Below are 144179 nucleotides of genomic sequence, written 5' to 3' on the forward strand. Positions count from 1 at the left end.
TTTTATTTTTATTTTTATTTTTATTTTTTAAGAGAGAGAAAGAGAGAGCATGAGCAGGGGTGGTGCAGAATGAAAGAGGTTGAGAGAGAGAATCCCAAGCAGGCTCCATGCTGTCAGTGCAGAGCTGATAGGGAGCTCGATCTTGCAAACCTTGAGACATGACCGGAGGCGAAATCAAGAGTCAGATGCTCAACCAACAAAGCCCCTCAGGTGCCCCAAGCTAATCATACTTGAAAACAACACCTTACTAAACTTAGTCTGGAGATCCAAGAAAATTGGGTTACTTTCTTACCAATAGGACATCTCAGAATGAGGACTGCTCCAAAACAACTTATAGGACTAAGCTATTTTGAGTTTTTATATGGAAAACCATTTTACAGTGGACCTGTTATTAGATAAAGATTATAATACTTTATTAAATTACTCACTTGAAGCCAGGTTAATTCATAAATTACTTCATATACCAAACGTATGCTCCCCAAATCTAATTTGACTATAACTGAAAGCTTACCCCATGCAAGCCCTGGAGGCATGGTTTATTTAAAATATTGGAAGTCAAATATAGTAGAGGGCTTAAACCCCAAGTCCATATCAGGCCATATTATGTACTCCCACTGCAATAAAATTAAAGGGACACTCTTCCTGAACTCACATATCTAGAATAAAACTGGTAACTCTTTCATAGGAAACAATGAACAAACTAATGTGACCTCTTACTCTTGTGGACCTGTAGAAGATGTCAAATGACGATGTAGGTTGTATAATTTCTTTTCATTCTCTGTGCACCCATTTTAATAGACAATTCCTTTCTACAATGGGCACAACATTATACTGGACTTCAGAATCAAATAGATTGTTGGATATGTGGAGTTTTGCCCATGTCACGTATGTCTGGGTTACCCTGATGTGTTTCTCCTTTACAAGGCACTGCTTAGTACTGCTTATGCACTTATGTTTTAGATATAATACATAATCCTAACACTAGCATGTATTGTGATAATTCTATCATTAGACATAATGTTTCTTCTTGGCCCATGATCAGTATGACTTGGAACTTTCCAGGTCATAACCAGCCTTTTTCATACCCTCCAACTACTAAGGTTTTAATTGAATTCACAAGCCCACTAGTTAATGCCCATCAAGGAGTGCCTAGATCATAAAACTCTACTTATCAATTTACCCAGGACAATATATATACCAAATTTGGGATTGATATTTATGGCTCATACCCCTTCATTGGACAACTCAGTCAAAAGGCATTTTTATACTGGAAACAAAGAAACCATATATATGATACCTGGACAAACAGCACACGACATTTGGGCTGGCTATCTCTAGAAATCTGTTCTCAAACCATTGTATTCCGGGCTACTGATTGGTTTGCTTCTGATTGGTTTGCTACTGATTGGACAGGGTAGCCCAGAATTGGATGGGTAGCTCCAAATGGGATCCAATGGTTATGTGGATCTAACCTATGGCCCTGGCTTCCTCCAGGATGGATAATAGGTCATTGCCCCTTGAGTCTTGCTTGGACTTACGGGTGTATTATGAAAACCATGACAACCCTGGCTAATCTTCCAGATTTAAAACAACAACGGACACGATCAATACTTCACCGATATGATCACTTAATGTCCATCTTTGTTCCATCAATGGGACTAGAGAATGTCATTTGGCATATGGAAGCCCTTAATCAATAAACTGTAAAAGCACTAAATGACTCACAAAGCAGTATTTCCTTACTCAGTGCTGACATTAAGCAGATATGTAAAGCAGTTCTACAAAATTAAATGACCTTACCTGCTTTAACAGCTGCACAAGTAGTTACCTGTGCCATTATCAAAACGGAATGTAGTGTATATATTCCAGAATATTTAAAAGATATATTCCAGATTATCACAGACACATAACAAGATTGCTAAAAGATATGAATCCCCAAATTGGCACTTTACATCATCCTTCTCTCTCCCTTAATGATTGGTTAAACTCCTGGACGGAAGGAAAATTTCAGTCCAACTACCACAGGTCTCTTTATTAGGCTTCTTTTTCTCATAATAATATTGATCTTAATTTGTGGTCTCTTCCAGTGTCTCCCTGCCTGGTGCCTAAGCTCCTTCACTTCCATGACTTCAAGCTGACAGATGAAAGAGATTCATGTATGTTGTCTGTCTTGGATTTGACTGCCTCTGCCTTTCGTAACTCCTTTATATAAATTCCCCAACTGACCAATGTTGACCCATAGGTAGGGACATCTCTACATAGGAAAAGGTTACAGAAGACAAGACCTTCCACCTCAGCAATCTCAAAGATTTAAGGGTCAAAATTGTTGGGGGGGGGGGTGTGTGGAGAGTGGGGGTGGGAAGAGAATAATGAAGAGACCAAAGGCAAAAAAATGCAAATAAAATTTCCTTACAACCTGCAGCCCATTGATAAATACTTGAGACCTGCAGAGTGTGACATTCCTTAAGGAACCCACAAACTGCCTTAATGTTAATGCTTTGCTAGAGACAAAAAGCAACCTTAGCTTGACAATAGCCAGACCTCCGGGATCCTAGAAGTCTTCTTTAACATACAGAAATCCCTGCGTGTTAAACCCCAAAATATATAATCAGTCACACCTCACCATCACAAGTGCAGCTCTTTCTGCCCCTGGGTCCTGTCCCTGGCTTTAATAAAAGCACCTTTTTTGCACCAAAAATGTTTCAAGGTTTCTTTTCTTGACTGTTGTGCTCAACGACCCAACAGCAGGGACCATGACTTCAAAGTATACTCCAAACGTCGGGAATTATCCCACTTATAGTAATCATAACAGCCTTCCTGGTACCTGATATTCTTTCAAAATTTTTAAATGCATCAGCAAAGGAACCAAGGATGACTGACTTACAGGGTGCAAACCTAAACTCATAATCCGCAGATATCGCAGAGGTAAAGAAAAAAGTCATGACCTGTGAACGCCACACAAAGAATCAACAAAAGCTTCAAGAACTTCAGAGCAGTGGCATTACTGCCTTAAATTTTGATCACATCTCTCAGGTAAGTTGAAAGTCTGATCAAAAGGAGGGGATTGTTAAAAAGAAAATCACAGACCCAAAATGGCATCACTTAGGTTAAGGCCCCAAGTCAAGTAGGATGAGGGAGCCTGGGGCAAGCTGAGGGCAAAGTACAGGCTAACAGAACCCCCTGCCATCACTAGATGGGATATGCGTGATATTTCTCAGACACCCCTGGCTGCCCAAGAACAGGGGAAAGGAAAGAAAGCAAATGGTTGACTGATAGAGATCACAGTCATGCAGGACAGGAGTCACCTTCAGTTTACAGATAACTTAGTAAAATGCAAAAAAAAAGGCAATCTTATCCGTAGCTTAATCTCCAGAAACCTATAGACTCTGTTTCCTGGAGCCCTACTATCACCCTCATCAAGATGGAAGGGGGTTTAAGTACTTGCCATGATGATGTGGGAAACAAAGGCAAATGAAAAAGTAAATCCCCTTACTGCCTATGGCCCATCGACAAGTCCTTGAAACAGACAGAGTGACCTCCCTCTAGGAGCTCAGCTGCCTCAAGGTCCTGAAAACCTTGCTTCCAAAATACCTTAGAGACTTACTCTATCCCTGACCCCCTCCCAACCTGATGGTATATAATCAGTTACCCGTCACAACCCCAGTGCAGCTCTTTCTGCCCACGGGCCCTGTCCCCGTGCTTTCATAAAATCACCTTTTTGCACCAAAGACGTCTTCAAGAATTCTTCCTTGGCCATTGGCTCTGGACCAACCCATCATCACCCCAAAACCCCATCAAGTAAACCAAGACTTACTACCTAACCTACTGGAATTGCAACACCCCAAATGTTACCCCATGTAACCTGTAACCAGTCAACATCAAATTTCCTGGTCAATTCTAGACCACTTAGAAGGGCAACTTGGCCTAAACAATGCATTCCTTGCTAATAAATTCCTTTCTTCTCCTTCTCCTTCTTCTTCTTTTTTATTTTATTTTATTTTATTTTATTTTATTTTATTTCATTTCATTTCATTTCATTTCATTTTATTTTATTTTATTTTACTTTATTTTTCTACTTATTTCTTTTTATGCCCTTTCTCTGCCTTTAAATACCTTTTTCTTGTTTAGCTCCGGGGAGCTCCCCTCCACTTGCAATGGGAGGCTGCCTGCCTGACTCATGAATCATTTCCAAAGACAATTAGATCTTCAAATTTACTCGGTTGAATTTTGTTTTTTTTTTACACTAGTAATCCAGTAAGTAAAATGTTTCTGAGTTCTAGTGAGCCACTAGGGCAAATTAACCAAACCGAAGGAGGGGGTCCTTGGACCCTCCTTTGTATAACCAGTCAGTCAGAAGCACAGGTGACAATCTGGGCTTGACGTCTAAAGTGGGAAGAGGGCAGTTTTGTGGGGCTAAGCCCCTCAACTGTGGGACCCAGCACTGTCTCTAGGTATATAGTATCAGAATTGAGTTGAATTGTAGGACCTCCAGCTGGTGTCAGACAATTGCTTAATGGTGTGGGACCCTCCTCCCCCACCTCAGAATTGGGTGTCAGAATTGTAGGTGGTGATCAGAAGTGGGATCGGAGTCAGAGTTAGAGTATGTTATGTATGATAAAAGATAAGAAATCTGCCTCTGTGTTGCTACTAAATATATATGCCTAGATATTAATATTGTTAAAAAGAAGACAGCAGTTCCAAAATGGAGTCACTTATTCTAAACCCCACCAAGACTTAATACCTAACCTAACTGGCAGCTTCAGCTTCTCCCAGAAATGTGAACTTTAACCAGACAACCTGAAATTTCCTGGGCTGTACTAGAACTTAGTCCTTAAGCTCCCCGTAGGAGAGCCACCTTGAATAAAATAATGCATTGTTTGATAATATTTTTTCTTTTTCCACTCCCTCTCTGCCTTTAAAAACCTTCCTTTTTCTAAACCTCAATGGAGTTTTGTTTTTGTTTTTTTCCCCCCTAGATGAAATGCTGCTGGACTCATAAATCACTGAATGAAGCCAATTTGGTCTTTAAATTTACTCAGTTGAATTCTTGTTATTTAATACTTACTGACTAGAACACTTTCAACTTTCTACAGACGTGAATCTGATCGGTACAGTTATTTACATTGTAAGAATGTATATAGTTTTGCCACAGAACTTAATAAAACATTTATTTTTTAACTATCAGTCCTAACCATTGTTCTGTGGCCAAACTGGCTCCCATAAAAAGAAAAAAACATTTTTGCTCACCTGTAGATTATACTCTGCTGACTCAGGAATACTAGCTGAAGCCAAAAGAAGGATTTCACTCTCCAAAGAAAGAATTTAGATGAGGAAGTCGCTGCTCTGAGGAGTGAGTCTATCAGAGCTCCTCATTTATAAGTCATGGTAAATAAAGTGGGGGGGGGGGGGAGATAGGAGAGAGACTAAAGAGGTCAAAGAAATAAAAATCATGTGGTATTAAAAGATAAGGATCAAAACAACTTCCAGAGAGACAGCTTGTTTGTTGAGTCATCGCGAGTAGGAGTGGAGAAACTCACAGGATCTGGTGATTCTGTAGTCTCCTCATGCTAGAGAAAGGGGGCAGAGGTCGCTTACATAACATGCATGGGGTGAAGGGTGGTGAGGAGGCTGGGGCCACCAGGTATAATGCTGTCACCAGACAAATGTCTCGGAAAGAGAGGGAAGAATTCTAGAAAAAGCCAGCACAAGACCATCAGGACAGAAGATGCCCATGTCCCGCATGGAAGAGTCCGGGGCACTGGTACAATCTTGGGATCTGAATGTCATAGCCCCTGGAGAGGAAATCCAGACCTGACGGGAGCAGAGATCAAGGGGGTCGTCTGCTGCTCAGAACATCTCCAGCCTCCTGGAACTGGGTTGAACTAAATGGAATGGAAATAAGCATCTGGGAGAAGCCTAGGAGAGCAACTGTCATCGTCTGTGTGAAAAAGATGTCCCCAGCCCAGAGTGATCCCCACCCACTCCCGCATGAACCAGAGAGCTCCCTGCTCTCCTGTGTGTCTCTTCCCAGTGTTAATCAGTGACCACCTGGAAAAAAAAGAGCTCAGGGGTAACAGGGCTGAGAGACCAATGGTAACTGGGGGAAAGGTGACAGGGTGGCCCTTTCTAAGGAAGCTCCCAGTGTAACACAGACTGCAACAAATCTGAGGATCCAGGGGGCTTAATCAGGATTGGATAAATTTTAGGATAGAATATTTCCAGAAGGAGACAGGGTGTGGTCTGAGGGAGATCATTTTTCCTTTTTTGTTTCCGTCCTAAGGATCTGATTTCCATTCAATTGGAACTTAAGAGTATAATAAACAGATAATAGAAGAATTTTAATCAGTTAACAAGTTGCTCAAAATTTTTTGAAAAGTTACTCATAATTACTTTAGGAGATGCCTTTGTTTTTTTACTTCCTATATCGTAATCAACGAGGATCCAAAGCCCTCTGCATACTTAAGGTGCCCCCTGTGTATTTACAAATGATAGAAAAACATTCACATATATCAGAGTAGTTAACACAAAAGGAGTTTTCTAAGTCCCCCTCCATTTAACTGCATGTTCTGCTACACACACATATACTCACATATACTTACATTGCACCCACACGGATCCCACATGCAGCTCCCATAAATGAGTTGGTGCTATATATCAAATACGGAAAACGTAAAACATATAAAACCCATCCACTGCTTTTCACGTTTTAAGTTTGTTGCTCCGGCCAATTTGTGACATCTCTTCTAAACAGACATGAAGCTTTTTTTTTTTTTTTTTTCCTCTCCCTTTCTTTGCCAGGGTAATCCTGAAAGTGTGCCGGCGGAAAGGGATCATTCTAATCTCCGGGGTCCTTGCCCCAAGCGCGGAGGGTCTTTGTCAAACACTCTTCCGTACAGGGCCAAAACTAAGACAGGCAGAAGGGTTCTGCTTCGGCTCCTCAGACGTCCGTCTCTCAAGACCTGATCAAAGAGAACAAAGGATTAACTCCAATGCAGAGCTTTGGTTTCCAGCCCAGAGACCTTCTCTGACAGCATCATTCTAAAATAGTAACAGACAGGCACACGGGACTTGGTGTCAGAAGACCAGTGTGTCAGATCTAAAGGTCGAAGGGTAGAGAGATTTGGGTGAAAGTGTAGCAAATAAACTACCACACAGGTGGTTAAAAAAAGATGACGTATAAAAAAAATTCTTTTAACTCATGAAGCACCGCCATTATTACTCTCATTATTGCTATCATTATAACAACTTCTCAAAATAACATACCCATGAAATAAGCTGTAGGTGCATTGCTTAATGTGTTTAACTTGGGCCTTCCACACCATTAAAACAAAATTTATTTATGTATGCAAATAAAGAGAACATTAGCTGCCGTCGTCCATAACCCTACTGTTGCCTTGGATCTCAGCATCGCATTTATGTAGAAAAAGTGAACCCCAAATTCTCTGTCACAGCCTAAAGACATCTAGAACCACAATTTCTCTTCCATATTAAAGCTTCCCGTGTCTTTAAAGCTCTGCCTGTATAATGTGAACCACAGCACTGCAACACTGTGTCACAATCTCAAAGATTTCCATGGTGCTAGTTTACCCCATCTGTTCAAAGAAATTGACCATCCTGAATTCCTCCTACCTCATAATACCTTTCAGGAGCAAGCTGACTTCCACTGAGAATGATCTGTGGGAAAACATAATGTGTTGCAAATGTGCCGCTGAGGGAGAATTCTTCCAACTTGGTGAAAGCTGACCCCACGGGCTCCCCACAAGTTCGCAGGTCACTGATTTGACACTTCAGTAATGTGCATATCTGTGTAGGCGAAGGAGAGAGAAGTAGTCAGAGATCTTGGAAATAGTTTCTCCATGAAAGACACAATCTCAAGGAATAGAGGAAGATTTGTTAGGTCGCATCTGTCAGGGAGGAAGAATTTCCTGTCCCCGTCAAGGTCCTTCTGGCCAGACTAAGAATTGAATGGACACGAGACAGATTAACAGGAGAACGTCAAATTGAATTTTGTACACTTGGGAATCCACACAGACATGGCAATTCCCAAGACAGGCAAAATGAGGTGCGCATATCGTTCTGGAATAAGGAGGAGGGCGTAGGGGTCTGGGACTTCAAAGGGAAGGAATGCAATTTACAGTAAGATGAGAAAGAATAAACATTTGGTACACAAATATTTGCCGAGCCTCTTAGAAACGCTGGAATGTGGAGGCCTTTGATCCAACAGGCCTTGTGAGGCTCCTCCCTGTTTGCCACACCTGGTTCCTGTCCTCACATCCTTACTTACCCTGATAGCTCCCTTTCTGAAGCAGATCCTCTACCTAAATTCTTGTAGGCAGTTGTGGGGGAGGTAAAGAGCTTTTTCTGAATCTTCTGGCTTTTAATTGCTTTTTTAATTCACAATAATCTTCATGCCCAAATGGCTCCTCTTGGGATGGCCTGCCTTTATCCCCTACACCTCTTAAGCAGTCTTTTCAAACTGGAGGTCAGAGGCTATTAGTGAATCCGAAAATCAGTTCAACAGGTCAGGACTAACTCCTTCCCTCTCTCTCTCCCTCTCTCTCTCTCTCTCTCTGTCTCTTTTAAATAAAGTGAAATGCAATAAATTGGATTTTAAAAGTCAGACTGCTATTGCTCATAATTATGGCTACTTCTAATTCTAATTGAAGTAATAAATAAAATATTTGTTTCAATTACCATCACGCATCTTGACCGCACAGCATCGTAACATGAAACGGACTTCTGATTCTGGACTCCTGTTGAAGACAGTTCGCAAAGCACTGTTCTAAAGTAACCTGACACAAAACGAGAAGGCATGGAGGTTGCAGCCTTTCAACTTGAATCCAGATGGCTGAGAGCTCATCAACTCACTTTATGTTTTACCTTGCAGCCAAGAGAAGACATTCTGTTCTTGCTAAGACTAAACAAAGTGTTCTGGGGGAAAACTTCAGTGATGACTGTAACGGGCTACCAAGTAACTGAATCCAGCACGATTTTTAAAGAAATGCAGCGATGATCCAGAAGAAAAACTAATAATCCATTCTAACTTACGTCACTATTGTTTACCTGTAGGTAATATTGACCTTCTACTGTGTGCAGTCCATCAAAAGCACCTAGTGCGTAAACCTCGTCTGTTCGTTTCTCCGACATCTTGTAAGTTAAGTGACAGCACAGGTCTTTCTGGCAAACTGTGTAATTTCCTGTGTTTCTCTTAAGCTCAGTGAAGGTGAGCTCATCAAAATAAATCATCCCCGGAAAATTCGACTGTTCAGACAAGAATGGCTTGACACTTCTGGCATAAGCACTCCAGTCAACAGCTGCAGGATAGGTGGGTTCACTTCGCGGCCGGGACTTCAGTTCGGACAGCATCAGCTGGCCACTCTCTGTTTCCATGTCATAGTGATACACTTTGACCGCTTCCGGTGCATAGATTCCACTCCCTATGGCGACACAAGGCAACGCAAATATTGGTTCCAAATTTTGCATGGTTACAAACTCATAAAATCATCCCCCAGAGAAATTCGATATGGCTTTATGAAAGCATAAGCACTTTCAGGATAGTTAAGGAGATAGCTTGTTAGCCTGGCATCGTTCCCGTTTGCCTCTGTGTCCTCCATTAGGTTCTGCTTACACTGAAATTATCAATTGACTTGGGTCAATTGACTTTTTTACTTAAACTACCTCTTTTTTAACCAACTTAACAAACAACTAGAAAATTCCCCAACACGAAGAATAATCTTAGCTCTCTGCTGACCTGTCTAATTTATTTGTGTTTCAGTTTCTTCATCTGGATCAATGAATAACCCAAGCAGTCAAGAGGGGAGCTTGTATTACCTTGAACATGGATGCAATGAAGGATAAACTCTGGTTAAGTCTAAAATCATTTTATCACCTTAACCACAAAGATTTATTTCACTATTACTGATGGATGCGGGCAGTGAAGTTCTTTAGATCTGGCTTTGTTTTTCTTTTCTTGCTTGTTTTTGTTTGTTTGTTTGTTCATGCGACTTGACTTCTCTTTAACTCCAATGTTCCCTCATGTGAAATTGAGATAATAGCGTTTACCTCCTTCCGTACTCATAGGGATAATGGTCCTTAAAACATATGGGCACTGAAAGCCAGGCTATTATTAATTTTGTGACATTAGAATTAATAAAGGAATTATTAAAGACAAGTGTGGCTTGGAAATCAATGAAGACTGTCTAAGGTTATCATGGCCAGTCAGTGCAGGACACGTGTGAGTTACCTGTCATGTGCATGCTGGTGTTGTGGGTATTCGCAGCAAGCAAGTTGACTCTCATGGCTCTGGCCCACGCAGAGTGGAAGGGAACAGCCGACAGAAGGGGCAGTGTGTTGTACCACGCCACCGGGTAGAGAACGCTGTCCACTTGAAACTCATCCACCACCACCACAGCTGGGGTGTGAGAAAAAATGTCAAAGCAAGTGAAAATGCCAAACTTCCCAAAAGGAGTCTCAAAAGTCACAGATTCTGAATCCTTGGGGAAATCAAATTGAATTTCAGGCGCAAAAAGATTGTACTGTTAACAAAAAGCAAAGAAGGGGGAAATTCATGAGAAAACTACCAAAGAGAGGTGTTTCATACCCATCAAATTTTTTTCCCAGCCATGTTGACATGCATATTTAAAACTATTGCACATACATTTGCAGAAATCAAACCCAGTATACCACTGTCTAGGAGTTTTATTACGACGGTGCTGGTCAGAAAACTCCACCTTTCCACAACTAACGAACGAAATCATATCTAAAAACGATATTTGAAAGGTGACTATTTCTCTTAACATCACAGGTTGAAAATCTGAATCTTATAAACTTCAGATTTTTTGTCACTGTATTCTTTAAATACCAACAACACTGCCAGTGTGAAACCTAGCATGTAGTAATAAAATTAACTTTGTCATATCTCCCTTCGATACGGCTAGGTTTATAGAAGTGAAGTACATTTGAAGTAAGGCAAGGTAATAGCTCACACTTGTTAATCAGTGAGCCATTGGTAATTTTTTTCCAGCTTGATTATTGCTCCCCAATTCCACTTTGCCCCGGGTCAAGAGTACTTGCTCAGATACTATGTACCATGAGGCTTGATGTGTACATATTTGTGCTCTGACAACACCCCCTCCCCTTCAGTGAGGGTCACTTGCTCCTCTACCCTACACGCAGGTGGAAGCTTGTCCTTCGTCCTGCAGGGATCGGCTCAAGGAAGGCACGTAGCCTAACTGGAGTCAAGGCATGATGACGAGGTCTACAAGGCAGGACAAAAATACACTCTTCCTCTGGATTTTGCTCCTACAGAATGTGAGCTTTATGTTGAGCACCATGGGGTCTCTAAAAGCACAGCTCGAGTAAAAGCTGTAACACAAGTTAAGAGAGCTAGAGGAATAGCTGACGTCTTTTGAGCCTCTGAGGGACAGACTACATCTGATAAAGCTTAGTCATGCTATGAGTGTCAATGAATTGAGCCAAAACACTAACCAGGGTATAACAGCATTTCTCCTTCTTTCTCAGAGACTATTAACATCTTTGTGAGACTATGATCACATTCAATATTCTGCCAAATTCTACTCCATGCTTAATTCAAACTCAGAACCCTTATATGAGACCAGAGTAAATGAAACCCCCTTTTCAACTAAAGCGTAATAATCAAGAGACGCGTTCGTAACAGTCCTTTCGGCCATGTTCAAGAAATGAATGTACATATATACCACAAACAAACACAAGAAGATATTCTTACCTTATGGTAGCGTGCCACCAGCCTACCCTCAGAATCAAACACCACATCAGTGTTGTACTGGTAATGGCCATCGGGGGGACACTGAGGGTTGCTGGCATTGCATGGCTTCTTGTCCCCAATATTTGCCACAACGTAGATGGAGTTGTCCTTGGCCAGGCAGCTGCGCCTTTGTTGCACTGGGGTGTAGCCAAACCTGATTTAATAGATATGGCCTTAAACTTACTGTACTTGAGTGATTTCTAATCTTCCAGAACATACTTTATTTGCCTGTTACTTAGAACACAAGCTCTAGGTTAGGAATCAAATCAGAAAAGATCTAAAATTCCACATGCAGTATAGTCTTCATATTTACGAAAGCTAACCTAGTTTACCTTGTTTATTTTTTATTGAAGTATAGTTGACACATTGTTACATTAGTTCTAGATGTACAGTCTAATGATTCGACAGTCCTCGACGTCGTGCTATGCTCACTACCAGTGTAGCTATCATCTGTCACCACACAACACTATGACAATACCATGGACTACATTTGCTATACTGTGCCTTTTAGTCCATGACTAATTCATTCCATAACGGGAATCCTGTATCTCCCACTCCCCTTTGCCCATCTCGCCCATCCCCCCGCCTCCCCTGAAGGCTAACCTATTTCAATGTGCCAGACTCTCAGTTGCAGTGTGAGACGGAAACACTGGAAAGATGGTGGAGGAAGAGGAGAAAGAAGAGAAGGAAAGCTTTCTCTTATAAAGTGCTTCTAGGCAGGCAAAGGAAGGGCTTGAAATTTAACACACTCTTTTAATGGGGAGGACCTTTTCTATAATTCTAGCCATACTCTTACTAGGAAGCAGTAAATAGTTGTTCCTATGTCAATCGTCTTCTATAGAGAACAAATGCATCATTATGTACTTGAGATATTTCAGGAAGGAAGGGAGGGAAGGAGGGAGGAAGGGAGGGAGGAAGGAAGGAAGGGAGGGAGGAAGGAGAAAGAAAAGAAAAGAAGAAAGAAAGAAAAGGAAAAAGGAGAGAAAGAAAAAGAAAGAGAGAAAGAAAGAAACAAAGAAGAAGGAAAGAAAGAAAGAAAGAGAAAGAAAGAAAGAAAGAAAGAAAGGAGGGTGAGAGGGAGGGAGGGAGGAAGGAAGGGACTTCACTGTGTTGGCTCAGTTTCCTTATCTGTCAGTATAACATAATTGCTTTCTGCCTGCCTGCAAGGGTGTTCACGAGAAACCCTGAGATAAATACAGACTATGAAATTGCTTCTCAAAGTATTGCCAAATCCATCTACATTGGGGACATTAACCAAGAAATAAGAAGAGATTGAGGTGACAAAATAGGTGGAATGATAGGTGGCTTCGAATGTTTGAAAGGCTCTAATCTGAAGGAGGTGAGTCATATATAATACAATGATAATATATAAAGTAATAAAGGCAGTACAAAGACTAACGTTATAGAGAGACAGATATGCAGAGGAGAAAAAAATTTTGCGACCAGAACATTCTGTCAAAGGAGTGGATTCACTGGTCACTGGTGGTTTCAAATACAATATGGTGCATCCAGGTGCTCCAAGTCCACCAGTTATCAGGGCTCAGATGGAAATGGCTGGCTTTGATTTCCTGCCATGTTAATTACCAATATGAGACCGTAAGCCTCCTTTTTTCCCTGATATGAAAAATAGAAATAGTTGTACCTGTCACATAAAGTGAATGAGACAATATGTCTAGTGTACCAGGTACAATTCCTGGAACCACGTGGATGCTCCATAAAGAAATAATGGCCATTATGGACTTTGTAACTACAGGGGGACAACCCAGGAAACTGATGGATTTACTGCTTCTAGAAGCCATTTGGGTTCTCTCCATCATCTCTCAGCCTCTCTACAGTTGATGTGGACTTAATCTTTGAAGAGAAAGGGCAAATTTATGACAGTGATTGATTTATGATTTATGATTTATGACTACTGTTGCAGATCATTTCTTTTCTTTTTTTTTTTTTTTTTTGCCCTCAGGAAAAACACGGCAACATTGTTAACATTGATATTCTTTAAAACTTTCAATAAAACTATCACCTATTTTCTTCTTTCTTTCTTTCTTTCTTTCTTTTTCTTTCTTTCTCTCTCTCTCTCTTTCTCTTTCTTTCTTTCTTTCTTTCTTTCTTTCTGCTAAATAATTAGGGCATTTTAATATCTTCTATTACTCCTCATGGGTAATGCTCAAGGAAGCATGGACAGGTCAGTATTGTAAATGATAGTATTTAAATACACACGGATAACCAGGTGGCCCTCTATTATCACCTTTAAGTATAAATATTACTAGGGAAGAAATGGTGGCTTTTTTTAAAACCAATATTACCGTCTTATTAAATATCGGATTTCTGTTTTTGTAGGTCAGGCTGAAAGCTTACCATTTGAGTAAATGTCTGCAACCCTCAATAATGTTGAAGTTTCATCAGTCATCTACCTTCCCAACTTAAAATAATTCATCTGTGATTAATTATCAGGATTCAGGACCTCTTTCCCCTAGGAAAGTCAGTATTATCAGCCCAGGCAAATAAAGTGAATTTTAGAATCAGCCTCTTGGATTATTGCAGATAATGAGTCCTTCCTGCTCTGGGGGAAAAAAAAACAAACCTCATGATCAAGTAAACATTGAGTTATAGTTAATGCGGTTACTGTTAACATAGACGATGCAACACTTAGATTATTTTTTCAAAGGTGAAACTCCTGGGCGAAACTGACCCACACAGTAGAACTCCCATGTTGCAACGTTGGACTTGACCCCCCCCCCCAGTCAATTTCAAATGTTAAAATTATTGAAGACATTCTTTTTCTTGTACAATAGATATAGTTCGGAACAGATGCCTGCAAGTTTAAAATTAGCAAATTAAATTTTTTTTTAATGCATAGATTTTGTCTTTTAAAGGAATTACATATAAACTATTTTAAAAAGTAAATACATCTAAAATAATTTCATAAATCTGTCTTATGTTTTATACAGATGTTCCCTAAGAAAGTTATGCTTAAACGAAGTGCCTGGGTAGCTCAGTTGGTTGAGTGTCCGACTTCAGCTTAGGTCATGATCTTGCAGTTTGTGAGGTCAAGCCCCGCATCAAGCTCTGTGCTGACAGCTCGGAGCCTGGAGCCTGCTTTGGATTCTGTGTCTCCCTCTCTCTCTGCCCCACCCCCCTCATGCTCTGTCTCTCTGTCTCTCAAAAATAAAATAAACATTGAAAAGTTATGCTTAAACTATAGCTATTAATAATTGCTTACATTTCTCAAAGACAAGAAAACAAAGAAGTTCAGATCCAATTATCCTTTATTTTTTATTTTTTTTAATCGTTATTTATTTTTGAGAGAGAGAGAGAGAGAGACAGAGTGCGAGTGGGGGAGGAACCGAGAGAGCGAGACAGAATCCGAAGCAGGTTCCAGGCTCTGAGCTGTCAGCACAGAGCCGGATGTGGAGCTGGAACTCACAAACCGTGAGATCATGACCTGAGCCGAAGCGGGACGCTTAACCCACTGAGCCCCCCAGGCGCCCCCAGATCCAATTATTTTTGTGGAAAAAAAAAAAAAAGGAATCGTGACAGCTAACGTTGGAGGCAGCACAACTGTGTTTAGATTCTACGTGTATCACTTCAGTTGACACTCTTGTCTACTCTGTAAAGGAAGTGGGACAGGAAATTTTATTATGGCTGTTTCGTGGATAAAGAAACGGAGATGAGACGTATTTAGGTGATCTGCCGCCCATCACACAGCTAGGAGGTGATATTGTCTTGGAAACGATGTTTCCTTTTTCAAGTCCTGTGCAGTTTCCACCTGCCATACTCATCACAGGGCAAATGAGAGTGATATCAGAGCTCTTTGGAAACATAAGTTCATTTATCTTTTCACCATTCCTGCAAAGGAGGCAGGTATTCATGGGTGAGCTTACTTTATTTGGGGACAGAAGTCCCAGCTAGTACAACTTTTTCACTTTGTTGAAACCCCATGGAGTGTATTTATTATAAAAACTATGTACACACAGGCCGTTCATTAAAGAAAGCCACAATAAATAACCAACCAAGAATCATCATCTCAAGCCATGCCAGACGGCACACAGTATGAAGACGCTCATGGGTCCAGAGCCATAAATCGATTGCCAGAAAAGAGAACGAGTCAAGTTTAATGGATTTGTTATTTGTATTTTTGCAATATCACAATTTTTTTGTTCAAAAATCAAAGGGTAATGACATTACCTCTGGGGATCTGTACATGGAATCCAGTTCACCTCTGGGTCTGGGATATCTTCCAGATAGGGGTAAATGGTCTCTCTTGTGAAAACCCAGCCATAAATTCCATCTTCTGGGGTAACAATGATATGTGCACCCTGCTCAAAACAAGTATGAGCAAAACAGTCTTTCACAAATTCCAAATACCCACGCTCTTTCCAAGTTTCAAATTTCCTCTACAATATCCCAGCCAGCGTAAGAAAGGACAATACCTGCCTGGCTGCCAGCTTAACTGCGTTCTCCAAAACATCTATGTTCTTGTTCATCAGGAGGAAAGCTTCTTCTTTGGAAACTGGTGTCTCTGTTCTGTTTGGTAATATGACAGCGTGTTCATACACTGCAGCAATGAAAGTGTCCAGTGCACCGACACATAGGACACAGATGGCAAATAGTGCCACATATTTTGGAAAATATGATGTAATCATAGCTAGAAGTTGGTGATCTTCGGTAAACTCAGATTCTCATATTTGGTATCACTGGAGAAAGTTTTAGGGTAAAACCCGGCTCGCTTCCGGGTATTTATATTTTCACAGAAATAACATTACACAACACATTAAGAAAGAATGTTGTGCAAGAAAACTGACAGCCAGAAGTACAAAATGACATTGACTCAAGTGGGCAATGTTCTTGTTGACAGTGGTTCAAGGGTTATTCACCTCTAGAAGTGAAATTAGTGAGTGAATCAGATGAGTTCAAGCCAAAAACCACTGGCTGTTGAACTCCTTTTTTAAAGTTTATTTATTAATTCTGGGATACAGAGAGCACATGCATGAGTGGGGGAAGGGAGAGAGACAGAGAGAGAGAGAGAGAGAGAGAGAGAGAGAGAGAGAGAGTCAGCACAGAGCCCAATGCAGGGCTCGAGCTCATGAGCGGTGAGATCATGACCTGAGTAGAAGTCTGATGCTTGGCCAACTGAGCCGCCCAGGCACCCCTGTTGAACTCTTTTTTAAAATAAAATATATTTTCCTGGTAGCTCAATGGTTCCATTAATAAGGCCAATACTGAATTCTCTTCTAGAAGGCACCCAGCATAACAACAATGTGCTAAGAACTTATACATGTGGCTGTAGCAGACACAGAACAGAGCGTAAGACAAGCTCCAGTTTCAACAGAGCTCATAAAATGCCAAAGGAGAATAGATACACCTGCTTATGATTGGGTTCATAACCAGTGGCCCTCAATTTTTGCATTATAAAAGGATTTCAGCAGGAACCACAGTTGCTGGCTTCCCTCCGAAAGACTGTAAAATAGTCTGAAATGTAGGAAGTTTCTCTGACCACTTTGCAAAACACAGATTATAACCTGGTCAATAAGTTAATGAGTGCCCACTGAGTTGAGTCTCTGGGCATCTCCAGAATCTGGCTGCTGCTGTAGAGCTCATGTGTTGAAAACCAAGAAGTTAGGCTTCAGATCATACAATTTCTTCATCTTTATAGAATTGGCCCATTTAAAACAAAATTTTTTAATGTTTATTTATTTTTGAGAGAGACAGAGTGTGAGTGGGGGAGGGTCAGAGAGAGAGGGAGACACATATTCGAAGCAGGCTCCCGGCTCTGAGCTATCAGCGCAGAGCCCGACACGGGGCTTGAACTCATGAACCACGAGATCATGACTTGAGCCGAAGTCAGACGCCCGACTGACTGAGGTGCCCAGGCGCCCCAAATCTGCCCATTTTTTTAAGTGAAGTCCTCTTCCCTAAATACTTGTACTATTACATCATCCAAAATCTCATTTTCAGGAAATGATTTCCTTGTGCCTCTAAAGAGCTGAACATCTTTAAAATATTAGATATAGGTGTCATCCATTTAACTGGACTCTCAGACATTTTCCTCTCCCATTGCTCCCACATCTAATTCATTGTAAAGTTTCTTTTAAACATCTCTTCCTGCCCTGGGGCACCTGAGTGACCCAGTCAGTTGAGAATCCAACTTCGGCTCAGGTCATGATCTCATGGTCAGTGAGTTTGAGCCCCTCGTGCACGCTGTGCTGACAGCTCAGAGCCTGGAGCCTGCTTCAGATTCTGTGTCTCCCTCTCTCTCTGCCCGCCCCTCCCACACTCATGCTCTCTCTCTCTCAAATATAAACATTAAATAAATAAATAAATAAATAAATAAATAAAAATATCTCTTCCTGTCCTGATTGTTTATGCTAAAGCAGGTCCTGCTTTTTAATTGATCTTCCTACCGCCCACAATGGCCAAAGTTGTTCATTCGACACATAGCCACCAGATGAATTTTCTCCGAAATCCAGCTCCTGTTATGTCACTTAAATTCCATTATCTAAAGTGTGATTTGCCATTATTTAAAACGTTAATTCTCCAAACGTGGTCCATGCTCCGTGAGGGGAAAGCAGGTTGATTTTGCAAGATATACAGATAAATACTTTTAATAGTTACAGATTAACTATCATGTTTATTAGATAATTTAAGACTCATAAACCCATGGACAGTAGAGTTTAGGATGAGGCAACACAAAAGATGTCCATCCGTCTTAAAAGATTACCAAGTAAGTAAAATGGTATATGGTTAGTACGAAAATCATAAAGATAATGGCATAATGACATGATTTCCTGAAGTGTGGGAAAAGCTGACATTGTTCAAGTTCTCTTACAACCTGGATTTATCTCTACAGCTGCCTTTATGAACACTTTATTCAGTGAAGTTGAATCATTCCCTGATCTCTGAACACGCCACACACTACTCCACCTAGATGATTCTCTGCCCAATTCTCCCTGAAATGTCCTGGCTCGCTGTCTAAGCTCTAACTCCGTGTACGGTTCTCTCAAACCTACCCCTACTCCTAAGCAATATTTCTGAGCCATCAGAGCACATTTTTCTTGTCCTGGTGAATGCCACTCACCGCTTGCTGTTGTCTTGACCTTCAATTTAAATCCGATTCCGATATTTTGTTCTGTATATGTATGTCTTGTCTTCTTAAAAGATATTAAAAAAGAATCTTGTTGTATCTTTCCAGAACATCCATAATTATCTATAGATGATGCGTCCCAAGGTTGTGACTCCAGGAGGATAAGAAAGCGTCTTGCTGACTGATGAACCTCATCACTCCAGCCCACATGTGTAATAGGTAAGGAAGCCCGATACATGAATGATTGTTGAATGAAATCCGCTACCTGAAACTTCAGTCTGTTTCATGTTTGAACACTGAAAATTTTTAGAACACCCTTTCTTGCACTGAGATTTACATCATGTATCTTCTACAGTTTAGAACAATAAATCCAATCCTGCTTCTTGCTTCCTACTTCCAGACTATTAGATAATTCAAAGAGAGTTCTAAATTGTCTCTTAATTCTTTTATTTTTCTGATGCATTATCCTTATAAATTCCTTAAGAATGGGGCCACATTTTGATTCTCTCTGCTGCTTTTGTGGAGGTTTGTACTGTGCTAAGCTCTGTAAATGTTTTCTGATTTGTTAAACTCAATTTCCTGTCCTAGTTTTGGAATGAATCCCCTTTTTTGAAAGTGAGTTCATGTAAAGGAATTTTTTTTAAGATTTACATCTCTGATTCTAGAATCATTAATACTGGTACTTGCTCTCTCTCTCCGGGATTCTTTCTAATCATCTGACATAGAGAAACCAATAGGTTTTGGAGATTAATGCCTCTCATTTGTTTGGTTGGTTGGTTCTAGAGTTCACATCTTTCCATTCCAGTAACCGTTTTCCATTATCTGAATACTCCTTTCTTCTCCCAGTTTCCCCAGTGAGTTTCCATGTGTCCTTATACGCTAAAATGATGTTCATTAGATGCAAATTTTCATTTTGGCAAAAAAAAAAAAAAAAAAAAAAAATTGAAAGTGACATAGAAATTCTGTAAAACTAATGGATTGCTTTGTAATGAGAAAAAGGAAACTATTTTCATATTTCAAATTGAAATTCTATTGTCTTGGTTCACCTGACTGTGCGAATAGAACCAAAAGAAAACATATGAGAATTTCCCTTTACTCTCCAGTACCCAATTCCAGGAAATGTACCAACTTTTATTATATTGAAATCAACAGAAACCCGGATTAAATGTTATCAAATGTGGTTAGCAATGGCTTTGCCTCATATGTGTATAAAGAATAGGGATTGTGGGTGTAAGTTATTTAAACAAGGTGTTTCTATGTAACCTGAATGACAGTTTGAAATTCTTGCAGGATTAGGGAGAGTTTTGTATTAAAATAAATATAATTCTGCTTTAAAATATGTAAAGCACAAATTTTAAAGGGGAAAAGCACCCTAGAACAAAATCTCTAAGAATTTGTTTGCCCTCCCCAAGTCTTTATTTCTAATATCCATTGTTAATCTTCCTCCCCATTCCCATTATCAGAGTCCTAACTCTGTGGCCAAGCATTCCTCTTACTTACAGGGTTGATCCTACTCCTGACACGTTAATCTTCAATCAGTATTGCAAACCATTTAAGTTCCCTTAACCATTGCTCCCACTAACTAAAATTCTTCCTATATGTATAGCAAATCAAGGCAGACAACCAGAACTTTCTCCCACTTGGTGCCATTTTCTCTCTCCTGTTCTTAGCTCAGACCACTCTTCTTATTATGCTTTTTAATACACTCGCTACTGCTCTGATCCTGGAATGATGTCTCGCTAAATCCTGCCCCTTTGACTCAAGTCTTGTCATTCTTTGTTGCTCATTTCTTCTCTGAACTTTTAATGTGCTTATGGTCAGAAGCCACATTTTGTCAGTTGGTGTTTTCATGCCATATTCGACTGTCTCTTCCCCACAGCAGATCTTTTCTATTGCATAGCTTCGACTACCTGTTATGCTGTCTCTACCTTTAGCTCAAACTTTTCTCCTGAACTCCAGGCCTGTTTATCCAACAAGACAGAGACTTCCCTAAGTTCCCAGCAAGCATCAGCCCACTTGCCAGCATCTTAGCCTATCAACTCTGCCTCCCCTCCTGTCACTGTAAATGACTGCCCACGCCCCTTTCCGTCCTTGTGCAGCGGATCCCAAAGACATATCTTTAGGAATCCTTCTCGCTTACTCAGCATCAATTTCTGCCTATTGGGTGGTTATAATCAGCATACAAATACCCCATTATATCACCTATCTTAAAAAGGAACTCTCCTGATCTGACATTCCCTTACGGTTCCTGCCCCATTTCCCCGCTCCATTTTACAACGAAACTCCTTTACGGGCTTGTGCCCATTCTGTTTTAATTCCTTTCCTCCCACCGAGATTTTGCCCCCATGATTCCACCATCTCACCAAGCTCATCGTTGATCATCACGTGACTAAATCCATCGGTCAGTTTTCGGTCCCATCTGACTTGACTTATTAGCACACTTGCCATTACCTCATTCTCAATCTGCTTTCTCTCCCCAGGCTCTTCTGGGTTTCCTTTTCCTTCCTCCTTCTCAGTTTCTGCGCTTGTTTACTTTGGATGTTTTTGTGGATCTATTTGTCGTTTTCTAGTTGCTTCTTACCGCCTCAGACCTCTTAACATTAGTGCGTCCCGATTCCAATTTTTGGAAGTCTTCTGTTCCTATCTGCACTCGCTGCCTGGGTGATTACCTTCATTTCATGGCTTTCAACACCATAAATATATTTCAGTGATTCACGGATTTATAACTTTTCGCTCAGACTTCTCCCCTGGACTCCAGATGCCCATGGCCCACAATGTCTGCTCAAAACCTGCATTTGGCTGCATAGACACATCAAATCAACACAAACAAAACTGAGCTTTTAGCCTTCCCCTCCTGCCGCTCCTACAATCTTTCGGATCTCAGTTAATGGCTTTTCGTCCTCTAGTTTTTCAGGCCAAAGCCTTTGGGGTTCTCCTTACTTCTCTCTTGGTCTCTCACTCTACACATGTTGCATCAGGAGACCTTTTGCTATTGCAACCCCGGCCCGAGCCGCCATCATCTCTGGCCTGGATTACGCCAATAACTTCCTACCTGGTTTTGGTGTCTCTGCTTCTACTTCTGCTCGATAGCAATCCTATTAAAATGTAAAAACAACTGTGTCGGTCCTCTGCTCAAAATCCTTCAATGGCATCTCACTTCGTTCAGAGCAAAAAGCCAAGTTCTTGCCATGCTTACAAGCCCCACTATGATCCGGGTTCCTGTTACTCCTAACATCAACTCCTACTAACTTCCCCCAGGTTCCTGTGGCTCCAATTGTATTGGTCCCCTTGCTGCTCCTCAAGCATGTGGCGATGGGCTATTCTGCCGCCACTACCCTGAGAATTGTCTCCTACATGGCCACGCTGCATTTAGAATTTCTCTCTACTCCTTTCTACTCCATCCTGCAAACCACTATCAATGATTTAAAGACTCTTTAGTTCACCATAATATTAGACTCTAAAATCTTTCAATGGGTTTTCTCTTAGCCTCAGGATACAGTCTACATTTTATTTGTGCTTCAGTGATCTGGTCCTTGGCTCATGTTCTTATTGTTTCCCCTTCCTCTTCCTCCTTTACCTGCCCACCCCACCCCTCCAAATCTATTGGACTCTTTTTGCAACATGCTATTCTCCCATGTCTTTGTATGCATGGCTAAGTCTACCTGAATGCCGTTACTGACTTGCCCAGCTGGTCTCAGTCACCTTTCTTGTCTTCCAAGGTAAAATGGACTCCTTCCTGGCCCTGATATTGGTCACAGCATTATCATATTCTATGGCTTTTATTATAGCATTAAACGAGATGCTTGAAAATGCTTTAGCCCAGTGTGAAGCATTTTCTAAGTGTTCAAATTTGATTATGACTCTGCTAAAGAAAGTGATGATAGTGATGTTCTGTTTCCTCTTCCCGACTGTGATCCTTAAGAAAAGAACTTTTGTTCTATCATCACCATCCAGCACAAGGCCTCCCTGACAGATAGTAAGCATCCAAAAAGCTCTTTGGCTTAAGATCAAAGAGACACATACAAGGACGTTCAGAGAAACTACTTAAAATAGGAATTAATAGTGGTAATAACTGTAATAAATAAATTAAAAAAATTCGAAAACCGAAGCATCTGTTGAACAAGCTAAACCACAGAAACAAGTTCAGGGACAAAGACTATTGAAAAATGATGACTCAGAGTGAGCTAAGGTTGCTTCTTGGTTCAGCTTGTTACTAAGAAATCACATAATCACTTGCTTGCATGTGGCCGCAAAGCCTGTGTTCTCACAGATGTGCACCCAAAGTTCATGGCTCCCACAGACCTTGTGAAGTAAAGAACACAGCAGATCAGAGGAAGCCAGACAATGGGCCTATTGCTTTTTTACTGGTGGCTGGGGGAGCGGTCCTGACAGCATGCGTGGAACCACCACTGCCCCACTTCTGCACATTTTGTTTGTTGCTACATCATGGAGTTTACCCAAGATGTTAGTGCAGTCAGCCGGGCCGTGCTTGCCCTATTTATCAATAAGAGAAAGGACACATGAAGATTGTTTTCATCCAGGCACCAGACAAGGTGCAACTAGGGAAAAAGAATCCACACCAGTTATTTTCAGAGAACATAAGGATTCGGTTAAAGAGGTATTTGATGATTGAAGCACATGAAAGGAACACCTAGGTAACAAAGCAACTGCAAAAAGCAGCTACCACTCCTAGTGTTGGGGAGGCAGAGGGAAGAGAAAGTGTTAGGGGTGAGAAGCTTTCCAGAGGAGCCTGTGTTGCCGAGGCTCCAACCCCTGAGAAGGGTGTGCTCTCCAGCTGGAGCAGAGGAACAGATCCTGAGAGGACTGTCCCCAGGGAGCTAGAACTCACCTCTCTTGAGGGGACAATGGCTGGTGCTGGTAGTTTGGAAGAAAGGCAATGACACTGGTTCTGAAAGAATGGGAACGAATTGAAAACTGGAAGCACCTGCTATCGGAACAAACTACTGGTCTGCTGCCAGGCAGATGGGACAACACTGACTGCTGAGCAAACAGAAGGAGGTCCTGTCGCCCCTCCTCCAACCTTCCGTATTCCTTTAGCGCCCCCTCTGGGCAGAATCTAATAGAGAGCCAGGCGGCCAAGGAGAAACATACTTGCCTAGTCCTAGCCCAGCATCACAAAGAAGAATACTGAAGGGTAGGTTTGGAGCTGAAAGACAATAGCTTAATAACGAACACATTCACGTAACTGTACACCATACAGCAGTGAAAATGGGTGAAATTAGACTGATGCTTATTTACATGGATTAAGCTCACAATTTCTTATATAGAAATCAGAAATATGCAATACATTTGCATGCAATAAATCTGCATATATACAAAGTTCAAAAAGATACAAAAAGTACCAAGTAGGAATAAGTACGTGTGTAATAAACAACCAGGTCCTGGGAATGATCTAGAAAAATCTTAAGGTAGTTATGTCCCAAGAAAGGACCAGAATGTGATTGGAAGGGAATACAAGGGGTGCCTTCTTCGTGACACAAACTGAACAGCAGATCCACAGGTGATTGCTATGCAATCCTTTATACACCTCTGTGTGTCACATTGTCGTGATACGTTCTTAAATAACTTGCAATATGCGTTTTTTTTTTTTTTTTTTAATAAGTGAATGTGTCCAGGGGCGCCTGGGTGGCTCAGGTCATGGTCTCACGGTTTGTGAGTTCGAGCCCCACGTCGGGCTCTGTGCTGACAGCTCAGAGCCTGGAGCCTGCTCAGATTCTGTGTCTCCCTCTCTCTCTGACCCTCCCCTGCTGGCGCGCATGCTCTCTCTCTCTCCCAAGAATAAATAAACATTAAAAAATTAAAAAAAAAAAATCTATGGCTTCCAAAAGGAAGATCTTTCCCAACTCTGCTCCCATATCATAATGGTAAACTTTGGGAGAGGATGGTGCATAGATACCACCGACTGTGAATAGAAATCTTCTAAAAACAGGGGCGCCTGGGTGGCTCAGTCGGTTGAGCGTCCGACTTCAGCTCAGGTCACGATCTCGCGGTCCGTGAGTTCGAGCCCCGCGTCGGGCTCTGGGCTGATGGCTCGGAGCCTGGAGCCTGCTTCCGATTCTGTGTCTCCCTCTCTCTCTGACCCTCCCCCGTTTATGCTGTGTCTCTCTCTGTCTCAAAAATAAATAAACTTAAAAAAAAATTAAAAAAAAAAAGAAGAAATCTTCTAAAAACAAAAATGAAACCAACGCTGCCAGATTCCCCATCAGAACTGAGCATGTGATCATGTCACCATATTAGTTACATTGAGATAGCACACAGGCTTCTAATTATGCTGAATACTCAAGCACTTTCCCTATGCTCTACTGGAGAAAATTACAAAGGTGTCATTTCAAGTGAACTTTGAATATAATGGAATTATTTGTTACCATTATGAATAATTAAACCAAATATAAAAATCTTTGTATTTGGTAGTTTCTGGAAGGTAGGCTGACATGACTTGTGTTGGTCACAAGAAAATGAATCCCCATTCCCACAGCCTAAGCCACATGGAATTCAATAGCTGTCCAATGGGACAAGACATTCATCCAAACTATGGGAAACAGTATGGTATCCACATGAAAATCTTCCACCAGGGTCACAGCAGAATCATGGAAAACTATATTAAAGCATATGAAAATACCACCCTTCAAAGATGGTGTCGAAAGTCACTATCTCTGACATTGTAGGGGCATCAAACAGGCTCAGAATAGAGGTGGTACTGTTACAAAGCTAAAGGACAAAGTCAGAAAAACCTTGTTTCTTGAAGGCATAATTCACAGAAACCCTCCAAAGTTAGTAATAAGTTTGGCTATAGTCAATGGTAGGCACCCTATAGGAAGTGTATGAATCTGGTGATTGGAAGTAGATTTCCAAGGAAAACAGGGGAAAATGCAGTTTCTCTCTTTCTGTCTCTGTTTCTGTCCCATGCCCCCCACCTTATCCTTCCTCCTTCCTCCCAGTTAGGAGCCAAATACCCTCCTATGAATCCTGAAGATTATGAGCTTCTTGAAACCTGAAGAACCTTTCTTATGTTTCCAGGTATCAGGGATTCAAAGAAGAATAGTGCATGTTATTGTCCTGAACAGTAAGTATCTGCTAATCAGATGAGGGATAACACCTCCCTCTTTACCATATGTTCCATCCAAAGTAATTTTAGAGACTCTTATCCAGCTTTCAAAATTGCTCTTGAAACTAAACATTTTATTCAACTCTCTTTTATTCCTTCCAGGTAAACTTCAAAAACTAACCTAGTTTAACACAGTAGTCAGGGTCAACGGTTTAATAAAATGGTCTGCAACATAGGGAATGCCAAAGGTTAGGAATGAGACTATTAAAATGTCTCCCTACATTTATTGTCTATATAAAAAAATATAAAAAGAAAGTGAAATTTACTAGCATTTTAAGAATTGATGGACAAAGGTACTCTTAATAGGTCCATGTGTCAGAGGTCATGGGTCACAAATGGTCTCCAAGGTACCCTGAGGGGAGAACGATCCTTAATTTACACAGGATGACTGCAGATTCCTCACTAGCTCGTCCACATTCACTGCACTGTGCCATCCTGCAATTTACATGGGCCTGGTTAAGTGGCTTAACCAACTAGGCTACCATTTTAACTAAATCAACATTTACAGAATAGAATAGCTTAAAATGATTCTTGCAAAGAAAGTGCGTTAAAAAATGATACTAATGCGAACAGTCTCAAAAAAAAAAAAAAAAAAAGAACAGCTGACATTTCTATTCCTGGTATGAGACACATTTTTGAGGAGAATATGAAAGTTTACTTGTATATGAAAAGAAATTGTCAAAACCCACAAAGCTATGAGGAAAGGTTTTGGAATTTTTGTGTTTTACTTATAAATGCAAAAATAAATAAATATATACATACCAAGGACTCGTTAAAAAAATTTTTTTTTCCAGTAGGGATATATGATCAAAACATTTGAAAATCATTGGTTCAATATCATTCCTTTTGGCTGATATCTACATTTTAACTGGAACTTCCAGGAGACAATTTCTCTACTCAAAAGATTCCGAGGCTACAATTTAAGATGCTTAGAAAAAATATAGGGAGGAAGAAGGCTGTTCACACTGATATGTACATCACATCGCCATTGAAGTATAAAATTTAGTATACTTCCCTACCCCCATTTAGTATAAAATTATGCCATAGGGTTATTTTAGTCTTGAAACTCAGACTTTAACGTAGAAATTTTAGGATTTGACCTTAAACCTGTAAAAGGGTAATTAAATGAACTGGTACAGAAAATAAACAGAAAGATGATTTTTGTGATTTGAAAGATAATAAGGAATTTAACTTCTATGAAACTGATTCATACAGTTTGGAAACATCTTTGTATCCTTTTGATATTAAGTTGTATCCAGATTATAGTCAACTTACTGTCTTTTGTATCTATATTAAAATGATTTGTTTTCTTATATGCCAAAAAAATCTCAATCCTGGAATATTAAACCTTTCTAATAGATCTTTGCCTACATTTTGTTCCAGAGTACTTTTTTTCTAAAATGCTATTTTCTTTAATTGCTCACTTAAAAAAAAAAAAAAAATCTCTAGCATTGTGGTATTATAGAGGTAATGAAGATCAAACTTTTTTTAATGTTTATTTATTTTTGAGAGGGAGATTGAGAATGAGCAGGGGAGGGGCAGAGAGAGAGGGAGACATAGAATCCAAAGCAGGCTCCAGGCTCTGAGCTGTCAGCACAACGCCCGATGCAGGGTTCGAACTCAAGAACCGCGAGATCATGACCTGAGTCGAAGTCAGATGCTTAACCGACTGAGCCACCCAGGTGCCCCAAGATCAAACTCAAACACAGCATTGACCACTCTCACAGCAGGGCTCCATTTTACATATCCCCTCCCTATTACTTATGGTAATGTGCCACCAAGTCCCCCCTCAGGAGGACATGTGGAGTCATGGGGACTACATGACTTTTTGTTCCCAATATTTGCCAAGACATAGAATTGTTCTTGGCCAGGTCGATGAGTCTTGCTTGTACTGGTGTGTGACCAAATCTAAATGAAATTTTAATTGAAACATTTCAATAAGTTAGACAGAGACAGATAAATACTGTATGATAGCACTTATATGTGGAATCTAGCAAAGCTGAACTCATAAAAGAAGAAGAATGGTGATCACCGGGGGCTTGGGGGAAGGAGGAATTGGGGATACCATTTAGGGGTGCAGAGTTGCAGCTAGCAGATAAATATGTCCTGGAGATTCAACGCACTGCATAGTGATTAGAGTTAACAACATAACCTAAAAGAGTATTTTTTTCAGTTCATCCAGAAACAAACAGTAGTGAGAATCTAAGTGTGAGTCAATTTACAAGCCAATATAAAAACGATTCATGAAAAAGATCATCATTAAAAGCCATAAGTTAAACTTCATGATTTTTTTTTTTTACATCGGAGCTACTGCTCTGGCAATTCCTTATTCACTCTCCTGGGTCATTGGCTGTCTCCTCTCTACTGGATCATTCCACTGGCATGCAAATGTGCTCTAGTACTTAAAAAAAAAAAAAAATTTAAAACCTCTCCTGAATCCACATGTCCCTCTAAATACTGCTCCATTGCTCAGCTCCCTCTTCTAGCAAAGCTCATAGAAAGAGTTGTCCATCTGGCTGTTTCCAGCTTGTTCTCTCTCATTCTTTCTTGAGGCATTCAAATCAGCTTCCGTTTCTATCATCCCACCTGACAACTCTTACCGATGCCAATGATGACCTCCACATCTTACCTGATGTCATCCTACTTGTCTGCAACACTTGACACAGTTAATGACACCCTCTTCCCAGAAACACTTCACCCTGCTGATTGGACCCCGCTTTCTCCTTCTCCTGCTCAATGGCTGCTCTTCTCACACTCCTTTGCTGGTTCTTCCTCACCCCTTCTGAGTCTAAACATCGGAGTTTCCTAGATCTCAAGCCTTAGGTCTCTTCCCTTCTGTAACTCACTCCATAGGTGAACCATCATGGTGCTAAAAATCATCTGTGTGCTGACCCTGGGTTTTCTATCTCAGTCCTGACTTTGTCCTTCCATGCCAGACTTGTATATGCAACTGGCAGGCTTACATCTCCGCCTGGATGTTGAAAGGGCAGCTTACACGTAAGGTGCACAAAATTGGCTTCCTAATTGGCATCCCAGACTTGCTGTTCCTTCAGTGCTCTGTATATCTGTAAATGGCAATTCCGTGTCTCCGTTTGCTCAGGCCGAAAATGGGAGTCACCCCTGACGCTTGCCTTTCTCTCATACCCCCACAACAAATCCGGCAACAAATCCTGGCACCTTGACATCTAAAATATATCTATTCTGATCACCACACAACATTCTAAATAATAATGAGTCTGTTTACCTCTACCTTCTCTCGCTAAATATTCATAAGTCATGGGGGGGGGGGGCATAACCTTCATTTACTAAGCGCTGTATCTCCTATTTCTAGAATAATATCTGGCACATCATAGATGCTCGATAAATAATGGCTGAATGAGTGAAAATTAAGTGAATTCAATGTGACTATCCTGGATGACAATGCAAACCCATTTTCTGTCAAAATTCATTCCTTCTACTGTAGGGCTGTGACAGAGCTTTTTACTAACCATACGTAACATCCTTTCCCCCAAACTTCACTAGTTTCCATAGCTATTGTGATCTTTGAGTAGTCCATAACTTTACAACATGTGTTGTTGTTTTTAATTTTTTTTATGTTTATTTATTTTTGAGAGGGAGAGAGAGCACAAGCAGGGGAGGGGCAGAGAGAGTATGAGCTGTCAGCGCAGAGCCCTATGCGGGGCTCGAACTCACGCACCACGAGTTCGTGACCAGAGCTGAAGTCAGACGCTTAACCGACTGAGCCATCCAGATGCCCCCAATAACATGTAGTTGTTGTTGTTGTTGTTTTCAATTTTTTTTAACACTTATTTATTCTTGAGAGACAGAGAGAGACAAAGCACGAGTGGGGGAGGGGCAGAGAGAGAGGGAGACGAAGAATCTGAAGCAGGATCAAAGCTCTGAGCTGTCAGCATGTAGCAGGATACTCCCAGGGAGCCGTGACATGCAACACGGAGGCTTTTCTTTCCAGGAAGCAACTTTATTCCCCGGCGGCATGACTCAGTGGGGTTCCCACGGAGGAACTGAGCCCTGAATGACACATGGCATAGTTTTCTATATATTTTTTGCTACTCTGTCTCCCATATATGGTAACACACAAACGTGCAGTTTGATCAGGTCTTGTTACAAGGTTGTGAGGAATGTTATGTATGAGGATAGCCAGGTTGCCTTGAGGTTTTTTTTTTTTTTCTTTCCTTAGGGAGGGGACCCTACCACAAGCACAGAGCCCCATATGGGGCTTGAACCCAGGAACCATGAAAACATGACCTGAGCCGAAGTGGGATGCTTTAACCAACTGAGGCACCCAGGCACCCCCAACGTATGTTGTTATTAACAGGAAACCCAGAACTTAACCCTACTATGAGTTGAAAAACAAAGGAGTTGTCCCAATTTTCAAAACTTCTATGCAGAAAGACTGTCTAGCTATTGACCTCTTTTCTGGAACAAAAGAAAATTTACAAACACCACAGACAGCATCAACTCAGGACAAGAAGGATGGAGAGATTAACTGTCTTTAATCATGTCACCCAATATTTTCTTCTTTGTGTCTCTTTAGAGCTAAGAAAAGCTGTTTTCTGGTAACCCTTATATAAATGTCAGAAGAGCCAGGCATCCTAAAAAAAAAGTATGGTATTCATAATCCTCTAGTAAAACCAAAAAAATGGCGGATAAATGTTTAATAAACTTAATCTGAGGTAAAAGAGGGAGAAAAAGTATGAGAGAGTAAGAGAGAGGATTTGACAGGAGAGAGAGAGTGCCAAAATAGAAATGTGTGACCTGTACCTCAGTAATTTAATTTTCAAGCCTTATTAGACAGTAAGATTTATACATTAAGTATGCACTTATATATATTAAATATTTTATATTAGAAAGTCTCTAGATTATTTTTCCTCAAGAAAATTAGCTTTATGAGCCTAGGAAAACACTAAGTTTCAAAGCATAAGGTCTTATGATTCATGAGAATGTACATAGTAAGCTCTTTCTGCCTGAGAAGTAGATTCTGGAACAGAAAGACTCCATAAGATTGAAGTTTCATAATTCCTTTTTTAATGTTTATTCATTTTTTGAGAGAGAGAGAGAGAGGCAGAGAGAGGGAGACACAGAAACTGAAGCAGCCTCCAGGATCTGAACTCTCAGCACCGAGCTCAATGCGGGGCCCGAACTCAAACCATGAGATCATGACCTGAGCCGAAGTGGGACGCTTAACCAACTGAGCCACCCAGATGCCCCCGAAGTATGATACTTTCAATGGAGACCTTGGGCTACTTCCCAAATACAACCCACTGTCTACTTCAGAAATTAATTTATTACTTGACTCCATGAGATTCTCTTCCCCTTAGCTTCTAATCCTAGCAATAAATATCTTGTTTACATATTTTCTCCAAATTTAATAAAACTATTCATTTATAAATGATTATTAAATGGTATCTAACCACAAATTTTTTAAGCAAATGCCAAGATAAAAATAACAATATCGTATGCCACATCTGTGATAATTCAGGATTTATCATGTCGCTGTGGTGAACATGCACATTTTAGAGAATTGCAGCATTTTTTGCACAATGAGGATATTTAAAATATCTTCCTGGGCCCCTCGGTGGCTCAGTTGGTTAAGCGTCCAACTCTCGATCTTGGCTCAGGTCATGATCTCACGGTGGGTGGGATTAAGTGCTGCGGTGGGCTTTGTGCTGACAGCATGGAACCTGCTTGGGATTCCCTCTCCCTCTCTCTCTGCCCCTCCGCTGTTCCCGTGCATACGTGCTCATGCTCTCTCTAAATAAATAAATAAATAAATAAACATTTTTTTTAAGTTTAATAAATATATACCTCTGGGTGTTTTGACATGTAATCCAATTCACCTGAGGGGCCGGGATATCCTTCAGATAAAGAGAAATGGTTTCCCTGGAAAATTTCCATCCATAAAGCACATCTTCTGGAGTCACAGTCATTTGAGCATTCCGCTTAAAATAAGCGAAATCAAAATTATTTCTTCATATGTCACATAGTTCAACACTCCATTCTTCTACTCGCTCTCCTTACCTGCTTAGCTGAGTGCTTAATTGCTCTGTCTAGAAACCTATATTCTCGTTCATAAGGAACAGGGCATTGTCCTGGGAAACAAGCGTTTCTGTCTTATTTGGCAATATAACAGCGTGTTCATATACCGCGACTGGAAAAGCATCCAAGGCACTGATGTGCAGGATGATTAGGGCAAAAATTGCCACGGAGATTTGAAGAGAAGAAGTGATCGTAGTCAACATCTAGTGAGCTCTGAAAGTGAAAGCAGCATTCATTCAGTACTTCTAGAGAGGGAAGCATTTATATCACATAAAACTAACTTCCAGCTAACAGACTTTTTTTTTTATAATCTTAGGAATATTATACCTAACTACTTTTGTGGGAAAAAAACCCATTTCAGTTCAATGAATACAATCAGAAACTATTACAAGGATTGCACAATATGTACTATTGATAAGATTTGATATCGAATTTAAAAAAAACACAAAATTCAAATATAAGCCCACTGTACCCTTTTATTGATAGAAAGAAAATAAATTAACTCTCGTGAAAAATCATAATACGATAAACATTTCATTTATTAAATTACAAAACCTTTTTTTTCTGCTCTATTAAATGATTTACATCATGTATATTTTTAGAAGAGGAGAACAATTTTAAAATATTTGCTACTAGGAAAATGCACTACGGTACAACATCAGGAAGAAAATTCACCCAAATTGACACTCTGGCTTACTTATTAAAGACTAAGAATGTGTGCTCCATAAAAACATGATTTTGTGTCTATTTTATTCACTGCCAAATCCTCAGTGCCCAAAGCATGAATTGTGTAGGTGAGGTTCTCTGGTGTTAGGCCAGAGGAGAAATCAAGGTCACTGCTTAGCTGGACCCAGCCCTAGGAGAACTAAACTTACTTCTTCCTTGCCTCCCTCTCTCTTTCCATTCTGCCCTCCCTCCCTTCTGTCCCCCCTTCCTATTTCCTTCCTTCCTCCCTCTCTCCTTCCCTTCCTCCCTCCCTTCCTCCCCCCCCAACCTTCCTTCCTTCACCTCCTTCCTCGCTCCTTTCCTCTTTCCCTCCCTCCCTCCCTCCCTTCCTTCCCTCCTTCCAAAGTACATACAAGGGAAGAAGTATCTCAGGCCAGTCATCATAAAGATAATCTCTGTTATAACTCAGAGAAGACATAACTTTCATTTTCTCAAAGATAAATTAATCACATAATAGAATTTTAAGAATATGCTTTTCCTAGGACATCCATATTCTCACTCCCCTGCTCCCAATTCTACCATGCAAGAGGTTTTTCCAGTTGTTTTAGGGTTTGTTGTTGTTGTTGTTGTTGTTTTAAAAAATCTGGGCCTCTTAGTAAAAGCCATTCAAATATTTTTGTAGAGTAGCAACAAATAAATTATTCTGTGCTTTCCCTCATACGGAGATAAAATTCTTGGTAAAGGAAAGGCCTAAGGGCTATAAACAAGTCTGCTCATATCTTCTGCTTTGAATAGAATTTTCTATTTAAGAAATAACTTCTTAAATAGAACAATACAAATAATTTTGAGAAAAATGGTTAAGCCCTTTAGTGGACAATGTGAAGGGAGAGATATGTTTGTGAATTTTTAGCAGATTGTACAATAGATTACTAGTATGTGATTGTACTGTATATATAGTTTGTCCATAGTTATTATATTAATATAGGTAATTGGTATATACTCTATATCTATACAGTAGATTTTGAGTGCCTTTAGAGTTTAGAGAGCATATAAACCAAATGCCCACACTTTATAGGACAGGAATCTGAGGCACAGAGAAGCAGAGTAACTTAGAGACGGGTGTGCAACTTCTCATTCCTGATTCCAGAATCTTCTCCTTATATCCAAGAGATCATGCGTGGGACTGTGCTCTGATTTAATGTCTGCATCCCAGGGTCTGAGCCCCGGAGCCTTTTAAAGAACTCAATTCAAAGTGATCGCCTTAAGGAAATCTCACATGAATCTGCTAAGTGCTAGATGGGCACTTGTGGTCAATGCCTAGTGAAGACCCTTAAGCTTTTCCATCTCTCCAAGAACTATAGGGATCATGACCTACCTTCATGTGACTGAACTCACTAATAATATTTCATTGTCTCCTTTGCTTAGAAGTAGTCAGGTAAGCTGGCAAAGATGAGCTACAACCTTTTCTTTTTGAGGCTAGGAGCAGAAAGCCATATCCGTCTTTCACGTCTTAGCATCCCCCAGTTTCCTGGATGATGTTCTTCTTTGTGGCTATGCGAGAGAGAAATGGTGTTAAATAGGGTTTTCGGCTGCAGGGGGAAAGGGGCAACGGCTTCTGATGTGAAGCCGAGAGGATGACCGAGTTGCCTCTTTTCTCTGCAGCCTTTCAAAATTGTCTCATTACAATTGAGGTGTAACAAAAGCAAAGGCATGGAAAACAGCAATTAAAACATAGACAGATCCTTGAGATAGAAAGGAAAAGTGAATCATCTTTACAAACATTTGCTATCGAGACAGTTGCTATTGCTTGAAATCTTCAGAAGTAAAAGATTCAAGACATAGAACTTCCAGAGTTCCCATTTTCATGTTCATTAAAGTGATTGATTAAATAAAGCTTAACTTCTTTAGTTTAGCTCAGTTATAAAATAACGTTACCTGTCACAGGAGCACGGATGAATCATAATTTACTGCTAAGAGTGCCTACCTTCTGATTTACCATTTTGTGATTAACGGACTTAGTTGCAAGGGTGAAAAGTTACAATCGATTCAAAATTATTTGGTCAAGGAGTCACTCTAAAAAAACATACAAAAAATAATTGTGAATCTGGTTGTCTCTAAGAACGGTGCTCAGTTGGGGCTAGGTTTCGCATCTGTAATAAGGGAAAAGAATCGAAGCGCAGTTTCTGCTTTGCACTCCCCTTCTTTGAACCTCTGTCTCTCACCTAAGAGTTCAGGTCATCATACCTGCTCTATCGCCTTCACAAGGTTATTCGGAGAGCCAAAGACACAGGAAAGTCCTCCGTAAGATTACGATGGGATCACAAGCATTAACAAAAAGGAGCGCCAATGTAGCAATGCAAGGATCCTGACTGCTCAGTGTTCTTTGTTAAGTTCACAGAGCTACTGCTGTTCAGTTAAACGCATCTATGCCGTTCAGGGTGCTGTGCTGGGAAACAGCTGGGAACAGGTTGTGGACAGAATATCAAGCCAAGGCAGGAACAGCAGATGCACAACCGGGGGGGGGGGGGGGGGGGGGGGGGGGGGGGAGGGGGCGGGGGGGGGGGTCGTCAGAGGCACAGCAAAGGCACCAAGACAGGAAGGAGGGAGCAGCTCCGGGCTCTGACGCGGGCTACAGGACTGGTCTGGCCTCTCTCCCAGATACGAGATGATAATAAGTGAGTTAAGAAATAAAGGGTTGGAAACAGCATGTACAATTTTTGACAGCATTTCCTCCTAGGCAGCCAGGATGACACATCAAAATAGGAAGCAAGAAAAACAGAAAACTCGGGCCCTTCTTGTAAAACGATTTTCTCTGGATAGCGCATGCCAAAAAAAGAAGAGAACAAAGACCCCGTACCCCAAAAAAAGGAACATGGAGTTAACGTTTCTGTCCTGCCCCCCACCCCCACCCCACCCCCTGGATTCTTGGCCCGGGTCCTTTGCAAGACAGTTTGAATCAGCCTCCGTGAAAGGGAAGGTCTTTTTTTGAGCAGAACCAGCCTGAACTTGACCAGAGCCGGTCTGAACTTCAACCGGTGCTCCTCTGGCCTGGCCTGGCCTGGCGTGGGCGTTCTCTTCAGCCTGGCAATGCAACTGAAGCCAAGACAGGATCTGAGATCATAATGACGCACGACAGCCTCCTGCTCCCCGCATGCCCTGCTGGTTGGACAGAGCTAAACCACAGGAAGGTGCCACTAGCCAACTGGTTTTGGCCTACAACAGCAGCCTGCCCGGCTCCTTTCTGTTCTCGGAAGTTTAGGATGGAGGTGTGCTGAGCCGCATAGAATAGGTAGCATGCTCCCATTCGGAGGGCCCCGACTTCCTCAGAAGAAAAACAGTACTGAGCTCTCTTATTGATGTCACTTGCAGATTGCTAACTTTTGCTATGATCCAACTCTGCCAAAAGTTCATCGCATTCACCAGCAGAGACCTGTAAAAACTCTTTGGTTGGTGCTATAGACTGAATGTCTGTGTGCCCCCCCCCCACTCCCCCCTGCCTCCCACATTCATATGTGGAATCTTGATCCCCAGTACGATGGTGGTAGGGGGTGGAACCTTTGGGAGGTGATTGCATCATGAGGGTGAAGTCCTCACCAATGGGAGGTCTGCGGTTATAAAAGAGACCCCAGAGAGCTCCCTTGCCCCTTCTGCCCTGTGAGGACACGGTGAGAAGTTGGCAGTTTGCAGCCAGGAAGCAGGTTCTCACCAGACCTGAAATCTGCGGGGGCCTTGTTCTTGGACTTCCCGGCCTCCGGAACTGTGAGAAATAAATTTCTGTTGCTTATAAGCCATCCAGTCTACCGTATTCTGTTACAGCAGCCTGAACTGACCAACACAGCTGGATTCAAGGTCAGGGTGACCACTGCAAATCCAAAGGAAATGGATCAAAGTCATTTGTTTAATTGATGAGGCAGGTGAAGAAGCATGCATTTAAAAGGATATGATATTTGGGGTGCCTGGGTGGCTCAGTTGGTTGAGCGCCCAACTTTGGCTCTGGTCACGATCTCGATCTCGTGTTCATGGGCTGGAGCCCCTGCATCGGGCTCTGTGCTGACAGCTCAGAGCCTGGGGCCTGCTTTGGATTCTGCGTCCCCCACCTCTTTCTGCCCCTCCCCTGCTCAAGCTCTCTCTCTCTCTGTCTCTCAAAAAATAAAATAAAATGTTAAAAAAAAATTTTTTTTTAAGAAAGAAAGGATATGATACAAAAACAAAAGTGAAATCTCAGACACTTACAGAGGAAAAAGATAGATGAAAAGAGAAAATTGTCCATCAAGCTGCAGTACATTTATCGTTTTGTTGAGTCATATGAAAGCACCACACTAATCTATCATAATTCGCCTTGTTCTTTTTCAGTGAGCAAAGACATAGAAAAGCATGTCGGAGGGGCGCCTGGGTGGCTTGGTCGGTTAAGCGTCCAACTTCGGCGCAGGTCATGATCTCACGGTCCATGAGTTCGAGCCCCGCGTCGGGCTCTCTGCTGACAGCTCAGAGCCTAGAGCCTGTTTCAGATTCTGTGTCTTCCTCTCTCTCTGCCCCTCCCCTGTTCATGCTCTGTCTCTCTCTGTCTCAAAAATAAATAAAAATGTTAAAAAAAAAAAAAAAAAAAAAAGAAAAGAAAAGAAAAGCATGTCTGAGGCCCAAGATAACTAGTTACAGGTTCTGTCGAAGTGAAGCCCTCTGTTCCCCTGGATCCCATCTGCTTCTTTTTTTCCAAAGCCGGTGGTTCCTCCAATCACCCCTTTCAGTTTTGTTTTACTTTCCAGAGGATTCTGCCCTCCTACTCAGGGACCAGGAAAGGGAGTACTTGTTTTATCTAGCCTGACAACTCTGATTCTGGGGTTTTCTTTCAAGCCATCGGAGGCCAGGTTTACACTGGCACGATGGGACTGCATGATTTCTACTGAACGAAGGCCAAATGGCCAGGAGAAGTAACAGGGCAACAGCAGCTGGGAATTTCTCTCTCTGGGCCTAAGCTGACTCTTAAGTTCATGTCATATTCTTTTTTTTTTAGCACATTATTCTTCTATTATCACACAGATCTACTCTAGAACTTTCCTCGGGGTGGAGATGACTACATTCTGTATGGTCCTGCATCTAATTACTGCTAACTTAGGTGACGTGAATTTTCCTCACTACAGTTATGAGTCGTGATGGTATTGAGTAACGGTTAAGGAAGCCAGAGGCTTGAGTCACTTTCTAGCTGTGCAACCGTGAGCCAGTTATGTGCCACGGTTTTCTTCATCTGCAAAATAGTGATGGACTAAGTGATTTTTGCTGTTATTATTACTGCCTCAGGTCTACAAGACAGAGGCTTCATTCTGAGGGCAAGGCCCAGCGCATCTATGACCCACATCTTTAACTCTTGCTGATCAGTGGGCCACCTACCCCTGACTAATAACTGGTTAAAAGAACATGAACTAATCCACATTCTCTATTTTCTCATTGTTCCGTCTCTTTCCACAAAGTCCTTCTTTGTTCCATCTCTTCTGCGTCAGCCTGACCAGAATGGTTTCTCCTGAACTTATTCAAGTCTATTCCTACTAGATAATCTGGATGGCTTTCCTTCTAACACGACCAGAGACTCTCCCTCTGATCAATAGCCCTCTATCCTTATTTCTTGCCTCATTCTTTTGTTTAAACCTCACACGCAGAGAGAAAAACAGCTTACCAACAAGCTGGATTACTCAGGCGTCGCTGTGGGGAATTGAAAAATGGCCCCGCCACTCTAGAAAACAGGTTGGCAGTTTCTTAAAAAGAAACTATCCACTGCCTGGCCCCCTCTGGGATGACAGGCAAATCAGGGAGGCGGGGCAGGGTCACTGTGCCTCCTCTAGCCTCGTGTTCCCTGCTCTGGAAAAGGAGACAGGACAGCGTGGAGAATTTAGAGACCCCAATTTAGAAATGCTTTAGGAGATGGTTCTTCAGTTTCTTATGGGCCACACCAGTAACTAAAGTGACCCTGTGCCAAGACAGAGAAAAAAAAGCTGCAGGTTTGTGTTTGTCTGCTTTGAACACCCAGAATCCCAATCTTATGTCATAGCCCTGCTACACGGAATTCATTTACATGGGTGATCAATTAATGTGCAATATCTGCTTGGGAGTTCTCGCTCTTCTGAACCCACTAAACGTGGTCTTGAAAGCCGTGTGAAGATAAATTCACTAGCTACAGAAATGAAGACGTTGTCAGCAGATCTTACTGTTCTAGGCAGGTTTTTTTTTTTTTTTTTCCCAATTAATAATGCTGCTTTACCTCAAGAATATGTTTTCTTTAAAAAAATGTGCAGCGGCATGCATGTAATCCAATGTGGCAGCCACCTTACCATGAGATGACCAGGTTGCTTCCTCACAGACATCCTTGTTGCCTCCCCACCATGTTCTGGATCCGGGGAATGGATCTCTTAGGAATGGACTCATCGACAACCAAGTGACTCTGATTTTTATCACACAAATAGAAGAGGCAAAAGCCAACCAGTAACAGTGATAGAACAGAAAACAATAGAGGAAATGAGTATAGCCCAAAGTTCTCCAAGTGTACAAAGAAAAGGTATTAAGTTTCTCAGGATCCACATAAGAGCGAAAACATATGGTATCTGTCTTTCTCTGTATGACTTATTTCACTTAGCATAACACTCTTTCCAGTTCCATCCACATTGCTGCAAAAGGCCATATTTCATGGGGGAGGGGAAGGGAAAGAAAAGTTAGAGAGGGAGGGAGGCAAACCATAAGAGACTCTTAAAAACTGAGAACAAACTGAGGGTTGATGGGGGTGGGAGGGAGGGAAGGGTGGGTGATGGGTACTGAGGAGGGCACCTTTTGGGATGAGCACTGGGTGTTGTATGGAAATCAATTTGATAATAAATTTCATATTAAAAAAAAGAAAAGAAAAGGTATTAGTATTATGTTTAAATGAAGTATTTATCTACACTGGTTTTCTCTTAAAAGCAAAAAGAAAGCTCTATCTGAATTCATCCAACAACTGATCTTGTATCCGTCACTTTTAAAATATATAATAATGTGACAGCTAATTTGGTATTCAAATTTATCTTGAATGACAAAAATTTAAAACTGATTGTTTTTGTATTTGTATTTGTCACACTATTGTTGAACCATTGTCAACAAGAAATACACTTTGTTTTACTACTGATGACGAAATCACACTAAACTGTAAATCAAAAGTTATTATCATGCTTCCCTAGATCATTCCCTATAACTCAAACTATAAATACGCTGGGATTAGAAGTGAAGCTGTGAATTTTCTGAAGGAAACTAGGGCAAATATTTCAAAGTTGCAAGTTTTCCTAATGAAGACTAAATAAGCAGACTTCAGTTTCTTTTCATACCTTAGACAGGTATTTTTTCAGTCTAACTATGTTGTTTCTGAGATGTACTCTTCTGTGCATGTATCTCATAAACTGAGGACATATGACAGTGATACCAAAGGAAAGGTAACTGTCATAGTAGTCATTTTTGGATCATTCCCTTTTGATACGATTGTATGTAAATAGAGATACCTGCTTCTTTATTTCTCATTTATTAACTGTATTTAATAAAAATTAGTTGGCTATGCAGTATTATTACCCACTTCTTTTGCCACCTAGATTTAAGAGGGTATATTTAACATATTGAATCTCGATAAATTAATAAACAAGTAAATAGAATATTACATTAAGGTATGATATTTAACATGTATTGTCTAAATCAAATTTCCTATGTAAATAAGTGGGTTATTTGGGGCAAAAATGAAGTATCATACAACCCAGCAGTTGTATTCCTGGGCATTTATCCCAGAGACGTAAAGATTTGTGTTCACAAAAAAGAACCCTGCAAGTGAATGTTCATAGCATAGTTTATTTGTGTTTATAATCATAAAATGGAAACAATCCAGATGTTCTTAAGTGGATGAGTAAACATACTGCATATCCATACCATGGAATGCTACTCATCAATATACAGAAATTAACTACCAATATGTACACGATCTAAAGAGCATTTGGCTGAATGAGAAAAAACAATCCCAAAAGGTAACATACTATAGGATTCCATTTGAACACGTTCTTGAAATGATGAAATTATAGAACTGGGGAACAGAGTAGTGCTTGCCTAGGATTAAGGAGGGGGTGAGGGTGAGAAGGAAGCGGATATGCCTATAAAAGGACAACATGAAGGATGGGACTGTTGTGTATCTTGACCGCATCTTTGTTTTAATATTGTACCGTCCTGTTGCAAGATGTCACCACTGGGGGAACCTGGGTATGGAGCAAACCTGGTCTCCGTATTATTTCTGTGTATTATTTCAACCGCATGTGAACCAGCAATTATCAAGGCGAAAAAAAAAAAAGTTTCAGAAAAACGATTTGTGAATTTTTATTTGCCCTTATTTTATTTTCCATTTGGATTAATTTGCATGTCTATATGTATATATGATACCTTTTATTTATTATTCTACATTCGGTCTCATTTAAAAAAAAAAAAGGTTTCTTTTAAGGTGGGTGTCTTTGTTACATTTAGAGGCATACAGATCTATAAAAATATAAACACACATACAGTGATTTCCCTGAGAGTTTTGACCCACCTTTTCATCAAAGTTCCTCTCTCTTTTCTCATGGTTTTAAATTTTTGTCATCTATTTTAGCACCTGCAAAATCATAAAATGAGGAAGTAGCAAAGGTGTTTTTGCACAAAGTGTCTGTAAATACACAGGTAGACGGCGGCAGGTATTGGAAGCATCGTGTTTGGGAAGGGGGGCAGAAACCTCTCGCCAGAAAGCCTGGAATCTTTGCGGTGACGGTCAACATTGCTGGTGGCCCGGAGCCATGTGGCATGCGAGCCCCGCGAGCCCGGTCGCAGCGCCCAGCTGGGAGCTGCAGGATCCATCGTCACAGTGATTTAATAGCGGCCCCGTGCGGCAGCGGCGGGAACTGCAGGTGTTCCGCGGCAAACTGGGCCCCTGGGCCCACGCTGGGGTGCAGCGGGTCAGGGGCACACTCCATCCCTGTTCCACTCCGGGAAGTGGGGCACAGGGGGCTGGGTGACCGGCCACCCCTTCTCACATGTGCTGGACCACCCTCTGGAGTGCCCACAAAGGAGGACTTCGGGGGAGAAGGGCAATGAAGATTTCCGCAATGAAAGCCAATTTTCCAACACGTGGTTGCTCTCCATCATCCCCATCTCCATCATCCTTTTAATTTTCTTTTCTTTTTTTTTTTTTTTTTCGCTCTGGTGGTGTTGTTACAGGGCATCCCACCCTGGGTTATTTTTCCCCTTCAGGATTTGATTTGCTCCTATTCTTCCCCATCTCACTAAGAGGCACTCTCATCCACCCACATACATCCTCAAGCCAAAACCTTGAGTCACCCCTAAATTCCTCTCTCCCCTCCTTCTACATGAGCAGGTCCTGTTGGCTCCCCTTCCAAACACATCTTTTATGCTCCATCTCCGCCACCACCTCCATGGTCCAAACTACTCATGTCTCTCTCTCTCTCTGTCTCCAAGCTCCCGTAGATCTCCCTCCATCGTTGCTAGACAATGGCCCTCCTGAAACATGAATCAAATTCTGGCATCCCCTGTTGAGAAGCTAGTTCCTTCCTACCTTCCTAACATCCTCTGTTTACTAGATTTCAGCCACATGGGCCACAGTGTCATCTTTGACCTTGACAAACCCTTTGGCACGGGCTAGGGAAGGCTCTCCCTCGGGATGACTGCCTTATTCTCATCCTTCGGGTCTCAGTTCAAATGTCTCACCTCCATGGAGAGGCCTTATCTAAATTAGAACCCCACACCTAATGACTCCAGCCACTTTCTCTTTCCTATCACCATGTTTTCCCCTTAATAGCAACTCTGTAAGATAATAGGAGAGTCTGGTATTATTTATATGTTGTCCATCCATCAAGTTCCAAAAAGCAGAGATTGTGTTTATTTTGATCACAGTTCAATTCCTAGCACGTCACAGACTGTCAGTTTAGAGAAGTCATTCAATAAATATTTTTGAATTAATACACTTCTTCTATTTAAAAAATGGGGAGTGAAGGGATAAACGTGGCTACTACACCATGGAAACACAGCAGAAGGTATGAGAACTACACAGTAGGGATTCACCCACTTCAAGCAACAGCACGGATTTTACGTGAAGTCAGACAAACCCCTTCCCTGAAATATAGTAAGCAATCCTGTGGGCTTGCTTGCTTGGGAATGGGATACATCTACCAGAAGTAGGTTTAAAAAAAAAACAAAAAACAAAAAAACAAAAAACAGATGACAGAACTGAAATACAGACATTAAGGGAAATGAGTAATGTTATACTAAGTATTGTTTATAAATCCAGATCATAATTCATAAAGTACGTTACAAAAGGGAAAATCTAAAGTAAGGTTGTTCTTGTAACTCTCACACAAACGAAACTTCTAGAAGAGCTGAGGGCCTGGGAATACTATGCAACTTTTGCATGGGAGGAAGGAATTTTGCCTTTTGAAAAGAACAAAACTCTTAGGACACAGATAAAGCTGCCTTTTAAAAACTGATTTCACAGTAACTATTCTATACATTTTGAGAAATCTTGGTACTACTTTGAGGCATATAAAATTAATTCATTTATTTCCCTGTTAATAAAGAAAAGGTATATTCACAGAATTAGTGCATTTAGAATAAAAAGTAAACAGAGGAATCAGGAGACCTGGAGTCAATAACCTCTTGACGGACAAATTCGATCACCTAAAAACACAAACTTGCTGATTCTCAACCGCTCTTCTCACACTTAATGTTTCACACATGGCTGGTTCAACGGGCCAGCTTTTCAGGAAAGCCCGACACAGGATTCTCCAAAAATATGTTGAGACTTTCAGGATGGTGGTGTAGGTAGGGTCTGTGGGGTTTTACGTGTAATAGTAAGAAAACCCCTTTCAACTTTGATGTTCAAGGCCAGGAGCCATCAGTCTCCCCACGGGTATCCATCCAGGATTCTTAGGGCTAGATTTCATCAGGTAAGAGAGCAGTTTGCTCTTCCTCTGTGCCGAGGATATTTTGGAGTTTCGATCTGCGTTGAAGGGAAAAAGAGGAGTACCTTACTATTTCTCATCTTAAAAAGACCCAGTACCTACACCTCTGCCTTTCCCCTTAAATGCCATCTACCAAGTGATGAGGCTTACAGTGCCCAGAAATCTTCTGCCTGAAGGAAGGGTGTAAAATGGCTATATCTTTTCCACTGCCCTGGGCTGACTTTTCTTTTTTTAATGTTTACTTTTTTTTTTTTTTTTATGTTTTTGTAATGTTTATTTATGCTTGAGAGAGAGTCAGAGAGAGACAGAGCGTGAGAGGTGGAGGGGCAGAGTGAGAAGGAGTCATAGAATCCGAAGCAGGCTCCAGGCTCTGAGCTGCCAGCACAGAACCCGACGAGGGGCTCAAACCCATGGTCTGTGAGATCATGACCAGAGCTGACGTTGGATGCCTAACCGACTGAGCCACCCAGGAGCCCCTAATGTTTACTTATTTTGAGAGAGAGAGAGAGAGAGAGAGCACATGATCAGGGGAGGGTCGGGGGGGGATCCCAAATAGGCTCCACAAGTCAGTGCAGAGCACATGAGGGGCTCCAACTCACGAACCCAACTGTGAGATCATGACCTGAGCCGAGATCAAGATCTCATGGGTAACCAGCTGAGCCACCCAGGTGCTTCGAGGGCTGATTTTTAAAGGGGAAAAAATAAGCCCAAGAACCGACCATACCTTCTTCTCTGTGCGTGCTCCCACAGGTAAAACAAGCCCATCGCCAATCCCTTTAACACAATGAAAGGGGCAGTTAATGCCAATGCTCCAAATCACACTTCTCTGCAAATGCCAGGAAGATGAAAACAAAAGGCTACTCACACTTGTCAGAGCCCAAAGACCTTGCACAGCAGCTGCCCATTCAAAGCCAATTTTCTCATAAAGAAATCCACCCAGTGTGGGTCCTATAAAAGCACTAAGAAAAGAAGAAAGCGTATTCAATAGTGTAAAAAAAAAAAAAAAGAATTATTTCCTAAAGGCCGCATGATCCCTCAATCATAGATCTTCATTAAATTGGAACTGTAAGTACTGAAGACAGAAGCCAATTCCTGGACGGAGCACTGGGTGCGACAAAACCAATTCTACCCGATAATGATGATGTTTAACGCTTTTTAAACAATTCTAAAATTATAACTGCTTCTAAAAAGTTGGTGCCTTACATAAACATTTTAAAAACGTGACATGCACGCAAAAGAACCCTTATATGATTCTCTCTATTGTTCTCAATAATTGTATTTAAAATAACTCAAGTCTGTACATATTTATTGAGATATTCTACAGTTCCAGCATACATTTATTCCTCACGAATAGCAAAGAACAAAAATGAAACAAATGAATGAAGAATACTGAGACATGACCTGTTAAAGGAACTTAGAAAGGTCACTTAAGACAAAGTATATAGGGACCATTTTGATTAGGTATTCAACTGCTGGTAAAAACCAGTGATCTTGGAGTCAGAGGGTGTGGGGTTAGGACTCCAACTCTGCCCTAAATGAATTAAGTGCCTTTGGGCACCTCATCAGACCTCTCGGTGTCAGTTTCTTCAGGCAAATGCAGATAGTATTTTCCATCTTGCAGGTGTGAACGAAATGGCTACTCACCCAACTGACCACATGGCACTGAAGAGCCCCGACACAAGTCCCAAGGTACTTAATCCTTCTTCAAATCCATTTTCGCTGCAAAGAGACAAGAGTAGATCTGTTATGGACAGGGAAACCTGCGTGAAAGCAAAGAACAGTGTGTGACAAATAAATTAAGAGACTGGGAATAATCTGGGGGCACCTGGGTGACTCACTGGGGTAAGCGTTCGACTTTGGCTCAGGTCACGATCTCCTGGATAGTGGGTTAAACCCCTGTGCTGGGCTCTGTGTGGACAGCTCAGAGCCTGGAGCCTGCTTCGGATTCTGTGTCTCCCTCTCTCTGCCCCTCCCCTGTTCACACTCTGTCTCTCAAAAATGAATAAACGTTAAAAAAAATTTTTTTTAAAGAGACTGGGAATAATCTGAACAAAACCAACAGACAGAACACTCCGTCTCCAAGATAAAAGCGAATCTAATCTGAAGGAATTTTCATAGTTACCTCTACTCCATGGTTTTCTAAAAATAATTTTACTGCATATCTAAAACATGATATTAAGAATCATGACCCATTTGCATGAAGTCTCATAAAAATACATAATTAAGAAATTCTTTTTTTTTATGTTCTATTTATTTTTGAGAGAGAGAGGGTGAGCAGGGGAGGGCCAGAGAGGGGGGGACAGAGGCTCAGAGGTGGGCCCCCTGCTGACAGCAGCAAGCCCATGTGCAGCTCGAACCCGCGAACCCGTGAGATCATGACCGGAGCAAAAGTCGGACGCTCAACCGACTGAGCCACCCAGGCGCCCCTAAGAAATTCTTAAAATGAGATGAACATGCAAAGAGAATAATGGGCAACTTTTAGAAAACACGGAGGCAACTCACTATTCCTCAGAGAATACTGAGTCAACCCAGTATATCTCCTCCCTGCTCTAGTTCACGTGGTGTTCTTTACCATCATGCCTAGTAAACAACACTGATGGCCAAGTGACAAATACCCGGCGCGAGACTGTGATTCATAATAAGAAATATATATCTGGTCTCCCTCCTGTTTGCAGCATAGAACCCATAACACCCTTGGAATTTCCTAAGTGATTAAAACAATTTCAAGTACCTTTTTTGTTATGTTCATGTGGTGGCTTTTAGGGGACTGGTTGCCCAGAGAGTCAACCATGTGATTAGAGGGGTTAGAACTTCCAACCCCAAGACCAGAACCCCCCACCTCTGAGAGGGGCCAGGCTGGAGATGGAATCAATGGCCAATGGTGAGTGATTTAACCAATCAGCAGTACGTAAGCGTCCACAAAAATCCCAAAAGGACAGGGCGAGAGAGCTGCTGAGTTGGTAAACCAGACCCTTTCCACATGCCAGTGTGCCAGGGCTCCAAAACCCACAAGGACAGAAGTTCCTTTGTTCAGGTTACTCTTTGTGTCTTTTCGTCTGGTTGTTGATTCGTATCCTTTAATCTCTTTGGTAACAAATCACTGAATCTAACGAGTACGCTGGATTCCTGAGTTCTGTGAGTCACTCTAGCAGATTAATTGAATCTAAGGAGGTCGTCAAGGGAACCTCTGATGCACGGGCCAGTCAGTCGGAAGCACATGTGAACTTGTAACTAGCACCTGAAGCAGAGGGCAATCTGTGGGACGGAGTCCCTCACCTGTGGGATCTGATGATATCACCAGACGGATAGTCTCAGAACGGAGTTGCATTGTAGGACACCTAGCTGGTTTGGGAGAATTGCTTGGTGGTGTGGGAGCTGCCCCCTCTCCCGACCCCGCACTGGAAATGGGACTAGAATCATTTTACCTGGTCATTGTGTGCCCTTGTATGGACCTTCTCCATGAGAAGGAAACAATGCTGAGGGCTTTCCGTTGTGCTTTAGCTTTTCAAAAGTGTTTCTGTTCCTAGGCATCAACCAAGCCAAGCCTCCATCCACAACTCATTTTACCTATCATTGTATAATATTACCATATATTACCTATCATTGTATAATATTACCATATACGGTAAAACCTTGCATTGCGAGTAACTTGTTCTACGAGTGTTCTGTAAGACGGGCAAACATTTCTCACAAATTTTAACTTGATAAATGAGCTACTGTCTTGCAACAAGAGTAGCATGTGACCATGAATGGGACAGGATCACAACTGAGGCAATGATTCTTCTCTCTCACTGCAAGACTGTGGGCGATCATCAATGCAATGTCACATTTCCTCAAAATCCTCAAAAAGAGGCAAAGGCGAGCGAGTGTCATTGGATAGGTTCCTTGTTAAAGTTGCACGAAAAAAAAAAAAAAAAAAACAACAAGATTCCATTGAGCCAGTAGATAGCAGAGATTCCATTAGTGATAGTGAAAGTCATTCTACACAATAACCTTCCTCTCTCGTCTCCCTCACACCAGCCATGAAGGTTTTCAAAGGTACGTGCAGGTTAATTTGTTTATCTTTCTGTATATTTTGTGCTTTATTATTTTGTATTATATTATAGTATTATAATCATTTTTATATGAATATTTTTGGGTTGTGGAGCGAATCATCTGAATTTCCATCATTTCTTAAGGGGAAATTTGATTTGATATACACAAGTGCTTTGGATTATAAGCATGTTTCTGGTCACAAACCAAGATTTTACTGTATTTTCATTTCACTTACAGTATTATTGCATGCAGTATTTATATCAGAATATTGTGTGACATAAAATCATGAAGATTTGGTCTTGTGGAAAAAAAAAATCCAACATCCTACAAAATTGAGAAATTCAAGAAAGCCTGTGATGCTCACTGCTATTTGCAACACAGCTCCGCAAGCACAGAGGTAACTTACTATGCACAACTGAGAATCTCCGGGAAGGTTGGAATGATACTCATTCCAGCAGAGACGCCATTCAAGACTAATATCAGCACCAGCAGCCAGAGCTGACTGCAAAAGAGTTTTGGAAAAAGAAACAAAACAAAACAACATGAGCATGTTGATAGACACAGGGCTCAAGTTAAGGAGGGCAGGCTGAATCCCAGAGAAGCATGCTTCTGAGATGGCATCACTAGTCGGCCTCATTCTCATCTGATCCCACTTCATTCAGAGACAGCACCCTCTGGCTCCTCCCACTTTGAGGGGGGTGGCAAATCAATTCACCACGATACCTCAATTTCTTTGGTCACATATATCACATGCCCTCTTATCACCATACGGAATCTTTTCAAAATTGGTTAAATGTTAACGCTGCTCCTTCAATCACTTGGCTTTGAAATTCAATGGACAGAAAAAAATGGCATAGAAGGGAACTGGTAAAGAAGGGCAGGAAACTAATTTGCTCGGCTTCCCACACTGAATGGCTTAACATCCATTACCCCCATTGAATCCTTGCAGCAATATTCTGCCAAGTAAGCACCATCATCAGCTCCTTTTTGGAGATAAGAACACTAAGGCTCTCGGAAGCTAAATGATTTGCTGGAGTTCACACACCTAGTAAGTGGCAAAGCAAAATGCAAACCCAAATGTGAAGGACTCTGAAATCCTTGCCCTTTCCATGTCACACTTGATCCCAGAAGCAGCTGAAAGCTCTAAGCTCCCTTTATTTTAGCAAATACATTACCCTTAACAAGCTCCAATGAGCCGGTACCACATGCTAAGAATAATACAGAAACAAACAAACAAAAAAAAGACTTGATCCCAGACTCAAGGATTGAGAAAGAGTAGGGAAAAAAAAAAACACGTTTTAACAGCAATCAACCAAAGGGAGGCAGCAACAAATGCTATTTTCAAAATAAAGTACAAATAAGCGTGCAATTGAAACACAAAGGGAGAAGCGTTTTTCGCATTTGATCCAGATGTGATGATGCATTTTCTATCTGCTTGTAGCAGTGCCACCTTCTGGTAAGGTAGAATACTGCCAGTCCAACCCAACAATTCAATAGAGTCTTAAATCAAGGTAGTTATTTAAATAATAAGGTTCAAAATACGAAACCATACCAGCAGCACACAAAAAATTTCTGTAGTAATTCTTAATGTTATTCAGCCAAAAATACAGAAGAAGGAAAAAACATTACCTTTGAATGTGCAAGACCGGGATAGGTCCCAAGAGCATGTAGCATCCGGCTGTGATTATGTTTCCCAAAACCAGAAACCATTTCCTGAGATGCTGGTAAAGAGAAGGAGAGTCCGAAAAACCCCTGAGAGGTAAAGCCCCTCCACAATCAAAGGATATACACAAAAATCACTGAAGAACACAAGCCCTGACATTGAAAAATCCAAATACATCGAAGAAAATGAAACTTTACATTTAAGAGAAAATAGGTAGATGGTAAACAGAAAAGCGAGACAATATACCCTAAGAGTTTCTAAGGACAAGGATTCCTTGGGAAGGGAGTGTATTGTAGATTTTACACATGATGAACTATCCCCAAAGTAACAATTTAAAAAGCAGCCATCCTGGGGCGCCTAGATGGCTCAGTCGGTTAGGCATCTGACTTAGGCTCAGGTTCATGAGTTCAAGCTCCATGTCGGGCTCTGTGCTGACAGCTCAGAGTCTGGTACCTGTTTTGGATTCTTTGTCTCCCTCTCTCCCTCTGCCCCTCTCTTACTCGCTCTCTGTCTCTCTCTCTCTCTCAAAAAATGAATAAACATTTAAAAAAATAAATAAAATTGGGGCGCCTGGGTGGCTCAGCCGGTTGAGCGTCCAACTTCGGTTCAGGTCATGATCTCACAGTTGACGAGCTTGAGCCCCGCATTGGGCTCTGTGCTGACAGCTCAGAGCCTGGATGGAGCCTGCTTTGGATTCTGTGTCTCCCTCTCTCTCTGCCCCTCCCCTGCTCATGCTCTGTCCCTGTCTCAAAAATAAATATAAACATTTTTTTAAATAAATAAAATAAATAAAAATAAAAACACAGTCATCACAAGGAACCACCTAGTAGATACAGTACCTGAAAAATTCACACTATTTAAAAAGCACCCAATAAAATTACTCCTTTTAAACTACTTGAATGCAGGCTGAAAATTCTAGGAGTTAAATAGCTGCTCAGTTAAATAAGACTGTCTTAAAACAAGCTCCAATCACTGTTTAAGACACTTGCTTTTTGTCACCTGGGTTACTAAGTAATCTCTATGTAATTTAGGTTGTGATAAATGTTTATGCAAGTTTAACAAAGAGAGGAAATGCAAACAAGTAAAAAGCACTAAAGCCACAGAAGCTTGGTATTTGGTTAACAGTACTTACTAGTACTGTTTACCAGCATCTGGAGTGAATGGTTTAGACCTAAGCAAAGGAGAACAGAAGGGAATTTCTATCAGGATAGCTACAGGATAAGCAATGTACATTTATGTAGCTACTCCTTTCATTCCCACAGAAAAAAACTAAATTATCTCCTCTCAGTCTGACCGAGCCCTAATTAGGGACTCTGCCCTAATTATTTTATTTTTTTAAATGCTTATTTATTTTTGAGAGAGAGCGTGAGTGGGGCAAGGGCAGAGAGAGAATCCCAAGCAGGCTCCGCACTGTCAGTGCAGAGCCCGATGTGGGGCTTGAACTCACCATCCGCGAGATCATGACCTAAGCTGAAATCAAGAATCGAACGTTCCACTGACTGAGCCTCCCAGGCGCCCCCTGCCCTAATTATTAAGGCCAATCCGTGTATTTTGCATCAAGTGAGTTTCATCCTTTAGAGAGTCTAATCCGATAGTTTTCAACAGCCTTGTTAGCACAGACCCCTTTTCCCCAGAAGAAGCAATTAAAAGTGAATGTTCTCTGAGTGATGGCAGGTTGGAAGACATGGGAACCTCTCCATCAACTCCAAAAATTGAATATAGTACAATTTAAGTGTTCTCGCCCCCTCAAGTAAAAAAAACAAACAAACAAACAAAAAAAAACAGAGAGATAATACAGAGGTGATGGCTGTGTTAATTAACTTGACAGAGGACATCCTTTCACAATGTATTCGGATCCCGAATCACCATGATGCACACTTTAAATATCTTACAATTTTATTTCTCAATTAAACAGTAATAAGCTAATTTTTAAAAAAAAATTTGAATGTCAATTCTAATCAATGGACCTCTAGAGTTCCAGAAGTACAGCTGGAAAGCTCACCAATCTAAATACACAAAGGTGTTTCTCAAACGTAGGTTAAGTGTACGTACTGGTATTTTATCACTCAGTAAACCAAACAGCGGTGAAGAAATGGCGTAGGATAGTGCCAAACCCAGGAATACCAGTCCCACATAGCCAGCTGGTAAATTAAACTGTAAAAGAAATTTTTTATTAGAGTTACACCATTAAGTCATTTTTTACATAAACAAAAATCTTTTCTTTATTTATTTTTTTAATTTTTTTTAACGTTTATTTATTTTTTGAGACAGAGAGAGACAGAGCATGAATGGGGGAGGGTCAGAGAGAGGGAGACACAGAATCTGAAACAGACTCCAGGCTCTGAGCAGTCAGCACAGAGCCCGATGCGGGGCTCGAACTCACGGACCGTGAGATCATGACCTGAGTTGAAGTCGGCCGCTTAACCAACTGAGCCACCCAGGCGCCCCAATCTTTTCTTTTTTTAAAAAAAAAAAAAAAAAGTTGATTTATTTACTTTGAGACAGAGAGAGAGAATGAATGGGCAGGGAAGGGCAGAGAGAGAGGGAGAGAGAGAATCTCAAGGAGGCTCTGTGCTATCAGTGCAGAGCCCGATGCAGAGCTCAAACTCATGAACCGTGAGATCATGACCTGAGCCAAAATCAAGAGCTGGACACTTAAGCAACTGAGCCACCCAAGTCCCCACACATAAATCTTTTCTACACACTTCTTCAGCTCTTGTTATCTACCATGAGCCCACTATTAACACTTAGCATCCTCCCTAATTTTGGTCTTACTTTTTTAAATGGATTACTTTTTCTTTACGAGGGGGAAAAAAATCTAATCAGAGGTCAAAAGTCCTAGATATCTTGTTTTGCAGCATTTGATATTGTACGTATAAATTTGTTTCTATGAACCATAGTATTTTCACATATATTTTGACGTTTAAACCAGTGCTGCATAAACTTTATGTGCATCAGAATTACCCAGAGAACTTTTTTTTTAATGTTTGTTTACTTATTTTGAGAGAGTGAGCATGACAGCAGGGGAGGGACAGAGAGAGAGGGAGAGAGAGAGAGAGAATCCCAAGCAGCACAGAGCCAGACACAGGGCTTGAACCTTGAGATCATGACCTGAACAGAAATCAACAGTTGGTCCCTTAACTGACTGAGCCACCGAGGCACCTCCCAGAGAACCTGTTTAAAAGGGTTTCTTAGTTGGATCCAAGGGCTAACATGCTTTGGTTCAAGGGATGGAAAAAAACAAAAAGGTTCTTAGGCTTCAGACCTAGAATTTCTGATTCAAAAGGTATGAGATGGGACCAGAGAATCTGATTTGTAATAAGCAACTAGGCGATGCTTACTGTCCACGGACTGCAGTATACTGATGTGAAAAACCCGGAGGATAATATCTATTCTATCCATTTCAAAGGGATGTTAATATCTAATTTAAAGAATCACACAGTATGACACTTTACAAAAGGCTTTTAAAACAGTAAGTTAACCACATCACTCTGTGATATTGTTACTATTACCAGCATGATACAAACACCTTTCTTTGGTTAACTGAGTTGTTTTCATTTCCTTAATTTCCTTAACTGATTTTTTTTTTTAAACTTTATTTTTTTTATTTTTTTATTTTATTTTATTTTTTTTTTATTTTTGGGACAGAGAGAGACAGAGCATGAACGGGGGAGGGGCAGAGAGAGAGGGAGACACAGAATCGGAAACAGGCTCCAGGCTCCGAGCCATCAGCCCAGAGCCTGACGCGGGGCTCAAACCCACGAACCGTGAGATCATGACCTGAGCCGAAATCGGACGCTCAACCGACTGAGCCACCCAGGTGCCCCTCAAAGATGTATTTCTCAGTGTATTTAGAAAATGACACTTGTAAAGATTTTTTATGAAATAGACATGCGTAACTGGGATTTACCAGACATTGGCTAAGATATTTTTTCCTCGTGTGGGCAGAAATTCTTAAGAAGATACAAAAATGACTCCTGGAGAGATACACTCTTGATGTGACTGGAATGTGTCCTCATAAACACAAAATATGTTTCTTGTTACCTTATGGATGCTCACTGCTTAAACAAGATATTATATTATTTTCTAAGCCTTGGGCAAGGCACCAAAATGACAGTGTCCACGTTTATCTTTTTGGATATTTCACAAGCACAAAACCGTCCCTAGTGCCGTTGAGGAGTTGTTTCTGGTAACTGCTTTTTTAATTCCAGTACCTCACATAAAGTCAGCATGGGCCACAATTAGATTTCTACCTCGATAAACACATGTTAATCCTTCAGTATAATTAACTACCAGAGTTGGTCATATACTTTATCACATCATTGATAATCCTTTTTTCAGAAATATCTAAGAGTGGGGTGCCTGGGTGGCTCAGCCGGTTAAGCCTCCGACTCTAGCTCAGATCATTATCCCAGGGTCATGGGATCGAACCCCACACTGGGCCCCACTTCAGGCTATGCACTGAGGACAGAAACTGCTAAAGATTCTCTCCCTCCCTCAGCCCTTCTCCCTCACTCGTGCTCTAACCTCTCTCTCTAAATTAAAAAAAGAAGAGAAGGAAAAGAAATATCTAAAAGCAAATCTCTACAACAACCCTTTACATTCAGAATTTATTTTCCAGTACTAAAGAAGAAGAAGAAGAAGAAGAAGAAGAAGAAGAAGAAGAAGAAGTCGTCATCTCGGTTCCTTTCTACCATCCCAGATTAATATATTCCATAGTCATTCAATTATACGTAACAGCCTAAAAAGTAAGTGGACCCACAGGGGACCTGTTAGTGAAGAACATTAAATGAGCTACGGAATACCCCAAATGCTTCACTGGAATTCAAACAAGTAGAGGAAAAGTGTCCTTGTCAAGCACTCAGGATAATTCCCAAGCCAGACATGTGATGACTCAAGCAAGACCTTGAAAAGGAGACCAATGTTTGGGCCACTCGGTGAAAAGCTTCTTTCACTTGCCCTGAATCAGACCCCTGGTGAAAGGGATGTCACAGAGGGAGGGGACAGGCTGTGTTGGGGTGTAGATCTCATTCTGTCTCCTCACAGCCACTCGGAGTCTTTCTACAGAGTGGGGCCCCAGAGCAAGCAAGTGCACCCACCTTCTACAGTGCAGAGCTCTCTGACAAGCAGGCTACTCACCTTCTCCAGAACAAAGAGAGACAGAGTAGGATCAAGGAAGCCAAAACACGAGCTGAGGGAGTTGATGACGAAGGCTATAAGTGCAATCTTGGGTAACGTGATGAGTTTCCAGAATGAGTGTTCACCTGGATCAGAGTCTAAGGGTAAAAAATCCAAAAAAGAGTAATTAAAATTCTAACCTATTTGGAAAAGTGAAATTGGTAAGGCCATCTTTTATCTGGTAATCAAAATAACTGCACCTCTGAGTTTGCCTAAAATTGCATATTGTCTGCATTTGCGTATAAATTTTTCACACCTAGAAGCCACATTCAGTCTTCTTAAAGACAATTTCTCAAATTGATAAAGAATCCACTGGAATCAGAGTGTGAGGAGAAGAGGGGGGTCTTCGGTTATAGGTTATAACTCTGAAGCAAGTTGAGGCCTTCCCCCCAATGAGATAGAGACTATATGAAGTTAGATTTGGTGCATGGGAAGAGCCAGAAGCTTTATCAAGGAAGGGAGAAATCTGAGTTCATCAAAGGGCACAGACAAATTTTTTTTTTTTCCTGATGGCAAAGAAAACACCAGATTGAGAAGGGTGTTACTGAATCATGCATAAAGCACATGGGCATTCAAGGTCAACTGAGCACGGACCTCACTTCTAGCATCCCCCTTGCAGTAACCCAGATTCTTTACTGTTCCCAGCAACAGGAAGTGTTGTATCCAAGCCTCCAGTCACATGCTATGATTCCTTTCTTTTTCTCCTGCTAATTTTTCAAATTCTATTCACTCTGTGAGGTCTGGCTCTGGCCCTAATCATTCCACAAATCTTACCTTCCTCTGTTTCCTACTGCACTTCTGCTCTGTACCCTACCTTTTAGCAACTAAACCACATTTCATTTTACATTGTTTACTGTTGTCTGGTGATTTTCCTGTCTTCCCATTAATTTACTGAGCCATATCTTTGCTGAGTCAGGTACCATGCAAAATGCTGGGCAGACAAAGACAAAGAAGACAAGCTCAGACCCTGTTCTCACAGAGAAGTTACAGTAAAGAGTGGAGAGAAAAAGGATGGAACTAGGAGGGAATCTTTCAAAGCACAGCAGATAGTTGGCTAAAATAAAACAAAAACAGAAACAAACAACAACAACAACAAAAACAGAGAAAGCCATATAAAGAAGGCTTTCCTCAAGTAGTAATATCTAAGTTGGTGCCCAAAGCATGAGCTTAAGATGAGCAAGCAAAGAAGGAGGAAAGAATAATCCAGGCATATTATTCCAGGAATGGTACATTCCAAGACTCAGCAGTGAGGAAAACTATTCTGAGTTTGAAGGAAATGAAAGAAGAGAAGCAAAGCTAGAGGATGGAGATTAGAGTAGGGGACACCAGCATGGTGGGGAGAGAGATCATACTGCAGAAGCATGTTATGCAAGACTTTGTAAAACATGCTAACAGGCCTGAGAAATCACTACGGATTCTAACCGAGGGGTAGGAATGAGATCTGTGGTTTAAAGAGACCTCTCTGTGGCCTTGTGGAGAATGGAGACAAGAGGACCAGTTAGGAGGCTGTTGGAGTGCCAGGCCAGAGGTGATACTGGCCAGGTCTGGGTAAGGAAGATCTTTGAGGGTGAGGATTAGCCCCTGTTATGCTCTCATTTCTCCAAAAACACCCACCATGCTTCATTACTTAATTCTTGGTGAATAATGATCTAGCATGGAACAAATTCAAAGAAACATAAAGATCGGTTCAAGTATTTTAAGTGCTACATTTAGACTTTGTCAGGATACAAGGGATAAAGGTTAAACCATGGTGTCAGTTTCTTAATTATTAGCCAAATATTCGATGCTAAACACAGTCCACGACGCTCAACCACAGAAAGTGCACAGACTTAGAAAGGGGACAAGCACTAGCATATGGCTCGGTGCAGTAGGGCCAGCAAGGAGACTCCATTTGGTGAGTATTTTGAACTGTTTATTAAAGATGTTCATTAGTCACGTTTAAGATATAAATTATAAAAGACCAACTTTAATTGGTTATATTTACTTGCATATAAAAGGTATTATGGATTTACGCTATAAGGTAAATTATTATGGCAGAAATGGTCCCCTTCTCTAAATCCAAGGTGGGAAAGATGAGAAATCATAATGAGAGTACATAAGAACGTCCATGGCAACAAACACGTAATGAGTTTAATTAAACTGTTGCAGAAGCCCAAGCAATGAAAACCTAGGCTGATCATCTGCTTTAAGAGACAGATGCGGAGCTTTTCCAAGCTACTCAATCACTCTCTCTGCTCCCCACAATTCTGACATATTCTTTGAGAGAGACATGAGCCCCTGGTTGACCTGGCCTGCCACAGGAAGCTACTAGTAGAGGCGAGGAAGCAGGGGAGGGAAACAGGGAACCCCTCAGGTGTGAAGGGGCAGGAAGCATGCTGATCACTGTAGCACTACTTACTGAGCATTTATTCCGATGACCGAGAGGCTTCAGAAGGATTTCCCAGAAGAGGTAATACAAGTTAAGTTTTGAAGGATGAGGAGGGATTAGAGTGGATGCGAAAGGGACAAGTTTCAGATCATGTGACTCCTCTACTGGGATCTCACAACAGCTTCCTCACGGCTTTCAGGATAGGGCTCACATTTCATAGATTTACAGATTTTTAATAAGAGGATTGGCACGTCCATGACTGTGCTTTAGAAATATTTCTTTAGAGCAGTACAGGAGAGGGGACTTGATGCACAGATACAAAGGATGAGAGAGAGGGAGGGACCAAAGTTGACTCTAGAATCATGTTGGCTACGAGTCTAGAATGCGGTCAAGGAGTGGGGTAGAGCTTGTAGGACACAAAATTCTGCCAATATCATCAAAATAAAAGACAATTTAATCGTCAGGCTTCTCTCCATAAGCTCTCCCAAAATACTAATTTTATTTAACTTTTTTATTTTTTTAATGAACCATTTTAAAAAATATTTACGTATTCATTTTTGAGAGAGAGAAAGAGAGTGTATGTGTGAATCGGGAAGGGGCAGAGAAAGAAAGGGAGAGAGAATCCAAAGCAGACTCTGCGCTCAGAGTGGAGCCCGATGTAGGGCTCGATCCCACACCCTGGGATCACGACCTGAGCTGACATCAAGAGTTGGGCTTTCAACTAACTGAGCCACCCAGGTGCCTCCCAAAACACCAATTTTAAAAAGTACTCCTTAATGAGAACACCTAAATCTATACTTACATGCTTTACATTATCAATCTCAGAGATCTTTTTATTAATACCAGTTTTTTCCATTCAATCTAAATAGAAGGTCCTTCCATAGATAACCAGTGTTTGCCAAAAAGTTTGTTCATAAAAATGTAGCTAACTGGGACTTTGTTGAGTTCAATGAAAATGCCAGGAGATTTTAGTTGAGGATTAACAGAAATGAAGAGAAATGACCATCAAGTAACTAGGCTGGTGGCAACCAGAGGGGGCCGCAAAAGATTGTCGGGGGAGGGAGGAGGCGAGGGGAGCAGGCCAGGACTCCAGGAGAAACAGATATCGGGGCCGGTCCAGTGCCTAATCACACAAGTTCTAAATACCCTGCCCTACCATTAATTAATAAACACAGTCTTTCCCCCATACAGTGTGGTAAAGGGCGAACGTGACTCTTTTCCCTGCTCCATGACAATGCGACCTGGTGTCAGTGTCTTGATTATCGCTCCATTGTTCATCTGTGAACCAAGCAACCAGGACGCTCAACCACAGAAACCACAGTAGAAGAAGTAGTTGTACTTCTCACAAGTAGAAACCACCGTCTTACATGTTTCAGCACGGTGGTGCCTCTCTAGAAACATTCTCTGGCTCTCTCCTCTCTAGCCTTCAAGTTAGCTCTCTAGCTCTGTTCCCTTCGTCATCGGATAAGTGTAAAATGCCAGCTATGTCACTAGGCAATCTTGCTTACAGTGAGAATAACCCTTGCCTGGTACAGAAGAAACTGTACATGAACCTGCACACCATGATTTGTGCCTCCCTGAGTGTTCTGACTCTTGTACCCGGCGCGTCCCTCGTGGTGATCCTGAGAGCTATGTCCAGGGAGTTGTTACAGGACAGGCTGACTCTTACGGGGTGTGAAGGTTTGAAGCCAGAGTGACCCCCCATTACTGCCTGATGTGGCCCTGTGTCCTTGTACTTGGGCTGTGCTGCACAGGCAGCTGGGAGGACCACTGGGGAGAAGGTCAGGCCTTGCCCTCCCGTCTGGTGGCCTTCCAGGAAGACAGTGCCATGTGTGGCCCTTGGTAACTCGTCATTCTGAAATATTTAATTAGGTCCAAGAACACCTCTGGTGGACACTTTATATGGTGATGTTTTATGACAAGGAATTAAATATTCGTTAGTTCTAAAGGTCAGAAAAAAACTGTAATATATAGAAATTCACATAAACTACCTACAGCAACATTTCTCAAAAGAGAATCAGCTCTTTCAGGGTACTCTAGAAATCTACCATGGAGCATACAAGATGAAAGTGAGTATTGTTAACTTGGTCCCCTATACATGTATAAAAATACTTCAATTTAGGATTCTTAAAGTGAGTAATAAATGCAGTCTTACCATAATTAGGTAAAATGTACATGTTGAGTGGTACCATCAGCAGAACTATGCATCCCAGAAAGATAAAAGGCACCTCATAGCCAAAGGATTGATACAAGAAGCCACCTAAAGGGGGCCCTAACACTAGTCCCAGGCCAGAAAAAATCTCAAGACTTCCCTAAAAATGGGGGAAAAAAAGAGAATTGAGTCAATACAGTTGGTTTGAAGAATTCACAAATAAAGATGTAATGGACGCTAATTGAAAAAAAGGCTATCCACTTCACAATTTACACACCCAAACCCACACAAACCCAAGATGAACCAAAACTTTAAACATGCATATTGAAACCACAGAAGTACTAGAAAAATAAAATATGGGAGGAGGTTTTGTTTTTTTTTTTATGGTGGGGAAGTTTTTCTAATTATGACATAAAACTCAGAAGACACAGAAGAATCATAAATCTGATTACATGAAAATGTGAAAAAACTATGGATGTTAAGCACATAAAAAAGACAAATGAAGAATAGTAAAAAAAAAAAAAAAATACTGACAAAGGACTAATTTCCCCAAATATATCAAAAGAGCTAATACTAGTCAATGGGGGAAAAATGAACAACCCAATAGGAAAATGAGCAAATGCTACAAACAGACTATTGACGCGTGAAAGAAAATGCAAACACGTCTCAGGCATGTAAAAGAAAGCTCACCCTCACTTTAAAAAAACAAGTAAACGGTTAAACCACAAGATAACAATTTTTACCCATCACCCATCAAACACTCCGCTGGCAGGAAAGTGAGGAAAGAAGCACGTTTGGACACGGCTGGTGAGTGAACACAGGAGGGTAATTTGGCAAATCTATCAATATTACAAACGCACATACTCTCTGGCCCAGAATGCCATTCTGGGAATTGAATTTATATGGGGAACCGTAAAGATGTGACATGGTGCATGCACAAGCTTGTGTGTTATAGCACTGTTTGCACCAGGAAAATACGTAGACAATCTCAATATTCATCGACAATTTGAAGGAACTATGGATGTATGTTACCTCCATCTAGTGAAGTACCGTATACTGCTACTAAAGGGAGGTAAAGAGTAAGAAACTCTTCACCCATAGGCATAGAAAGATCTCCAAGATGGTTTCATTGTTAGCATATCAGCCAGGTTCTGAACAGCATAGAGAGTATGTGACCACGAGTGTAAAGAAAACAAAGGGGGAAGGAATCATGCCCTGCGTGTGTGTGTGCACTTGTGTGAGCGTGTACATACATGTTCATACACACATGGAATCACTCTAGAAGGAACCGATAATCCCTGTTGCCTTCTGGGAGAACGATGTTGGACTGGATGCCTGGACAACAGGTGGGTCTATGAAGCTTGAGGAAAAGTAACATATAGAATACATTCACTATATCCTCTATTTCCTTTTATAACTTTTGAATTTTGTACCATGTAGAAGGCGTTTATTAAAATTAAAATAAACAAAACGGTGTTATGGAAAATATTTTACCATTAAAAAACTCTTACAGAAATTGTGCCATTTTAAATCAATGTAGTCTTTAGGGGTGTTAAACAGAGACTGTGGTTTGCAACCTCACATCCTCCCTCAGACCTCAGAGAGGACACGAAAGTACTCCACTGGTAACTTTCAATTTCCTAAAGAATACAGGAATTCTCCATGTAAGCACCATGAAGCCATCCAGAACAACCACCGTGTTAGGGTGTCAGTTTTTGGCCACAGTTTTTATACAGAAACTCAGTACGGCAACATTAATTTCCCCTGTCGACCAGAAAATCAAATGGACTCCTGTCGTCGTCACAGGAGTTTCTTGGGCAGCACCTTCCAGAGTGTTCCACAGAACGGCAGCTCTTTAAGAGTTAAAAAGTGTGGCCATAGTCAAATCGAGTTGGGGAAAATATCTTTACTACAGGATTTCTCGGAGTCTTAATACACTCCCGTGAACTGGATGTTTCTAAGTTGGAAGGGACATATGCTCCAAACATTTTACCCACAAAACCTTATTTTACAGAGCATGTCAATGGGCTCATGTTCTCCAGAACCCTTTCTGAGAAATGTTGTTTCTGGGAAATGTAAGCAGTACACCTATCACAGTGGCCACCACTGCGTGCCACAGGGCTGTACAACCCAAAATAAACCTAAGCAGCTAGCTAGCCGGCCGTAGATATAGATATTTAATTAAAATGGGAGTAAATAACGATCTCCACAGCAAATAGTGTACTTAATGGCCAAAGCTATAGTATTAATATGGGCAAAGGAGGAAATTCTTGGTACTAAGCCGATGAGGCCCTGAAGTCTTAAGGACAATTATTTGTTGGGAGGGCTGCATTTGGTCTACTATGCAAACCACACGTCCTTCAGAAATGCATGGGTCCAGAGGAGACAGGCAGGAGAGAGCCTGCTTGGGGTGAAGGAGGCAGTAGCCAAGAGCTGGGACAGAAATCTGGTACATCACCAATGCCAGGCATCCAGGCACCTAGCCAACATATTATGTTAATACAATGCTACCAAGTTCTGGGTTGGGGGGAAAATAAGAAAGTACTCGGCAAACGGCACAGAGGCAGGGAAAGGCTTTAAGATCTCTAAGATTCCTTCCATGAATCTGGGAAGAGTAGAGGAAGGACATCAGTATATACTCAAGTGGCCACTAGGGATGACTTTTCTAAAGCAAAGGAATGCCTCCGGCAGCTCAGCCACAATCTGGGCTATGGAGAGACAACAAAATACTACTGGACAGGTGTTGTTCTTTTAAGTGGTAGACTCTAAACCCAGGAAGAGACCTAAATAAGACTAATGGTATGTTCAGTGACAGCCCGCTGCTAGAAGCAGTAATTGGGGTAAAAGGTAACCAAAACACAGAAAATAGAAAAGAAAAAAAAAAAAAAGGGCAGGTCTAGAAGAATGGATTTCAGCTTTAACTTGGAAGGACAAACAAATACTTTAGCCTACGCTAAAAGGAAAACAGGAAAAACGCGCAAAATACATACCAACACCGTGGCCACACTGTTTGGAAAAGCCTTTGCAAGAATAGAAAAAGACGCAGTTATTGCTGCCGCAAAGCTGACTGCGTCTGCTATTCTCACTAGAAAACACATAGCGGTAAATACTGGTCCTTCTGGAACTTGGTCCAACACACTAAAAAAGAACAAGACAATTCTCAAATGCCAAGTTGGTTTGTCGTTGTTGTTGCTGTTTTTTCCTTTTTACCGCTACTCACTGAAAAGAGTAGTATCTCACACAGTTATTATAATAAATCTCTTCAGAATATGAATGTTTTCAATTGCTTTATTATACAAAGGGAAGTCTCTTTTTGGGGGGGAGATGGGTAACCATTTGATTCATAATGACAGTTTAGTCGCCCTTTTCTGATGCAATTGGCCGTTTAAATGATAACACTAAATTAGTTTCTCTGAGATATGCAGAATCACTCTGACCAGAACACATACAAAAGAAAGACTTCTTAGTTTCAGGTATCCCTCAGTGGTAGGACTCAAACCTTGGGGGGGGGGGGGGGGGGGGGGGGGCAGAAAATAGAAGACCATGCCCCTTCCCCTGCCAAAAAATAGAAAAAGGAAAAGGATAAAAAAAAAAAAAAAACCACTTAGTTTGACACGAAGGCTTCCTAGCTTACTTCATCATAATCTTACAGCACTCTTCCTTCTCCTATGTTCCCCAAGAAGCTGTGTAGGCTCATCTATATTATTTGCCACTAGGCTGCTGATTTAAGGATTCTTAAGCTTAAGAATTTCCACAGCTATTTTGCCTCTATTTTCCCTTTTCCTGGAAATAGCAACGGAGGGAACCATTCTGAAGTGAGCATATGACTCAAGCCTGGCCAATCAGAGTATCCCCTCCCCTGCATTAACCTTGATGCAGGGATAGGTCACCAACAAAGATCAAGCCAGGGGCTCCATCCTGTGAATCTCCTGGAATTCCAGGAAAAGTGGCATTCTCTTCCTCTGGGAGCTGCTGGAGAATTCTTGCCACCACAAGCAGACAGCTTGTCCATGAACAAAGCACAAGAAGAGGAAAGCAAAACTGGGAGCTTGAGATAGATTTCCGATGGCAGTATTTTAATATGCGTGTCCTGATGTTCTCTAGCTGATTCTTTATTGCACTTTCTCTGCTCGAGGCAAAATGTATCTGTGACTCCGAAAAGTGGGTTAAGTTTCTGTCACTCCCACTCATAGCAGTCCTAATGAACAGATTCAGAAGCCACTTAATGCTCAGTCCTTAGAAGACTCTGTCCTTCATTAGTCCCATCCTCTAAATCACCCAATAGCTACACGCTGAGCCCTCAACAGATAATCAATGGGACGGACTGACTTAAAGAATTCATTAACATTTTAAGCTGAAGATAAATTATGAAATCTGTTCAAGCTCCCAAACAGATCAGAGCATGACTTACCCAAAGAGAACTGTAACTCCTCCTGAGACAAACATTCCTGCCACAAACATAAATTTTGCTCCAATATGTACAAGCTATAATAAATGTCAGAGAAGAGTCGGTAAATCGACGACTGTTACAAGTCTACATCCAGATAAACACAAACCCACTGTATCAGGAAATATACAAGATTTGGGAAACATATGTTTGGGAAATATAGTTAATGTAATATTATAATAATTCTTTTTCTTTTTTAATTTTTTTTCACATTTATTTTATTTTTGAGACAGAGAGAGACAGAGCATGAATGGGGGAGGGTCAGAGAGAGGGAGACACAGAATCTGAAACAGGCACCAGGCTCTGGGCTGTCAGCACAGAGCCCGACGCGGGGCTTGAACTCACGGACCGTGAGATCATGACCTGAGCCGAAGTCGGACGCTTAACCGACTGAGCCACCCAGGCGCCCCTATTATAATAATTCTTTAGTGGAATGGCAACACACATTGCTTAAAAACATGGAAGAAGCAAAAAAATCAATCAACCCATTACGATAAGCAAAATAAGTCAGTCAGAGAAAGATAAATACCATATGATTTCACCCATCTGTGGAATTTAAGAAACAAAACAAATGAGCAAAGAGAAAAAAAAGAAAAGAAAGAAGCAAACCACACAACAGACTCTTACTATAGAGAACAAATTGATGGTTACCAGAACGAGGTGGGGGCGGGGGGGGGGGAATGTGTGAAATAGGTGAAGGGGACTAAGGAGGGCACTTGTTGTGATGAGCCCAAGGGGTTATATAGAAGTGTTGAATCACCCCACTGCACACCTGAAACTAATATTACACTGATGTCAACTGAAATTCAAATAAAAACAAAAAAAAAATCAATCAACCCTATGAACGGAGTTATCAACAGGAGCGTATTTCATAAAATATAATGGTGGTTATTTCTGAATCAATGGAAATTCGAGGCCTATAGATTAGAATAGGTCATTACACAACTTTCAAAACTTAAAATGTTCCCATGAACTTTAATACTCACGTATTTTCCAAATACCAAAGATGCCAACAAGTCAAATAAAGCATAACATCCAAAGATCATACCGGTAACTGTATTGCTGGCTCCTTTCTTTTCAGCCTTTAAAGAAACGAAAAAGGAAACAAAGTTTGACAGACAAATTAGCATCAGTGAGGAAAAATGGAGCTATCAGATCAGAGCATTGTTTTCTTATAACCTTTATCTGTGTAGCAATTTTCAAAGATTATTATTTTAAAATAAGCTGGATGGGGAAGGAAGGGAAAGTATGGTAAAACCTAGTCTCTGACATGGAAACTATTCACTCAACACACCCCTAAAGAACTGTTAGCTTTACAATCTTGAGAAAGGAAAACAAAGCTGGCAGCAACGTACTTTGTGATTTCAAAAATAAATTGCAAAGCTGAAGTAATTAAAACAGCATAAATACAAACATATGAAACAGATTAGAGACCTTAGAAATAAACCCACACATATATGATCATTGATCTTCCACAAGGGTGTCAAGGACACACAACGAAGAAAGGATAGTCTCTTTGACAAATGGCGCTGGGGAAACGAGACATGCACCAACAAAAGAATGAAGCCAGACCACCATCTTACACCACTCACAAAATCAACTCAAAAAGACTTAAACGTAAGACCTGAAACTGTCAAACTCCCCAGAGAAAATATGGGGGAGGAGGTGCTTCTTGACATTGGTCTTGGCGATGGTTTCTTGGATTGGACACCAAGAGCTCGGGCAATAAAACCAAAAGTAGACAGATGGGATGAGAAGTCAGCTATCCATAAGCCAAGGAGAGAAGCGGGAACAGACTCTTCCCTCACAGTCCTCAGGAGGAACTAACCCCGTGAACACCTTCATCCCAGACTGGTGGCTCCAGAAGCCACCCAGTTTGTGGTACTTTGTTATGGCAGCACCAGCAAACTAAAACAGGTACCTCAGAGGGGAGGTTATCATCGAAGGAGTCAATAAAGATGTAGAAAGAGCACTCATGGGTCAAGCCACATTATCCACGTTCTTTGCTTAATAGATATGATAAGTATTCTAGAGTTTGACATTACTTATATAATGGCCTCACAACTAACATTTACTGGCCCCCCACTATGAGCCAGAATCTCTATTATTAAGCACTGTTTTACATGGTTTCTAGCAACAATGAAATAAAGGATATATTTTTAGTGGGCCCCATTTTATAGATGAGGGTACAGACTTGCAAAGTTTATAGGGTCACAGAAGCCATGACAGTTTCCATCTTGAGCAGGTTCCCATGTTCACCATAGAGACAGGATGGTGACTTCAGATATCCTAGAATCACATTCCACAGCAGCAGCTAAATATGACTTTTGGAATGTGGATCCTGCTTCACATCAGTAAGCAAGAAGAGCTATTAAAAGCGATTTCTGGTTCACATGTTATCCTGTGACAACAAAAGAGGATGCCAGAAAAAGGAGGACTAGAAATAGGAATCTTACTCTAGAATTTAAGAAGGGCCCTGTTTTTCCTTTGCCTAATTAGCTCTGGCTAGAAGGAAGGAAAACAGAGCATGCAGGAGGAAGGGTAAGTTTTTCCAGTGTATTTGTCAACCACAGGGTTCTAATAAGAAGCAAAAAGGAAGAGCCCACTCTTTGTATCTAGACCTTTTAAAATTAGAGCGCTCTCTCCCTGCCTCTGTTTTCTTTCCTTCAGCCTTCCCTCTTGTAAGCAAAAAAACTAAATCAAAAACTTAAAAGTATAGCATAGGGAATATAGTCAATAATACTGTAATAACTTTGAGGATACCTGGGTGGCTTAGTTAAGCATCCGACTTTGGCTCAGGTTGTGATCTCGCTGTTCCGGAGTTCCAGCCCTGCATCGGGTACCCCCACTGAAAGTGTGGAGCCTGGCTGTCATTCTCTCTCTCTCCCTCTCTCTCTCTGCACCCCCCCCTCCCCCCGCCGCTCGCTCATTCTCTCTCTCTCAAAATAAATAACTAAACTTAAAAGATACTGTAATAACTTTGTATGTTGACAGATGGTAACTACACTTACCGTGGTGAGCACTGCATAATACACAGAATTGTGTATTTGCTATGTTGTAGACGAGAAACTAACATGGTACGTCAACATTTTGTCAATTTTTTTTAAAAGGGATTGGAAACATTATTAACAAAATCGAAAGACACACATCTGTAGTCTGGTGTTCCTTTGTGTGCATTCCACTAAGCAGAAGCTAACATTAGTTGCTCTAGTGCCCTGAAGTTTGAGCCAGCTGCCCAGTTTTCAGCCAGGAAATGCCCTGCTAACTGGGCATCATTCTACTTCCTCCAGCTCCTCTCTGCCGTAACTCTGCAGGCTCCACCCATCATTATATTTTCCAAATCCCAAAACTGATCAGTCTCGTCTGTCTTGTTCTGATAACTTCTCACCGACTAATGTCTCCAGCATACGCGTAAGGACCCCTGCATTCTAGCTCTGTCTCCTCCCCAGACCTGCTGCCTCTTGGACCTCACTCCACCTCAGGCTCAAGCCACATCAAGTTGTCTGCTTTCCCGGAGAAACGTGCTATTCCCTGTGCTAATCCCATGACTATCTCAAGTGATTTCTTTCCTAGAACACCCCTGCCTCTGTGGTTCACCTTGAGAGCTACCTTGCTGAAGACCAATGTTTTTTCATATTGTCTCACTCCCAACTGGCAGACAAGAGAGGGATATTTTCCCGATCTTTTTTCTGTCCTAATGCATCCAGTGCCTGCACACTCTAGAGTGGGAGATGGTTACCCCTCCCACTCCCACTCAGTAAATAGAACCGAATTGAGCCAGTCGCTGAACTTCTGAGTCTTGTCTTCATTGACAACATGATGGATGGCATTCTCACTACGCTGCCTTAGGGAGTAGCTGCAAAGACCAAATGGGATAAATGTGTGGGAAATCACACTGAAAACTAAAAAGCACTGTATGGGTACAGAGTCACATTGTTCCTTTGGCAGAGAAACCATATCCATTCTCCTTGGTAACACGAAGAATGGCGGATGGGGCACCTGGATGGTTCAGTCGGTTAAGTGTCTGACTCTTGATTTTGGCTCAGGTCATGATCTCACAATTGGGGGATCAAGCCACTTGTTGAGCTCTGTGCTGAGCATGGAGCCTGCTCGGGATTCTCTCTCCCTTTCTCTCTGCCTCTCCCCTGCTCGCTCTCTCTAAATAAATAAACAAACAAACATTCTAAACAATAGAAAAGAACACATGGGTATATCATCTCCATGCAACCAAGCCAGTTGCAAGCCATAGTTTCATGCTATGTCCCACTTACCTCCAGATTCCAGGTGGATTCTCTAGGGGTTAATTCCCTGTGAGTCTGTGCCATGAACTATAAACCCTAACACCACATAAAAGGCAATGATTACAAAGAGCTAATCAGTATTAACCAGAATTCTTCCTTGGGACAAACCATTGCCATTAGATACCATCAGAAATTCAAGTCAGAAAAAGGGAATTTAGTGGATCATGTCTTCCTAATTCCAAAAATATTAATAAGCGAAAAACTCCAGGAGACAGACTTCCTGTCTCAGCACAGACCTTTTGCAGTAACACTCAAATCTCAGTTACTCAAAGCACCCCCTTTGTTTCAGTTGCAGAAACCAAACAAAGATTTATAAAACTACATGGTAAGCAAAGCAATCCTCAGAAGGTCAGTTATATTTAGGTGAGTTATCTCCCTAGAGGATATTCTTTCTGACTGGATTGTTTTTATATCTGGTGTCAAATATTCTGTCAGAAGTCTTTCTGTTTACTGAAGTTCTATGCATCATCTTTACTAAATGCAGAGTTTCACATTTCACATATTGTAAAATGAAATAATGCAAAGGGCTTTTTTTTTAAAAAAATTAGAGTTCATAACAATATTAAAATGTCTCACCTCCTTGGGGAAAAAGGGTCCAAGGATAGAATAGCACATCATAGAACCCAAGTTAATGGAAGCTGCCGATATCAGCACAAAAAGCTGTTCTCTTGAAAGCTGTCTGGATGTCTCTCTTGTACCTCCTGGAGGGCCATCACCTTAAATGCAAACATGCTACAGTCACAGGCATGTAATTGGGACTGCTGATTGAGGTTGACACATGTCACTTCTGTGCCATGTGAAGATAACATATGCTGAGCTAAGGGCTATTTTGAATATACCACATTTGATAAAACGTCACACAAAATCTGGTACAACACTGTCATTTTGAAAACACCTCATTTTCAGGGCAGAATTTATCAAACCATCTGAAATCTGTTTTGCCTTCACTATTTCTTCCACCTTTGGTAAATTCCTTCAAGAAGGATGAGGCAACAAGGTGATATCCAAAGGGTTCTACTCTCTAAAGCTATTCTCTAACTATAATGAAGTTACCAGCCTCATACGTTCCATGGACTTAACAGTGTTCTAAACATGTCACCTTAGCTGTTGGTTAAGCATTCTGGAGTAGTGTAGAAGTCAAGTGAAGTGTAAGGGGGAGAAAACAAGCTAAAATATTCAATTGGCAAATGACATCTTACAATGGTAATGCTCCTGGAGAGACAAGTCCCATAAATCGGTAAATCAATACACATTTTACACTAATAACTGGCCTTTTGCAACGATCATTTTCATACTTATTCCCAAGGCTAAATCTTCATCTAACTTAAAGACAACAGGTCAATTACTCAGTTTCAAATATTCAGTCATTTTTAAGTTCAATGGTTTGGAAAAAAAAAGAAATTTAAGGAAGAAGACTATACTTGGTTTGCTCTACTTTTCAGAGGTTGTCATTGCGGTCCAGGAAAAAAAAAGAAAGAAAGAAAGGAAATCTGTGCAAGATGAGGAAGTCTCAAGAATCTTTGTAAAACTTCTGGAGTAGATGAGGAAGAGAAGTGAAAGTTAAAAGGGGAGGAACAACAATGGAATGTTTTACCTTTGTCTAATGGCATACTAATTTGAATGCATTTCCAATCACATGGTAATTTATAAAAGCAGCGCTACAGAGCAAAGTCTTGAGAGAACTCTCTCTCCCGGGCCCTGCACTTTAACCCCTTGCAGAGAGAGAAGCTCTAACCCGAACCCCACCCTCAGGCCCCAGGCTTTTCGAATCTCTCCGAAACAAACCAAGCTAAAGCTAATTCAATCGTGGGTAAAGGGGACAGGACCCACGCCACCGAGAGGTGTCCGTCCGTGCCGCTATCGGTCACCTCCGGGGAGGCGTGGGCCCTCGCAGTCCCCCGACGCGTCCATGCGCGGTGCGCGATGCGCGGTGCACGGTGCACGGACTCCGGCGCCGGGGCTCCTGGGTCCAAGCCCGCTCCTCGGACTCGACCTCGCACGGGCAGACGAGCCGGCGGCGCCTGTTCAGCCCGACCCAGGCATCGTCGCTTCGCAATGGGCAGCTCTGGGCCCGGAGCTGCTGGCAGCCGGGGCAGACAGCTAGGGGCTCCGGGAGGCGGGGCGGGGGCGGGGCGGGGGCGGGGGCGGGGGGGCGGGGCGGGGTGGAGCACCGCCCCCTTTTTTTTTTTTTTTTTTTTTTTCCCTAAAAACTCAGGCTACTTTAGTAATTCACGACCTTGGATATGTTTGGGGTGGGGTGGGAAAGGGCTAATCTACATTCCAGGTAGCTGAACCCCCAAGTTTAAAATGAGTAAAGTGTATTTCTACTAGCAGTAAGAAAGGAAGCGTGTATAGGCACAGAAGAGCTACAGTGCCTGAACTGAAAGGTGCTAATGTGAATTAAGAAAATTAGTCCTCATGGGGCGCCTAAGTGGCTCAGTGGGTTAAGCTTCCGACATGGGCTCAGGTCAGTCCGACGTGGGCTCAGGCCATGATCTCACAAGTTTGTGAGCTCGAGCCCCGCGTGGGGCTCTGTGCTGACAGCTCAAGAGCTTGGATCCTGCTTCAGATTCTGTGTCTCCTTCTCTCTCTGCCCCTCCCCCTGCTTGCGTTCTGTCTCTCTCTCTCTCTCTCTCTCTCTCTCTCAGAAATAGATAACCATTAAGAGAAAAAAAGAAAATTAGTCCTCATCAACCCCAAACACACGGTATTTATAAAAGCAGTGCTACAGAGGAGAAAAGTCTTGAGAGAACTCTCCCAGGCCCTGAACTTGAACCCCTTGCAGAGGGAGAAGAAGCTCTAACCCGAAGCCCACCCTCAGGCCCCAGCCGTTTTGAATCTCTCTGAAACAAACCAAGCTAAAGCCAATTCAATTGTGGGTAAAGGGGACAGGACGCACGCCACCGAGAGGTGTCCGTCCGCACTGCTCTTGGTCACTTCCGGGTGAGTAAACGACGTAGTGGTTGTAATCCCTTAAATCATACGCGAGTAAACTTGAAATGAATTGACTGGATTAACTGATGTGAAGCACCCAGAGTAGAAAAATATTTGCAAGAATTATGGTGAATGTCAAGGAAGCATAGCTGGGAGTACACCTGTCGAGGCAGATGGCCTGAGTTCCAAGACAAGGCACTTACTTTCTGTTGGTGACTTTGGAGGACAAGGTCAATTTCTCCACGTGCACAATTGGGGCACTGATGCCTGGCTTGAGGGTGGCTGTGAGCACTGGTGATAAGGTCTGTAAAGTGCTTGGAGCTGGACCACAAAAGCCGCCACCTTACTGTCACCATCACAACACTCCCTGCTCGCACCACACCCCACCTACACACACACTGAGGCTTCACTTATCTTCACCTTATTTACTACTTGGGAAGAGCTAACTATCTGGGAAATTCTTGATTTGGGGCCAAGATAAAATTTAAAAGACTATCCAATGACCACCTTGTTCCAGGCATGGTGAATTTAAAGATGAGTAAGCCCCAACCAGCCTCAAGTAGCATACTTCCATCTAGCAGGTAAAACAGATGTCTATTAATAATTTCTTATGATACAGTGAACTCTGTAGAAGCATATTGGCAGAACTATTTACTTTGGCTCAACCAGTCCAGGGTGGCTTCCTGAGGAAGAGAGGTTACCTTGGGTCTGGAATTTTATGCAAAAATTCCTGGGTAGGTAAGGAGAGCCTCAGAGCCATACTAAACAGAAGGATTAGCATTAGCAAGGTTCCTTCCAGTGGCTTTCTAGAATCTTTATGATCTAACCCCTGCTGGCTTCTCCAATCTATGTTCCCTCTTCAATCTAACACCAAACTGTAAAGGAGATTTTTTTTTTTTGCATTATTTTTTTGATGATTACATTTCCTTTTTTGTTCTCTTTCCAGACTGGCCCTCTTATTTATTAATTCTCTTCTACTTTTGATCTCTTACTGTTCTTGGTCCACCTGATAGGAGTTTCCCCCTACTTTATCTTCCAATCTTTCAGCTGGATTTTTCATTTCTGTTGCCATTTATTTCTATCTCCATTCCTTTTCCTCTCCCCTCCATCAGCAATCATTTTTGCATCCTTTAAGATTTTATCTTTAAGTAATTTCTACACCCTACATGGAGATTGAATTTACAACCTGAGATTGAGAGTCCCATGCTCTACCGACTGAGCCAGCCAGGTACCCCATTCTTATATGTTTAATACAGCTCTTTTTTTGTTGGTATATATTTTCACAAAATGTGTATTCTTTTTTTTTAATTTTTTAAAAATGTTTATTTATTTTTGAGAGAGAGCGGGAGCAGGGGAGGGGCAGAGAGCGAGGGAGACACAGAATTTGAGCTGTCAGCACAGAGCCTGACACGGGGCTCGAACCCATAAACCGTGAGATCATGACCTGAACCAAAGTCTGACACCCAACCAACTGAGCCACCCAGGCACCCCCCCATAAAATGTGTATTCTTATTTTGCATCCATCTACCTTTCATTTATATAAAGTGTATTGTCGCATATATTCATATTCCTAACTTTCTCTCCACTTCTAATCCCTACTTCCTACCTTCCCTCCACACGGTCAGTATTACAGGTTAACATATTATCATATTAGTGTTCCGTGGTTGCTGTCACAAATTACTACAAACTTGGTGGCTTAAAACAACAACACAGTCCTGTAGGCCAGAAGTTCAACACTAATTTCGCTGAGCCAAAGTCCAAAATGCTCTCATCTCAATACCTTTAACTGAATCACATCTGCATGGACTTTTTTTTTTTTTTTTTTTTTTTTTTTTTTTTTAACAAATGAGGTAACATTTACAAGTTCCAGAGATTAAGATGTGGACACATCTTTGGGAGCCATTTATTAGTCTACCACAAGTATCCACTCACTTTTTTTTTATACTCGTCATAAACATATGGACACATATGGAACCTTTTTTTTTTTTACAAACTAAAATGGAGTATTTTATTCCATTGGAATGCTATTCCCCCAGATAAATTCATTCTTGGAGGATCTTTTTATTGGATATAGAAGTATGAGGAGAAAGTTGTTATCTTTTAGCCTCTTCAGGACATGTTTCTACTGCTTTCGGTCCCCATAATTTCTCAAGAGAAATCGGTATAATTTTCCATGTTACGTACCTTTTTCTTTTCCTGGCTGCTTTTTGGAATTTTCTCTTTGCGTTTCAGTAGTTCCCCTATATGTGTCTAGATATGTGTCTATTTGTATTTATACTTCTTGGGGTTCACTGAGCTTCTTGAATCTGTAAATGTGTGTGTTTCATAAAATTTGGGAAGGTTTGGGTCATTATTTTTTTAAATGTTTTTGTCTGTCTCATTCTTTTGCTTCCTGGAACTCCAATTGCAAATGTGTTAGAAATATGCATTTAGTTATATATATGTTAGCCTTTCAGATTTTGTCCCACAGATCATTACAGCTGTATTTAGTTTTTCTCTCTGTTCTTCAAGTTGGATGATTTCAGACTGATCTAGCTGAAAATTCATTGAGTCCTGCTTTTGTCATCTTCAGTCGACTGCTAGCCCTTCCGGTAAATGTCTCACATGTTATTTTTCAATTCTCAAATTTCTATTTGATCCTCTTTTGTAGTTTATACTTTTCCTATTTGCTCATTCACTGTGAAAATTATTATTTTTTTACATTCTGGAGCACCTTTTTAATAGATGCTTTAAAATGCTTGTCTGATATTTTAACATTTTGGTTATTTTGTTTGGTTGGTTGTTTTTGCTCCGTGCCAGAACAGAGCCCAACGTGGGATGTGAACTCACAACCCTGAGATCAAGACCTGAGCTGATATCAACAGTCAGACACATAACCGACCGAGCCACCCAGGTGCCCTGGCATTTTGATTATTTTGGATTCAGTATCCATATTGCCTTTTTTCTTATGTATGAGTCATATTTTCCTGTTTCTTAGTATATGTAATAACTTTGTATCATAGCAAGGACATCATGAGTAATATGTCACAGGGACTCTGGATTCTGTTGTATTCTTTCCAATAATATTGATTTTTTTAAAAATTTCACTAAGAGTTCACCTGCCTTGACTCAAACCTTGTATCTGTTTCCCTAGTGGGAAGCAGCTGAAATTGCCATGCATTTTGTTTGTCCCTGGCTGCGATTCTAGGAGTCTGCCCCATGCATGTGTAGTTCAAAAGCCAGCCAGAGATTTAGGCAGAATATTGGCCTCCACCTTTCTGAGTCTCTCTGGGATTTTCCCCTCCTCTCCATTTCCAGTAGCTGTGGTTGTTCTAAACTCTGCCCTCTGGGTTTTCAGGAAGTAAAACTGACAAATCTGGGCTATTAGTTGCCCCATAGGGCACTGACTGGGTCTGCCCTTATACTAGAAGCCATAAAAAAGGGAATTTAGCCACTGCTATTCTTTTTTTCAAGTGTTGATCACCACGATCCTCACCACCCCCCCACCCCCACCCCCAGTTCTGTCTACCTCTGGTTACTGTTCAGTGTCTTTAGGTAGCTGTTTAAAAAAAATTTAGGCTTACATTTGTTATCTGCAAGATGGTTAGTCTTGCAGAAACTCCTAGTAGTTATGCTGTATTTTATTAAGCTAATAACCTGTGATGTATTGGGTGAAAAATCTCCCATACAGTCAGTTCATTTGAAAAGCACTGCCTTTGAGACTTTTCATGAGTTCTTAGAACCAAGATCCCTAGAACCACCCTGTGTCTGGCATTCCTCAAATCTGATTGCTCAGCAAACCCTTTAATTCTCTGAGCCATCCAACAGCTTACCAGTAAATTCATTTTTTTTTTTAAATGTTGGCCATAGGTCATTCGGTTGTACCCAAATTACCATAATTGGTACAGTATTATCCAAATTTTCTACAATGAACACGCTTTGTTGTCCTAATACAGAAAAAAAAACAACAACAACCAATAACCGTCATTTACAAATAAAGACATCATCTATAACTTGGATACAGAGGAGGGAAGCTGGCATCAGCTATAGCTCAGTGTCATGTCATGAAGTCATATGATTTCAGAAAATGAATACAGCAGACCACATAAACGTTCGACATTTGTTCAAAGTTAAATTATTGTTTCAAGATGATGACATAGAATGTCCAAACCAAAAGTCTTAAGAACATCTCATTCTATTACATTTTGCAGCTGAGGTACTTGAGGATCAGAGACTAAAAGTATTTTGATCAGAGCTACAGACTCAGAAAATGATAGAGAGGAGAATCAGGGTCTGCTCTCTTGGCCACTGCTCTTTTTCATTTACAAATTACCTGTGTTGCTGGGTACATAATTAGATTATTCATAAACTTTAAGTATTATCTCTATTTATCTTCCTCAGTATGTTTAGTTTCCACAATCCTGCATCAGCCCTGTAGCAAGCAGCTATAGCACCCAACCAAGTCTGGGGAACAATAAAAATAAGGACTGAGAAAACATTCTTAGTAACACTTAGGAAAAGTTCGATGAGAATCACACAAAACCTTCCAAATATACAACCTCGTCACATAGGCTTCCTAGTTAGCGTTTCAATCACCTCACCCCCTTCTCCCCTATCACCATTTTCCCCCTTAATAAACTAGGTTTTCCAATTAAAGGCCTCAGAGATTAACTTTACAAGCTACTACCTACAGTCTTTATTAATTCATTCCATTCTTACTCGTCTAGTTCCTTATTTTCTTTCTTATTCTCTTCCCTCTTGCCAACCTTTCTTTCTCCTTTGATTTTACCCTTGATATGCTGGGATTCTATCCTCTTTGGCCCAAACCTCTCTTCAGCTACAACTAATTTTCTGCAGTATGTTTAAAACCATATGCTATGTAAGCCAAGACTAGACCTCTATGTTCCCGAGCTGCAGCAGGATGATGGTTCCTGAGTTTTCTCCTATTTCTTAGCTCCCATTTCCATCCTTTGGGCTTTTTTTCTAGCCCCAAAGGTGGGGACATTTTTAAAGTTTTCGAATTAATAGTGGTTTCCTGGGATGCCCTAAGCCTCCAGCTAAGTCCTAAGAGATGTTAATTTATGCCTGCCGTTCTCCACGTGGCTTTCTTTTAGGTATGTCATCTACACAGTTGCTTCTTGAAACTTATTTCATTCGATGTGTTCATTTCAGGACACATTAGTTTACTGATTCCAACACGCAAATCATTCTACTAAGCGCTGTGTGGTTTAGGACAGGAGAAAGTAATAGTTAAGAACCTTTCCATATACAGTTATTTTCATACGAAGTTCTCTATAAGATAATAACTACAGGGGTAAACACTTTAAGCAACCATTCCATGTAATCCTCGTAACAATATCACAGTATTATCACAATTTGGCTGGCTCACAAAAGGAAGTAATTTGCCCAAGGCTACAAAGTGAGCTGAAATTTGGACTCCGCTCAGCTAGCTGGTCCCCACCTCTCCAAGATGTAAAATCTTTAACGTGCCTTGGCCCAGCTTCTCTTCCCAGCTCTTGTTTTCCAAGGAAGCTTGTTGAAGTTCAACTCCAAGATCTTTTCTAGCATTTAATCTGTCCTACATCTCTTCCTTCTTTGACATCTGTTACAGGCTGAATTGTGTTCCCTCAGAATACACATGTTCAAGTCCTAATCACGTCAAGACCCTATTTGGAAACAGGGCTGTTCTAGATGTAATTTGTTAAGATGAGGTCATACTAGAATAGGGTGGGCCCTTAATTCAAGATAACTAGTAGCCTTAAAAAATGAAAAATTGGGGGAGGCACCCAGGTGGCTCAGTCAGTTAAGCATCTGACTCTTAATTTCAGTCCAGGTCTTGATCCCAGGGTCGTGAGTTCAAGCCCTGCATTGGGCTCCACACTAGTTATGAAGCCTACTTTGAAAAACAAAAGAAAAATTTGGACACAGACATAGATAAGGAGACCATCACGTGAATACTGGTGTTTCATACTGCCATAGGAGAACACCAAGATTTCTGGCAAGCCTCCAGAACCCAGGAGAAAGGCATGAACAGATTTCCCCTCACAGCTTTAGAAGGAGGCAACCCTGGAGACACCCGATTTCAGACCGCTTGCCTTCAGAACTGTGAGATAATAACTTTGTTAAGTCACCAAGCTTTCGATATTTTATTATGGCAGCTGTAGCAAACTAATACATCTACACCTAGATCAAGAACCTAAATTTCTACTGCTCTCTTTTTCTGCCTTAAACTGCAATATTCCCTTTCTCCGTCTATCCAACTTTTTAGCATGATGAAGTAGAACCAGTCACATTGTTCCCAACTTGAGAGGTGAAGAGTCATCGCTGAATTCTGTGACCTCTCATCCACATCTGGGCAATCATCTGAATGGATGTAGGGTTGGAAGCATGAGCTTTGAAGTCCACTGGGCTCAAATACCAGCTTCAATATTTACCAGCTGTGTGATCTTCAGCAACTCTCTGAGCTTGCTTTGTTACTTTGTTAACAGGGGCTAAATAGACCACTGCCACATAGGCTCTCAAGGACGATCAAGGGAGAAAATACATGATAATTTAGCACACTACTTGGCATATAGAAAGTGCTAAACAAAATTACTTATTGTTTATTGTTCCTAAAGCAAACTTCAGAATTTAACTTTCATGTGTATTTCAGATGCACACTGGGGTACAGTCTAGAAGTATTATAATCAGTAACTGGCCTTTAGTCTCTATGTAACCATTGTCTTCCAACTGTTGGCAATATCTAAAGTTGAAAGGAGGTAAACTTAAACAAGTGAACTAGGAGAATTTATATTAAAGATTCCTTGAATCACCAGTGTGTCCTTTAAGCTCATTCCTGGGATTAGAAACAGCTATATTACTAGAACTTTAAAAAACAACAACAAAAAAAAATTGTAGCTCTGGTTTTAAGGAGAGAGGTTTATAACTGATAGAAAAGGTATTTATAAGGTGAAATATTAAGGCATAGACCCATGATATTTTAGACTACCAGCTTCTAGAAGACAGAAACCAACAACATAAGCTAAAAGGTACTTGTTTTCCCCCTATGTAAATATATTGTTTGGGAATGATTATTTTCCCCTTTTAAGTATCTTGAGTTTTTACCAAATTCTCACATTCTAAGATTTGTTTTGGGGGCGCCTCTGTGGCTCAGTTGGTTAAGCGTCTGACTTCGGCTCAGGCTCAGGTCATTATCTCACAGTTCATGAGTTCAAACCCCACATCTGGCTCTCTGCTGTCAGTGTGGAGCCCACATCACATCCTCTGTCCCCCCCCCCCCCGCCCTCGTGCACATGCGTGCACACTCTCTTTCGAAAATAAACATAAAAAAAAAGATTTAGGGGCGCCTGGGTGGCTTAGTTGGTTGGGCGTGGGATTTTGGCTCAGGTCACAATCTCACAGTTCGTGGGTTCAAGCCCTGCATTGGGCTCTGTGCTGACAGCTCAGAGCCTGGAGCCTGCTTCAGATTCCGTGTCTCTGCCTCTCTCTCTCTCTCTCTCTCTCTGTGCTCCTCCCTCACTCTCTCTCTCTCAAAAATGAATAAAAAGTTAAACTTTTTTTTTTTTTTTCCAATTTGGGTTTTGGGGGGGAGGGGAAGACATCTAATATGAAACCTAATGCTTAGCATATTAACTTTTATTAACTTTAATCACACATTTGCTGAAACTACCGCATTCTCTTTCAAAGATACAAATGCGGTATGATAACTTCCAAAACAGTCAAGGAGACATCTGTGCCTCTGCCCTTACTCTCCATTTCCTTCATCTTCCCTGTTTGGGATGCTTTTAATTGTTCTTGTTGTGTTTTCCCGTTTCAAATGTTGCCACAGCCTTCAATCCTTTGTCTTTCCACATCATCCCCACTCTCTGACCCCCATGCTGCTTTGTACCTTCCCTGTGGCCTTTAGGTATTCTAATCTTCGGTTCAAATCTTAATCCGGCCACAAACACGAGAGTGGCAGGAATAAATCTCATCCTTAAAAATCCTGCAGCTTTTTTTTTTTTTTTTTTTTTTTTAAGCAAAAGTTAACTAGGTAACTAAATCGCCAACTAAGTGAGCAGCATCCTTTTAGGAGGAGTTATGAGTAGAAAACAGCAGCTCAACACTTTTAAAATGGAAATTTGAAAACACACACAAAGCCAAAAAGGAACTATATAAATGTATTAAACTTCCAGTCTCTCTCTGTTCTGGTTAACTCTGCCCCGCACCCATGTTACCCATTTTTGTTTTCTTCACAGACTTGGGGAGTCTCACATTATCTGCTCACCGTATCCATGGTGCTGGCACTTATCAAACACCTAATAATTGCTGACAGTGATAGGCAAAAGATAGGATACAAGAGGCAGAGAGGGAAAGATTAAGACCTAAGGTCCTGGGTGGGGAAAAACACAAGTTTTGGAACAATGCAGAGTGTAGGCCCACAGCGAACCCCCTCAGGCACAAGGGTCCTCTTAAGAATCTAACAGACACTACCCACCCCCCAGATTTCCCTCAGAAATCTGACAAAAGGCCTGACTAAAAAAACGAAACCACAACACCGTGTGACCCACCAGGAAGGGTATGGCCATAGACCGCCCCTCATACAATGGAAACGAGCCAATCAGGAATGGACAACCCAGCGCCTAGTTATCAAGCCAATATGGGTAGGAGCAGAGAAAGAACCAGGGGGAAGGGAGGGCAACCAGAAGCTCATAAAGCAAGTACCCTTGCCTAGGGTCCTGGGCATTCACTTTTGAATGCCACCTCTCTGAAAGGAGGGCTTCCATACTTTTCTTCCTTTCTTACATTCTAATAAACTTTTGCCTGCTGCTCATTTTGTTTCCACCTCTTCATTCTCCAAAACCGCAAGACAGGAGCGCCTGGGTGGCTCAGTCGGTTAAGCTTCCGACTTCAGCTCAGGTCACGATCTCGCGGTCCGTGAGTTCGAGCCCCGCGTCAGGCTCTGCGCTGACGGCTCAGGGCCTGGAGTCTGCTTCCGATTCTGTGTCTCCCTCTCTCTCTGCCCCTGCCCCGTTCATTCTCTGTCTCAAAAATAAATAAATAAATAAATAAATAAATAAATAAAACAAAAAACGTTCAAAACCGCAAGACAATGATGAACCCCGGGTATCGACGTAAAAAAAAAAAAAAATCCTAAAACAACAGGCTTGGGGGCTTATCAGGAGAGGAAGTTCAAAAAAAAAAAAGGCAAAAGGACTACTGACTATATGCGGCCGTATTTCATATGTTTGCGTTTTGAAATGGGGACAGGAGAATGACCAATCAATGCAAAATTCAAAATGTTGCTTTCAGTAAAAGTCAGTTTCAGGGATCTCACATTCCACTCCTAACTCTTCCAGGTCTGTATGGCAAAATTCATGCCGGATTTCTCAAAGACTACGTTCTCTCTTTACTATATCCCGAACCCAGTTCCTGTGTCTGGCGTGTCGTAGGCGTTTTAAATGCACCTAATAAAATGCACCTACTGAATCCCGATCTGCGCGGGTTTACGAATTTCGGGAACAATCTGGCGTTAAAAACAAAACAAAACAATTTTAGAACCAACTGCATTTAGAAACTGTAACCAACCACCTAACCAGAGGTTCCACTTTAGTCACACAACGCCGGTAAAGAATTTGCGGCGTACTTAGCAGTGAAGACGTGCCGGCTTTCGTTTCACAACAAAACACGCACAAAACGACACACTCGCAGACGTCTAGAGTAACCGAGAAGTAATGCGAAAGCGGGCCGTGCAGGAAGGCCCAGTTAATGGGTTCGACAGGAAATTACAAGGTACTGACTTAACGAGGAAGACAAGGAACCAGGGAGCTAAGACCACGCAGACGCGCGCTTGGCCCTTCTCGCGCTCCGTATAACCCACTCTCTGGGCCTCCGTAGGCCACGCCCCTGGCGAGGAAGGATGATGTGAGGCTGCCCGCGTTGGTGCCTGTTGCGCGTAACAGTGACCGGCAGCGGAGAGTCGGAAGACTAAGAGTAATCTTGCCTCGGATTGGCCTCAATCCGGAAATAGAAATTCTCGAAGCCCGGCACCACCAGAGCCACCTCTTTCGTGAAAGGGAGTGCACATGCGCCTAGGGGGTGGGGGTCCTGGGAAGTCCTTAAATACCGTCATGCGGGCGCGCACGACCTCTTTCCCTGCCGCCGCCGAGTCGCGCGGAGGCGGAGGCTCGGGGTGAGTTGAACGGTACTGGGGTGGTGGTTGTGGTGCTTTTGGCCGGGATTGGGTTTGCGCGGGGTTGTTTGTTCAGCTGGTGTCTTAATTTTTTAACCTTTTTTTCTTTCTTTGCATTACAGTGCGGTCAAGATTCGGCTCCATCCGTAACCCACCGCCATGGCCGAGGAAGGGTGAGTCCAGGGTCGGAGCCGTGGGGGCGGGGAAGGGCATGGGCAGCGAGCCTGTTGTCGGGTCTCAGGGTCAGCCGCGGCCTCCTAAGGGCGCCTGCTGTGCCTCGTTTGTGATTTTTGAGTCCCAAGCCGTCCGGTGGTGCGTGGGGAGTTTAGTGATGGTTTTGACATGCTCCGTTTTCAGCATTGCTGCTGGAGGTGTAATGGACGTTAATACTGCTTTACAAGAGGTGCTGAAGACCGCCCTCATCCACGATGGCCTGGCACGTGGAATTCGCGAAGCTGCCAAAGCCTTAGACAAGTACGTGTATCAGTCTCAATACTGTGGGTTGTTGGAACCGGAACAAAACTGCAGCCAAGGAGAGGAAGCGTGAAGTTCATGGTGTTAGCACAAAAGTTCTGAATGGCATCCGTCCTACAGGAAACCTAGGAAAAGGTATCAGAACTCAGATCTGTGTGGCCCACCTAAAGTATGTGGGTTCGTTTGGAGTGGGGATGAGCGCTTTATTCTTAAAGCAAGACTACAGTGTTTGAATGATGACTTAAGTTGTCGGATACCCCTTCACTCTTTCTGTGAGTGAAACCTAACAGTCTGACAAACCTGTAGGTTGTGGGGCTGATTTCACATTAGGGGGCAGATAGGTATCCTCGAGTGAAACTAGAGGATTTCAAGCTAACGTTGCAGAAGCAACCGGACTTAAAAACGAGTTCAGAAAGTGGTAGCCGTAGAAACCCACGTAAGTACGAAATATTTGTAAAAACACCCGTTTAGGTTTTCAGTTATTTAAGTGGGCAAGACAACTGTGTGTGTTCACTATTGGAGTGGAGCATCCGTGCCCTTTAGGAATTTCTTACAGCCGGGTTATATTTTAAGATCTCTTAGTTCGCCTTGGTGTAGAGTGGCTTCTTGAACCCAGCGAAGTCGCACTCTGCCGGAAGCCCTTCAGGTCCTGGCGTGAAGTCCCTGCGCTGTTTGTACAATGGTAGTGCTGGGCAGTATTAAGTTTTTAGGCCGGTAGCCGGTAACGACTCCGGTGTCGTAGTTCGTTTCTCATACCGCCTTTTAAACGTGTAAGTGGCTCTCAGGAAAGGATTTTTCTTTGGCCACAGATGGGTAAACTGGTTGTATGTGAAGTTGGTATTTTTAGGGAATCACTGCAGGCCTGGTAGTTCTAAAGACGTGTGAATATATATGCTTTTTGACCGGCTTCTCAAACTGAGGCAGTTATGTTGTTCTCCAGTGGGGGTGCTGCTTGTGTTCCCCCAGTGTAGCCATTGCCAAGATAATTCTCGTAAAGGGTCGGTGGTAGTAGGCTCAGATTCGAGTTGCAGTTTCTGTTGGATTGTGCATTTCAGGCGCCAAGCCCACCTTTGTGTGCTTGCATCCAACTGCGATGAGCCTATGTATGTCAAGTTGGTGGAGGCCCTTTGTGCTGAGCACCAGATCAACCTAATTAAGGTAAGCTGTCCATTTTTTTGCGTTGAGAGATGCTTTAGCGTCGTGAAAATAGAGCCAGTTAGGGTCATGTTTGGGTTAAAGCTATTATACTGGAGCAAGTTCTGTATAAAGATGGGTCATTTCTGATGCTGTGAAAAACATGGCTTAAACTTGGTATTTTGGGCTAGTTTATGGGAATGCTTCATTCGTGCAGAATGAGTTGCTAATTTGGGTATTGGTACAGAAAAAAGTGGCAGTGCTTCTGGGTGATTTTGGTGCTGTACATGATGACAACTGGCTCCCTCTACTGAACTGCTATGAGGAAACTGCCATGTCACCCTATCTGACTACAGCTACCGTCTCTGTTTGACTTACTGTCCTTATAGTATTAATGTCTGCTGATATGGTGACCTTTTTTTTTTTCCCCTCTTAATTCCGTCCCAATAGGTTGATGACAACAAGAAACTAGGGGAATGGGTCGGCCTCTGTAAAATTGACAGGGAGGGAAAACCCCGTAAAGTGGTTGGTTGCAGTTGTGTGGTGGTTAAGGTAAGTCCGTTTTTATCTCTGGGTTGAAGGTTGTGCTGGGAAACTGCATAATTCTGTACTCAGTTTTAATTGTTAAAGTCCAGAACTTCAGCGAAAAAGATGTGTGATTTTCAACATTCGGAGTCCGTTTTCAGCTTTTCAGAAAAGGAAAATAGGCTGTAATGAAGCCGGCCAATGAATCTGCTTAGCTGAATGTGTTTCTGCAGAAATTTAAAAAACGCTGGCAATAGGAACGCCATGTTACGAGCCTTAAAGACCTTGAAGTCATTAAGGTCCCTGAAAATGGCTACAAGAAATTTTAGTGATGGGAAACATTTTCATAAGACACGAACTAGTTTTATAAAGCTTCACCATAACTAATGCTAACAACTTGGTAGAGTTATTAATGTTAGTTAAAAAAATTGCTTTTTATTTTTTAGGACTATGGCAAAGAGTCTCAGGCCAAGGATGTCATCGAGGAATACTTCAAATGCAAGAAATGAACAAATAAACTTGACTCTTGTTCCTCACCTGTTTTTTTTAATTTTTATTTTATTGGGGGCAGTAAAATAAGATCTCTGTTAGCAAAAGACAAAAGATAATCATTGTAAAATTAGCCAAATTACTGGAAGCAGGTTATTTGTCTCCTGGTGTCTAAATGAAGGCCTACTCCAACCAGTAAGTAACTTCGGTGTTGACAACTGAAAACAGAATGACCTGAGTAAAGTTGGCTTTGCAGTGATCAGTTCGTGACAGCCAGGGCTTCTTGGGTGGGTGCACATTCACCACAACTGAGGGTAGAACAGCCTAGGACCTGGAGTAATGGGCTGAGGCTGGTCAAGGGTGGGTGTGTCTTTGCAACTTGTGACAGCAGACTGAAGGTCACACTAAAGTATTAAAGCTCAGAAGCGGGATACTCCAGTCACAATCTGGGGGGGGGGAATTAGTGATGACCCATGTATTTCAATAAGCCTGGAACGAGTTGATTATATTGGTTTGAGCATGAATTACTGAGCTAGGTAGGATTCGTGGAAATGTCATCACAATTTCATGTAAATTGGGGATACTTTTGAGTTTATCTCGTGTAGTTTCCCAGTATTGCCATGCAGTTATGGGAGCACATGTGAAACAACTGGAGCCAGATGGGTTTGTAAGTTTAGGAGACAAGCAAGGGAGGGCAGAAAATCCCTTGCAGGCTCTGCACTGTTGGGCTCTAAGCCACCCAGCTGCTCCAGGTGTGTTGAATGCTCAGTTGTATGGTGTTCCTCTGCATGTTGGGAATTTACAGGGTTAAGCCCTTGTCTAAGACCTACTTTAGGTTTTATAGCCATCTCGGGTATAGCTGAAGGCTAGTTGTCCTCCATGTGGTATCTAGTGGTGGAGTGAATGGCCTCAAATGAAATTTGAGCTAATTATAACTCAAAGCATCATGGGTAGTTCGCTTAGATAATGTAGCATGGGGTCAATCTGCTAACATTAAAGCAACCAGACCCAGCTGGTATTTAAGGGGATGGGTTTATATTTACTTTGAATTCTGGTTTATGCCAACATCTGAAACACTTATTCTGCATTTGGCACTGTTGGAGCTGTTGATGCAGTAGGAAAAACCCTATCTTTCAAATACTAGGTTTGGTGGTTTATGTGAAATGTAGTTAGTGTGAAGGAAAACGGCTGTGAGTATAGAGCTTTGCATTTGATTTTTTCGCTGATGCTAATCTGAATATTCCCTCCCACTGACTTGTTAGCATTTTTTTTTTTTTTTTGGATTACCAGATTTACTGTTCCTTCAGCTGCAAAACATAGTCAAAACTCTTAAGGAATATTCTACCCTTGATCCTACATCTTCCTCTAAGTACTACCTTGGTATGGCACTTCTTCAAAATCCTACTAGAGATGGTTTCCATCCTCTTTTTATACTTCATTGTTCTTTTTTTGTCTTCTGTCCTCAGGTAAAATGTCAGTGTAGTCACCAAGACCTCTTTCTGGTCAAATCCAGTAGCTTCACAGCCTTCCTCTTTACCTCTTGGTGGCATTTTCTAGAATAATTTTGTCTGTACTTTAACTTTGGCCAGATTCAGTCCTCAGCCCCTTTTGCTGCTTTGTAACAATTTGGCTGTGGTCCTGTTTACTTCTGTGCAGCCTTCGTGGCCTGGGACATCCTACTCCTGTAGCTTCTACTCTAGATTTCCTTTCCTTTCCAATTTGAGTTCTCTGTTTCGGTTTTGATTCACTCTAGATAAATGGTGTGCACTAGGGGGTATCCCGTGAACACCCATTTGTAGCTCAAGTTTTGTATGCCTCAAAGTGAACATCTTCAAATGTTTCCGGTTAGAATGTAGCATTCTTGAATATCTAGTGTGTATCAAGCGCTGCACCAAGCGTTGACCTCTACTTTGTACCAACTTAAGGCGGAGGCCTGGGGCATCCTCAGCTCCAGCCTCTACCTTGTATAGCTGTGGCAGACTCTTCAAGGGATTGTGGTGGCCCCTCGGCTAACTGCTGTGAGTCACGGCTCCGAGTCACGGCTCCGCTCAGTCAGTCCACACAGCTCTTTGTAATTCATCTGTGAGCTCATTCTGCCTCAAGTGCAGTTTTCTCTACCTGGCAGTCTTCTACTCATCCTTCAAAACCCAGTTTAAACCCAACAGTTGGGATTTGTCTGTAGCTTCTGTGGGGTTCGCAAGGGAGCTCAACCATGGTGAGGTGCCAGGGTAGAAGCAGACGTCTTGTCTTCATTTTTCACCGGGGAAAAGGGTAGTTTTGTGAAACCAGTTGCTATGTGCACTTAATCTTGAGGACTAACCTCATGGACCCAAACAGATCCCTGAGCTAAGCACTTTATACTGTTTTCTTGCCCTTGTGGTCAGTGACACTCACTCCTGTTCACTTTGGCAATAAGAAACCTCCAAGCCGAATATTCCATTTTCTTTGTCCTTAGCTTAGTTTTTATTTTTGCTTGGTCCTGATTTTATTAAAACTTCTATTACATGTATTCTTGGTAAGCTAAATGCTTTTAAAAAATGAACCAGGACATCACAGAGGAATTGTAAAAGCCGAATTAAGTTGGGATGTGTTAAAAACAGGAATTTGTTCATTTTCAGCTGGATCGTAGAGGCAATGGAACCATTATTTGGGCAGAGGTGTTACAAGTCCTAAAAAAGTGGAAATACCATTTAGGGCTAATGTCCTTAAGTTGGCGGTAATTTTTTTTTTTTTTTCCTTTTTAGGTAAGTATACAGAGTTAGGTTCAAGGGATATGTTAAACACAAGCAAGCTTTTAGTTTCTCTTCCTGTACTCCTGAGACCCTTGGAAGGAGGAGGTGAGGCTATTTAGCCAAGGAGAGGAAACGAGCACAGCTTTCAACGCTCCAGACTGAATATAGGACAGGCTGAGAAGGATAAGACATTGTCTTCCCAGCCAGGGTCCTCAGCTCCATCCACAAGCCAGAAGAGAACTTCCTAGTAGTAAGTTCCAGCAAGAGCAATGGGGGCACGATGGCTAGGCTAAGGAGGTGTCCCAACACCGAGGCCATCAGACTCTCATCTTCCTGTATGGAACCTGTTGAGTGAAGCCTGACTCCCTATTGGGGGCAGAGGGGTCTCACTTCTTTCAGAGGGTGATGTGGTATTTGGGACTTTGGCCACATATTAATGCATCAGAGTGTTCAGAGAGATTCAGACTGGTGCTTGCTCCCCAGGCAAAAATAATAATTGTTGAGTCCTTTTTAAAAAAACATGGTTTACTCTTCAAGTAGCATAAGCACACCTAAATTCAAACTGCTTTATCCCAAGCAAGGTGTTGAAGCCAGCTTTTTATCTAAAACCTGCACAATCTAACTGAAGTCTGCTGCTTGAACTTGCAGTACAATCTGGCTTTTCCTTGGAAACTTTCAAAAATGAGGGAGCAGGGGTGCTTGAGGATTCTATATCTACCCAAAAAGGGCAATCTTCTCAATTCCCTCCTGGTTTGCACGAAGCATGTGTTAAGAGTATTCCTCTGCTTTTCTTTGGCTCCGTGGTCACTGACCATCATCCTCACATTCCTAATTTCATTTCTATGGCAAACTGGCTTTGGAAAGGGAAAGTGCCAGAGAGGAGACAGAGAAGTACTTTTATAGGTAGAAACTCAGTCTCTTTCAGATCTCTTTATGAACTCAACAAGATTGTGAAATGTGCAAAGGTAGAGGCACTGGTGATCATCCTGTGACCCTGCCAACCCAAGAGGTCCCATCAACTCTTCGGGTTTTTGATGATAAAGGGAGAGAAAAAATGTAAACATAATTCAGAATGTCCTTAGTTATGGACACACATTTATTGACCACTTACAAAGGAACGAGTGATTATAGCTATTAGTATGTTTATGACAGGACTATTGGAAATACTTTTGTGGGTTGAACTAGGGGAATGATTAAGTAAAATGTGTTTCAATTACATAACGGGATATGATGATGCCACAAAAATGGACAGTACAGAAGGACATTTGTTACTATATTTTAAAGCAATATTAAAAGTATGATAGGGCCACATTTTGTAAAAAAAAATAAAGGAATATATAAATACACATCGAGATTTTAGTGGTTGTTTCTTACAAGGTGGGTATGTGGGCTTTTTGCTTATTTTTTTTTTTTTTCATTCGACATATGTTGCTTTTGTAGTAAGAAAACATTTAAAGAAAGGAAATGATGGTATAGGGCTCTCTCAGGGTTAACATTAAGTATCACAAATATAAAAGTTTTTTAAAAAATTAATGTTCTGTGAACAAGTGCCTTTATTGACTCGTAAAATAGTTGGGTAAAGCACAAAAAAGGCTGACCTCAGACTTAACCAGCAGAGGGCAGTAAGAAGCTGGCGCCTGGTGAGGGACGGATGGGGGAACAAGCCCGATAGGCACTAACCAGCGTGCTCGCTTCGGCAGCACACTGACTGAAGTTGGAACAACCCAGAGACGAGCGCTGACCCCTGTACGGGGATGACACATCAGTTCGGGAAGCGGCGCTAAGTACAGCAGGCTCCTCATAGGAGAAGGTTCTTCTCCCACTCTTGGAAGATCAGTGGGCTTTAATTTACTACTGGCTGCATTTGCTCTTTGCCTTGCTATTGCAGAATCCACAGTCCCTAGCAGGGAGGTCATGATGTGCCGGCAGGCTGTCAGGAGAGGCGACCGTGGTTATTTTATGTACAACCGAGAAACGGGAACTCTTGCCACCGTTCCCAGAGGAAAAGGTTTGGGTCCATAATTGTATGCTTTTGTTAGACTCCTTTCTCTTCCACTACACTGAGCTTTGTGGAGAGCTGCCTGTCCCAGAGCGGGCCTGTTTCAGTTTTTGGAAAAGGCATCGTTTGGAGAGTATCAGGGCAGCGGAGGTATTTTGGAGATTACAGAACACAGAGTCACTCCGTAGAAGCATTGACTTTGTTCCGCGCTGTATCGCTGGGACCTTGCTTGCTCTGGTAGGCCCTCCAATATTTTTTGTTGGATGAACAGATTTGACCTTTCAATCTACTTAGCGAGGGACGTAGGTAGGTAGGTAGTGGGGTTTCTTTTCAAGGCTTACACTCCCCAGCCTCTTTTGACACATGAATTTCTCATGTTCCTTTTTTTCTAGCAACAGTAGTCAATCTCTCAAGCGGGGCCTCTTTTAGACTAGAACGGTGCCAAGCTGTCTCAGCCTGCCTTCGCTCCAGCTCCACTCTAGGGAGCAGGGCAGAGAAATGTATCCTATCACAATATGGGGTACAGAGCTCTAAGAGTCTGAGAAATCACTTTAAAAGCCACTTTGAGACCTGGGAACAGTAAAAAGCATGTGAGTTCGGTGAAACTATTTTTACATTGCAATGATTTCTTTTTGAAGCCTATTTATTAAGACACATGCCAACAGCACGGTATTGTACAGGCGATGTGAACGAAACCTTACACAAATGTAGTATTTGTCTTTTTATTTTCCCTTCTCTCAACTCAGCTGCCCCCGACTAAAATTTACAAATGGATATAAAAATCCTGTTTGTACCTGGTTGGCTTGTTAGAGAAACACTGAGTGAAAGGCCTGTGACATTTCATAGCACTGCCACCAGATTAACAGGAGCAAAATGCACGTAAAGAAAGAAATAGCTATGGGATTCATAAGGGGGAAATAAAATATTAACATACAAGAGGCTACAAATTAAAAGCCCTGTCTTCGCTTTCGGATCCGATGCTCGGATGTACTCGGTGAGTTGCAGGGGTCAGCAGATGTTCTGCTAAGTGGGCGCAGGTTGTGAGTCGCTGGGAGGTGCTTCCCCACACGTGGATTATAAAATGATGCAGTTATGCCAGTATTTCAGAAGGGAGTCCCCATGTCATTTTTAAGAAGAAGTTAGAACCTTCCCTACTCTGACCCACAAGCTGCATTTCGGAAGGCAGCAATGCTCACTGCACCACCAGCACCACGCCACGAGCTGAATTCGGGAATCATCCCGTCCGAAATCTCATATTCTAAATTTCCGTCCTGTAAAGAATCTGGAAATTTTACTCTAAAACATGAAAATGATAGCACACATCATGTGGGCCATGCTGAAGGGCAGGCGGAGGATTCAGAACTTTGTCTGGAGAGCGATCGAGGTTTATTAAAGCTTGCAGGTTTTTAAGTAGCTGTGATCAAGGCATAAAACTCACACTTGTTATGACCTTGATTGTTGCCTACGGTTGTCACGTGAAGCGCGCCTCCTTCAAAGCATTCCAGGTAGCATGGCGGCCATCTGGAGGGCTGTTGGCAATAGAGTGCAGGACAGATGTAGGTTTGGCTAACATTCAGTTACAGTTTGCAACTATCGGGTTGGGTGGCAGTAAAAATAAAACAGGTAAGAAACGAGCTGGTCTTCAAAGAGGCTTCTCTGTTTTAGTAACACCGCTCACTGCGTTCCCCCTGTCGTAGCTTGAGAACAACGGGCAGGGGTTCCTGTCATGAAGCAGAAACCGGCCCGAACAAGGAGACCCAGTACTTTCTCGCATAAGGACAACTTGAAAGGAGGTGTTCGGTTTATTTGTGGCAAGTGAAGGTGACGTTGTGAAAGCAAGCTGTATTTCGGTGGGGGTGGGGTGCGAGTAGAGAAGAAGAAAGAGGAAGGGGGGGGGGGGAACAGGGGAAAAGAGACAGAAGAAAAGAGGAGAAAGAGGTGTAGGGGCCAGGGGCAGACTGCCTCAAGATGGAACACTTTGGCATGAAGATTATTTTGAGTTAAAGGCCATCAAAACCTAGTAGATTCAGGGAAAAGCTCTTTACCTCCCCAACAACTGTCTAAACGGATGGAGGTCTTGCTTGGTCCAGAAGGAGAGCTGTCACCACAGAGAACTACATTATGTGATAAGAACTAGGTATGATAAACAGGGAGGAAACTGGCAAGGCCTGTTTGATCAAAGTCCTTCGTGTCCCATTGTTTCCGAGCGGCCCAACAAACAGTCGTTTACCAAACATTTAGTCTTTTTCATCTTCCTGTGCATTTCATTTCTTCCCTTTGGAGTCCCGGGCCCCTACCCCCTTCTCTTTAGTTCAGGATGACATATACCCCTCATTTTGCCTGTGTTTTGAATTTCCATGTCTGTATGGATTTCCTGTACATAAGAAATTAAATTTGATTTTCTCTTGTTAACCTGTCTTTGGCTAATTTGATTCTTGGTCCAGCCAAAAGGACGTTGATGGGCAGAAGAAATTCTTCCTCCCAGACAGAGGGAAGGAAGAAAGTAGAGAGAGGGAGGAGAAAAGGAAGAAGGAAGAGGAGGAGGAGGACAACAAGAAGCAGGAGGAGGGGAGAAAGGAAGAAGGAGAGGGAGGGAGGAGTGGGAGAGAAATACATGTTCATGTTGTTATAACGTAGTAGGAAGAATTTATAAATTTTTTTTTTTTAATTTTACTTCTGAGAGAGAGAGACAGAGCGTGAGCAGGGGAGGAGCAGAGAGAGAGGGAGACACAGAATCTGAAGCAGGCTCCAGGCTCTGAGCTGTTAGCCCAGAGCCCGATGCGGGGCTCAAACTCACGAACCGTGAGATCATGACCCGAGTGGAAGTCAGATGCTTAACCGACTGAGCCACCCAGGCGCCCCTGGCAAGAATTTATTAGTTTACTCCACACGTTATTTTCTTCAGTGACAAAAATGAGAAAATGTCGACATTCGCCTTTGATTTTGGAAGGTCAGCAATCACTTAACGTTGTAAGTCATTAGTTGAAAATACGTATACATGAGCTGAATATCAGCTGACCAGTCCCACTCACATTGCATTGGCTACAGGTCCAGTACTTGTCTTTCCTGGTGATCACAGTCTCAACTTCAGTGGTCTTTTATTGAAATGGAAGTGCTCGCAATCATTGCCGGTCCCCACCCTTGTACTTGTGTGCTAAAAATTCTTCTCAGCAAAATAAAACATTATAGCCTACCTATATGGTTAACTCCATCTTCCTTGTAAGGCAAATTTGGAAATTAACTGCCAGTTTGGGTGAGTGATACAAACCCTTACTTAAGGAGAAAATACATTTAATAATATTTATATTACTTTATTTAAACCGGAACACAAATAACCAAGCACAGTCTTCCCAACACACAAATAATATAGAACAAAAACAAACCCCATATGTAGAGTTGAGTGGGCGAGCATGTAAATTGTTCCTTTCAGCCTTTAATTCTGATTCTTTGTTGGCTTGATGCCTTGATGAGAGTTCAACTGTGCAGAGAAAGAATAGACCTTTCTTTTATTCTATCATTTTGTCATCTTAGGCAATCCGCAAATTGCTGCGTGTCTGATTTGAGTCCTTTGAAGAGAGACTACCAGGAAGGGGTTCTTACATAATTCTGGGCTCTATTTAAGAATAATCATTTAGTGCAAAAAAAAAAAAAAAAAGTGTATTTCTATTATACTTATCATGATCACCTCCCAAAGTTAGCTTACTGCTAAATGGTACAGAATTTAGGGAATTTTAGTATTTTATATAATGACACAAGTGCCTTCTTTAATATTGCCATCTAAAGTAATCATAATGGCAATTGTGGTAAATTGTTTTCTCACGGTAGCTACCTTGCCTCTATTACCATTACTGGTTGTGTTATTTTACTGAGGTAACTCTGTGGGCTGACCAAAATGTGACCTTGCTATTTTCTTCCTATATTTCTGGAGAAGATGCTTTCTCTTGCCCAGAGAGAATTAGGTCTGGAGTTTAGGCCTGAAGTGGCTACATTTTCCCATGGCAGACTCCACTTTGCAGTTAGAATCTGAATTTTTCCGATGGAAGGACCTGAGAAACGTTTTTGTTTGTTTGTTTGTTTGTTTGTTTGATTCCTTCCTTTTCCAGCTGAGAAGACACAGTCCCAAATCCCAGGGCATGCCCCAAGAAGCCTTTGGATATGTGAATAAACTAAGAGATTACAGGATTTGCCACTTTGTTGAAGATGAAACTGTTCTGTACTTAATATGTAGAGGGATTATATTTGTAAATTGCTATGTGTAAGTGAAAAATATCAGTGATGAGAACCGCAAATATACTATAAGTCCATAAACACATTTTACTGCCTGAAAAATAAGTTAATGATGGCAATTTAGTTGGCTCCCGCAAGAGGAACGTACAGATGTGGAAGATTGTTTATACAAAACTAAAATGTGCATGCATAATCTTCCACAGGCCATCCCTTTACAATGCTCTGCACTTGGAGTTTGGCTGTGCGGTATTTTTCTGACCTGCACTTGTTCCATATTATCCAGGCCAACAACGATACAGAGTAGTGAAGGTTCCCAAACTAGAGATCTACAGTGGAGACCCTTGTTGGGCCCTCGATATACAGGTGAACTAACCGATTCAAAGATGTGTCTTTAAAAAAACAAAAAAAAAAAAAAAAAAAGGGAAGATAAGGGGAGATATTTGTCCAGAAAACAGTGATTTGAAGAAACCTTGTCTCAAAGTGAATAATGACGATGCATTTTACAAATGGTTTCAGCTAGCTGCTTTATCTTGCCATTAAATAAAGTAAATAAATTTGCCTCACTTTTCAGAAGCGGTTATAAATGACTTTAAAGGAGGAAGGAGCATTACCATCTATAACCGATTGGTAGGAGACTTGGACTTTTTCTTTTAAAAATGGTTCTGGATTAGATATCCAGTCTTCAATATACTGTTGGCAGATGTTGCTAATGTTTGTCAAGAAGAGCCTACCTCTTAATGATCTCTTTGAGTTATAAGCATGAGATGTGGATTCTTACCCTAGGCCAGAATGCAGTTCCCATCCACACAAATCTGAGGAGACAATTGCATTCAAACATCAGTGTTCATGGTTTGTGAGCAAAAATAAATAAATAAATAAATAACTTTTGAAAATATGGAACTCTCTGGTGAGTATGCTTTTAGATCCTAAAAGTTAACATTGAATAGAAACTTTTGAAACGTTTATTTGCTCACTTGTCTCTGTACCTTGGTAAAATTCCACAATAAAACTGTAATTTTTGTCACCATTGAACTTGCCTTCCACCAGCTCTCTGCCCAGTGAGTGTTTCTAAATTCGGAATCGTTGAAGAGAAATCAATTTCTTGAAAACACTTTCGCTACCATTAAAATTCAACACATACAATTGTTATTTTTAAAGTTTTAAAATGCTTTGTTTATGTTTCGTTTGAAAAAAAAATAAGTAATTGATAATGGAAGCAGTATTTAGAAAAATCAGAACTACCACCTTAACGTCCCGATAAACACTCCCGAACTCCTACAGTAGCTTCTCTCTAAAGCATATCTAATTTAAAACAAAATTATTGTGGCGTTGCCATTTTGAATAAAATTGGCCTTAATCTACTGGATGAGCAAAGTTAGGAGAGAGCCAGCATTCTCTAGTTGGTCGTTTTTATCCATTCCATTCCTTTGTGTTCCTTTGGAGGGTGATTTCGTTACATTCTGTTCCATGAACAGAAGATGGCAGCATTACTTCAGACGTTCTGGAAAAGGCGGCTGCTAATCCCTTCTGAAAAGAGAAGGTTGGGAGCCGAAGGAGAGTAGAGTTAGAGTAGCAGGTGCTACCGTGTGTCTATCAAGCAGGATACACAGGAAACAAATGTGAAATAAAACTGTTTAATGCCTCTGAATGCTGCAGATTTTTACGCATATTTTCCAGTGTGGTAGTCCCTTCCTTTGTAAAAATGAAATGGGTCAGATGTTGAGATTTTTATGGGATTTAGGAAGCTGTACATGCCTAACAAAGAACTTGACCCTACAGCTGTGGGATTTTCAATCTCTGTTTTTTGTTTTTTGTTTTTTATGGAGAAGTAATTTTCTAAGAACACTAAACACGTATCTGCTTTCTTTCTTCTCAAATTTCTAAACAGACTTTAATAATAAAGAACAAGGAACCTGGATTTCAGATCAATAAAAATGCATATATGCACCAACACTAGAAGTACTACTAACTGCTTTGTTAAATGTTAATGTGGGAGAAAGTGATTAGATTAGTAAATCCGCGGGCCTCCACGTCTCTGAACCTCTGCTTCTTTTCAGTATTGTTTGGTACCTTTCTTGGCGGAGGCAATTTCAAGGAATACAAACATGTAACGTGCAACCTGGATATATTTTGCTGCAATCCTGAAAAAGATACATATCCGTAAATCAATCTACATGCACTCTATGTGTGATGAACTTGGCATAGTCTTTCTCAGCTTCCTTTGGGAATTTTAACCAGCTATTAGAAGAGTACCTGGAGAATCAAAATTTATTGGCTTACAAAAAAAAAAAAAAAAAAAGAGGAGAAAACAAAGACCTAAATAGAGAAGGGTTTTTTTTTGCTACTTATGGTAGGTCTTTACCCTGGTTAAGAAAGAAAAGATTCCAAGGATTGTTTTATTGTATTTTATTATTATATTTTAATGTTTGTTTCTTTTGAGAGAGAGAGGGAGACAATGTGACCAGGGAAGGCGCAGAGAGAGAGGGAGAGGGAGAATCCCAAGCGACACAGAAGCAGACACCAGGCTTTAACCTTGAGATCGTGACCTGAGCTGAAATCAAGAGTTGGATGCTTAACTGATGAGCCACCCAGGAGCCCCTCCAAGGATTAATTTAAACTGGAGAATTGCATTCCAGCCTTTACCTTCATTTTAAAATTCTACATATTTAGATGTCTTATTTAAAACATTTTAAAAAACTCTACCTTTAAATATGGATTTCTATTTCTCATTTTCATAAACCTATGAGCTTTGATTTCCTCATGTCTTCATAGAGTCTGCTTCGTAGAGTTATGCTTGTTGTTTTTTGTTTTGCTTTGGTTTTTTTTTTTTGTTTTTTTTTTTTTTTTTTTTTTTTGTGTTTGTTTTATTTTTCGAAAGCAAGCCTCCCACAATGGCATCAATTTGACTTCTGTGTACTAAACAGAACGTTTTATTAATAAGCCAACTCTTTTTCCATTAAAATCCAGGGTTAACAAATACATAAATATAGCTTTTATGGGTTGACCAGAGATTCAAAGGTGAACTTGAAATTTAGTCCACGACTTGGCAGCTTATATCACTGACAGGGTTACTATATCAGAAATAATGGCTTGAGCGTGAGTCTGAATAAATGAAAACCATAGATGTTTAATCATAACTCAGTAAGAGCTTTATCCTAGCCTCCATATGTAGTAGGAAGGGAATATCTAATCTTAAAACCTGTTCCACCTTTCTTTTTCAATGTGCTTTCTTTCACATTGTGAAGAAAGGGACTGCTAGTTTTCATCCCTTTTGACATACTAAGGACTTTAAAATGAGATTTGACAGAGGTTTTTGGTAGGTTTGGAGGACCAACCAGTGGGCATCAGATTTGTTAGTAGAAGTTGTGGTGTTCATAATCAAGTCATTTGGAAAGTGATAAGTCAAGCAAACACAATGGCTTCCAGTGTGTGTGCACATGGGCACACACGTGTACTGGTTGTTTCAGCCCACAGTGACTTGGGTATGAATCCTGGCTTTGCCAATTAGTGACCGTAGGACCTTACAGAAGTCATTTAGGTTCTATAAACCCCAATCCTTTTTCTCTAAAATAGGAATACTAATAATATCTTATAGCTTTTTTTTTTAAATGAAGATTAATTAAAACGGTATGTGTCAACTGCTTAGCCCAGTGTTCAGAACATAAATGGTGGTGGTTATTATTATGATGATACAGAATTATCACAGCAGATTTAAATAAATATACGTGTATATAAAATACAATTAGATCACTTTTGTCTTTGCAAAGCCCCAGGCTATATCAAGATAGTTTTAAAATCTGTTAAAAACTTGGATATCCCTTAAGGAATAGGTTTATAACTTTTAGTTACATAGTGCTTGAAACAATATATTTGTGTAACCTTCTCAGAAAAGTTTTATAAATAGCTTTCGAAGGCCATGAACTTTATTAGGCTCCCGGTCCTAAGGGGTTCATAGAAGCTGGTCTGAAGATTATTTAGAAAGATTATAGAAAACTGTTCTGCCCAGTGGGAGTTTATGTCTGTTCAGATTCCTGCTCTTGACTTCAGCCCTCAACTCTGGCTTTGTGCTTCTGTAGATAGTATGCGTGTTAAGAGCATTGGCTGTGGCTGTGTGGAGACATTTCTCTGAAAGGCATTTCTCAAACGGGACATCCATTCTTGCACACTACTTGCATACTGGATGTTTAACACAGTGTCTTACTTTTTATTTGTGTAGAATTTTTTTTTGTTTGTTTCCTAGGGAACAAAACAAATTTAAATATTTCCAAAATCTAAGCCTTCTGCCTTGAATGCTCCTTGATTGTTGGGTCTGTTGTGCTTTTTTGTTGTTGTTGTTGTTGTTGTGTTTTCTTTCAATGACAGTTTAGGTCTTTGAACAATGAGGTCAGATAATCTTATCCCTGATTCTGCATGCTTCTCTCCCTGCACTTTCTTACCTGCTCTAAACCCTCATTTGCACACCCACGCTAGCTTAGAGATTGCATCCTTGATTAAGACTCTCTTGAAGGTAGGAGGCATTCTTCTATGCGTTCCCCGATGCCTAATGTGATGGTTTATTTAAAAGGTATTTAAGAAATGAGAACATGAATATGAACTGTGGTCATATTTTGTGTATTGGGGATACAAGCACTGCCAAATATGATTAGGATAATATGGAGGTTCTTCATTATGGAAAGATGACAGTTGAATTCTATGACAGGGGTCATGTGTGGTGCAGACTGAGCAAACACACTCTTTTCACCATTATAATTTAGGCTAATCTATGAAAGAATTACACAGAAAGCTACTTTGCATATTGAGGAGATACCATGTTACTCTAAGGGTGATAGAGGCCAAAAAGAGTAAGTTTGAGTAAGTGTAGAGGCAAAATGTAAAACGAATAGTGAAAGGAAGCCACAAGTTTTGAGTAAATCCCTAAACATTAGAATTAACGTGAGCTGTCGCCATCTTGTTTCTGCCAAGATTGAGCAGTTCTATTGAACAGGCAGAGCCCAGCCTTGGACAGCAGGGCAGTTCTTATGCTCTCGGGGGCCATAAAGAATGGAAGGTATCACCGTTACAATTTTATAATTATTTTGTCCTTGTCCCCAGCACCCTTCATCATCCTCACTTAGCAAAACCACAACCTTGGCTATTACAATACTGTTAATGCAATACTGGTTAATACTATACGAGTGAACCTATTCCGTTCCTACGCCCACACAGCTGGACACCATTGCAGAAAAAGCATGCAACCAAATCAACTGGGTTCATGTTGCAGACTGGAGGTTAGAAATTGTGGTGGCAAGTTGATGTTCCTCCCTGATTATTTTTGTTTCTCTCATTGAAACAAGGAAGCAAGGTCACCAGCCAGAATCAAGATGAGGGAGGAGGTGATGGAAATTTGAGGTGAGAGGAGACATCAGGAGAGAGACAGAGTGAATGGGCAAAGTATATGTTCCTGCATCCTTTTTAGCTACTGTCCCCATTTCTCAATTCCCATTTATAGCAAAACTATCCAAAAGAGTTGTCTGTACTCCCTGTTTTCAGTTCTCCTTCCAGGTCATCTCAAAACCACTCCAATCAGTATTCATTCAAAATTCCCCTGAAACTTCTCTTCCCAGGGTCACCAGTGAATTATGTTATTAAATTTCATGTTCAATTCTCAATCCTTACCTTTCTTGACTTCTTGGTAGCACTTGAGAGTTGATCACTGTCTCTTCTGTGAAACACTTCCTTTACTTGTCTTTTGTTTTTGATTGCTTCCTTGACTCCTCCTTCTTGGTCCATATTACCAGTTTGTTGTTCTGTCTCTGACCTAAATATTGGAGAAAGCAGGTTTCATTTCCTGGATCTCTTCTCTATTCACACCCAGTCTCTTGGTGGTCTCATCCATAGTTTTGTGGATGGCTTCTAAATTTATCTCTCTCTTTTTTTTTTTTTTTTGGAGAGAGAGAGAGAGAGAATGAGTGGGGGAGAGGGGCAGAGGGAGAGAGAGAGAGAGAGAGAGAGAGAGAGAGAATCTCAAGCAGGATCTATGCTCAGTGCAGATCCCAACTCGAGGCTCAATGCCATGGCCTTGGGATCATGACCTGAGCCAAAATCGAGAGTTGGATGTTCAACTGACTGAGCCTCCCAGGCTCCCCTAAATCTATATCTTTTTAATAGAACTTTCCTCTGAACTCCAAATACCATATACCCAACAGCTCACTTAACATCTCCACTTGGATGTCTAAAAGGCTTCTCAACCAAGCTTCTCATCTTTCCTCCAAAAACTCCCTCCATTCCCGATTCCTCCCCATTGTGGTTAATCGCAACTCTATCCTCTTAATGGCTCAAGTCAAAAACGTGGGAGTCATCCTTGCCTTCTCTCTTTTATACTCCACTTTCAATTCTGTCAGCAAATCCTGTTGTTTTTAACTTCAAGATATAGTCAACATGAGGTAATCTCTTACGACCTTCATTGCTTTCATTCTGGTACAAGTCAGTATTATGTCCCACCTGGATAGCTGCAGGAGTCTTCTAATCAGGGTCCCTGCTTCCACTCTTGACCCCAACAGTCTATTCTCCCCAGTAGCAGCTGCAGCGAGCCTTTGAAAACTTACATTAGATCATTTCCCTTCTCTGCTTGAATTCCCTTGTGGATTTTCATCTCACTCAGAGTAAAAGACAGTCCTTACAATACCTGCAAGGCCCTACATTGTCTGATTCTGCTTTCTCTATGATCTTTCTCTATTTTCTCATTGACTTCACTTTAGCCACACTAAGGAGAGGCACCAGCAGGGTGGGAAGGGGATGAGGCTGGGGTGTTTAAACTGGGGCTTCTTGTTGGTTCACCCCAGCCCTATAGGGCAAAGCGTTGTCCCAACTCTCTCCAGGGGTAGTGACAGATTTCTGGTCTTACTTGTCCTAGGATCCTATATCACTCCTTACTGTTTCCCCAAATGTGCTTACTCTTTTTTATAAATAATCTCTTTATTAAGCTATTCTCACTTAGACTATCTGAGTATGCCATTTATTTCCCACTGGGACCTGGACCGATACAAGGACACAGGATACTCTAACAGTAATTTTAAGGAGCTAAAGAAGACAAGGGGGATTATAGACCATTCTGTGGAATTTGTGCAGAGGCCCAAAGACATGTGAGGGGACGGAGGTTCAGTGTAAAACACCCAACAGAGAACACTTTCACTCACTGAAATTAGACATCTGCAAATAGGGAATAAAGCAGCCTGAGGTCAAATGGCCAAGTCCATGATGATCATCACAAAGATAGAAAAATGAATTAGGATACATTCTGAAGAAGGTAACAGACCGGTGATGCCCTTTCCTCAGTATTACGCTCTAGCCAAGCAGAGGTTCACAGAAAGGTGATGATACTTGCTCACTTTTTCTGTTTCCTTGTCATCTACACCCTCTAACCTTGATATCCCTTTGTTGTTACATGTATTTAACATGTCCTGTGATTCTTGCGTGATACTGATTTGTAAAATAAAAGGCCATCACCAGTTTACCTGTGTCAAAATAGCTCTAAAGGGAAAGATATCTGTGGAGGATAAGTGAGAGGGCACTTAGGTGGCCAGAGGAACCCAAAATAAAGAGAAGGATGAAAATAAACATGAGACGGTGCAGTTTGGGAAGCAATTTATATACCAATGTGACCGTGGTAGAGAGACTTTCAGGAGAAAATCTGACATTCATCTATCTTGGGGACAACAGTGACTGGGCGCTCAGGAGATCAAAAGGCATAATGTTTCCTATGTGCGTTCATTGATCTTCAGTTGTATTTGTGAGTATGCACAGTGCTCGTAAAGTGAACATAAAGAACAGATTATTATTTTTTTACTATTAGCTTAACTCAGCGCAGCACCTAACAGAGGGCTTTGTATATTGAAAATGCAAGGATTAGTTGACTGAATAAGTAAATATCGATCTACTGAAAAATGGGCACAAACCACTGGCATATTAATAAATCAACACTTCTCTTTTTAGTGTAATGTTTGGTCATTTAGCTGATTGTTGTTTTGTTTGGGATTAACTGACTATGGCCAATTAATAGTCAGTTATCAAACTTATCAAAGAAATACAGTGAGTGTCTGTTTACTTGGCTAAAAGCTTAATTGCTGTGATTTCAAACATCTTTTAGATCTCTGCCTAAAGGAGTTAATTCTTTAATCTATTAATCTATTATCTATTAATATTATCTATTAATTATTTAATCATTAATATACAGCCATTGTGACTTGTGTGTATGAGTATGGAAACTAAATGTCCATGTTGTCAAGTTACTATTTATTTCTAGTTTGAATCCTGAGTTTCCTTGGCCACTTTTTTTTAACGTTTATTTATTTTTGAGAGACAGATACAGAGTGAGAGCAGCAGGGGAGGGGCAGAGAGAGAGGGAGACACAGAATGTGAAGCAAGCTCCAGGCTCTGAGCTGTCAGCACAGAGTCCAACGCGGGGCTCAAACCTCTGAACCGTGAGATCATGACCTGAGCTGAAGTGGGACACTTAACCGACTGTGCCACCCAGGCACCCCTCCTTGACCATTTTTAATCTGAGCAAAAGTATCACGTGACAGAGCAGTGAAAACCCAGTACTTCTGCGGGATGAATGAGTACAAAAATGTATCCCCCGATGGAGCATCACTACATCCTTACGTATTTATGAATCTGCATATGAAAGAGTTTGGTTTTAAATTGAATTCTTAGAATTTTATAAATACTCTATACTTTCTTCAAAAGCTGATTTTGTGCCATCTGATTCATCAGGTAAGAGGAAAATGAGAAAACGTATTTCATATGTGAGATTCAAATACATTTAAATGTTGGTGCAGTGTTAGGCTTGAGACAAAACACTGGGCTACTATAGAATTTTTTTACATACTGTATAATAAAAGTCTGTAATCTGATACCTCACACATCTCCATTAACCTCTGACATTGAATTTGTTCTATTCTGATTGTTTTTTCATTGATACAAGTGTTGGTGAGGAATTAAGGAGCTTTCCTTCAAAAATGTTTTGTTTGATTTACAGCGTTTTGGGCTGTGATATTCCTGGTTAGAATACTTTACTGCTGAAATCCTTAAAAAAAAAATTAGTTGAATTCCCAAAGGATAATGTGCATCAGTTCTATGTTAAGCTCTTTGTTCGGACTTATTATTTCAGCCTCCAAAATGTGTTTTCACTAACCTAATAGCGTGATAAATGCAAAAAGTGTGTGCACAGCTTAAAACATTTGGAAATGCTTCTGCAAGTTGCTTTATACTGGGCAGTTTACTTTTTCTATAAAGGCATTTCTATTCCATACTCTACTGTCCCCCAGGTTTCTGAAGTGTGAACATGGACTCTGTGGGAATTGTATTTTTGGATTAAAAAAAAAAAATGAGTAGCACAGTAGATGGCTTTCACTCTTGTCTAATTGAGCGTTTTCTCCTTTCTGCCTTCGTGAGTACGTGGACATCAGTTTCACTTGTTTCCCTTTGACTATTTATGTGTACTCCCTTGATGTACAGGACACGAAGCTTCCAAGAACCATATTGTCGTATTCATATACGACATATGTCGTATTCATACAACCATATTGTTGTATTTTCCATGCTGTTTCATTATCTTTCTCTTGACCCTCCTAATCACTTCTTCTCCTTAAGGGCTTTGTAGTTGTGAGCCATCCAAATCTATTACCATCATCAAGACAACCCACATCACTAAGGTGGTTTTCCCCTTTACCCTCTGTATCTGCTCTTCCCAATATGGCAGCCTATAGGAGTGTGGTGGCTGTTGAACTCTTGCACTGGGGCTAGTCCAAATCGAGATGCGCTGTAAACATAAATCACGCACTGGATTTCACTTAGTAGAAATAAAAAGGATGTAAGACATCTTATTAATGATTTTCATGTTGATTACATGTTGGAAAGGTAATATCTGGGGTTCATTGTATTAAATAAAATGTTTTGTTAAGAAATTTAAAAGTGTTAGTAAGATTGTTTTTTTTTCTTTTTTGAGTGAGGCCGCTAGAAAACTTTGAAATGGGACTACCAGAAAATGTGGGTCACATTTGTGTCATGCATTATATGGAGATTAGACAGTACTGCTCGATGTCAATCTTTTTCAGATCTGGTTATCCATCAGAAGCCTCTAGCAAACTTTTAAAATCCCCACAGTTTTCTGGGTCTTACTCCAGACCTGAATACTGGACATGAGTCTTAGGAATCTGTACTCTCAGAAAACTCTCCTGATAATTTTGAGGCTGCTAGTTAGTGGAGAAGCACCGGAAAACTTCTATTCTATATGGTCTCTTTTGCTACCTCATGCAACACTTTTTGGTCCTGGGTGGGTCCCGTGCTATTTTGTATGACTGATTATGGTTGTGGGTAAAGCACAAAACAAACCCATAACTGCTTCCCTTAGCTTATTTATTTAGCCTCCTCTAAGAAGGGGCTTAATGAGAAAGCGTATTTGCATAACACTATTGAAACTCTTTTATCTGGTTCAGATGGGACCAGCAATGGTCATTTACTTTTCTTCTTAAACATTTTTTTTAAAGTAGTTTTAGGTTCACAACAAAATTGAGAGGAAAGTACAAAGACTTCCCCATATAGGTCTCCCACCCCACATGGCTAGCCTCCCTTACCACCAGCACCTTCCATCAGAGTAGGACGTTTGTTACAACTGATGTACGTATCACATTTGACACATCGTCATAATCCAGGTGTACAATTTATGTTAGGGTTCAGTTTGGGGTTGTGTTTTGTTTGTTTGTTTGTTTGTTTGTTTTGGTGGAAGTCTATTTTACTTTACTTTACTTTACTTTACTTTACTTTTATTTTATTTTATTTTATTTTATTTTATGTTAGTTAACATACAGTGCAATATTAGTTTCAGGAGTAGAATTCAGTGATTCATCACTTACATGCAACACCCCATGCTCATCCCATCAAGTGTTCTCCTTAATGCCTATCATGTCTGTCCCCCACTCACCTCCCTCCATCAGCTCTCAGTTTGTTCTCTGTCGTTAAGAGTCTCATGTGGTTTATTTCCCTTTCTTCTCTTTTCCCAATGTGCTCCCCTGTTTTGTTTATAAGTGAAATTATATGGTATTTGTCTTTCCCTGATGGACTTATTTGGCTTAGCATAATACATTCTAGCTCCACCCATGTCATTGCAAATGGCAAGATTTCATTCTTTTTGGTGGCTCAGAAATATTCCATTGTGTATCTACACCACATCTTCTTTATCCATTCATCAGTTGATGGACATTTGGGCTCTCTCCGCAGTTTGGCTGTTGTTGGTAAAACCACAATGAGATACAACCGCACATCTGCCAGAATGGCTAACATGAACAACTCAGGCAACAACAGATGTTGGCAAGGATGTGGAGAAAGAGGATCTCTTTTGCATTGTTGCTGGGAATGCAAGCTGGTGCGGCCACTCTGGAAAACAGTATGGAGGTTCCTCAAACAACTAAAAATAGAACCAGCCTACGACCCAACAACTGCATGATTAGGTATTTACCCAAAGGATACAAAAACACAGATTTGAAGGGGTACATGCGCCCCAATATTTATAGCAGCCTTATCAGCATTAGCCAAGCTATGTAGAATGATCTTAAATATACTTATGAGTGATCTACGTGCAGTGCTGTCTAGCTTATTGTGATTTTTTCTTAACCTGTGATTTTGTCACTTAATTTGGCAGAAATCATTTTTCCATCTATCCTTCCAAGGAGTTTAACTTAGTTTCCACAGAGAACAATATTTTTGCTCTTATGTTTCATACATTTACATACTATTTTTTAAATATAAAAAGGCAATAACAATTCCAACTGTCACAGTCAGATGTGGGAATAAACCAATCTGACTTAGGTTAAGCGTAAAACTCAACTGGCAGGAGCAGGACTTCTTAGGTGTAATCTGTTGACAACATTTAGAATGCCATGGGCATCAGTCTATATGCTTAACAGAAGGAATGGATAGCATGGTGAATTAATCTGGCCAATCAGTTAATTGAAAATCATTAAGAGATGCTCTACTATAAAAAAATAATATAGGGGCACCTGGGTGGCTCAGTAGGTTGAACGTCCGACTTCGGCTCAGGTCATGATCTCACGGTTTGTGGGTTTGAGCCCCATGTCGGGCTCTGTGCTGACAGCTCGGATCCTGGAGCCTGCTTTGGATTCTGTGTCTTCCCTTCTCTCTGCCCTTCGCATGCTCATGCTCTGTATCTCTGTTTCTCAATAATAATAAATAAACGTTAAAAAATTTATTAAAAAACTCTTCAAAAAATAATATAATAATAGTAATAGTAACTGATATTTATTGAACACTTACTATGTGCCAGACATAAACACTTTATGCATAATATGTCCCATTTGACTCACAAACATCCTTTGAGGCATGATTTAAAATTAGCTTCATTTTACGCATGAGGAAATTGAAGCCTCCAGAGGTTAAGTCACTTAAGGTCACACAAGTTTAAGTTTGGAGATAAAATTCAAACCCAAGTCAGTCTGATGGAAGAATCTCAGACCAACTTTAAGTTCGAAAGCCTAACCTTGACGAAGAGGGTTCATGCTGTCCCTTGCTGGAGACCTCACTCGTCCTGACATTGATCTATGGGACTGGGTCAAGGGCAGACACTCTGCAAAGCAAGCAATCACCATAACAAATAACTTGCATGTGTGTCCTAGATTAGAAGACAACTCTATAAACCTTTTTAGAATATGACAAAGCATGATGTAATTAATATATCTAATGTCTTAAACCAATGAATAGATTGGGTGTTTTGAAGCAAACTTTGCTGAGAATATTATTTGAGCTACAGCCCAGGCTCCAAAGAAATAAATAAATTCTTACCCTCATTTCTGGACACTCTATCATGGGACCCTGAAACCAGGTATTTATCATGCTGTCTCCTCTGTGGCGCTTTTCCTTGGTGTGATGAATGTGGCTTCCTGGAAAGGTTGCTTTACGCCAGCCTTGAGGCAGAGACCTTTTAGCTCAAAGAAAAATAAATTGGCTTCAGGAAAAAAAAAAAAAATCACTGTCAAGCTTTTTAATCCTTCATTTTCCATCTTCTTTTTCCTGACTATGGTACCATGCATAGTTCAGTCTTCAGGGATCCATTGTTCATTTCTAAAAGAGCATCAGGTGACCCAGACATGTACTTTGAGTGCCTTTTATATGCTTTGTCACACCCATATTTGTATGCAATAATTAATCACCCAAGGATCAATCACCTAAAATACTGCCCCAGGCTCGCTTTGACCCCGCCACAATCTTCCTCCCACAGGAAAGAGGGTGGGTAGCTTTGCCCATGTGTCATTTGGTAATAAAATATTTTGCCAAGTAGTTTTCTAGTGAGCTATGAAGCTCTTAAAGCAATTTACACCTATTTTCCTGTCTTTGCAAGTGAATAATGGTATTTACTTGCTTTGAAGTGTAATTATGTCCAAAAAAGTCATTCCATTTATTTGGTGGTTCTAGATTTTCTAAGACTTTACTTTTGAACCTGCCACATTTGAACTATTTTTTTTCCCCTAATGATTATTTTGATCTGGATGTTAAAAAAAATTAAGCTGCAAAGCTTCCTTTTGCCATGCCTTTTGCTTTTGGAAGAGCAATTAAAATTATTCTGTGAAGTTTTCAGTTCATAAAAACTTGCTTCCAGGGAAGTAAGCAACCTTGTTAGAACCTGAAACTCAATGGGACATAGATTGGCTGTGCTGTGTCATTTGTAATTAAAGATGTCTGGCTGCCAGAAAATAAGCAGCTGCCGTGAGTGAGTAGGTCCAGAGAGTACAGGAATCCTGAAATTTCTCTTATTTGAGGCCTGTCTTGGGTGTCTATGAAACAATATTAAATGTGAGTTTCACTTGATTTCAAAAAAGTGAGCCTTATGATGAAATCAGCTCCTTGGTGAGAAGAGATTCTGTCTTTGGTTTTTGCTAGAAGGCCTGCATTTTAGGATGGAAAATCAAATTGAATATCAAGAGTGGATGGGAACCTTGGACATGCTTTGATAGATGGACAAACTCAAATAATTTGCAGAGGGCGCTGCAATGTGGATAATGTCTCACATGTGCCTTTTAAAATAAATACTGTTTCTGTATGGAGCAGTGGTTCTCAAACTGTGGTCCCCAGACCTCCAGCAACAGCAGCAGCATCACCTTCATCTAAAAGAGGCAAATTCTCAACCCTTTTAAATCAAAAACTTCGTGTGTGTGTGTGTGTGTGTGTGTGTGTGGGTGTGTATGGGGGGGACGGTGCAGCAATATGGGTTTAAACAATCCCTCAGGTGATCCTGTATACTGATGTTTAAGAACCACTGCTGTACAGGGGGGCCTGGGTGTCTCAGTCGGTTAAGCGGCGGATTCTTGATTTTGGCTCAGGTCATGATCTCACGGTTCGTGAGTTCAAGCCCCACATCGGACTCTGCACTGACAGCATGGAACCTGCTTGGGATTCTCTCTCTCCCTCTCTCCCACTCGTGGTCTCTCTCTCAAAATATATAAACTTAAAGAAAAATTAAAAAAAAAACACTGCTGTACACAATTATTTTAGGTGGAAGGAAATTTTGGCATCTTCTCTCCAAACTCATCACTTAATACATGAAGATTTGAGGCTCAGAGAAATTACATGATTCAACTAAGGTCTTAGTTTGTTCCAGGTTGCAAGGAACAAAATCAAACAAATAACTTTTTACTTAATAGAAAGTTTTTAAAAAATTTTTTAACGTCTATTCATTTTTCAGAGATGGAGAGAGACAGAGCATGAGCAGGGGAGGGGCAGAGAGAGAGGGAGACACAGAATCTGAAGAGGCTTCAGGCTCTGAGCCGGCAGCACAGAGCCCAGTGTGGGGCTCGAACCCACGGACCGCGAGATCATGACCTGAGCCGAAGTCAGAAGCTCAACTGCCTGAGCCACCCAGGTGCCCCTAGAAAGTTTTTAAAAGGATGTGTAGGGTATCACTAGTACTGGGTCTTAACTCTATTAGTATGTGGACTCAGTTGTCTGTCTCTCTTTCATGGTTTCTGTTATTTCTGATACTTCTCTCTTTCTACCTCATGGCTTCTGTTTACTTACAACTTTTGTTGCTTCCTTGCTTTCACTTCATATCTTTTCTCTCCATTAGCAGTTTTGTTTCGTCTTGTTTTTCAGTTTCTACACCAACCCACAGCTTGTATCCCCCTCTGTGTCTTACTATATAAAGTCCCCAAGAGAGAAGATCTGGTATAAAATACGGAGTTCTCCTGTTAGGCAGAACTCAAATGCCAGACCGTCTCATTCACTCATTCACCAGACAGCTCTTTACCAGGACTTCGCGGGTTTTATTATTCTAGGCTTTAGAGACACAGTGAAGAAGGTAAACAAAACAATTAGGTCTCCATGGCTCCCAGATCCGAGCTGGGAGGATGGAAAGAATACAGACAAGGAACGAACACGTACAGGCCCTCAATCTCTTATCTGTGGTCCTGAAATTCAAAAAGCTCTTCAGACTGAAAGGTCTTCTCTAATGCAGTTGGCAGCAAAACCTGACCTGGAGAAAAGTGAAGCTAGTCGTAGTCTTTGCTTATCTCTCTTCGCATGAATCCCCATGTGCTGCGTGGAAGAAATATTAGTGTTTGATTATGGGGAGCTGTCACAGACCCTGATGAAAGTATGCCATAAGGTCTTTATAAAAAAATTTTTTTTCAAGTTGAATTCTCAAACACAAGCAGTCCTAAGGGTTTCAGATAAGGGTTGCAGACATGTAATAAGAGTTGTTAAGTGATACAAGGAAAAGACGATCAAGGTAAGAGAACAGAGAAAGTGGAAAATGCTATATACGTCCTAAACACTGATGACTGCTGTTATTTTTCTCAGCCTGCACCCAACTCTGCGAGCAGGTGCTAACATGGAGGGATGAGAGATATAATAACCAGTAGAAGATAGAGAGATGCCTGCAAATATGTCATTCCAAATTTAATCATTTAAAGGCTTCTAACCAATCCTCACCAAGTAATTCTTTAAATACGTTAAATTTTTAAATATTAAATAAATTAGAAAATCTTATTAAAATTATGGCCTGATGTAAGAGGACATTAAAAATTTTAATTTTCTCTGCAATATTAGTGACAGCATCAGCCTTGCCAATTTCAAATTCTGTGCCCCTGTGTATATTTAATTTTTTTTTCTCATGCCATACTGCATATAATATTTCTTCACCTGCTACGAAATATTATTGGTAGGCTGTTATCAACATGTTTAAAAAAATATAAGCAGTGTCTGACTCTATTGCCTTATTATTTTATCTTAAGTGTATAATTTGTGATCATATTTAGGGTGCACTGAACTGTGTCATAAACCCAGGCTAAACATAATGAATATTAAAGACTGGATATGCATCTTGACATATGCAGGATTTACATTTTTAAGTGATTTCTGGCTTTTTGATCTCCAAAATTTTTAAATAAAGTGTTATGTTTGGCAAAGAATCATACATTGAGATCCACAAAATCAGTGCTGGGTGAAAAGTTAAGAATAATTTCATCATCCCCCTTGGCACACCATCATACCATTTCTGCTTGCACGCTTGTGCTAATAACCCTGTCTATTTCTTTTTACCACTTTATTTTGCTCTGTGCGGGGTGAAATACTGTATTAGCAAATGTTGATTGTATTTTCTGAAATTACGGAAGCTAGACTCTTCTTCCGATCTTTGACATATACTACCATAGTCTACCCTCCTCTTTTCTTTCCCAGGTTCTTACAACAATTAGTTTTGGCAAATGTCTTCATAGTTCGTGTTTTCTAAACCAAGCAGTTTTCAGTAGACACTGTCTTATTTGGTATTGTCCATTTGAAAATGTAACACCCAGAAACAGTCGAGGTTATCTGGCAGTGTTCTGACCAATATAGAATATAATGACAATAAAGTTTCCTAAATCTGGAACCATGCTGTTAGTTTGCGATCCTATCATATATTTTCTACTTATTTGTTGTTTTTTTCACTTAGAACTGTTGTCTTTGGTACTTTTCTGGTATCTCTGACACTTTGCTTGGGCTACTCTGGATCTTAGATTTTTACAGATCGTCCGTCCTACATTCATGGTTGGTTGTATCTGTGTTATGCAGAAACAGACTATTTACTAGTAAATTGATAGGTTGATGTGAAGGCTGCACATGGGAATAGTTCAAGATAACCAGAAAAACTCTGATGACGTTAATTGGAGTTTTAAAAGCAGAGTTTTAGTTTTGTTTTAAAGTTTGAGGTAAAGCTCAATTGTTAATCCTACTGTTAACAATATTCTTATTACTTTGTGCCTTATACTTACTGATTTCAGAAAATGTCGGTGAGGTTCATGTTCAGATATGGAGCCCAGAAGTAACAAGTAATAGCTTCAAGTAGTATTGTTGAATATAAAGTTTTTGGAGAAAAAAAACAAAACAAAACAAAACACCTTATCTTGGTATTTGTTTTCTAGAATTGACCATAAGGATGTTATAGTTTCTTTCTTTCTTTCTTTCTTTCTTTCTTTCCTTCTTTCTTTCTTTTTTTCTCTTTCTTTCTTTCTTTTCTTCTTCTTCTTCTTCTTCTTCTTCTTCTTCTTTTTAACTTATGTGGGTAGAAGAATGAGTTACAGTGTTGATTACAGATCTTCATTGCAGACCTTCAGCTTATGAGGTTAGGGGAGTGATTTATAATGTTGACTATAGGTCAGATTGTCTTTGAGAAAGCTGTGCTTTCAACACCACAGGATTAAAAGGGAAAACCGAAAGGAAAATCACTATATTAAAAACAACCCTCCTCCCCGCTCTCATTCTCAACCCCCTCTCTCCCCAATATCCTGGTTTATAAACCAGTGTAAAATTGATACTGGTGACTGATTGTCTTTGCCTCCATGTGTCGACTTTCTTACTGTTTTACTTTTCCCCAGCTTCCCTGTCTGTGCTCATTACTTTCACTCACTCTAGTTCTATCAGGATTATTAAACTCGTTGAGTCCTGCTTTGTGGTCTCTTTGAAAGGAAACTCATAGCTACAGCCAAAGACAATGGAGGAAATTTCACTTTCCTGGTTTTAGCATCGTATTGCTAAGGGAGTTACACTGTGTCATGAAAAATTGGTTGGTTACCAGATTTCCAAGACCTCACTCATGGATGTAACCCTTATAAAATATAAATAAAGGCAAGAATCCAAGAAAGCCATACTAAACTTCCCAGAGGGAATTATATTTTCAAGATAGTAAACTTTTAAATGTATTATGCATGATCCTTTTAAATATTATAACTGATTTCCTGATTATAGAGAGTAAAGTGGCCAATAACACAAGGAAAAATATACAAAATAATAGCTCTGAAAAGCTGCCATTTAAGTATCCACGCTGGATGTGGCAATAATGCATATTGCATATTTTTTTTTTCATAAGTTAGCTAAACACTTATTTTGGATTTTAAGTGGTCTTACATTTAATCTTTTATTCCAACTTCTTTCCTCATTCTAGAATTTTCACATTGACAAAAACTTTCTTAATTGCACCTCTATCTAACATGGATAACTTAGAAATGAGAAGTTCTGATTCATCTGTTATCTTAACAGAATCAAGTTATTAACATAAATGTTTGATAGTATTTTCCATAAAGATTATTCTCTTAGGAAAAAAACCTATTGACAATGATAAACTGCCCAGACTTTATTCTTATGGTGGGCAACATAATCAGAATGTCTTTGGGGAGTCAATTCACTAAGAAATGTAAAATATTTCATTGGAGGAGTGTAATTATTGACAAATTATAAGTCTTCAAATGTGTCCCCCCACCCCCACACATATAGACTAAAGTTCCATTGAACTTGCCTAATGACCTTGTAAATTAGAAAAGCAAAAGTTGAATGGTTTATCAATGTCAACAACACTCTAGCTAGATGAAACTCGAGTCACATAAGCAGTCTTTGAGTGTATATGTTTTTCATTATAATAATTTGCTTTTTAAAAGTCGTATTCATATTAAATGTGTATGTCTTCTGAATGTAGAATTGTCTTCTGAAAAGGGATAACCAAATACTGAAGTGTAAGCCAGGGAAAATTTTGAGACATAGACTCCTGTTGATAGAGGACATTACAGGAAAGGCCAATCACCAGAAAACCAAAGTGACATTTGGGATTATCATTGACTGTCTTTCCAACCAGTTTTTAGTTTCTCTGGTTCATTGGATAGCACTGAATGTTTTTGATTTAGAGCAGGGAGAGAAAATCTGTGGCAACTCAAACATGGAATACATTTCAGCTAATCTTTGCTCTCTTTATGAACAACGAACTGATTAAAAACAGTGAACAGGATTATAATGGAAATGTGTGTTTTGGAATCAGACTAAAAATCTTGTAGCTATCTAAGGAACTTCTCCAGATTGTCACTGTGCTACTTAAAAGTCTTCCCTGGTTTTTTCCATTCATTGAACGCTACACTTTCTTAGTTCTAAAAGCAATGCAACCCATTCTTAAAAACAAAAACAAAACAAAAGAAAATTCTGTAATTTTGATATTTTCTTATGCCAGTTTAAGTCACTAATTTCAATTATTCCTAATATTCTAAATCTCTATTTGTTCACTCTTTTTTTTTAAATTAAAAAAAGTCGAATTTTATCTTAATTCCTGTATAGTTCACATACAGTGTTACACCTGAGTTTCAGGTGTACAACCCAGTGATTCAATAATTCTACACGGCACTCCGTGCTCAAAATGGTACATGTTCTCTTAATCTCCTTCACTTACTTCACCCATCCCCCCCACCCACCTACTCTCTGGTAACCACCGGTTTGTTCTCTGTAGTTAAGGGTCTGAGTTTTGGTTTGTCTCTAGATCTCTGTCTAGATTGGCTCTGCTCCTTCCCATCACTGCCTTGGACCTCAGTTCTGGGTGGCACAGACACCAAAGCTCGATGTAAACAAATGGCAGAGATGGAGATGGGCAGCTGATAGTGGGTGATGGAGGTGCTGAAATGGGGTTAATCAGAAGTGAATAGGCTCTCAGGTCACAGTGAAGTTAAGAAAGTGAGTTCTCTCACTTTGACTTCTGCAAACCTCTTCTCTCCCTGTTTCCCCACCCTGGGAGAGTGCCAATTATAAGACCAAGTCCAAATAGGAACCAGATAATATACTCCAGTCCAGTCCAGCCATGGAAAATCTCAGAGGCCTAGGACGGGAGCTGTCCAGGATTAAGGTGAGATGTAGTCAGAGTATTGGAGGCAGAGCTGGATCCTTGAAGCATTTCTTCTGGAAACTGAGGGGAAAAAACAGAACAGAGCCTAATCTCAAAGATTCGCAACTTGGATAACAATGTGGGAACCATGGGGCAAAATTTGGATGGAATGGGAAAGAATGTGGTTTCCCTGCGTCATTGGAAGAACATACAATAACATTTAAACTTTATCAAAACTTGGGGTGCCTGGGTGGCTTGGTCGGTTAAGCGTCTGACTGGCTCAGGTCATGATCTTGTGGTTCGTGAGTTCGAGCCCCGCGTCGGGCTCTGTGCTGACAGCTCAGAGCCTGGAGCCTGTTTCCGATTCTGTGTCTCCCTCTCTCTCTGCTCCTCACCTGTTCATGCTCTGTCTCTCTCTGTCTCAAAAATAAATAAACGTTAAAAAAAAAATTTTTAAACTTTATCAAAACTCCTGACTGTGGTGCATGGATAGTGCCTCCCCTACCACGTCTCCCTACAATCCCCAAAACCTCACACCCATCCACTGCCCTTCATCCTAAACTAAATTAGCATGGTTTTATTCTCCAACATTTATAGACAGCCTGTTATAGATCAGATTAACCCCCGTGGGCATCATAGTGTAATGAAGAAGTCGGATAACTAGACTTAGCGATTAAAGAAAGTTCTCAGACATACCATGATAGGTGCCGTGTAGGATAGGGCTCTGGGGCCAGATCGTTTGAAATCTAGCTCTGCTACTCACTGGCTGTGTGACATTGGGCAGGTCACAACATCTCTCGTGTCTCAGTTCTGTCATCCCTAAGTGAAAATAATAGCACCTAACCTAGAAGATTATTTTGAAAGTTAATTGAGGTAATAGAAGACAAGTATGTAAAACAATAGCTGACACAAAGGAAGTGCTCAGTAAATATCAGCCAGAATATTCCAGCCCAGGGGAAGGGCAGACACAATGAAACAGAGCACAGGGACAGCTGACTATTGTTAGTACACTCCAGTACATGTGACAGATTGGTAGCCGGAGTCCTCTCTGATTGGTTGCCGCACATTTCTGATTGGCTGCTATGTCCATTTTGATTGGTTGATGACTGTGCTATATGGGTCATTATTTTTTTGTATCATTCCAAAGTCATTGGTTTTGAAACTTTATGATATGTATAGAATGCTTGCTAAAAATGTAGTTCCTCGGACCTTAGCCCAGAGAATTAATTCAGTGAATAGAGCGTGAGCCCTAAATACTTTAAACAAGCACTGCAGGTCTGCCTTCTGAGGAACTCTGCGATATAGAGAGTCAGGGAAGGTTGTCTGGAAGAGGTAGCGTTTAAACAAAGACCTGGAATTCTAGTACCTTCAGGCAAGAAGGTGGGGAGAGCAGAATGGGGCAGGAGATTGCTCTTCTCATAGGGAATAGCATGGGCAAATGCACAGGAGTTAGAGGGGAGAAGTTAGTTCAGAATGGCTGGAGTTTTGACTACAGAGGTGGAAAGCAGGGAGCAGTGGAAAAGTCTCTGATAGACATTTTATGCTGTGGTTTTTTATCTCCAGGACAATGAATGGGAAGTCACTTAAAATATTTTAAGGATGGGTGACAGGATCACATTTACACATGGGGAAAGCTCTGGTCTTGTGCAAAGGGGGAAAGGACAAGCAAGTCAAAGGCAGGAGGCTGGCCAATGGGTGTTCTAGTGAAGCCGTTCCCGTGGTGGCCTATTATCTATTCTTACTCTTGCACTTGGCACTCTCTCTGACTCCCTCACTGCTTGACGTCTGGACCTCTCCCGACTTAGCCACTCAGGCCTTATTATCTTTCTTCTGGTCAGGTGTGGCTTCCCTGCCCTGGGCTCTGACAATTCAGGAAGAGCAACCATGCTCTGGCCTCAGTGCTTGGCCACAAAGCTAAGGAAGAGGAGAAAGAGGGTGGGGGGGGTGTGCGGTGCCTGGAATGTAAGATATGGGGAGACATGGCTCTGTCTTGTCCATCTCTCTATGGCTACAGAAATGGCAACAAGGGTAGCAAGAGTGCCTAGGGGAGTAGTACATACTACGTGCTCAGTAAATACGTCCTGAAAGATGAGAGCTCTGTCTCCAACAGTGGACCTACCCATAAATACCAGAGGGCAATTCTTACTTCCACAGAGAGCATGGACTGATCTAGAATGACCCACCCTGTCATTGTCAGTTAGGAGTCATTTTAATTCATCCTGTTGGTCATCCTTCCTTCTTCTTTTTTCCCTTCTTATTCTTTGCATATTTCCTAACAGGGAAAGTGGGACGGACATCATTTTTTAAATTAGTTAACCTCAAAACATTGTATTTCAGCTATACAGACTATGCTGCTGTTGTATCTTTGGCTTATTTGGAATTGCCTTGCCAAAGCAGAGAAAGTACAAATCCTAGAAACCTGCTACACTCTCTAAACTCACTTCATAAACCCATCCAGAGTAATTTTCCACACTGAGATTGAAAAAGAAAGAAGAACAGGCAGTAATCAACTGTAGCACTTACCAGCTTACCCCTCAGATCTTACCCTCTGCCAGCTCTTTGGGGCAGGATCCCAGAAAGGCAGGAAGTAGAGAAAGGGGTTGAATAAGCTTCTAAAATGGTCATAATTTTCCAAAGGCCATGTTTTAAAACCCTGGGATTAGTCCCCGGAAAACCATTTATTCAATTATTAAAACAAAGTTATGGACGATGCTCTTTCCTCCACAAGCTGACTGGCTGTTTGTTAAAGCTGGGTTGTACTTATTGATAATGGGGATTAGAAAGGGTTCGCTCTTAAGTGCCAACTGCGTGTTTAATTGTTACTGCAAGAAAAATATAACCTACTGGTTAACTGTGCAGAATTTTAAACAAAGTACCCTTTTTTTCTTTTGAAGGAATGTGGATGCTAACCAAATGTGTCCGCATGGTTTCAATTAAGCAGAGGAATGTTAAATGTAAAGCTAAATTGATGAAAATAACCAAACTTTCTGACAAACCAATAAATTGGAGTCTAGAACTCATTGCCCATACTGTATGGCAGCCAGAGAAACATTGCTAGATTATCAATTTTTACCTAATTTTTTGAGTTAGTTTATACTTAAAAAGAAAGAAGGAATGCTAGGAAAGTCATTTAAATTCTTCCCAGCTATCAACAGTGAATATGCACAGTGGATATAGACCTTATTCTTCACAGTATGCAATAGAGCTAATTGTTTATTCTTTCAGCAATTTCCCCCGTGACATTTTTGGAAACCTAAGACAAAGTTTTGAGGGAACTGTCATGTCAACATTTTGGCAAATGATCTGGCAAAATCCTAGTCATTGCACTATTTTTCTAAACTCCTCTGAACGATTCCATGGCCGTCCTTATTCTTTTAAAATAATGTTTTAATTTTCCTCCCTTCAAAGTTTGTATTCCTTCATGTTGCTGTCGCACTGAGATGACAATGTACTAGGAAAATTATGAGTTTGGGGAAAATTTTAAATTTCTTGCTGAAAACAGAGGATAAAATTACACAGTTAGAAATCTAACTCTTGGCACGTTTTTGCATATGTCAGATATTTCTATTTTCTAACATAGAAATGGACCTCTGAATAGGTCTTTATATTTTGTGGGGAATGGCAGGAAATAAACCGCTTCAACCCCAAACAAGTGGAAGCTGAAGCTAGCATCTGTATCATTGTGATCTTCATGCGACATGAAAAGCCCTTGCTGGAACCTGGTCCGGGAACTAGCCGCCCGATAGGCTCAGAGGTCTCCTGAGATCCCCTTGCTTCCATAGTACAGTGGTTTTCACATGCAAAGTGGAGTCTCTTAAGTTTTCAAGTCCCTGCCTCAGGCTCCAAGGGTACCAGATGGCCGCTGTCCTCTAATTTAGTACCTTCCCAGCCAAAGGCCTTTTCAGAACCTATTTATGTTATAATTTTAACAACTCTGGAAAACAATCAATTTTTTTTGAATTAGATGGTCCTTCAGCACATTTTATTCGGTGACCACTTAACCAATGTTGTTCTTTGGAGACAGTCAGGAAACTGCTTCTTTATATGCTTTTAGATGAGGCTTCAAACCTTTTTTTTTTAATCAGTATTTTTTCACATTTGCCTAAAATATTAAAGCAGACGTAACTAAATACATTACACATTTCCTTAGACTATATTTCAAATTTTCAGTATCTGTGTAAATCGCATCCAGAGGGGACAAATAGTCTTGTCTGAAAGCAGTCAATACAGTTTTCCCGCAAATTACCTTTTATCTGTTGTTTTTTAGTGGTTCGGACTTTACTCAATATTGCTCCTATAGTTCCCATGAAGTGCTGAATTTAACACGTGTGGTGGTGCCCCATAGATGAACCAGGCGTTACAGCATTTCATGTAATAATAACTATCCTCAAGCTTTGTATCATCTACACATTTGACCAGCTTAAACCTCTACGGTATTCATTCACATCATAGTTAAAAGTATTCCCATCTGAGTTCTGTGGTAAGCCACTAGATATTTTCCTCCAAGTTCAGTTGATCTGAAAACACTTACTATGTATCCTTTGCTCAGTCTTGGGATGCAAAGATAAAGGATATTACATGGTCTCTGCCCTCAGATGCTTTCAATAGAGACTATAGTAATGCATTGATTGATAAATATATTTCATCCAGCTATTAATGTATTTAAGGTAGTATTCACTGGGTTACATTCCTAATTCTTCTAATTTATTAAGTGCCTACTAGATGTCAGGAAATATGATAGGTCTTGGAAATAGATTAAAACACGGTCTGTGATCTTTATTTCAAATTTATCCTGGAAGGCTTAATCAAGAGCTTTTCCTATAATCAAGATCCAACTTGCCTGTTAACTTAGGATAGTGTCAGCTATGTGACTTTACCAAATTCAGACAGGCATAGTTTGTAGGGAGCAAGCTTAATTCTCAAGTTTAGGATGATACCTGTAGTTTTCTGATATTCTGGCTCATTAGTCAGACATCCTTTTTTCTGGGTTTGATTATATTTTTTCTAATTACTTTGTGTTTAGAAAACTCCATTCCATTTTTGTGTTTCACATCCACACAGTGAGTCTTTATCCTCTAGTCTTTATTCTCTAGTCTTTCAGAACCCCTGCCCTCCAGTTCTGTCCAGCACTGTTCAATTTTCACCCCAGTGTTCCGCCTTCAGTCAATTTACTGTCCGTTCCAACCTTAATACTTTCAAAAGATATGGAAGGATATCCAAAACGTGTGTGTGGGACATGATATTTATCAATCATTATACATTATCACTCTCATTACATACATTTGCTTTAAGCGTACCCGAGATCATTTTCATCTCTGACGCAAAGAAATTAAATCATGTAATATAGGGGGGAAAAAAAAACATTACCCTTTATACCACAACTGCAAAACCTAATAAACGCAATGTTATTATGACAGTGGTGGGGCAGTGTATTTCAAAGTGGGGTTTTCAGGAAAGTCTGTATTCATTATCCTGCACTGGAGAAATACTGTTAAGCATACGTCATCTGATCTGCTCTTTAAGGCCCACCTGGACTGTGGATGAACCTTTCTATCACAGCACAGAAGTAAATGCAGTCTGGAAGGGTTTCCAAGTGAGTGATGTCCAGCCACTTTATAATCCTTTAATTACAATTCTGTGTTGTCATTTGGTAAAGAAGTGGTAACATTCAGATTCAGCAGTCATTTAGAATTTACTTTTCTTTTTTTGAGAGAGAGAGAGAGACAGAGAGATAGCAAGTGGAGGGAGGGGCAGAGAGAGAGGGAGACAGAATCTTAAGCAGGTTCCACACTCCGTGCAGAGCCTGACTTGGGCCTTAACCCCATGACCCTGGTATCATGACCTGAGCCGGACTTAAGGGTTGGATGCTCAACCAAATGAGCCGCCCAGGTGCCCCAAGGGCCTATGGGCACCTTCACAACAAATTGTTTATTCTTTATTTTAACAAATATATATGCTGAGAACTTATTATGTGCCAGGTGTTTGTACCATATGGAAGATTTGGTATTTGGTCTAAAATCCTAGGGAAAATCCCACCGAACATAAAATATGAAGCAAAAGCCTCTCAGAAAGTTCGTGTTTATTTTACCAAAATAATTGTGAGAAAGTTTCCCATATTCCACAGTCTCTAGATACTGAACAACAACAAAACAAAATGTGAAACTTTGAATATAAGAATATTGTTTTTTTATTTAATTTTCCTAACATAATGCAGAATAAAGCAAAGATCATGTATAGGGGAAATATATATATATTTATATATATACATTTTTATATATTACATTTATATATATATATATATATATTTCTACCTCTGAAAAAAAATTTTTTTTGCCTTTTTCCTGCTTGGAGTCATAGTAACATATATTGAATATAAGTTTATAATATATTTCATAATTTTGTATTTTACATGAATTTTAATGTAAATACTCAAATTCAAACTGAATGGTTTGGATGAATCCAATTCTTGTATGAACAGCAACTCACGTAGTTTTGCTTACCAGGAAACCTGTGTGACCTACTTGTTGGTGAATTCCTTTATTTATTTTTTATATTTTTTATAACGGTTATTCATTTATTTTGAGAGAGACAGAACACAAGGTGGGAGAGGCAGAGAGAGAGAGAGAGAGAGAGAGAGAGAGAGAGAATCTCAAGCAGGCTCCATGCTGTCAATGCAGAGCCCAACGTGGGGCTCAAACCCACAAACTGCAAGATCATGACCTGAGCCGAAATCAAGGTGGACACTTACCCAACTGAGCCACCCAGGTGCCCCTTGGTGGATTCCTTTATCTTTTCCTTTCAGAAGTGTTGACTTGTCAGTGTTGGTTAAGTTCTAAAAAAAAGATCAGAATGGAACTGAGAATAGTCTCAGAACCCAGAAAAATTTGTCCCTCATTCCTTTTTTTAATAGAGTATTTATTTATTTATTTATTTAGAAATGTTTATTTATTTTTGAGAGTGAGAGTGTGAGCTGGGGAGGGGCAGAGAGAGAGGTGGACAGAGGGTCTGAAGCAGGCTCTGTGCTGCCAGTGCAGGAACCATGAGATCATGACCTGAGCCAAAGTCAGACGCTTCATCGACTGAGCCACCCAGGGGCCCCAATCTGTCCTTCATTCTAATTTAGGCTATGACGTTAGCTGTATACCTTTATTTCTCCATATTTAACACAGGTGCATTTCTATTGAGTAACAATCTTCAGGGATCCACTAAGAATCATTTTAATTTTAAAGGCCATAATAATAATGATGATAGTAAAAACAATAGCAACGTCAAAAATAGTAGCTAGCGTTCATGAGGCCAAGTATTTTATTTTATTTTTTTAGTGTTTTTATTTATTTTTGAGACAGAGAGAGAGCATGAGCGGGGGAGGGGCAGAGAGAGAGGGAGACACAGAATCCGAAACAGGCTCCAGGCTCCGAGCTGTCAGCACAGAACCCGTTGCGGGGCTGGAACTCACGGACCGCGAGATCATGACACGAGCTGAAGTCCGATGCTTTACCGACTGAGCCACCCAGGTGCCCCGAGGCCAAGTATTTTAAACACACCCTCTTTAATCCTTACAAATGTAGGTTCTATTATTGTAAGTTCTATACTGTATATATTGTGGGTTCTATTATTCTTCAGCTGACAGCTCAAAAAACTGAAGTTTCAGGAGGTTAAGTATCTTTTCCAGATCTGCCATGTTCTTAGTGCATATTTCATAGGGTTTCCTTTGGACTTTTTTCCTTTATCATTTGGCATTTGTCTTATAAATATTATGTTGAGAATAGGTATATCTGTAAACCCAAAGTTAGTTCAAAACACTATTGTCTGATAATGTATATATAAAGATAATATAGGCACCTGGGTGGCTCAGTCACTTTTGCATCTGACTCTTGATTTCGGCTCAGGTCATGATCCCAGGGTCATGGGATCGAGCCTTGTGTTGGGCTCCATGCTGAGCGTGAAGCCTGATTAAGATTCTCTCTCTCTCCCTCTGCCCCTCTCCCCTGCTCATGCTTTCTCTCTAAAATTAAAAAAAAAAAATTAAAGACTATATATATATATACGTGTGTGTGTAATATATAAAGATAATAAAGATGTAATCTAAGGATAATAAAGAAATGCCAAATCTGAGTTTGAGACTTAAGATAATACCCTTCAATTATTAGTAGCATCAGAGAAACATTTGAGTATAAAGTACTAGAAGGTTAAGAAAGTAAGAGAGGGGTCACAATGGAATGGCAGTCCCTGAGATTTCGGGAGAAACCAGTAGGGCCCTTGGGGCAGTCTTTAGAAAGTGCTTTTGCTCACTTCTTTTTTCCTTCACTTTTTTTTTTTTTTTTTTTTTGCAACTTCTTTTTTCCTTGGGGTTGTAACAAAGGGCATTTTGTTAATAGAGCAGTTTCTGTCAAGTCCCCTTCTGAGCCCAAGAAAACTGGACTTTTGCTTCCAGGTTATATTTCTCTCATCCTTCCAAGGCCAAGGTTTTCAAAAAGCTCTAAAAGCAGGATTCAATAAATACATGAGCTTGCTAGGAATATTTAGCTGCTTGGTCTGGTGACTGTGGCAAATCATTCACTTGAGCAGAGCCCGAAGGGCTTTTATTTCCCGTTATGGGAAATACAATCTGGGCGAGATGGAGAATGTTCTTTAAAGGGAGCTGTTTGTGGGTCACTTCAAAGTTACGTGTGCTCACCTAGGGTTCTCTCCTTGAGGAAACTTTGTTAGCATCAGCATCCGTGTTTCTGTATTTAGTTTAGAATGCACATTTCTCCTGCCCACTCACCCCCCCGTTCCTCTTTTTCTGGTAGCTTTGCAGATTCAAAATGCCTCTCTCAGGGCGCAGTGGAGAGAGGCCCGGGATGTGATGCTGAGAAACCAGCTGTAATTTAGAACAATCGAGGCCCCCTGGATGTATTTTCTGCTTTACCAGCAGTTTGATAACTAAGGACTATAAACTTCGAGTGGTGATTCCAAGTCTCTGGAGGCTGCCCTGTTCACAGCCCACCTTCCACGCTATTTTATAGAGTACAACATTGGCTCCTGCCTTTATAAAAAAGTATTTTCTGGTTCTTTGGAAGCATTGAAACATGATATTTTCCAAATGTTGGGAAACTAAGTCGGAGAAGACTAAGTTGACAGTATTCTTGTGTATAAATTCCTTTTTTTAGGACGGCCTTTCCTTACGTATTACTTATAGTAGCAAATAATCAGCCCGAGCCAGTTACTTTGGTGTACGTATCCATCACACAAAACCCATTCAAGAACTCTTGGAGTCTTTTTGGTGAAGAGTGAGGATGTATTTTCTCATGCAAAAAAAAAAAAAAACAAAAAAACGGGTTCTGTTTTGATTTTTTAAAATTTAACAAACATTTACTGAGGGTGGCTAAATGCCTTCTACGGTGCTCAATGCCAGAGAATGAGGAACAGAGTTCCTGTAGTCAAGAACCTTCTGGTCTAGAAGAGCTCACTTAAAAAAATCCACCAGGCTACGGATTGCTGTGCTTACTGAGATTACATTAAATATTATAACCAAAAAAGACAGTAATTTTCAAAGTATGTTCTTTAGTTTAAGTTTATTTATTTATTTTTTTGAGAGAGAGAGAGAGAGAGAGAATGGGGGAGAGGCAGAGAGAGAGGGAGAAAGAGAGAGAGAGCATGAATGGGGGAGGAGCAGAGAGAGAGAGGGAGAGAGAATCCCATAGAGGCTTTGTTTGAATTGGCAGCACGGAGCCTGACGTGGGGCTGGAGCTCACCAAGCGTGAGATCATGACCAGAACCGAATCAAGAGTCGGGTGCTTCACCGACTGAGCCACCCAGGTGCCCCAAAGGGTGTTCTTAACGTAACTACTATTTAAAGTGCAGTTTGTTAATAGGTAATAGGTAAGAAAGTGTTTTGCAGTCAAATACGTTTGGAGAAAATGCATGGTCAGCGAAGTCAAACAGGATTTTTTTGGTGATCCTTCAGAAGGAGGGCTGGTGTGTAGCACCCCAAACTTCCTTGAGCTCGGAACCCCTTTTCTTAAGCATTTCCGGGGCAGGGTACTGGAAAACCCAATTTCAGACAAATAGCTTTCAGTCGCTTTAAAACCTCATTTTAAGGAGGCTTGCCGGCTAGAAAGTTCCAAGATGACAGTTCGAAACGGAACGGAAAGATCTGTTTGTTATGTGACAGTTTGCTTTCGTTGTTGCAGAGCATCTAGGGCCTGTAAACCTTTGACCTGACACGCCCACATCAGGAAATGCCAACTCCCGCCTTGCCTTGTTTCCTCAGCCTTCCCACAACAGTCCACCACCTGAGAAGGGATGAGAAGAGTGTGGAGAGAGTAATTAGGAATGTCACGAAGTAGCGGTAGGTGCCCAGGCATGATGGCAGCTGGGCCAGGCATCACCCCACGAATCTCCTGAGGTAATTCAGGGCCGTGACATTGTTATAAAACTGAGCATTTGTCTTCCCAAATGAAACATTTCCCCGAGGTTTTGTACACAGAAATGGTGGAGGCAGCTGGGAGGGAAGTGGCCAAAACATTCCAGGCACCACCCCGGGGGCCCTGGCGTTACGTTGGACACAGTTGCTCATTTGATGGGAGAGAGACTTCTAATGGTGCTTCACAGATTACCAAGTGCTTTCACGCAGTTCATTGTTTTTGATCCTTCTATCAGTCTCTGGATTAGTATGGCAGGGATCCTTCCCACTCTAGAGATGAACAACTTTGGTCTGGAGATGAAAGGATTTGCTTAGAGTTACATGTTAAGGAAATCAGTGTTAGAACACAGGCACAGGGCTTCTCAAGGAATCATCTGGAGATTCTGCTTTAGTGGGTCAATGGTGTGGCCAGAGATTCTGCATTTCTAACACTCTTCCAGGGGATTCAGATATTACTGGCTCCTGCTGGACTGTACTTTGAGTAGCAGGGTTCTAGCCTACATTGCTTCACATAAGTACAAATTAATTGTAAATGCATGGGCAGCTTGTTTCTCAAAAACTATCTTACAAAGGTCTCACTTGAGTAACTGTAAGACTCATGATGGCACTAGGTGTCTCTACGGGCACGTGGCTAGCTTCTCACACTGTCTCGGTCCAATCTGTCATTGCTTTGTCTGGGGAAACCCCTGTTCTATGCTAGGCATTAAGTCTTTTCTATTTCACATTCTTCATATCTGTCCACCTGTCTCCTGTGTTTAAAGAGCTCATCTTGTCCCTTTACCATTGGCTCCATCCAATTTTTTGAAATTCAAAATATATTTTTTATCAAGAATTTCTTCCTATTGAATTTAACAAGCCCAATTCATAACTCAGGGCCTCAATGAGTGAACAGTACGCAACTGTTATAATTATTAACTTTTTTTATAGTCTACAGTGGATTCTGTATAATCCATACATGTGTATAGAGTGATATTTATCAAAGGAAAAAGTTGGGTTTTTTAAACTGTAGTTCTATTGTGGATACATTTTACCTAGGTAGAGAAGTGTGTCAAAATTATATTTTGGTTTGGTAAGAATGAGTAAGGACTACCATGTTATAGGTAGCAGTGTGAGGTAATGTTTTCTAGCAGGCTTTTGGAATCACACACACTTGATCTGAAATCCCAGGACTTCTACCTGTGTGAGCTGGGCAATCTATCTAACCTCTTCTATACAATGGGAATAAATGATAACACTTGTCTCCTAAGATTATAAATGTTAGAGCAAGATTTTCTGTTTTACAGAGACTAAATGATGTATGATTGTTATCGTCAAACTATAACATAGTGAATGTCACTTTAGCATCAAATTCATAGAATTGTCCATGAGGTTAAGGTGTTGAGAGAATAGATCAATGATTAATCGACAAATATATAACTTTAAAAGCTACAATATATGATCCTGCAATCTTTTGCTTTCTAAAGTGTAAGGTTTGTTTTCCAATTTAAAAAAAAATAAGATTATTATGCATATTTACACATCTCCAAATAAAATTCTTGTGCTTTCGAAATAACGGTTTATTTTTAATTTGGAAGTTTTTTTGTTAAAAGACTTCAAAACAAAAATGATCTGTGGCCTTTGTAATTATCAAGAGTTAGTTTTCGGTAAGGTGTGAAACATAAAACTCGGCGACTCTTGCTGATCATAATTGACATATCCAAAGTCTTTTAAAGTAATTCTGAAACTAATTTTGTCTGAAATCTAGAGAGAATTTGAATGAAGAATTGGGACCTTGGGTCTTTCCCAGAGCCTTGTCTGTGTTGTAACTTCTGTCATGAACAAAATCTCGGTGTCCGAGAATTTTTTTTTTTTGCTGACTCAAGGCCTGGTTCTCCAAGTTGAAGCTGCTGCCAATCTCAGGGGAGTAGAAGAGTGAGACGGGTAATTGTAGCACAAGTTCATGGAGTGTGTATTTGAATCTGGCCCATGAAGAAGATGCTGGGTATGGATAGCTCTCAGGGAAGGAGACACTGAAGAAAAGAACACCTGATGTGGATTAAGAGAAGTAAGGAGCCCGACCTCTTTTGAGTGGACTATGCACATGACAGAATGGCGAAAGATAAATATGATGGAACCAGTAAGGCTGAATTTGTAAATTTCCACCTGAGGGAGGGATTTGAACATACTGCTGAAGGTTTGCTTTTTATTTTAAAGCTTTTGAAGTATAGCAATCACATGATGAAATCTACATTTTCATGATACTATCCAGGCCTTTAGTGAGCAGATTGGCTTGAATCCAGGAAAGACTGAGAGCAGGAACCCATTTAGAAGTTGATTGGAGGAATGCAGGTAAAGGTGAGAAGTGGTGTCCTAGAGAGGTGGCCAAGGTCATGGGGAGCAGGATAAAAGAGCAAAATCAGTTGCATTAAAAAACAAACAAACAAACAAAGCATTCTGTTGTCCATTTGCATTTGAGGAAGTAATAGAAAGAGAAATTCTCCCTACCCTAGAGGTTACAAGTTTAGGAAGCTGGCGGAATAGCTCACAAATGGAAAAAAAAACAAGAGATAATTTGTTTGCTTTTAGATGTCTCTTTGAGGTAGTTCCAGAACCTTTATTTATTAAAAAAATTTTTTTTAATGTTTTTATTTATTTTTGAGACAGAGAGAGACAGAGCATGAACGGGGGAGGGGCAGAGAGAGAGGGAGACACAGAATCTGAAGCAGGCTCCAGGCTCTGAGCGGTCAGCACAGAGTCCAATGCGGGGCTCGAACTCACCACAAGATCATGACCTGAGCTGAAGTCGGACACTTAACCATCTGAGCCACCCAGGCGCCCCTAGAACCTTTAAATGTAGATGCTTTGTTGTCAACTGCGTGTTAAGAGACCCAAGAAGTAAAATTGAGAAGAAACATTATAGAAGGGGTAGTTGAGGTGATTCACCGCATAAATTCTCTAATGAGGTAAGCTGAAAAAGAGAAGATACAGACAGCCAAGAATGGACTCATGCCTATGGAGAATGGAAAGAGGTAAAGAATTAACTGAAGACCGAGGGGGGACATGTCAGTGAGGTAGGAAATGGATCAAGCCGAAGGCAAAATCCAAGGGTTTCTTGAAAGCTGACTCATCAACTTGGCACCAAGTATGAAGCAGAGAAGCATGGGGGTAGATTCTAGGGGAAAACCATGTCTTTTTAGATACACAATGAGCCTCTTAGCATTCATGTATACATTACTACTTCATTAAACGTTAGTGTAAACATGGAAACATTTATTGCTGAATAAATTTAGAAGAATGGTGATAAAAATTGAGCAAGATTACTCTTTCTTGACAAATTAAATTTACTTTGTGTGAAAAAACAGGCAGTCCTTTTAGCAAATTGAAAAAATTTTAATTGCAATAGCAATAGTTTATGAATAATTATGAAAATCATGTAATATATTGAGTGATTGCAATCATAATAGCATGCATGCTCATGTGGATAAACTGTTCACTCTTCTGAGACTGACTTCTTCCTGATATCTCATCCTTTCTCCTTATGCAAGAACAAACTCCATCCATCTATCCTTTGCTTTCTATTGAGTCATTTACATCCACACACCAGCATGTTATTTCTTCAGTCCTAACCTGTTGTGAAGAAAAGCTTCCCCAACTTCACTTTTCCTTCGGGTTTTGCTCATTTTCGCTGCTTCTAAAAAAAATTCCTCAGAAGCGTTGACTTTACTTGTGGCCTCCAATCCTTTCTCATTGCCTTTCTCCGTAGTCTCGTGGACTAATCAGCCTCCTCCCCCACCCCTGATCCTTTTATTCCACCAAAACAGTTCTGTCAAGGTCCCCAATGACTGATGCCCTTCATATTGTTGAATTCAGTAGTCAATTCCCAGCCTTCATAGCACTCAGCCTCTCAGCAGTGTTTGATGTCCTTGCTCACTTCCTTCGAATACTTTCTTCATGCCCCTGACTGAACTTGTCCCAAGCTGAACTCCTTATCTCAGCCCCTCTCACAGTAAACGGCAACTCCATCTTTCCCATTGCTTGGGCCAAAAAACTTGGTATCATCTGTGGCTTCTTCCTTTCTCTCAAACTCCACATCCAGTATGTTGGCAAATCCTACTGGCTTTACCATCAAAATACAGCCAAAGATCTGGCCACTTCTACCCCTGACGGACGACACCATCGACTTCCGCCTTGCTTGTCACATCTTGCAACGTGTCTCCCTGTTTCCACCCTATCTCTTCCTATGGTCCAGTCTCCATATAACAGCCAGGGATACTTTCAAGAAATTGAGACATATAATATCATTTCTTTGTTCAAAATTCCTCTGTGACTTCCCATGTCGCTCAGAGTAAAAGGCAAACTCCTCAGGATGATCTCGAGGAGCCCTATGTAATCTGGTGCCTGCTACTTCCCATTCTGATACCCCTGAGAGCTTGGATATGCCACCTCAGGGACATTGAACTTGATGTGTTCTTTGCCTGCATCTCCCTGTGGCTCACTCTCGTAATTCTTTTAAGAATCTGCTCAAATGTCACTTTTCAATGAGGTCTTCCTGACCTGCTTATTTGAAATTATGAGTCCTAGCTCTTTATACTCCAGCTTTCTTCTATGCTTTATTGTTATTTTTTATTGTACTTGCCACCATATGACAAAATATGTATTTTACGTGAATGCCGTTAGAGTAGGGATTTTTTTTTCATTTCTGTACCCTAGCACCTAACACTTGTCTGGCACACGATAGGCACTCAATATATAAATGAATTAAATTAAAAACAAAATCAGCCCGATTTAATTTAACAAAATTATTTGCATTCATCTCATATTAAACACCTGGAAAATTGTTTCTATGAACAGTGGAGTATTTTTAGTTTCCAATTTAGTGATAATCTAATGATAAATTTCAAAGATTGTTTAAGTATTTTAGGCAATATTGGTTTCAATGGGAGCATTGCTTTTTGGGAAGTAACCTACATTCATAGGAAATGCATCAAGGAACATATATGTGAGAAGGTCCTGGCATGGATTATCAGTGATTATCAGCTCTTCAACAGTGTTCTTCTGGCTATAAATATGTCTCACTTTCCATAGTTAATGATTTAATGAGAGGCAGAGTGGCCAAATGGAAAGAGTCTGAGATTTTAAGAAGCCTAGGCTACCCCTGATCAGTTATATGACATTGGGTAAATTATTTAACCTCTCTGAGGTATTTTCCTCTTTAAAAAAATGGTAACAACAGTGAGGCGATCGTGATGATTAAGTCTAAAATTTTTTGAGAGCAGGGATTCTGTTTTGTTCACTGCTCTATTCTCAGTGAGTATTACATATGAACAGTGAGTGTCACAGAGTATACTCAGTAAAATCAGTATTTGTTGAATGAACAAATGACTGAATAATGTGTGAAAAGAATCTAGACTAGTGCCTGGCACAATGTAGGCACTTAATAGATACTAGCTACTATCACAGTTTTTAGTAAATTAACTATATTTCTTTAATTATGCAAAACAGAGATTTAAGAACATAGAATAGGTTCTAGCTGACTTCAACTGTTTTGTTTTGTTTTTTTTTTCCTTATTGGATAGAATTGAAGATGGTAGAATTTACAGAATATTTTTAACACTAGAATTAGAAAACATTTTCTTTGGCTTTTCACTTGATGAAAAGTACCATTTAATGCTGAATCTAGAGCTGTAGCTAAAATAGAAGCTGTAATATGTTTTGGTTAACATTTAATGTCAGAACTCAATTTCCTTGGGTTTTTGTACAAATATGATGGTAGAACTATACAAGCAAGTGGTCCTGATGCTTTCATGTAACCGGTTCACTTACGGTCTCCTCCCATGGTGCCACCGCAGCAGAACCCTAATGTGTCAATTACCCAGTTGCAGTTCCTTATAAACAGACTTCTTCTGTGTTCAATGGCTACCAGGACGGCACTGGCTGTATTTACCTCTAAACAGAGAAGAGTTAACAGGAGACGAACTGGAATCAGAAGATCCAAGCTCTAGTTACAAGGTTTCAGTAACCAGTCATATAATGTTAAATTATTTGACTCAGTTCCTGATCCATTAAAGGTGGATAAAAAATGCATACCTCATCCACCTTTCAATGTAATTTCAAAAGGAAAAGTACTGATTTCACCCAGGGATGCTTTGGTTACAAGCAACAAAATAACATCTAAAGTTTGTTTAAATAAAGGGGGAGTTTGGGGGGCTCCTGGGTGGCTCGGTCGGTTAAGCGTCTGACTTTGGCTCAGGTCATGATCTCACAGTTTGTGAGCCTGGAGCCTGCTTCAGATTCTGTGTCTCCCTCTCTCTCTGCCCCTCCCCTGCTCACGTTCTGTCTCTCTCTGTCTCTCAAAAATAAATAAAGGTGAAAAAAAGAAAAAAAGAACATGAGAATGAAAATGAGTATGAATGCCACTTATGAAATAAACAAAATAAGTAAAGGGGGAGTTTTAATAAGACATCGGGTGTATCTTATGGAACCGAAGACAGGATGTGTAGTCAGGTCCAAGTGAGTGCTGGAACAAAGAACTAGAAAGCCCTCAGAAACCAAGGCTCCTTAATCGACCGTCTTTTCTTTGTGCCGCTTATGTTCTTTCTGTTGCTTTGTGTTTCTGCTTCATCTTCTTGATTTTCCCCATAGATGGCTCTGTTGGTTGGCTCGTTGACACAAAAAATTTTGAGTTGGTAGTCTTAGCCACTGGTCTAGTAACTGGCCAGAATAACCTCAGTAAACCGCCTGTGTTTTAACTGCAAATTCCCAGAAAAGAGAATCTCAGAGAACTTGTTCGGGTTAGGGGTTCTTCTGGTCCAATCAGCTATGGTCTGAGTTTGGGTCACATGTCTTGCTACCCATTTAGTGGGTCCTGTGGGACCATTCTCTTTGAGATGGGGGATGGGCAGATTCTTGAAAAGAGGGTTAGAAATAATGTTCAAACAAAATGGTTGGCTTTTCCACTTCGAGTCTTTAAATTCATTTGGAGATTTAAAAAATAAACATATAAAAATTCTAAATCAATCATCTCTGTTTTGCCCAGTGTACTGATTTTTGAAGTAAAACTATTATATGATTAAGATAGTTGACTTGTTATGATTCAAAAAGATTAGTTTAGCTCAGAGAAGTGTCTAATGTACAAGATGGAGTTATCCAGAAGGGAATTATATGTTCAGAGGGCTTCGTCTGAGGTCATAGAACTGTTATTCTTCCCCCCCCCCCCCCGCCCCCCGTTCAGTGACACTCACTCCACTTGGTCCTTTCATCTGAAATTAAAAAGAAAATGAAACATAACAAACACACAAACAAAAACCTCCCGGAAATATTTGGCCTCTTATAAAAACACAGAAAAAGAGAGCTTGCTTGGAAAGTTTTCCAGAAGTTGTGTTTGGTCCCTGAGGTAACACGGTCCATCCCAGATGGTTTGTTTTTATTTCTTTTAATGTGATATGTATTTATATGACCAAATTAGCACTGAATGGATTCCAGTGTGGTTTTGGTTTACCTGGGTACTCTGGAGAGTCTCTTCCTTGTTTTTGTTAACGTCTTTTTCTTTCGTTTTTTTTTTTTTAATTTTTTTTTCAACGTTTTTAATTTATTTTTGGGACAGAGAGAGACAGAGCATGAACGGGGGAGGGGCAGAGAGAGAGGGAGACACAGAATCGGAAACAGGCTCCAGGCTCCGAGCCATCAGCCCAGAGCCCGCAGAGCCCGACGCCGGGCTCGAACTCACGGACCGCGAGATCGTGACCTGAGCCGAAGTCGGACGCTTAACCGACTGCGCCACCCAGGCGCCCCTGTTAATGTCTTTTTCAAGCATTTCTAAATGAACTTTATTTGTATTGCACGAACATCAGACATGACTCATAGAGACAAGTTTGGGGAATATGGAAAAGTATAAAAAAGAGAAGAAAGCCACAGAACCTACCTACAGGCACCAGTTGTTCATATTTTGCTTGTTTCATCACTTGTACAATGTTTTCTAATTTTTTTTTTTTCCTAAGACAGGTCATACTGAATATGCAGCTTGGTACCCTGTGTTTTCCAGTTAGTATGTTATAATATGAAGTGTCTTGTGTCATTAAACTCTTCAGAAACATCTCTAATAGTGTCACAATGTCCTACTAAGTGAATGTGTTATGTGGTACAAAACTTGTTTACTTTTACCCTAACAGTGGGCATTGAGGTTGTTTCCTGTTTTACTTTATCATAACTGCTCTATGTGACCATACGCATTTTTTACCGTGCAGTATTTGCCCCAAGTTTGTTATTCCGTAGGATAAATTATTACAAAAATAATTACTCAAAGTTTGTACATGTTTTTCATGTTCTTAAAACCACTTATAAATTTCTTCGGAATACATGTACTCATGCTCGAACATGAGTTCGAGCCCCGCGTCGGGCTCTGTGCTGACAGTTCAGAGCCTGGAGCCTGTTTCAGATTCTGTGTCTCCCTCTCTCTCTGACCCTCCCCTGTTCATGTTCTGTCTCTCTCTGTCTCAAAAATAAATATTAAAAAATTAAAAAAAATATTAGTCACTTGGATTTCTTCTGAAGACCATCTGCTTGCATCCTTGGCTCATTTTTTCTTTTGGGGTCTTAATATTTTCCTTATGAACTTCTATGAACCTTTTATTTATTAAGTGTATAACCATTTGTCATATGATTTAGAAGCATCATATTGTTTTACGTATAGATGCTGTATATTTTTTTAGCTTCAAATCCATTGTTCTTACTAGAAAAATTTTCTTCCATCTTTCTTTTTAAAAACTTTCAAGCTTATAGAAAAATTAAAAGAATAATCCAATGGGCCCTGTATACTCTTCACTTGGATTCACTGGCTGATCATATTTTGTTACATTTTCTCTCCTCTTTCTCATGCTAAGATATACACGTACATATATATATGTATGTATGTGAATATATGTGTGTGTGTATAAGAGAAAAAGATTTCCTCATGATTGTTGAACTATTTGACAGTATGATTCAGATATTTGGCTGCTAAATTCTTTATTGTGTGAACTCTTAGAATACAGATACTCACCTACATAACTACAATACTATCAGTATAGCTAAAACAATTAGCAATTCCATAATACCTAATTTCCAGTTCTTAGTTGCATTTCGCCTACTGTTCCCCAAATAAATGTGTTATTATATCCTTTAATTTGTTGTTCTAATCCAATTCAATTTCACGCATTGCATTTTTTTATATCTTTAGTTTATTAGAAAAAAATTGTTTAAAAGAGTCTTTTTCTAAGGAGAGACTAAATGAGTTTCCCCTATATATTGTATTTTTTAAATTCTTAAAAAAAATTTTTTTTAAGTAGTCTTCACGGCAAGCATGCAAGACTTGAGTTGAGATCAAGAGTCAGATGCTTACCTGACTGAGTCACCCCGGTCAGGTGCCTCTTAAATTCTTATTTTTAAGCAGTGCACTTCTATATCCAGTTGGAATTTGAGTTATGGTGACTCAGCTTATTTTTCATTCTAAATAACTTATTTTCTTCCAACAATATTTATAAACATTTCTTGAATTTCTCACTTACTTTAAAAGTTGTATTTCTAAGATTTCATTCAACATTTATTAAGTTCTTATGCACGCTAATTACGATATGTTTCAAGATCATGTCCTGTTCCATTGATCTCATACCAGTTCCACATAAATTTAATGATCGTAGATTTTAAATGGATTTAATGAGATAGATGGTCATCGTTATCTTCATTTTCCATTGTCTACTATTTGAATCATTGCACAAGTTTTGTTCCTCATATAAATGTTAAGATATTTTTAAATTTCTCCTTCCATCATATAAAGAATATCACAGGGGCACCTGAGGTGCCCAATTAAGCATTTGACTTCAATTCAATTGACTTCAAGCCAATTAAGCATTTGACTTCAGCTCAGGTCATGATCTCATGGTTCATGGGTTTGAACCCCGTGTCCGGCTCTGTGCTGGCAGCCCAGAGCCTGCTTTGGATTCTGTGTCTCCCTTTCTCTCTGTCCCTCCCCTACTCATGCTCTCTCTCTCTTTCTTTCTCTGTCTCTCAAAAATGAATAAACGTTAATAAAATTTAAAAATTTTCACAATGGGGCGCCTGGGTGGCTCAGTCAGTTAAGCGTCCGACTTCAGCTCAGGTCACGATCTCACGGTCTGTGAGTCCGTGAGTTCGAGCCCCGCGTCGGGCTCTGGGCTGATGGCTCAGAGCCTGGAGCCTGCTTCCGATTCTGTGTCTCCCGCTCTCTCTGCCCCTCCCCCGTTCATACTCTGTCTCTCTCTGTCTCAAAAATAAATAAACGTTAAAAAAAAAAATTAAAAAAAAATTTTCACATTGATATATTCGCTGAGACTCTAGTAATACCCTCAAATCATCTTTATTAAAGTTACATATTTTTCTTGCTTGATAACTCTTGGTTCTTTTAGGAATTATAATCTATGTACTAATGCCACTTAATAGTTTTCAAAGTTTCGATGAATACAAATGGAATGTTGCTTCCAATCATACATATTCTAAATACTATCCCAAGATGAAGAGAGCCATAGTCCTGCTCAACATTTATTACTAGCTCACTCTTCTGCCCGGATCCATCCTGAGTGCTTTTGTGGAATTGTACTTCTGGCATGAGATTCGCAGCTTTGATTGTTAAAAAGATCGCTTTATAAAATTTGTTGTTATGTCTACATTAAATATGCTCTTTGTTATATTATATAGGGTCTTGCTTATGAGAACCTATTGGAAACTTTTCTCTCTAGTCTCACTATAAGGAGTGCTTTTCCCAAATAGTTGTGTTTTAATTTTATAGACAGTGAATCTTAGAACTCATTATGTTTGAAATTATACTTTTGTTGTTTGAAATCATAGAGCCAACTTTGTGAACCTCATTCTTTCGTTTCCTCCTCCAGGTTTCCAATCAATGCTTTTACAAAAATCCCAATTTCTGTACTTTATTCTCTGAGTACCTACTTGCATCCAAATGGTGTTTTGTGCTGTTTAAACGACTGCTTTAACTGGTGTATTTGTGACTTTTCCTCATTCTCTTTAAAATATTGCAAATTTACCTATAAACCGAAAGAATGGTTTCAGGGAGCAGTAAAAGAATGGAGAGAATACCCACTATGGTAATAATGAGCTTGAGTCTCATATTTTAAAGAGACTGTAAGTTTAGCTTTGCTCTGACACTGGAGCAGGAGTGTTGTAAACACTTGAAAATCACTACCTCCAGGCCTAGGCTCCCTTTGCTCCTTCTCATTCCATAAACCTTCACTCATGTCCTTCCAAATATGAGAGAATTGACCTCATTACTATTTATAGAGATTTTACTTCCACAAAAGCTCAGGGCTCTTCAGGGGCTCTTAATATTATAGCACCTTTCGCTAAGATCTGAATCAGTGCATTGTTACATATTCCAAAATATTCTTGTAAAAGTGGAGTTCGCCACATTCTCTCTTCCCCAATTCAAGGAGGAAGAAAAGTTCTGATTTCATACTTAAACAGCTGCATGGAAGGAAAGGATATTCTAATCACACTGGGAAGTCTCCCGACGTGTCCCAGACCGTTCTACCTTCAGACAGGGGAAGGTGATGACAGACTATTTACACGTGCATTTCAGGAGAAAGGGCTATCTTCCATCTGCTTTCTCTTTGGATGAACAGTTTTCTTTAAAAGCTAATATTCCTATTAGTATATAAGGTGCTATAAATGTATGTATGTGAACACATATACATGGACCTCTTCTTTCTGTTGGTATTACATAATGGGCCGAAAGTCATATTTATCATGACATCCTTTTGTGAATCTAGAAAGTTTTGTTTTCTTTCCCCCCCCCTTTTTTTTTTCTTTTCTAATAAGTAGTACATCTAGAGTCAATAAAAGAGACTGCCTTTTCACAAGCTGAAGTAGTAGGCTGGGAAGTTCAGGACCAGCAGTCATGGAGACAAACGTTTGGTTTTCTTTCTAAAAGGCCAGAACAGGGTTATCAAACCTAATACCGTTGTCTAAGAGGTTAAGCAAACTCCCGTGAAGAGTTGGCAGACATTTTTTTTTTTTTTTTTTTTTTTACATCTGGGGGTTAGGGTTCCACCTGAATTTTTTGTTCTTTATGGGCTTTAGATTTTGTGTGGGTGTCGCCAAGCTTTAAATAAGTTCACTCGAGGTAATCATATCTCTACAATTATAGAGTGTTTGGGATTAAGGTCACAATTATGCAGTTGCTTAGTTTTTCTTCTGGTAAAAATGGTAGCAATCAAACTGACGGGAATCAAGAATTTCTGAAAAGTACTTGGCTGAAGTACCTCTTAGTTGCATTTTAATGCCATAAACTTTTAAATAAGGAAATCACTCACAGAAACACAAAAAGAGAGGTTTTTGTTTTTTTTTTTAGCAGACCAACTTTAAGTATAGATAATATTTTACTGTTTTGCTGTAAACTTTAGCTCCCATAGCTAGGTTCTTGCTTTATTCTGAATAGGAATCAAGATTTATTGTCTTAAAGTGATACTGTGTAGAAATTATTTATTTATTCCCTTGAAGAAACACCAACGATGAAGGGTTCATGGTGGAATTCTCATTATACTTATGATTAAAAAGCTGTATTTTATACTACTCAATAAAATTAAACTTCAGTTTCACCGGAGAATTTTGACACTAACAACTGTGGGAAATAAGCTTAAACTTAGGAATTCCCTCAGCTTATTCCCGACAAACAGCCACATGTTGTTGCTTTTAATGATCTCTGTAATGTCCGTTTCTGCCTTGTGATTGTTACCATTATCAATGGGAATTCTCCTTTAGTAACTTTGGGTACCATATTGGAAGACAATGCTAAATCTGGAAGTACCTCCTGTACCTCCAAAGAGAGGTTGTGATGTGCGTTTGGTATTTACTGAATGTTACGAATTTACTGAATGTTCCAAAAGCCCAACTTTTTGGAAATGGGTAATGGAAAAATAGTGTACAAATCATTGATAGCTTTCTTTTTAAAATTATTTTTAATGTTTATTTAGTTTTGAGAGAGAAAGAGAGGGAGACAGAGAGCAAGTGAAGGAGGGGCAGACAGAGAGGGAGACACAGAATCTGAAGCAGGCTCTAGGCTCCAAGCTGTCAGCACAGAGCCCCACGCGGGACTCAAACTCATGAACTGTGAGATCAGGACCCGAGCCGAAGTCAGACGCTTAACTGAAGTCAGATGCCACCCAGGTGCCCCTCCTTGATAGCTTTCTTTAACCTTAATGTTTGAATATCATATATACTTTCCCCAAATCTTCTGGGTAGGCATTTGCTGTAATATTTTTGGAGTCATTTGTACGTATGGGTCCAGCCTGAAAGAGCAAAAGAAGGAACAGTGGCTGCGCCAGATTTTTCTGAGCCAGTATCTGACCTGGTTGCTTTTCCTCAAGGAACCATAGATCAATCAGGCTTGATTTCTAAGAAATGCTTTGTTGCGTTTGAAGCATAGCTATTCGTTACTTTCAATAGCAAAACACAGAAGCTGGAAAATAGTCTTTTAAATAGAGCCAGCCCATGTAATTTCTGAGCATAATCGTTTTATAAAATTTTACAAAAATTTCCAGCTCCTTCCAACTTGTGCATTCCATTGAGCCTAATCGCTTTGCCGGTTTTGATGATCTAGCAGGTATGGAGCACTATACATTAAATGCAGTGTTGACAAAGGAAATTCACTAGCAAGGGTTTCATTAACTGGGGATTAAGCTAAAACCCTTTCCCAGAATTGCCAATAAATGAGACTCTAATCTAAAATTTCACATTAAGTTTAGTACGACTAAAATGTGTGTGTTCGCACATGTGTGTGTGCTTGATGAATGAATGTGTATGTGAATGAGGGCAAGTCCTAAAATGTCTCTTTTGTTTTGTTTTGTTTCATTTTGTTTAATTCACTTGGCTGGAAAAGGACAATTTTTTTCTGGTTATTTCATAAATATAATGTACTAAGCAGGAGAAAATCCTACAACTTAAAGCCTACACTATAGACCCATCCAAGCAGATGGGGAAATACATCATTGAGAGATTTGAAAAGTGAACTATTTGCCACATTCTATGGGTGGGCTCAGGCATGATTTAAGAGAATATCTTAATAGTTACTTTACAGAATGGAGATTTTTCAGAAGCTGTTTGTGAAGTTGATCCTGAAAATGACACTCTGAAAGAATACATTGTAATATTTGTATTCACTATTATGTTTGGATTTGGTTTTGATTATTAAATTACCCTAAGCTTAGAACGAAGATTGCTCAGATATTGTTGACATTTTTTTTCTATAATACCGATTTAAGTTTAGATTTTGAGGCAAAATCGGTTCTAGTTGAACTTGTCAACAGAAACCTAATTTCATGATTAAATTATAATGGTTTGCTATTTATTAATCATATTTTTTAGTTGAGAGTATAAGCTTTTGCCATCTTTGGTCTGAATAATTTGGATTGATACTTAAATCCAATGGATAATGGCTTATTGGACTGCAGTTTGTTCTGTTAAAATCTAATGTCAGTCATGAACATTGTGATGAATTTGGAGATATTTATGAAATAACAGCCCTGAGAGCTTCAAGTGAACTCCATGGAAAATTCAGCTGAGTCTCTACTCTGAGTCTGAAAGTGATATCCCACATCTGCAAATGAATCAACAAAACCATGAGAAGTTTAATGACCTGCTCTGGTTTTTGCATCTTGTTTATATATGGTAAGTGGGAGACTCCAAGGCAGGTAGGTTTCCCAACCTCTTATGTAGAGTTGCCTTCATTGCATCACACTGCATTTTAGTGATTTTTCACTTTAAAAGAAGTTTTATTAGAGAATTTATTAATTTAAATATATCTGAAATGAGAGAATAGTATGGAAACCCTCCCATACTCAACCCCCAGATTAGATAAGTAGCAACTCATGGCCAATTTTTTTCATCGACGCCCCAATTTATTTTCCTTTTCCCATATAATTTTTTTTTAAAGTTTATTTATTTATTTTGAGAGAGAGAGAGAGCAGGGGAGGGGCAGAGAGAGAGAGGGAGAGAAGCTCAAGCAGGCTTTCCACTGTCAGGCGCTTGAACCCATGATCTGTGAGATCATGACCTGAGCCGAAATCAAGAGTCAGACACTTAACCTATGGAGCCACCCAGGTGCTCCTCCTGTATTATTATGAAGTGAACTCTAGACATTACCACACAACACACACACGCATACACACACACACACACACACACACACAAGCTAAAATTTAAGTTATTACTGATGTTACCGTAAGACTACAGGATTTTAGTCTCTTTCTTTAGTCCTGGTTCTCAAGTTTGTTAGGATATCATTTGATTTGATATTTATTAATTTGCTTATACACGTTACTAACATAACAGACTGGGAAAAACATCCCCAACAATATCATTGCTGAGAACAGTTTAATTGGTGTGTGTGTTGGCATGTTTATGTGTAGGTGTGTACTTCTTTTCATCCTTGGGGTATAAACTCTAATTTCTCTTCCGTTACTCAAAGATGATGGTAAATTGACTACACAAATAAAATCAGGAAATGTTCAAATATAGGAGAAAATCCCCTGGAAAGCATCAGGAGAGTAGATGGCTAGAAAGATAAGCACAGTGTGAGGAACTGAGTAGGTAATGAAAGCAATTTCTTTGTTTTTTAAAAAAGTCTATTTATTTATTTTGAGAGCGAGAGAGAGCACAATTGGGGAAGGGCAGAGAGAAGGTGAGACAGAATCCCAGGAAAGCTCCGTGCCATCAACACAGAGCCGGATGCAGGGCTGTAACTCACGAATTGCGAGATCATGACCTGAGCCAAGATCAAGAGTCAGTCGCTTAACTGAGCCATCCAGATGCCCTGAAAGCAGTTTCGTTACACTTTGCATTGGCTACTCGTGGGTTGGGCATACTCCCTAGTATTTTTTTTCTGAAAAGACAAGTGAAGCCATTACCAAAATGAAAAAAAAAAAAATTCTTAGACATAGGAAAATACAGGCAGAAGCAACACTGAGAGAAAACGCAAGTTACTCAAAATGGAGGAGTAAAAGTTGAGGTAGTAACTGAGTCGCAGTCCTCAAGTATAAAATAAGTCTCCAGCTCCGCTAAGAACAGAAAGAAAAGACTGGATGTAAAAGCTGATGAAAATCAAAATCAACCAACCATTTCTCAACATTTTTCCAAACCTTGAACACGGCTGTGCGTTCCAGGGGAGACAAGAGTATATGAGACCTCGTTTCTGTTTTGAGAGTTAATGCTATAGTGGATCCTCTCTGGTTATTCTTCCAGAAGCCCCTCTTTGGCATGAACTCATAGAGATGCTCTTGACACAGACTTGAATTTGACGTGTAGTCTCTGTCCCTCCCACAGCTTATTTGTTCAGCGATGGATATGTAACCCCAAGCTGGGATCACCATATTGTCTCTTTGAGACAATATTAATTGGGATGAAAAGAGGTAAGTATCCATCTGGGTTAGTCCCTTGAATACAGGAGGTGTATAATTCCGGTGTGGTCATTTTTTGTCAGGTGGACAGAAGTGCAACACAAAGAGAAGAATATAGAAAGGGGAGGAGAGAAGAAAACCAGATGTACTGAGAGAAACAGTGAGAAGAAATGGAAAGAGATCAATGTCTGGGATCCCAGGAGCCTCCCAGTTTCCACTTTGAGTCTTTCTGGAGGTGTAGATGTGTTTCTGACGTTAGATTCTGGGAGACATTCATGCACTCTCTTGTAATAAATTTCTCCCTCATTTTTCTCTTCTCTTTTCTCTCTCTTTCTCTCTCTACTGTCTCTCTCTGTCCTGTCTCTTTCTTTCTCGCCTCATTAACTTAAGTTGATCTCTGTTGTTTGCAAACAAAGGAATTCTAATCAAAATAAGCATCCTCTTTAGGAACAATAAGTTACCTAGCATCTAAGACTTCTGACTATGTGCCAAAGGGGCTTTGGAGAAATTTCAGAAACCATGGATGTAAAACTAACACGGAACAACAATAACAATGGCAACTTGCATTTATTAAGAGTTTATCACATCTCTGGAACTAGGCTAAAACTTTTTAAAGACATGATTTATCATACTGTCATATATAATCCTCACGCAGCCCAGTGGGGAGGGCGCAAGTATTTGTTGCCCTTGGCGGCTGAGATGTGGGGCGTAGAAAGGTTAACTTTTGTGCCCAAGATCGCATAGTTAATATGTGACTTCAGAACCTGACCACTTAGCCACCATGCATTGACTTCTGGGCTAAATATAGATACCACGTTTATGGAACTGGCAAATTTGAAAACCTCAATCAGACATTTAAACAATAATCCACAGGTAGGGGGAAGGTAGAGTCAAAGTTGAATCATTTTATCTAGTTAATAAATGTTAATATGCAATACCTTGGACTACCTTAGATTAAAATTTTGAGAGTCATTATCGATCAGATAGAAGAAGGTGAAAATATAATTGAAAAACATGTTACACGGCGAACACTTAAGTACTGTTCTTGTACAAAGCTTTTGGAACTAAAATGACATTTAAATTGAGAGAAGGGAAGTTTCCAGAATGCTGGAGCAGCAGACCCAGTCATATAATTTGAAAAAAATTCATTGCAAACTTCACTCCTTTATCATTTCTTCCTGGTTATTTGGGCTAATAATTAAATAATTAATTAAAGAGTTTCTCTCTTTAATGTTTGGTGGGGAGAACTAAGGCGTTTGAAATTTTACTTTGCCTTTGCTTTTCAATCTAGTCAGTGGAATCAAAACTCTACAGAACCAAAAATACATAAGACAGGTGCACGTGAACAATACTTTAAAATGCACTCAAGTTCATCGGAATTGTATTCTCCACTCTTATTAGTATCAAACAAACAAAAAAAATGAGATGGCTTAAAAAATAATAAACATTTTCTCCCCCCTCTCAACAGAAAGCTCCATTTTCTACCTCAGATAAGGGTGGTCTCAAGCCATTAATAGCTGATCTGACAGAGTAAATCTGAAACAAATTGCTGTCATGATAATCCCTCTTTGGTATGAGCTGATCAGGAAAGAAACCACAAGTGTCTCAGATATGAGCTGATGTGGTTGGTGAACAATAGGTTCATTATCATCTAATGAGATGAATGTAATCTCTTTTATCTTTACCCATCAAAATATTTTTAGGGAACAAATATATTCATCTGGATAAAATAAATGATCACCTAATTATCTTCATAATTCTGAACCCTCAGTGAATAATTTTAAATGAATATATTTTGTTTGATCTTTTATTTATTCAAATTGCTTATGATGTCTCGTTTGAAAGGCATTAACTAAAATAATGGTTGGGACCATGTAAAACTCAAATAAGGTTTAATTAATATAAAAGTTTACCAAACAAAGAAGCATCATTGTTCAAATGTTTCCTGGGATTGAAAACGGAAAGCAATGACTTCTTAATGTCCAAATTAGGTTCTCATCCTTGATTTGGCATCTAAATGATCATCCCACCTGCCCTCTGCAAACATATTTTATATAACATTTCAAGGCTCCCATAATACCTCAAATATTGGCTATATCACAGGTCACATCATTGAGCTAGCCAAGAACTGCATCATAGCTCAAAAGGCTTGATTTGGAGAACGGAAGTAAAAAGCCTTTTTTAAAAAAAATAAAAATAAAATTTTAAAGGCCTTTTCTCCCCATCATGTTGATTTTATTTAAAAAGTTTTTTATTTTAGTTGCTTATATGTATACGTAATACTTCTTTTAATTTAATACATTTCATTTTGTTTTTCTCCACTCCAGACCACTGATCAGCTCAAGAACTTATTCAAAACTGGGTCGCAGAGGGACTGTTTCAGGTGGATCAAAATAAAACACCTGCTGTATATATTAAATTAATTAGGAGAAAAGGAGCATTTGATGTCATAACCAACAACTTTTTAAAATGATAGATGAGGGGCGCCTGGGTGGCTCAGTCGGTTAAGCGTCCGACTTCAGCTCAGGTCACGATCTCGCGGTCTGTGAGTTCGAGCCCCGCGTCGGGCTCGGGGCTGATGGCTCAGAGCCTGGAGCCTGCTTCTGATTCTGGGTCTCCCTCTCTCTCTGCCCCTCCCCCGTTCATGCTCTGTCTCTCTCTGTCTCAAAAATAAATAAACGTTTAAAAAAAATAAATAAAAGATTATTAAAATGATAGATGAGGTGGGGTGAGGCGCCTGGGTGACTCAGTCAGCTAAGCATCGGACTTCGGCTCAGGTCATGATCTTGTGGTTTCTCAGTTTGGGCCCCGCATTGGGATCTATGCTGAAAGCTCAGAGCGTGAAGGCTGCTTCAGATTCTGTGTCTCCCTCTCACGCTGCCACTCCCCCACTCATATTCTGTCTCTCTCTGTGTCTCAAAAATAAACGTTAAAAACAATTTAAAAAAAATGATAGATGAGGGGCTCCTGGGTGGCTCACTTGGTTAAGCATCCGATTCTTGATTTCAGCTCAGGTCATGATCTTATGGTTCCTGAGTTCGAGCCCAGCATCAGGTGCTGCACTGACTGAGGAACCTGCTTGGGATCCTCTCTTTCCCTCTCTCTCTTTGTTCCTCGCCTGTTCTCTCTCTTTCTCAAAAAATAAACTAAAAAAAATTTTTTTAAATGATAGAGGAGAAATGATTTAAATACGGATTAGATTCAAGAAAGTACTATATAAAGCCTCAGAAACAAGTTGTTTTTTTTGTCTGTTTAAGATTTTATTTTATTTTTATTTATTTATTTTTTTTCAACGTTTATTTTATTTTTGGGACAGAGAGAGACAGAGCATGAACGGGGGAGGGACAGAGAGAGAGGGAGACACAGAATCGGAAACAGGCTCCAGGCTCCGAGCCATCAGCCCAGAGCCGACGCGGGGCTCGAACTCACGGACCGTGAGATCATGACCTGGCTGAAGTCGGACGCTTAACCGACTGCGCCACCCAGGCGCCCCTTAAGATTTTATTTTTAAGGAATCTCTCCACCCAATGTGGAGTTGAACTCACAACACTGAGATCAAGAGTCACATGCTCTACCAACTGAGCCAGTCAGGTGCCCCTCAAGTTATGTTTCTATCCTAGGATTTAAAAAAACTTTATAATAGTGAGCATTAGAAAATATCAAATTTTCTGAGTAAGTGATACAGGTAAAAATCCAAATGTACCAAAAATGGTATTTAGATTTTCTTGCAGGCCAATTCCTGGTAAGTTTCAAATCTAGCAAGGAAGACCCACGTGTGTTTTTTATTAAAGCTTAAACAACCAGCTAGTGTAATGTTCCTGAAGTTTCATCCATCATGCTACCAATTTCTTCATACTAGGGAAACATTATAGTCTCTCGTTATGTCTCAAAGACAAGCAATACATTCAAGAAGTTTTGCCAGTGACAAATGAATAATTGAGATGGTGAAAGTCATAGACAGCATTATGCTTGCTAGGAGGTGTTTAGAAAGCAGGGCAAAGAGACTTCCAAAACATTTTACTGTAGTATGAGCCATGCGCAGTGGATCCTTAAGTGCTGAAATCTATGAATTTACTTTTACACTTTTTCTGGTCTTCTGTGATTCAGAGCCCACACAATAATTAGCAGAGAGCTGTCCCCGAAATCACCACGTATTGTGGCAGGGAAACGAATCGTTATAGAAAGCGTGTAACACAATCGCAGACCATTGGGATGAAGCTTCTGATAGAAATTATAGCATGAAGCAAGTTGTGTAAGAGATTTTATTGCTCTCATGTCCTTGGCCGATTAACAGTATTTGGGTGCTCTTAAACAGTGAGAAAATAAGTGGAAACTAAAAATCAGGCAAATGAGGTGAATTTTGCTGCTGCTGAAATTATTACTCATTGTTACTCCAATGAGAAAACAGGCTGTCACACTGGATGTGTCCAAGAAAACTCGCGACATGTGTCCCACCGCCTGTGGCCCCTGTCTAGATGACTCATGTGAAGCAAAAAGCTTTGATCTCAACCTTTTGGGACAGTTTTACTCTGCTGTTTTGACACAGAAAAAAATGTACTCCTGGAAAGCAATGAACACAAAATAAAATGGATGCATATTAAATCTGCACACAATTCTTTTTCTAACCAAAATTTAGATGCACGAAATGGAATTGAAGGACATTGTTCTTGTACAAATAACAGCCACACATATGCTACCTGAAAAC

At 40.5% G+C, this 144179-nt stretch overlaps 3 protein-coding genes, 3 non-coding genes and 2 pseudogenes across 6 annotated transcripts; 5 read left to right on the top strand and 3 right to left on the bottom strand.

Moving 5' to 3' along the window:
- Positions 1-6566: 6566 nt before the first annotated feature.
- LOC125937988 (vascular non-inflammatory molecule 3-like) lies at positions 6567-16475 on the bottom strand. Its single transcript, XM_049652976.1, has 7 exons — positions 16216-16475; positions 15971-16101; positions 11747-11939; positions 10244-10535; positions 9064-9437; positions 7630-7803; positions 6567-6959 (listed from the first exon to the last, which is right to left on the bottom strand). Exons 1-7 carry the CDS (start codon positions 16426-16428, stop codon positions 6831-6833), a joined length of 1506 nt encoding a protein of 501 aa, XP_049508933.1. The 5' UTR covers positions 16429-16475; the 3' UTR covers positions 6567-6830.
- An 11278-nt stretch (positions 16476-27753) lies between these two features.
- LOC125939145 (pantetheine hydrolase VNN2-like) lies at positions 27754-32258 on the bottom strand (annotated as a pseudogene).
- A 1823-nt stretch (positions 32259-34081) lies between these two features.
- Positions 34082-39548, top strand: LOC125939146 (splicing regulator RBM11-like; annotated as a pseudogene).
- A 1684-nt stretch (positions 39549-41232) lies between these two features.
- Positions 41233-69945, bottom strand: SLC18B1 (solute carrier family 18 member B1). Its single transcript, XM_049652977.1, has 14 exons — positions 69719-69945; positions 68427-68566; positions 64536-64631; positions 63514-63587; positions 62093-62240; positions 59106-59262; positions 54544-54680; positions 51457-51558; positions 49371-49462; positions 48148-48243; positions 45351-45425; positions 44572-44665; positions 44431-44480; positions 41233-43744 (listed from the first exon to the last, which is right to left on the bottom strand). Exons 1-14 carry the CDS (start codon positions 69759-69761, stop codon positions 43678-43680), a joined length of 1371 nt encoding a protein of 456 aa, XP_049508934.1. The 5' UTR covers positions 69762-69945; the 3' UTR covers positions 41233-43677.
- Positions 69946-80880: 10935 nt separating this feature from the next.
- RPS12 (ribosomal protein S12) lies at positions 80881-83622 on the top strand. The gene is made up of 6 exons (XM_049653000.1): positions 80881-80934; positions 81057-81107; positions 81292-81408; positions 82464-82566; positions 82993-83094; positions 83514-83622. Exons 2-6 carry the CDS (start codon positions 81094-81096, stop codon positions 83574-83576), a joined length of 399 nt encoding a protein of 132 aa, XP_049508957.1. The 5' UTR covers positions 80881-80934; positions 81057-81093; the 3' UTR covers positions 83577-83622.
- Positions 81636-81708, top strand: LOC125939219 (small nucleolar RNA SNORD101). The gene has a single exon (XR_007462971.1). It is a non-coding gene; the product is annotated as a small nucleolar RNA SNORD101 (small nucleolar RNA).
- LOC125939235 (small nucleolar RNA SNORD100) lies at positions 82823-82899 on the top strand. The gene has a single exon (XR_007462987.1). It is a non-coding gene; the product is annotated as a small nucleolar RNA SNORD100 (small nucleolar RNA).
- On the top strand, positions 83259-83388 carry LOC125939231 (small nucleolar RNA SNORA33). The gene has a single exon (XR_007462983.1). It is a non-coding gene; the product is annotated as a small nucleolar RNA SNORA33 (small nucleolar RNA).
- Positions 83623-144179: the final 60557 nt, after the last annotated feature.

Source organism: Panthera uncia (genome assembly GCF_023721935.1).
Source record: "Panthera uncia isolate 11264 chromosome B2 unlocalized genomic scaffold, Puncia_PCG_1.0 HiC_scaffold_24, whole genome shotgun sequence".
Classification (NCBI taxonomy): domain Eukaryota; kingdom Metazoa; phylum Chordata; class Mammalia; order Carnivora; family Felidae; genus Panthera; species Panthera uncia.

What these genes read in the sequence shown, in the direction of transcription:
- LOC125937988 (XM_049652976.1), bottom strand. Translation starts at nt 16,428, where the DNA reads ATGATTACATCATATTTTCCAAAATATGTGGCACTATTTGCCATCTGT. An exon ending in CCATGTACAGATCCCCAGAG is followed by an intron (nt 11,940 to 15,970) that starts GTAATGTCATTA and finishes CTATTAAATCAG; the next exon opens with GTTTGGCTACACCCCAGTGC. An exon ending in TGGTGGCACGCTACCATAAG is followed by an intron (nt 10,536 to 11,746) that starts GTAAGAATATCT and finishes TTTTGTTAACAG; the next exon opens with TACAATCTTTTTGCGCCTGA.
- SLC18B1 (XM_049652977.1), bottom strand. Translation starts at nt 69,761, where the DNA reads ATGGACGCGTCGGGGGACTGCGAGGGCCCACGCCTCCCCGGAG. An exon ending in ACAGTGTGGCCACGGTGTTG is followed by an intron (nt 59,263 to 62,092) that starts GTATGTATTTTG and finishes CCCCATTTTTAG; the next exon opens with GGAAGTCTTGAGATTTTTTC. An exon ending in TACTGAGTGATAAAATACCA is followed by an intron (nt 49,463 to 51,456) that starts GTACGTACACTT and finishes TCTCTTTACCAG; the next exon opens with CATCTCAGGAAATGGTTTCT.
- RPS12 (XM_049653000.1), top strand. An exon ending in GCTGCCAAAGCCTTAGACAA is followed by an intron (nt 81,409 to 82,463) that starts GTACGTGTATCA and finishes TGTGCATTTCAG; the next exon opens with GCGCCAAGCCCACCTTTGTG. An exon ending in GCAGTTGTGTGGTGGTTAAG is followed by an intron (nt 83,095 to 83,513) that starts GTAAGTCCGTTT and finishes TTTATTTTTTAG; the next exon opens with GACTATGGCAAAGAGTCTCA.